At 32.5% G+C, this 144,179-nt stretch overlaps 9 protein-coding genes, 1 long non-coding RNA gene and 3 pseudogenes across 27 annotated transcripts; 7 read left to right on the top strand and 6 right to left on the bottom strand.

Annotated features, from left to right (window-relative positions):
• Positions 1-72: 72 nt before the first annotated feature.
• LOC100800362 (protein ALTERED PHOSPHATE STARVATION RESPONSE 1-like) lies at positions 73-1,369 on the top strand (annotated as a pseudogene).
• A 2,018-nt stretch (positions 1,370-3,387) lies between these two features.
• Positions 3,388-9,140, bottom strand: LOC100799826 (cell cycle checkpoint protein RAD17). Its single transcript, XM_006599258.4, has 12 exons — positions 8,724-9,140; positions 8,451-8,508; positions 7,139-7,224; positions 7,008-7,055; positions 6,515-6,571; positions 6,070-6,172; positions 5,475-5,785; positions 5,057-5,387; positions 4,816-4,941; positions 4,477-4,675; positions 4,337-4,394; positions 3,388-3,928 (listed from the first exon to the last, which is right to left on the bottom strand). Exons 1-12 carry the CDS (start codon positions 8,919-8,921, stop codon positions 3,689-3,691), a joined length of 1,815 nt encoding a protein of 604 aa, XP_006599321.1. The 5' UTR covers positions 8,922-9,140; the 3' UTR covers positions 3,388-3,688.
• A 10,972-nt stretch (positions 9,141-20,112) lies between these two features.
• On the bottom strand, positions 20,113-24,176 carry LOC100787827 (rac-like GTP-binding protein RHO1). Of its 2 annotated transcripts, none has more exons than XM_014768561.2 (8): positions 23,845-24,176; positions 23,337-23,446; positions 22,441-22,528; positions 22,251-22,360; positions 22,009-22,072; positions 20,810-20,874; positions 20,633-20,698; positions 20,113-20,546 (listed from the first exon to the last, which is right to left on the bottom strand). In XM_014768561.2, exons 2-8 carry the CDS (start codon positions 23,433-23,435, stop codon positions 20,445-20,447), a joined length of 594 nt encoding a protein of 197 aa, XP_014624047.1. In that variant the 5' UTR covers positions 23,436-23,446; positions 23,845-24,176; the 3' UTR covers positions 20,113-20,444. The 2 variants fall into 2 exon arrangements, with proteins under 2 accessions (XP_014624047.1, XP_040866394.1); XM_041010460.1 differs by having other exon boundaries at positions 23,337-23,575; positions 23,845-24,172.
• Positions 24,177-33,950: 9,774 nt separating this feature from the next.
• On the bottom strand, positions 33,951-35,215 carry LOC106796525 (uncharacterized). The gene is made up of 4 exons (XR_001385471.2): positions 35,172-35,215; positions 34,444-34,515; positions 34,167-34,253; positions 33,951-34,004 (listed from the first exon to the last, which is right to left on the bottom strand). It is a non-coding gene; the product is annotated as an uncharacterized lncRNA (long non-coding RNA).
• A 140-nt stretch (positions 35,216-35,355) lies between these two features.
• On the bottom strand, positions 35,356-36,391 carry LOC102667512 (sulfate transporter 4.1, chloroplastic). Its single transcript, XM_006599255.3, has 3 exons — positions 36,326-36,391; positions 35,827-35,903; positions 35,356-35,722 (listed from the first exon to the last, which is right to left on the bottom strand). Exons 1-3 carry the CDS (start codon positions 36,330-36,332, stop codon positions 35,396-35,398), a joined length of 411 nt encoding a protein of 136 aa, XP_006599318.1. The 5' UTR covers positions 36,333-36,391; the 3' UTR covers positions 35,356-35,395.
• Positions 36,392-49,097: 12,706 nt separating this feature from the next.
• On the top strand, positions 49,098-51,629 carry LOC100799299 (GDSL esterase/lipase EXL3). Its single transcript, XM_003548786.5, has 5 exons — positions 49,098-49,442; positions 49,561-49,691; positions 49,795-50,028; positions 50,418-50,673; positions 51,311-51,629. The coding sequence occupies exons 1-5, from the start codon at positions 49,157-49,159 to the stop codon at positions 51,502-51,504; spliced, it is 1,101 nt and encodes a 366-aa protein (XP_003548834.1). The 5' UTR covers positions 49,098-49,156; the 3' UTR covers positions 51,505-51,629.
• Positions 51,630-61,252: 9,623 nt separating this feature from the next.
• Positions 61,253-63,606, top strand: LOC100798774 (GDSL esterase/lipase EXL3-like; annotated as a pseudogene).
• A 5,591-nt stretch (positions 63,607-69,197) lies between these two features.
• On the top strand, positions 69,198-70,512 carry LOC100798249 (mitotic spindle checkpoint protein MAD2-like; annotated as a pseudogene).
• A 6,130-nt stretch (positions 70,513-76,642) lies between these two features.
• Positions 76,643-79,068, top strand: LOC100797172 (GDSL esterase/lipase EXL3). Its single transcript, XM_006599254.4, has 5 exons — positions 76,643-77,361; positions 77,601-77,731; positions 77,845-78,075; positions 78,430-78,685; positions 78,885-79,068. The coding sequence occupies exons 1-5, from the start codon at positions 77,091-77,093 to the stop codon at positions 79,061-79,063; spliced, it is 1,068 nt and encodes a 355-aa protein (XP_006599317.1). The 5' UTR covers positions 76,643-77,090; the 3' UTR covers positions 79,064-79,068.
• Positions 79,069-80,356: 1,288 nt separating this feature from the next.
• LOC100787302 (F-box protein At4g35930) lies at positions 80,357-83,374 on the bottom strand. Its single transcript, XM_003547869.5, has 5 exons — positions 83,173-83,374; positions 82,637-83,085; positions 81,467-81,541; positions 81,253-81,362; positions 80,357-80,933 (listed from the first exon to the last, which is right to left on the bottom strand). Exons 2-5 carry the CDS (start codon positions 83,042-83,044, stop codon positions 80,672-80,674), a joined length of 855 nt encoding a protein of 284 aa, XP_003547917.1. The 5' UTR covers positions 83,045-83,085; positions 83,173-83,374; the 3' UTR covers positions 80,357-80,671.
• Positions 83,375-99,260: 15,886 nt separating this feature from the next.
• Positions 99,261-104,630, top strand: LOC100796645 (protein MID1-COMPLEMENTING ACTIVITY 1). 7 transcript variants are annotated; one of them, XM_006599252.4, is made up of 9 exons: positions 99,261-99,366; positions 100,106-100,207; positions 100,371-100,798; positions 101,755-102,164; positions 102,487-102,587; positions 103,091-103,162; positions 103,484-103,590; positions 104,014-104,107; positions 104,324-104,630. In XM_006599252.4, exons 3-9 carry the CDS (start codon positions 100,388-100,390, stop codon positions 104,374-104,376), a joined length of 1,248 nt encoding a protein of 415 aa, XP_006599315.2. In that variant the 5' UTR covers positions 99,261-99,366; positions 100,106-100,207; positions 100,371-100,387; the 3' UTR covers positions 104,377-104,630. The 7 variants fall into 7 exon arrangements, 6 of the variants coding, with proteins under 6 accessions (XP_006599315.2, XP_014623946.1, XP_040866392.1 ...); XM_014768460.3 differs by having other exon boundaries at positions 99,296-99,432; XM_041010458.1 differs by having other exon boundaries at positions 99,329-99,739; positions 104,075-104,107.
• Positions 104,631-112,032: 7,402 nt separating this feature from the next.
• LOC100306458 (uncharacterized) lies at positions 112,033-113,701 on the top strand. The gene is made up of 2 exons (NM_001248420.2): positions 112,033-112,417; positions 113,245-113,701. The coding sequence occupies exons 1-2, from the start codon at positions 112,124-112,126 to the stop codon at positions 113,416-113,418; spliced, it is 468 nt and encodes a 155-aa protein (NP_001235349.1). The 5' UTR covers positions 112,033-112,123; the 3' UTR covers positions 113,419-113,701.
• Positions 113,702-126,335: 12,634 nt separating this feature from the next.
• LOC100786747 (uncharacterized) lies at positions 126,336-133,527 on the bottom strand. Of its 11 annotated transcripts, none has more exons than XM_026126065.2 (11): positions 133,247-133,527; positions 132,927-133,028; positions 132,685-132,721; positions 132,392-132,525; positions 131,415-131,483; positions 130,338-130,367; positions 129,576-129,608; positions 128,158-128,228; positions 127,750-127,831; positions 126,753-126,845; positions 126,336-126,610 (listed from the first exon to the last, which is right to left on the bottom strand). In XM_026126065.2, exons 4-11 carry the CDS (start codon positions 132,521-132,523, stop codon positions 126,551-126,553), a joined length of 570 nt encoding a protein of 189 aa, XP_025981850.1. In that variant the 5' UTR covers positions 132,524-132,525; positions 132,685-132,721; positions 132,927-133,028; positions 133,247-133,527; the 3' UTR covers positions 126,336-126,550. The 11 variants fall into 11 exon arrangements, with proteins under 11 accessions (XP_025981850.1, XP_040866391.1, XP_025981851.1 ...); XM_041010457.1 differs by having other exon boundaries at positions 132,933-133,028; XM_026126066.2 differs by having other exon boundaries at positions 132,937-133,028.
• Between the last annotated feature and the right edge of the window lie 10,652 nt (positions 133,528-144,179).

The raw sequence follows: 144,179 nt of genomic DNA, 5'->3' as shown, positions 1-144,179 counted from the left end.
CTGACCATGACTTTAAGATGTACTATCTGTACAACTAGAATCTCATTTTGATAAAGTTCCTTAGAACAAGGGCTTATACTGGTTCTAAACCTGGCGTTCACTTAACTTGCAACAACAGCAATGTTACACCACTTACACACAATTTACACTCAAATATATGTCCCCTAATTACTTCATTTTCTGTACATTTACTCTCTAATTTCCTCTGCTTAGTAACTCTGTTGGAGCTAGCAACATAACATCTAATGCTATAATTTTTTATCCTTGTCAAACGGTTTTAATTCAACTCCTTGTTTTCTTAAAGGGTCATTTTCCTTTACTTAAAGCAAAAGGGGACGGATACCCCTACCCTATGTTAAAAATCAAGTTCAACATAAAAAAAAAACAAAATACGTTTGTTTAATAAAGTACTTGGAAGTATTGAATTTGTCTCAGCATAGGGAGCTTCATCTGTTTTGCAGATTGAAGAGCATGTGGAGAAGCATGCATATTGCATAAGCACCATCAAGCTCAAAATCACATACTTAAGCAGCTTGAAGACCTCAACAACACTGTCCCATCAACTAACCCCACATCTGAGATTCATAGGAAATCAACTCTTCAGCGAGAAGTTGGAATACAGCAATGGCACCAATCCTTCGGCAACATCTTCAAGGCCCACAGGGATTATATCCAATCTCTCACAGCTTGGCTTAGGCTCAACCTTCACCACTTTAGCAGAAACCCTCTAAATAAATCTGCTGATGAGTCAAAGATATACACCCTATGTGAACAATGGAACCTTGCTCTTGATCATACTCCGGACAAGGTCGCGTCCAAAGGAATTAAGAGCTTGTTGGAAGATATTCATGCCATTGTGGTTCAACAAACGGAGGAGCATAAACAGAAGAAGAAGTTGGATGCTGCACTGAAAGAGCTTCAGAAGAAGGTTGTTCAGCTTCAATCAATTGAGTGTAAGCATGGCTCGCGTTCCATGTCGGAATCCTCTGATCCCAAGGACCGTGTCACGAAGAAGCGCGCCAAGGTGGAACACCTGAGAGCAAAGGTGGAGAAAGAGAAGACCAAACATGAAAACTCAATCGGAGTAACACACAGAATGACAAAGAAAAATCTGCAGATGGGTTTCCCACAAGCTTTTGAGGGGATTGTGAGGTTTTCAAGTGTGTGTGTGGAGGTTTTTGAATCAGTATACAATAAAGCCAACATTGATGATGTGAAGAGAATATTACCTAAAGAGAATCGACATGTATCATTCATCCAGAATCGGCATTTTTTAATAAAATAATCCTTTTTTTCTATTTTTTAATATGTTTGTTTAAACTATTTTTTTTTTTAAAATGTAACTCTTCGTTTTTATTAGGAAGCAACTCCTGTCTAATCAGGGTTAGTTTGTTTAAACTAAAAAAGTTATTTTTTAATTTTTTTTTTAAAAAGTGATTTAAAAAAAAAAGAAACAATAGTTGCTTTTGCTAAGCATAATTTTTTTCAAAAAAAAATAAATTAATTAAGCATATCATAAAAGCAAAAAATGTTTATTTTATTAAAAAAGTGCTTAATTTAAAATATTTTATGATATGCCCCAAAACATTTTCTTTTTAATTTAAACAAACTTAAACTTAAAGTAGATGTTTAAAGTAAGATTACATAAATTTTTTCTTGTTTATATGCTCCCTTTGTTGCCATCAACACCCTTTAACGCTGCAACTACGGATGACAATGGGACTGGTTGAGATAATTTTGGCTATCCTTCTCCTTGTCTTGCAGAAGTTGGGATGGATATAAAGAGATGAGTTTAAAATTTGATACTTATTCTCATTCTCATCAAGTTTTATTAGATTCTAGTATACTCGCAAGTCACTCACAACGTTTTTTTATAATTTCAAATAAAGTATATATACTAAATTTTTAATTTTATTTTAATTCAAACAATATAAAAATATAATGAATAAAAAAAATTAAAGATAAAAAATTAAGAATTCAATTATATTTATAGTTAAATATATACTTTTAAGTTTGTTATTTAATTATTTAACTATTAAAGTAATTGATTTATATTTTCAAAAAAATTATAACAATAAAATCTTTAATATATATTATGTATATATATATTGTGGCAAAAAAATTTATAAAAAATATAGCGATGGCCGATACAAGTACATGTATAATTTGATATCCATTTTCATCATAGCTTAAAAATTTTGAGTAATACTTGCGCCCATTCCAATACCCTATCAAAGCAGATATTTTATGTTAAAGTTGAGATGAGTTTGAGATGATACCTACCCTACGGGATTATCTGATATGTCTAGCTGCAATGGGGGGTTTAGCTTGCAATAAGAGATCAGAAATGTTAAGTGAGATGGAGGAGGGCAAGTGCAGAGGTGAGAAAAGGATTTATTTTAAGTTTTTATAAAAAAGAATAAATCTTAAAAGACTATAATATCCTTTAAAGGAATTAATTAAAACACAATAGATGTTGATTTTTTTTTGTCTTGAACTTTATGTGTAGGTGGTTAGCATACTTCAACTAAAAAAGAAGAGTATGTTAGCAAACCATTATGATTATATTCGACAAAATTATTTAAAAAAACTAGTTGAAAGTTAAAAAATTAAATAAAAGCAGAAAAGTTAATCAATAATTAAAAGTTAGAAGTTGAAAAATTAACTTACTAAATTCAGAAGTATTATACATATTATATAATTTTATTATCATTGAAAGAAGTTTATTAAATTGAAACAATTTTAATCTCATTTGAAACCAATTAAGATAAAATGAATCAGTTGCATTATCTGTTGAAAGTGAGGTATTAAAAATATTAATTATAAAAATTTGTCAATAATTTGACAGCTTAATAAGTTAAAAGAATAAAATGAGAATTAATAATTTATATTAGACTAGATTCCATAATAGTTATTCTACTCCAATAAAGGATACATATGCTCTGTACCAGAAAAAATTCAATATAAATTTCTCAGACACGCCCTGCATGGCTACTTCTAACCCCGTCCCTCCACTTACAGAGTATCTACTTAAGCTCTTCAATTGCATCAGTACTCTTGATCTCAGGAAAAGCTTGAATCTAACAAGAGGTTGTAGCTACTAACCACTGCTCACCTTCAACACCATCAAATCACTTTTTTTTACCACACCAGAAGGAGCAAGTCGTTCCATTTGTTAAAAATGATAAAAAAAAAAAAAAAAAAACAAGAAATTGGCCTATTTTATCGAATGACTAATAAAAGGGGAATGAATCCTCTTTAAGTAGTTTCCACTTTTCTTACAAACTCTTCTGTTCCTCTCTAACTAATTTTCACTTGCTCCTAACTCGTATCAAACACCTACTGAGGAGAGTCAAAAGTGCGTCTCACACTTCAACACCTCAACAATGAACAATGTCCGTGCTTCACGTGTGTATATTAAGTTTGTTTTACTTTAACATAAAAATATGTTTAAGTAACAGAGATATTTACAGTGGCACATCCTCTCTCACTAAGCACTTGTTTCCAAAAACCCATCATCTCATCAAGGTTTGAAAGTAGAGCTAACAAAAACTAAAGGTTTCCTATGTAATGCTTCAGCCTCGATGAATAACAGCGATAAGAGGGGAAGATAAGTGTTCAACACAAAATATATGCATTAAAGGAAGATCTGCAAACTGAACCACCGCATATTTACACATTGCATACCCTACCAATCTTCTATGTCATCATCAGAAATCTCCCTAGATTGTCCATCTAAATCCATTTTGTCAAAATCAAAATCTTCCATTTCCAAGTTCAGTAATGATTCCGGACTTGGTTCATGATGTCCACCCCATGCTCCATTTCCAAGCAATTTAAGCATGGGCATGTACTCAGTGGTCATAATTGACATATGATAAGAACTAAACCGTCTACAGGCAGGGATTCTGAGCCTATCCACCTCATTCTGCAATGTAAGATCATGAAAAAAAGTCAAATTTCATGAGTGGCAAGAAACAAAAATCTAGAAGATGAAACATTTCAATCTTCTAGTGAGAAAGCTACCTTGCCAACACAACCTCCGTAGGTAATGTAGACAAAAATTAAATAGCACAAAAAGAACATTATCAAAAGAAGCATTGAAGTATTATATTCGTTGATGCTCTCCAGTGTCCTTTTTTTTCCCCTCTTAAGGTAATGTCACAATTTGAAATTTAAAAATTACCTACTTCAAATATATAATTGAAAACCTTTTATCTCTCCCAAGGTAACTAAATGCAACACATTTCAAATTCAAATTACCTACTTCAAATGGATAATTGAAAAAATGCAGAGTAAGAAAATATAACAAATAGAGGAGCCATAATAAGTTTACCTTGTATAATGATGCTTTCTCAACTTGCCAGAGCTTTGGTCGCCGAATTGCATGCCACCTGTAAAAGTGAACAGATTTAAATATAACTGAGAAACATAAAGTTTTCTCACACCAAAGACTGAGTGGAAATAAGTGCTAACCTGGAGGATAGTGGATGAGAATTTCCAAATAACACCCCACGAACAGCTATGGATGCAGCAGCTGACCGTAAAACACTCTCTGCCTCATTATAAGTACTTAGCATTCCCCGAAGTTTAGTAAGAAGAATGTCAGCATCACCCAGATACGAAGACAAAGTCCATGCATCATCTATTGCTTCGTCATTCAAAAAATCCAGAACTGCAAGAAAATAGCAAGAATTAGAAAGCAACTTGATTTGGTTTAGAAAATAAAAGAAATAAATCATCTTTACTTTACCTTATAAACATTTTTTCAATTTTCACAAAGAATGTCAACACTAGCATATATGAAGAAAATACCATTTTCATGCAGAAAATCAGCAACTGGACCAGGTTGAACATGGGCTTGATAAAGAATCTTCTCAGGGACATCCATTTTTAATGGTAATCTTGAAAGTCTTTCTTGCATTAGAAATCCATCTTGATCTACCACATAAGAAAATTAAGTAGTTAAAAAGAGATTCAACTTAACCTACTTATGTTTCTGCTGTTTCCATGAGTAGAAAGAAAGATGAAATTCAAATTTTGCTCAAAGACGCACCATATTCTGTTGAAACTCCACTCTCCCTTTTATTGTGCAAAAATTTACCCAAAGCATGAAATAAAGATAATGTCTCATCTCTGCCAAAGTGCAAGGAATATCCATCATCTGATCTAACAGGTTTATCACTTTCCTCTTTTAATGCTCCACGATAGCAGGTAGATGGTTTCAAGCAGAAAAACTGTAAAGAAGTAATTGCATGCCGGATGTCACCTCCACTAGTTTTTGCAATTAGATCAACATACTCAGCAGTCACATCACAATGCTCCATTTGGCATATTCTAAAAAGTATCTTCTTCATAGTATTCAATGTAATTGGATTGAATGCAACCTGAAAGTTTCCCAAACTAAATTTTACATAAGTATTCTCTCATAACAAGACATCAAAAACCACAAGAGAATTCTTCAAGGACGTAACCTTACAAGCCCCAGAACTCTCTAGAGATAGCTTCAGTTCTTCCAGACAACGAGCATTATAATCTGCTGAATCAGCATTTCCATAGTCCGTGAACAATATTGCTGTGGGTATCTGAGTTGAATTCACCAAAACGTGCAAGCAATCTTTAAGTCTTCTAAAAGCAGATTTCCCATTAGTCAAGGGAAGATCATCTATTAAAAGTATGACGGAAGGCTTTGACTCCCCAGTATGGGAAGTTAGCAATAATCCATATTTCCGTACTCTATCAACAAAACTTTCAAATTCATCTAACTTGGATGTGTATTTTGTCCCTGTCAATGAATCAGAAAATTAGAAAAATACAGTCACAATCCAAAAAGTTACAAATTTCAATTATTAGAATCCCCCACCCCCCAAAAAAAACAAAAAAAAAAATAGTATGTATTTTCCCATTTGGAATGTGAACACAAAGCACATTGTCATTTTAACAATACATCCTCATGGAAACTAACCATTGCACAGAAAAAAAAAATAGACGATTTAACAAGAGAAGCTAAAGGGGATGAGAACCAAGTATTTCTCATACTAGCTCATCAAAAACATTGTCTTAACCCACCTGTGCCAGAATTATAAAGATGTTCTTGCCAAATTACAGGTGTAGGTGTGTTCCACCCACAAACCACTGCTCCTAGATGAGACGCAATTACATGAATAGCCGCCTACATAATGTAAAGAAAAAATGCTTCAATATCAACAAGGCTTTTCTATCAAAGTACATTCAAATAAGGTTCTTCATAGCAATGTACAGTGTTCTACATTTTTATTATATATAGGCAGAGTTTTTAAAAGGGAAGTGCTATTCAGTAATAATTAAGTTAAATTCTGCATATATAAGAACACAAAAAAATAAGGAATCAAGTTAAAGAAAATAAAGATAAAAGAAAAGATTGACCCCAAGCCACATTAGCCTGAAGTTCCAAATATTAACATTTCTAAATTGTCCTGAGTGGCTGAGCCAGTAAAAGAAATTAGGCTAAATTGAGGAGAGAAGAGCTACATACAGATTTTCCGACTCCTGCCTGCCCACTGATGACAAGAACATTGTTACAGTAGGCACCCTGTAGAATTGCCATACAAAGGGAAGAAAAATGAACTCACAATATGAATGGAATAAAAACAACATAATGCCTTCAGAGAGAACCATTTATAGCCGCTTACATCAATATATCCTAGTGCAGGGGAACAAATTTCTTTTGAGAAGACTAAACACATCAGAGGGAGAATTTAGAAGACTCAACAACAACAGCCAGAAGATGATGCTTTTCTCTTTTTTATACAAAGTGAAAACTCCCAAACATTCTTAAACTATTGACAATTCGACATTACTTTATTATTAATACTCCATCTCTGTAAAAAAAAAAAACATTGTTTTGCAAGTTTACAGGAACAATAATCTCTACAAAGCTACAAATTCTAGTGGGTGAAAAGAAAAGAGAGAACAATTATAAGACAAATAAATTGATCATAATCCTACAGGTCTTCTCCTAGATTTACCTTTGAAGGTTTCAACCTCTCCTCAAACCATGTCTTAACTTCTTCAACCTGTAAATACAACAAAAAAGGAGAAAATGGGATGGTATTCATATCACTATCAAAATCAAGAACTTAGGAATCAGAGCATCAACCTTTTTCTTGTGAACAGCAAGCTCTTCCAGTGAACAAGGCTTGTATTTATCAATCCATAGATCCTCTGCATAGTGCCTGTGAGTACCTGATGCATCCATTTAGCACTTACAATATATTTGAACAGGAAAAAAAGATACAGATCAAGAAGCCACAACAATTGGGACAAAAGTGCAAATTGAAGATTTCAAATTTATTTTACTTATTGTTTATGCATGTGTGAAGTCGATAACTCAGACAGTCTGTTTAACAAACCTTTATTGTTTTAAATTTTAAAAAAGTCCCTATATTAGTATCAAAATTGAAAAAGAACCACTGAGGAACCACTGAAATACTACAACTAGCGTCCTTCACTGTTGGAGGAAATTAAATTCCTGGCTTGGTCTTGGCTTTGATCATTGTCTCCAAGCTTCACTTATTCTTACGTGCAATGGAGTAGCAATATTGCAGCTTGTCATAGTGGTTAACAGATTGTGTGCGTTCTGGTGATGGGAGTAATATGCATGGAAGGGGGGTGTGAATGATATTTGTTTCGGGTATTATTGGGCACATACATGACAAGGGATTTATACCTTTAGTCTTGCAGGGTCTTTTGGTAGTGGAGGATCTGTTTTATGTAGGATGGTACTGACTTCCACACGCAGATATCTCATTTGTTAGCTTAGGGGTTAAGTAGTATTTATCTCATGTTGGATATATATACACCTTAACCTGTGTGCTCTCAGATGGATACTCTTTTCTTTTATGTAATTTTCGGTACTGCTGGTACCTTCCATATATAATTTCAATTGCTGAGTTAAAAATAAATAAATAAAAAACTAGCATCCTTCAAAACGAGGGGGCACACTTTAGAGTATAAAGTGAAGTTATAACTGTCAATTAGAAAATTAACTGGTTGATATTGTGATAAAACACAAACATATGTATAACCAACTAACGAGTTGTTAAAATTTCAAGCATTGAGTTTCTATTCAGAAGGGTCATAAATGCACTTTATTCTCTAAAGTGAAACCTCCTCACTATGAAGGAACTATGCATCGTGATCAGTAATCTTATCAGATTTAGCTTGTCTAAAGCAAGCAAGTGTAAAATAAGCAATCTTAGTAGTTGATGAGAAGAGGAACAGTCCAAATTCTAACATCACATTTGTGATTTCTTAAGCAACTACTAAGATTTCTTACATTACTTTCTAGTTTCTAAAGCAAGCAACTCGCTTTGGAGGAGCCAAATCCATCAGCATCGTGTCAAAGCAAACAAACATATACGAATATGAAAAAAAAAAAAAAAACAGTTTTAAAGACAGCAACAGCATACCAGCGGATACCTTTGACCCAGTAAACACTTCATTGAAGTCATCTCCAAATAAGTCTATCTGCAATAAAAACAAACTCATCAAATTCCTCCTCTCCCAGTGATTAGTGAAAGCTTTTTTTTCTTTTTTTTTTCTGATTATGGTATCGGTACCAGTAGCCCGGCCAGAAGCAGTGACTAATGTTCCTCAGCACCGTGAGCTCATATAAGATGAATATTTTCCTCGCAAAAATGTGAATAATAAACTCACACATGCACAAAGTGAAAAATGGATACCTCGTGCAGTTTGGAGAGGTGAGAGCGAGAAGCCGAAGCACGTGCCCTCTTCCTCCCACGTGAGGATGCTGACGTGGACTTCGACTTCGACTTCGTCTTCGTATTATAGCTGTGACTCGAACTCAACGAACGAACGATGAAACCGTCTTCTTCTTCGTCTTCCGATGACAGAATGACGACGCAGTTTCGCTTTGCCATCACAAAAACCAAACCCTAAAAAAAATTAGGGATTTGTTGTAACATAAAAAGGGATAAATTAGTCGCTCAGTTCTTCGTAATAGTCAGATTCGTAATGCCTTGGCCGTGAAACCAAATCGAAAACCCCAACATGGAATTTTGGGTTTGGGGTGTTTTGGTTTTTGAGCGCAAAATGTGAAAGTGAAACTACGCGGGTTCTCTTTCTTTTCTTTTTTTTCTTTTTCCTCTTTTTTAATTCTCTCTGACAAATCTGACTATGTCTTATAATTTATTTTAAATTAATAATATATTTTAAATCAATAATTAAATAGTTAAAATGTTTTTTTTTATACTTTTGTAATAGTAGTTTTGTCGATAATTAGAATTATTTTGGGTACGGAAATAAGTAAAATAGATTTTATCTTTATTGATAATTTTCTTACCAACATGTAACTAAGAATCAAATTCTAATCACCATAATTAAGAGATTCTACTATTTATAATTGGTATTATTTTAAAAAAAAGATATAATTGGTATTATGAACTAGTGTAAACCTCGTCAAAAAGAAATTAGTGTAAATATATTACTTAAAATAATATCAAGTAGTTTAATTTTCATACACCTTTAATATAAAATTAAATTATTTTTTTTTATTGAAAATCTAATATCTTAGAATTAACTTGATTTTTTTATATTGCTAATTAGTTGGAAATTATTTAATATAAATTTAAAGTATAAAAATAAAAAGAAGGGATTGTTTCAAACTATAATGGGATCCCCTCTAAGGAAAATTGGGATGAAAAGGTTGTTCTTCCAAATGTTGAATTTAGCTATGGAGTTTCCAAAACTTCAACAAACATCATCATCACCACATTTAGTTACATGGAGACCCTAACGAGGTAATGGCAATAAATCCTATGCCTCAGAATCGATGTCTCAATAAGGGGTCCAAAAAGATAAGTTAAACCCCAAGCATATTGCCAATATATCTAAGAGAAAGAGATTGAGGTATCACAGGAAGACCCCTCAAGCTGACTTGACACGTAAATCAAAACCCCTCAAGTCTACTGTGGAGGTTTTCGTACCCTAGAAGAGTGTCTAGTTAAATGTAATAACACCTTTTCAGGCAAGATGACAATACTATGGAAGAGGCCCCCTCACTTCTTTTGATGACCCAAGTGCCTCCTAAAGATTCCCTAGAGGGGTATAAGATGGATAATACCCCTACTATCAAAGATAAAAATGAGAATGCTCAGTTAATGGACACCTTCTTTAATGAGCATGATTATGGTTTATAGTTCTCTATTTGTTGGGTTTACTTCTCATCTTTATGGGTAACTCACAATTTTCTATTCTCTCTTGGAATATTCGTGAGGCCCTCATTAAAGATGGCAAAATAGTTACCTCTACTTTGGTTAGGGGTCATAAACCAAAAAACATTTGTTTATTCAAGAAACATTGCCAGTTTTCTAAAGTTAAAGCCTTTTGGCTTAAGCTGGGATGATGGTTGTATTGTTCAAGAGGCACAAGGTCACATGGGAGGGATTTGGGTGCTTGTTGACTCCAATAGAGATTTCTCTCTATTTATTAATTCTCAACATCAAAGCATATCTTTTCTTATTTCCAAGGACTCCATCTCTTGAGTTTGTTCAACTCTTTATGTGAGACATGTCGCTGCCCTTAGAGACCAACTTTGACTCTGACTCCAACAAATTAGATTTGCCATAGATTCTCCTTGGTTGGTTTTAAAAGACTTCAGTGAAGTTGCCTATCCTTTTGAGGTTAGAAGGGGTATATTTAATTAATTAAGGGCACAAAAGTTCCTCCAAACACAAGATGATTATGCCTTGATGGGCATTGAAGCTAAAGGGAGTAAATTTACTTGGTTTTGTAGGGAAGGAAGAGGACTTTCAAAGGCTAATAAGTTGGACAGAATTTTGGTTGGTCAACCTTGGCACCTCCTTAATCCCAATGTTCACACCATTAATCTTTGTCGTATTCATTCAAATCATTGTCCCATTATTCTTCATCTAAAGAGGTATCTCCCCTCCAAACAAGAGAGACCATAGAGGTTTTTAACTTCTTGGACTAAGCATTATTTATGACTATCATGATATTGTCAAGCAAGCTTGGAAGTCCCTTACTCCTGCGATTAGCCAGGAACTAGATTTGGTGAAAGCCACTTATCAATGGTATAATGTTTTTGGTAACATATTTAGAAGAAAGGGGAGGGTGCAGACCTATTTGAATAGGATTTAGAAACATTTAGACTTTAATCCTTTAAAGAGTATTTTTTATTCTGGAAAAGCAACTCCAAGATGAGTATAAGGAGATTCAACATCAATAGAAGCCTATTTGGTATAAAAAATCTAGGGAACAATGGATAAGATTGGGTGACAAAAATACTTGGCTATATCATTGCCAAACCAAGACTAGACGCAAGAGGAACCATTTCCATCCTATTCTTATTGAGTCTAAAGAATGGTGCAATGATCCCCAAGCTTTGGGGGTACATGCTAAGGAGTATTTTTGTGGTATTTCCTGCTTGCCTTGTGCTTCCTCTCATGAGTCTCCGTAGGTTAGAAACATTCCCTCACTCAGTCAAGCAACACCTTTTTCTTTAATTTCTTTGGTTACTCTTGATGAGATGAAGAATGCTATCATATCCATGAAATCATACAAATCTCCTAACCTAGATGGCTTTCAACCACCATTCTTCAAGACTTATTGATATGAATCTACTAATGAATCATCTTAAAAACAAGTAAAGTAGACAAAGAGGAACTTTACCCTAACCGCAACCTGTCGGTAGAACCAACATTAAAAAGTTCTTTAACCTAAGAACAAAAGGGAAGTTCTGACAAAGAGAAACACTATATTTGGTTAATATGAATATTCTGCTTTGGAAGCTTACAAGAGTCTCCTATTTATAGGCTATGCTAGGCAGCCTTGAAAACAAAAGAAGTAAAATTTCATTAACAATCCCACTAGGCATTAACTTCCCACTAAGTTGCCCACTAAGTATTTATTTCCCACTAAGCTTTTACTTCGCACTTAACCATCACACTGGTTCATTAATTCTCACTAACCATCATAATGGCTTGGGAAGCTCAAAAACACTTAATTCTGACCTATGTAACATTTAAAGACATTTGAACTTATTCCCCCCCAACATAAATATGAAAATTACATGGAAAATTAGGACAATGGGATTAGTTAAGTTTTTAGCTCAAAAGCTAAGAAATCCACCAAATAAACTCCAGCCCATAGATGTAACTTGAGTCTTAAGTGTTGGGCTGAGTTTTTCTTCAAGTTTGTTGAAACAATCTTCAAATTGTAGGTGTGAGTTAATTATTGGATTGGGCTTTAATTTAGTTAAATCTTTTTCAGCTTGCAACTCCATGATTAAGATTTGAAAAACATTTTTGCTTCTTTTAACTTCTACTTTTATCAATGAGTCTTCCATCCATTACAAAGGAGATTTGAAATAATTGGACCTGGACAAGTTCATGTCACTTATTGGGACATCCTTAAGAATGATATTTAATCTCTTGTTAGGAATGTTTTTCTTAATGGCTTTTTTTAGGATAATATTATGTAAATCCTTATCGTGCTTATCCATAAAATTGATAATCCTATTTGTTTTAACGATTTTAGGCCGATAAGCCTTTGTAATATTGTCAATAAGATCATTACTAAAGTTATTGTGCACAAACTTTGTCCCTTTCTTGAAGAAATTATTAGCCCTTTGCAAGGAAGCTTTGTTCTTGTAAGGGGTGCCACTAATAATGCCATCATAGCTCAAAAGTTGATTCACTTCATACATTTATCTAAAGCTAAGAAGGGTAGAGCTTTTATTAAAATAGATCTTGAAAAAGCTTATGATAAGGCGAGTTGGGATTATTTAGAGAAGGTTCTTCATGACTTTTGTTTTCCTCAAAACATTATCTTTCTCGTTATATGGTGCACCAAATCTTCTCTCTCAATGGTGTGGAATGGTTCTCAAATTGAGTATTTTAAGCCCTCGAGGGGCTTGAGGCAAGGATACCATTTATCCTCATACCCTTTTGTTATATGTATGGAGAAATTATCTTTGTGTGTGTGTGTGTGTATCCAACAATTGGTTGATGATGGGATTTGGGAACAATTTGTATTAATAGAGGCAGGCTGAGGGTGTCATGTCTTTTGTTTGCTGATGATATACTCCTATTTTGCAAGGCTAAAGAGTCTTTGTTTCAACTAATGATGTCTATTCTTGATATTTGTTGTTCAGAATCAGGGCTCAATCTTAATATGCAAAGTCTAAATTTATATGCTTTAAAAGGGTGTGAAGGAATGTTTATATGAGATTGCATTCAATTGTTGCAATGAGAAAGGTTGAGAATCTTTTACATACATTGGTTCCCCTAGGTTAAGGGAAGGATCACTAAGGATTTATTCAACTTTCTCCATTACAAGATTCAAAGTTCTTTACTTGGAAAGGTAAATTTTTGAATAAGGCAGGTAGGCAATGTTTGATCAAATCTATCATAACTTCCCTCCCTAACAATGTGTCTGATGAGATAGGTAGGATTTTTAAGAGTTTCCGTTGGTGCTATTCAACAAGTAAGAAATCTTAGAATCTAATAAATTGGTCTATTGTTATAGCACCGAAGTCTGACGGGGGTTTGGGAGTACGTCAGGCCCATCATACAAACACTTCTCTCTTAGGGAAGCTTGTGTGGCACATTTTAGAAAATACAGATTGTTTATAGGGAAATCTGCTGAGAAGTAGGCACTTTAGTCAAGAGAATTTTCTCAATATTAATAGTTGTCCAAGTGATTCCTTTACTTGGAGAGGAGTAGTGGCTAACAAAGAAGATCTGAAATTAGGTTTCAAGTTTTGCACGGGTAGTAGTCTTTCTTCCCTTTGGTATACCTTGATATGCATGTGCCATAAAGTACCCATTGTTCATTATGCTAATATGAATCTATGTCTTAAAGACATTATTATCAATGGAGCATGGAACCTACAAGGTATTAGATATTTTATTCCTAATAATTTCATGCATTTCATGCAACACATAGACTGTGATTTGTTACATTAATGAATGATAATTGGGTTTGGTAAATGATAATTTTGGCATCTATACTCCTTTTTTGGGTTATGCTTTGCTTGCTTCCAATGAAAGTTCAACAAGTGCTACTAAAGTTTTCTATTATATTTTAACTCCATTAAAACTCTTATTTAATTTTTTTATAAAAATATGAGTAATTTTTTTGCGATATATCTATATATCGAAGACATACATCAACATACGAATAATCTCAACAAGTCATACACTTGATAAAAAACACTATATGAGAGAACATCTACCTCATGTTTATTTGGATATAGATATAAGCTAAGATTATTTAAAATATTTCAAAAGAAAAGCTAGGTGAAATGTATGAAACCATCAACAGAATACCCACTACCTATTGTAATACATCTAAAATAGGGAAAGGGATACATCATGCACTACTTATGTTGGTTGTACACTAATCTAAAAAAATAAGCATCAAGAGTCTTCTAAAGAACTTCCCTCTACCATTAAACTCTAGAGACAAAAGAGACGTGGTATCATCCGAATCACTATTGTAACATCGTTATGACTAGGTTCCCTTGTACTACCATCTGTCGACCCATTAGGTGATGCTAGACCAAAGACTTGAAAAGGAAGTCTATACTTATAGGTTCGAAGTCCATCACGTGAAGACAATGCATCCTCTTAAGATACATATGTGACGAGTATGCCTCCCATCTGTTGACCATTTCTTGTGATAACATCTTGATGGGATTGACCATTGAAGGACATGTGAATCGAGTATAACGGATGAATAACCAAGTGTGGGTAGTCCGAGATCATCACATGCACAAAATCACATGTACAGATAATCCCTTAATCAAAGTAAAATCAACAACACCCCAACTGAGCAAATAACATTGGCACGTGCTAAAAACTATTTGGGATATCTTGTGCAAAACCTGATCTATAGAGTGATATAACGGTCATGTTAGGATAGAAGTATATGGGTAATGGCTTACCACAACATTAGATCTATAGAAATCCTAGCCTAAAATGCAGAGTAGTCCATTCATCCATCCCTGAGGAAATCCATCCTCCATTAACCCCTTCCACACTATGTATGAGATCCCACCAAGCAACTCCAAACTTACGTGTGTACTCACTAACACAATTAAAACTATTAGAGCACAACTCACACTGCAACGACAAAATGGTCAAAGTCGTTGACTTATGTACCTTTGCATCAACACATCACCATTAACACGCCAAGAGTCACAACACAGATAACTCTTGTTAAGTCAACAAGTTATAACACTTATCCTCTTTTCATTTAACAACAACAACAAAATGCTATCTAGAGTAATCCTAAATTGAGGATAAGCAGAGGTTCTCCCAGAGCAACCCCTCAACAATCGTGTTACGCCATCGATAACGCTGCCATGGATGGCATCCTTAACCAAATCATCAACGACACCGTGCTCTTGGCCACAATGTATGAAGTCGCCGATACCACGTTGGGATCCACTAGTTTCATCAACATCAGTTAGCGTCATTATTTATCTTCTTCTTCTTCATAGCTTGTTCTTAACTTTCTAAGGTTTCAATTTTTAATTCCCTTTTATGTAGGTTGTTGCATTAGAATAAATTTGAATCCCCTAATTTGGCCAAGGAAATCAGTAGGAAAATTAATTTCTACAAAATTTGCACCATTTTTTTTTTTGGCAATAAGCTTACTATATGAATGCTAATTGATTAACTTATAGGAGTTTTTGGAAGTGTATTATGAAACTGTAAGTCTATTTAGCATATTTCATTTTGTATATATTGATTGGTTATTTGGGATAAAAATGTATTCTAGTTTTGTTGTTTTCTCTTTTGGTTTCTCTAATTTTAGCAAAGGCGTCCTAGAAGGTTCAACAAGATTTCATCAATGAGCACTTGTTTTGCTATTTCTGGGTAAACATTGTATATACAATATTCTAATTTGACCTTTTATTTCTAGTATGCTTATAGTCTTATACAAATAAGATGATCTAGCAGCTAAAATTAGTTTATAGCACATTGGAACATAGGTGTGTTTTCTAACTCTTCATTGACTTTAGTGCAAATAGTTTATAATGTTCCAAATTTGCTAAATCTGGGAGCACATTCAAACATAGTAATAGGTGTTTTCTATATATGCAAATGGAAAGCAATGCCAAACTTCATTGTTGATAATTGTTTTACTAAACATGTTGAAAAGGGAATCTTTGTCATATTAATTAGTTTTGATAATATTTATAATTCCATGATATAAGGATAATCCTTGGTAGATTCCTGGACAGTGTAGAAGTAGCAGCTAGAAGCAAGTTGTTGAGTTCAGAAGTCAAAAGAAAGAGTTTTTTTATTTAAAAAGGTGAGTGGTTTATGTTATCATTAATTCTTTCATTGTAAATGCATTCTCTTTTATGCAATCATTTTTTCTAAAAGATGGACTTAAGTTGCATCACCAAGCAATTAATGAAGAAAATGGAAGCAACACACTATTTTTATATCATCTTTCACTACCTCTTTTAGTTATGCTTTCATTGGAAACAAACTTTCTTTGGCAATGATAATCTTAGGTATTACTTACTATTGCGGCATTTTATGTGTGAACATGTAAAGGAGAAGCAACCAATATATTTGGAAACAAAGTAGGACTAGAGATATCTGATGAAGATAAAGTTTGGAGGATTTTTAGAGATTTTGGAAATAGTGTGCTTGCTAGCTATTTTGTTACTATTATTTATAATAGGCTTAAATATGTTTTTGGTCCCTAATATATACACAATTTTTGTATTTGGTCCCTGATAAATTTTTTCTTCAAATCGGGTTCCTAATATTTGAAAAGTGTTGTCCGAGGTCCCTACCGTTAATCAGAATCTGTTAACTGCTTATGTGGTCGTTAACTGGACACGTTGGCATGTGACATGTGCTGCCACATGTACTCATTGGTTGAGTGGGATTACATGTGTACGATTGTTTTTTTTTTTTAAAGTAAAAACGATGTTGTGTAAACACAAGCACAAACCCATATTCCTCCTCCTCTTGCAACCCTTTTCTTCCACCGTAACCACCACGAAAAACTGCCGAGACGACATCACAGTGGCGCCATCAAAGGAAGCACACAATGAAACCACTGCAATGGCAATGACCAAAGTACCAGAAAACCCACCACCAACCAACACCGCGAACCCACCACAGTGACGGTAGAATCAGAAACACAAAAAAAATCTTGAAATCAGAATCAAAAACACAAAAAAATATTGAAACCCACCACCAATGCGCGAGATGCACACCTCAGTGTTAGATGTCGACGACGACGCAAAGTTCTTGGAGGAACTAGGTAGGGGTCATAGGGGGTGATGGAGACGGCAAGGGAAACTAGGTGGGGCTCCTCATTTAGGTTGAGGTTAGTGGAGGGAGAGCCTAGGGAAGTCTAGGTTCACGCCCACCAAGATGCAGTCGGAGGGGGCTAGGCCCACGACAGTGACGGAGAACTTGGAGATAGGGGGTAGGCCAAGGGTTGGGCGGCAGGGACCAAGGTAAAGAGGAGTTCCGAAAGGGTCACGGCGAACCATAACACACTTCGCTGCCAATGTCATTCCCAACAGTGAGAAAGGGAGAAGAGAGTCAATAGAGAAAGAAAAAGGTTTTCCAAAGGGGCAGATTGGGAAAAGAAAGAAAAAAAGAAAAGAGAAAAAAGAAGAAGAAATGTTTTAAGTGTACACGTGTAATTCCACTAAGCTAACGAGTACACATGGCATCACACGTTACATGCCAATGTATTTCAATTAATGGCTACGTAAGCAGTTAATAGATCTCAATTAGCGACAGGGACCTCAGACAAAACTTTTCAAATATTAAGGACTCGATTCGAAAGAAAAATTTATCAGGGACCAGATATAAAAGTCGGATATATATCAGGGACCAAAAACATATTTAGGCCTTTATAATATAATGGTCAAAATATTATTGTAATAATTATACTATCATTATACTAAGAAAATAGAAAAAAATAATTCCATTAAATTTGATTATCTGCCTTTTGTTTATGATCTTATAGATAATATGACTAGGCGTTATTGTTTTTTTCTTACTTCATGGGAGATATACATCAAGTGTGTGAAAAGATTTTCCAAGTCCTTTATTTTATAGCTTTTTACCAATCACTTTGACTAAAATTTTTGGTTCTCAGCCAATGCATGTTAGATTCACTAATGATGAAGGAGAAAACATGTTAGAACTTTAGTTCCATAGAATGGTCTAATCAAAATACACTTAATTTCATTGCATAATATGTCATGATGTGTTACTCTCTCCACTATGTTGATAACTTATACAAATTTTCAGTTTCCACAAAAGCCTATCATGTGGCCTGATAAACTAAAATTAAATCTTGCAGAGAAATGAACTGTAGTCAAGTTGGAAGCATGTTTTTCTTTCTTAGCAAGTTCATTATTCGTAGCAGTCACTCTGGAGGAGTCAATAGGTTTTTTGGGACAAGTAGTAGTAATAGCTAGTCAACAGGAAATAACACTAGCACATCCCTTCAAGGCACTCAGAGGTGTCATTGCTTGTTATTATTTTTGCACAATTAGATTCTTTCTTAAATTTAATTATGTTTATTGGTTTATTGGTTTTGAGGATTGTATTGCTATTGGATGTCACGCTTTTGTAAATAAAGCTTAAAGCAGTGAATTCATGAGTCATGAACGTATTATGTTATTATAGCTTCCTAGTAGGCCAGAATCTCCCTAGTAGTGTTTGAATAAGCTGCAAATTGAATGTCTAGAAAATTATCTTGCCAGTGAAAGCTAATAATAAACATTTATTTAAATATTTTATTTTCATCATTGCCTAAAATATTAAAAGTTCTTCTCATTTTCAAGATACGAGTGCTCCAACACAACCTTCTCTCCACTACTATTGCTAGTATCCAAGATGCTCTAAAACAGTGACTAGATGACACGCAAAACAAGTTCAGCTTCGGTTGCACTGATTGAAATTGTTAGTTTTCTTAATTTTGATTCTACAAAATGTGATTCTAATTTTCTTAACTCTGGTGTTGCTAGTCATTTTCCTTTGTGTGGTGGTTTCTTAAGTTTATGGGGCACCTTTTATTTATTATACTGTCAAATAACTTTCAGATGTTTATAATCGGCATAATGGATGTTCTGTCTATGATCCAATCAAGAATGACAAGCTTAGATAATTTATTTGATAGATTAAGTCAAGAATAACCGCAAGGAAGAAGACATTCTTATTCAGAAAATTCCAAATTAGGGAGGCAAAGTGAAAATGTTGTCTCTCAGAGATTCTCCATATGCTCTCCAATTTCATATGGAGAAAGTTCAGCTTATAATCCACTTTTATTGTTTGGTATTTTGGTATTATAGTGAATTTTTATAACATACACATTCTTTCATTGGTTTATATATAAGCTCTATTTGTATTGATAACACAAAACCAATAGGACATTGATAGTACATGAAGTATTAACTTATGATTTAAATTTCTTGACCTTTGAAAGGTATATAAAACTATTTTTGGAATCACATTAAATCTAAGGACATTGCTTTTGGTTTTGTTTATAAATTTTATCTTTCACCATAGTAAAAGTTTAAATGTTGTATAGTGCAAGCTAATTTGGGAACAAAAAAAAATCTGAATAGGTTGTAGTAGAACAGTAATATTTTTAAATTTAAATGTTGTTTGGTGCAAGCGAATTTGGGAACAAAAATAGGTTGCAATAGAGAGTGTAGCTAAAATTTTTATTAAAATTATATAGCTTTTACCTACAATTGGAAGCGGTAGGTAAAATTTATTCGCTTTTACCTACGATTGAAGGTTGTAGGTATATGTTAATGACTTTTGCCTACATACATCTCAAATTGTAGATACAGCTCTTAGTGATAATCAAATTTAACTATAGGTAAAAAATGGTTGGTTGTGTATCACACTAGCTTTGAAATATAATGCACTTGCTTTATATTAGAGCCTAACAGTATGTGTTCGAAATAAAACCTCCTCATCCATAATTTCAACCAAACCCTAAAAAAATTTGTTAAGGGAAATAAGAAAAAACTCTCATTAATTTTAAAACTATTAAACAATTACTAAAAAACAACTAAAAATCTTTTAACATAGGAAGCATTATAATGAAATACAAATATTTAAATATATTCGAGCAAACAAGGATGCTATCCTAACTGGGATATTCCAATGTATTGATGCATAAAACATAAGTTCATAAAAAGGTGAGAACCATAAAAAAACAAATTTGACAATTAGAATTCACAATAACTCCAAGAAAGCAAAGCATCAACCACCTTATGCTTCAAGGAGATCTAGAGTATGTCAAATGAACACCCAAAAGACTCTGACTTCTTCAACGAAATGAAGAAATGGAAGAAGAGAAGGGCAACATTAGGTAGAACAAATGGTTGTCATCAAATGGTTAGACATAGTGAATCACAATATTGAACATGCCTTTTGTGCTTTACTCTTCTTTTTCTTTTGCTTTGGTGGTTGAAGGACAACTCTTATGGCTGCATCAAATACTGCCTTCACGTTCTGCAATAAAGGTCAAAGATAAATTTATGACTACCAATTAACTTAACCATTGGGTATGAAAAGAAAAAATTCATTCAATTATATACCTGTTGTGATTTCGAACTGCATTCAATGTAAGCAGGTGCATTAATCAGCTTCATAAGTTCTTCTCCCTTTAAGAAGATAAGCAAATTTTAGATTAAAAACTAAAGTTAATTACAAGAATGCACTAGAAATGTAAAACAACTAGAGAATCACACAAAAAATAAAAAATAAAAAAATACCTGAACGGTGGTAATGGGTACAGCACCAGGATGGTCTATGAAGAACTGCTTATCATCTCGAAGGTCTGTCTCATTTCAAATTCAAAAAATGGTAAATAACTAACTCTTAATTGAAAGAACAATTGGTGATAGTATGTGTAGAGGCCAAGAATATTTTTAACAAAATCATTTGTCCCTTAAATAGAACAACACATACGAAAGTTATTCACATATTATTTAGAAGTATTAATACTTATATGAAGATAGGACCAACCCATCTAGACATACACAATTTACATACACTGTATCAATAAAAACTTGAAGACAGTAAATAATAATTTCTAATGCAAGCCATTAAAATTTTAGAAGATTAATATTAAAAGAAACTTTTTTTTTTTGTTTAATGTTAGATAATATCACATCTCTAAAGGGGAAAAATGATAGTTTGAACCAAAATACCAAGTTAACAAGTTTCAAATATTATTTTTGCATTTGACAAATACATCATAGATCCAAAAAAACAAAGTCAAGCTTGATGGCTAAGACTTCTAGCATTGCACTTGACTCCCGATTGCATTTAATATATTTGTCCATAAGAGTTAAAACACTATGTCTAATTAAAAGGAAAAAAGAGAAAACAAAAAAAAGAAGTTCATGTGCACATATTTATTTAAATGTGTCTTAAACTTCACTAATGATGAATAAGTGTTCAACACTATCAATTCGTTAACCCTCGTAGCAATTAGTTGATGGTAAAATGTCAATGTAAGTATATGTAAAACTCCTATCTTGCAAAACATCCTAGTACAAAGAGACAACAAAAAGAGTAACATCAAACTAAAAATAATACATGTATGACCACAATAATTGTAATTGAGAAAACAAATAGAGGTGAAAACTTTAAATAAAAGGAGGGATGCACAAAATATACCAAATATCAATCCTTCATTTCTTTCTAGATAAAAACAAATCCTAGTTCATCACTTATAAAATGAACACAATAAAAAAATATTATAAATCAATCACATTTATAAAGTAAAGTTCCAAAGAAATATCTAACTACAACATTATGGATCATTAAATCTATATAATTATATGATTCCAAAACACAAAATTGGTTAGTAGTATTATAAATTAACATGCTAGAAGAAAGCAAGTAACCAATTAATGCACAATATCATAATATCAAGCATTAAAAAATTAGGTAGAAATTAATTTACCAAGCTTTGTGCCAACCAAAATAATGGGAACATCAGGTGCATAATGTTTCAACTCTGGAATCCACTGAAAGTGAAAATAACACATACACCGTTTATTAACACTTTTAAATTAATATAAATAAGATATGGTTCTTTACAATTGTTATGGAAACATTACATTTACATCGAATGTAACCTGTAAAAGTGCATTTTAAATTTGAGGAATACTAGGAACATAAACCTTGAAATAGTGGGAAAAGTACCTTCTTGGAAACATTTTCATAACTGGCCTTGCTAATCAGAGAGAAAGCTAATATGAAAACATCGGCACCACGATAACTCAAAGGTCGTAATCTATTATAATCCTCTTGACCTATTCCACGTAATAAAATAATAAAAATCTAAAAAGAACTCAACATCCCAAAATTGACAAAGAAAAAATAATAGTAGTACCGGCAGTGTCCCATAATCCTAGATTAACAGTGGCTCCATTCACAACCACATTTGCGCTGAAATTGTCGAAAACAGTTGGCACATAATCCTATTTCCAAACAAAGTGAAGAGATGAAAAAAAAAATTATCTTTCTTTCTCAATAAGCATATTTATAAGAGGATATCATATATAGCATTGAAACACAATTAATCCCAAAAATAATGACAACTCATGATAGATTTAGAACCAAATTCTCATTATTTCCTTTATCACATTTAAATCAATTCAGAATACATCAGTGCATGTGATTCTCGTATTCTTATTATTATTATTATTATTAAATCAAAATAAGGCACAACATACGTTGATTTCTTCATCATTATTCATGAAAACTTTAAAGAAAGTATTTTGTTACTTCCGTTATGCATGTTAGGCACCTTTTGTCATTCCCCAATGACGTAAAAACATATTTTTATTCAAAATAAATCATAAACCCCCCAATGGTTTTCTTTTTCTTTCTTCTTTGTTAAAAAAATTGGCATCTAATAAATTAGAAAAAGCTTTAGAAAGACTACATCTTCCTAACCTTAAACAATTGAGTTTATCATGTAAATTTGCTAAGCAAAGATTCCATATAAACTAATCAGAACCTTGCAAGCAATTAATTCTACTTCAAAATTTAAGTTTCTCTTGAAGAGCAACCAAGGAAAACTCAACTTCTCCTTCAACCCTTTTTATCCATTTGTCAACATTTATCACATTGACCCAAAATTAATTTTGCATTTTTTAGATTGAACAGTAGTTATAGCAACTCATTTTTTAAATCCAAAGCTCTAAAATGCATTCCAAAAAAGGGAAATAAAAAAATTGTCACTAATACACAAAGAAACAAAAAAAGAGGAATAAAAGAACTAACAGTGGGGAAGGTGTTGCTGGTGTAGGAGATTAGCAAACAAGTTTTGCCCACGGCTCCATCCCCGACAGTGACACACTTGATGAACCTAGAAGCGCTCATCTTCAATTATCCTTTACTCACCTCAAAAACAAAACCCTCAGATCATTCACCTGAGGACCTTGATTGATAGAAAACTCACCCTAGCACACAACACACACACACCCTTCCGATTTCTTCTCTTCCTCCAATTAATACAGTTCCTACTTCAATCATGCATATGTTTAAGGTAAAATGAAAATCTAGAAACTTCCATGAATGCAAAGAGGAAAGAAATGAAAATGCACACACACAAAAAAGAAATAGGCCCAAAATGAATTCTGAAAGTGCAAGAAAATGGGGAGAGAGGAATTTGGGATGAGAAAGAAGGAAAATGAGAAACCCTAACCCTTTTGGAGGAGATGGAAATTATGCATGAGGGAATGTGAGTTGTTGTTGCGGAATGAGATCAAAGAGAGAGAGAGAGAAGAACCTTTCTAGCCCGAGAAATTTTGCCGTTGAAGCGTTCGTTATGCGAACCAATCTTTGCCAACTTTGTTACTATTATTGTTTGTTTATGTTTTTGTTTGTTTTTTTATTTTTACTTTTAACAATTATAATTACAGTTATTTATTCATTTTTTATTTTTATTTCTTGTGTTTTGTGTATTTTCCTTTTTTGGAGGAAATTTTACACGGCGCATCAATTGCAACCAAACTCGGTTTCCTCTCAAGAATGTTCGGATCGTGTGACTCATTTTTATGTGTTCATAAAAATTATTTTATAATAACAAAAAAATTGAAGAAAAGATCTAACCAAGGGAAAAAGGCAAGAGCATTGGCCAAGGAGATGAAGTAATTTTATAATACTAAATGTTTGCATACAGGGAAAGTACAAAACCAATAAAAAATAATTTTTTTTAAAAATTTCTTATTTGATTAAAGAAAGAATAAGAAGACAGATTATTTTACAATTTAAAAATTTAATCTCAAACTCAAATGTTATTTCAGCCCTAATCTAAACAGAGTTAAAAAGTAACTTTTTATTAATTTCATGTGATTTGAAATGAAATTTACTAGATTAAGATAATTTTTAATGTTTGCATAAAGGATACGTCACATAAAAAGGACATGACTTACCTTCAATTTTTTTTATAAAGCGTGTAAGTTGGTATACATTGTAGTAATTGTAGGTGAAAGGCACAAATACTTGAACCATAAAAAAAATACCAGTGTCACTTCACACTCTCAACAAAACCAAATATGCCAAGTGTGAAAGTTTCTCAAAGTTCATCTTGATAATCTTACCGACGAATTAAAATAACAATCAATTCTCACAACCCAAGAGTTAAAAAAGAATTATGCAAAACAAATAAAAAACAAAAGTATAAACAAATATAGAGTTCATCAAAAGCTTATTTTAATATATTAGATTTTTTTATAAATAAATATTAAAATTTGAAAATAATTGTTTGAATTTTATGTGAATTTAATGTATGAATATATGACTTAAATATGTTTTTGATTCCTGATATATACTTGAATTTTGCATTTGGTTCCTAATAAATTTTTTCTTTGTGATAGGTTCCTAATATTTAAAAAGTTTTATGCGAGGTCTATGCTATTAGAAGGGATTCATTAACTGTTGATGTGATTGTTAACTCGACACGTCAACAAGCTACTTGTGATGTCATGTCAAATTAAATGTGACATGTAAGTTGATCATGTGTCATCTAACATGATATCATATTTTAATTAAATTAAAATGAAAAAACATGTACATTCATTCCTTCCTTGAAAACAATTGTAGTAGAAGGGTCAAAATACTCAGCCTAGTGATAACCCTTCGACTTCCCACTCGCCTTCTCATAAAAAAATTGCACTTCCTTCATAGGCTTATACTTACTAAGTTCAATTTCAAGCTCAGCATCAATAGTCCACCAATGCGAATCACCCACAAACAATATAGTACCACCAGAACCAACAACAACAACACCATCACTAATAGCACCTCCAACTCCTCCAGTATTAACATGACTAACAACAATCACACTATTCCTAACACCATTTCCACCTACCCTATTAGCATTCCCCACTTCCTCCACCACCACCAACACCATCTTGACCTTCTATCACCAAATCCTCATTTCCCACAATCCCAACAACCCCACCATGTGGTTATTGTCCAATCCCTTGCACTACAACACCATCATTCCCACCCTGATCCTTAATTTCACTCAAATTCCTAGATTGGTTCCCTAATTCAACCCTAATCCCACATTTGGCACCCATCTCATTCCCAATAAACCCTTGATTTTGAAACCCATCAACCCTCCCCGAAACCCTAGATTCCATAACCTCTCTTCCTCCACCACCAATGGCACCCTCTCCATTGCCACCAACACCCGAAATCAAAACCCCGACGACATCCAAAACCAGCGACGGTGATGAAGGCTTCTTTTCTTCAACGTCGCTATTTTGGAACCCCGAACTGTCGTTCTTGTGCAATGATTGAAGGAACACTTCCTTGGTGTTGACGTCGTTGTAAAGGTCCTCGTAATCATTGTCTTCTTCCTCGCCCAAGAAACCCTCATCAATGACGACATGCATAGCTTCATTATGGCAGAACTGATCCATAAGATCCCCGTTCTAACCGTACCCTCCCTTGCCTTCGTCCATTTTGGGTCCATTTCGGCGATATAGCTCCTATTTATTTATTTTAATTTAATTAAAATATGATGCCATGTTAGACGACTCGTGGTCAGCTTACATGTCACATTTAATCCGACGTGGCATCACATGTAACTTGTCGACGTGTCAAGTTAACAACCACATCGACAATCAATGGATCTCTTCTAACAACAAGGACCTCACACAAAACTTTTCAAATATTAGGGACCTATCGCAAAGAAAATTTTTATTAGACTAAATACAAAATTCAAGTATATATCAAGGATCAAAAACATATTTGATATATAAAAGTCCATAAGAATTGGAGGTCGTATAAAATAACTATATAATGGTGAAAACATGTACACCTAATTCGTCCAAGCTATGTTTTTTTATGCATAAGAAAAAAATAGACAAAGGAAGACTGTTGCCTAAAGAAAAGGGTTCCTACAACATTAGTTGCGAGGTACAAAGAAAAAAAGAAAGGGAAATCCACCAAAAGCATAAAAGGTACATGCGAAGTAGCTCCAAACTCAACTAAGCAATCAACACAAGCATCGTCTTGTTGTAAAGTATGTTTGATCAGAGGAGCATAAGAGTGGAAATCAGAAACTCCATCCGTGATGAACTTGATAGTGGAAGCCAAATCTGATTCACAAATGACTTTGTCAAAGCCTGCATCTTTGGCAACCTTGAGGCCTCCAAAGTTGTTATTTATATAGTTGAGACACAAATAAACCATTATCATTGAACCTTAAAATGGTTTGACAAACACAAAGCATGATAGTAATTAAGAAGTTAGAGTATTCTTGAACTCTTTGTGTTAGGTGTAAAGGAGACAAGCATTATGGACTAATTCAAAACATATTCCACATATTTTTATGTTAATACAAAGGTTTAAATTGTAGAGAGAATTTGTTAATCACTTCATTATTACATTTATCTTTATATATAAAGTCAATAAGTCTAAGATGACCCTAACATTTCGAGTAGAAAAATTGTAGGACATAGGACATAAATGAAACTTTACATAACTAATTCCCTATATCTCAGCTTGACCCACTAAACATTCCCCTTGCTTGATGGAGAAGCCTATGATGAATCTTCCACTATCATTTTTTATTATGCCACCGGGAAATAGGATCAAAAGTACCATCGACATTAAGTTTCACCCATGAGGGAGAAGGGAGGGAGCCACTATTGGACTAAAATGATTCATCATAATCTTATTTGAATCATATATAGGCCTTAGTTGATGAGGACATGACAAGGACTAAGGGCAATGAACCTTTAGAAGGACTTGGAGGACCTATAACAAGGGCTAGAACAAAGAAGACCAAGGAAGCTCTTCAATAAGTGTTAACCATGCTATTTGAATTTAGGCCCAAGTTAGAAGTGGAGAAGCTTTAGATTATCAATTGCACCATGTTCCAAGAAGAGTAGAGGGCACCACCTTTGTTGAGTGATTTTATTAGCATTTTGTTAGTTGAAATAAAGGCCCAAACTTTTGTTAAAGTGGATATCAATTCTCTTTGGATTTGCACCACCTATGGACTTGTTTTAATTTGAAGAAATTAAGGTTTAATAAGGTGAAAACTCTAGGTCGGTGGCTGCCTCTTGACTAGTCAGAAGTTGCGCATTTTTTCACATGTTTCTGTGTCTTAATTATAGTTTTAATTAGGTATAATGACACCATCAATTGTTGTTATTGGTGATCATTTGTCTTAATTATAGTTTTAATTAGGTATAATGACACCATCAATTGTTGTTATTGGTGACCATTTCATCTTTTCACTTTTGTAACCAACTTGATGTTATTCCTATTTATGGGCTGCATATTTTCTAATAAAAAATGGACCTTGAATTGAGTTGTAATCACCTTCTAAAGTGTGAGAGTGAATCTCCTTAGTTCCTTGAATGATTCAAGAAATTGGTTTATCAAGGAATATCACCTTGTGTGTGACATCAATTCCGGAGGAGTGATTCTTTCAACCACCTTCTTCTTTCTCCTTCTTCATCATTCTAAACCAGCCTTTAATCCCACTTAAACACCATCATTTTCATCATCATTCTCCATCCAAACACATTTAAACTTTGAACCAAATCCCTTCCATTCAGCCTTCCATAAACTCATCACTTTCTCTTTCCTTATCCATTCCATTTTCTGAATTTTCATACAAGTAAAAACAAAACCTTTGAAGATTCATCCTCAAACCTTGTGCAAATGGGTTTACATCATTTTGGTATCAGAGCTCTGGTTCAAGGGTTTTTCAAGACTGCTTGGGCTGAAATTTCTTGGTAACATCCTTCTAATTTCTTCTTTGTCATTTTATATTACCTTGTTCATGCTATTTTTTTATTGAGGCTAAATCATTGCAAAAATTAGGCCTTTAATTTCTTGTTAAAAAAAAGGCAAACTTATTTTAAAAAAAAATATTTTGGCTGAATGGTTCATGCTATAATAGCTTTCAAAAATTCTTGAAGGTAATATAATTGGTTGTTAGAAGGTTTGAACTACCAAATTCTGAAGTTTAATTCCTTCACAAAAAAAATTCCATTGTTGTAGTTGCTGGAATTTTTGTTCTTGTTCTAAGCTTTTGTTAACCTAACCCTAAGCTTTTTCCTTGTCACAAATTGGTGGTTGAACTTTGTGTAAACTTTCTCTTGAATTGCTTTAGAACTCAAGGAGAATTCTAGAGTGGATAAAGGCAAGAGTGCACAAAATTGAAAAAAAAAGAGTCAAACACTTGAGAGTTCAAAAAGTGAGGACAAAAAGAGGGAAACACAAGAGAGAAAAAAGATAAGTGAAACACTTGAAGTGAAGGAGAATTTTCTAGCTACAAAAGGAGAGGTCAAAGGGTTGTTTCATTCAAAAGAGTCCCTATACTTGTTGATTTGCAAAAAATATGAGCCAAGTGGGAGAATGTTAGAATTAATGTCTCATGTGAGAGACATGTGACTTATGTAGGGACTAATAAATAAATAATTAATAATTAAGGACTAAATTATAATTGGGTTAAATAGGAGAAATTTTTAGAAATAACTGTTACTTGGTGAGAGTAGTGATTATAAATGGGTGAATACTCACTTACGTGAAACAAGGTCTCTTTCCTAACAGAAAAGTGTTCTCTCTAACCTTTGTTCATCACAAAACTTAGAGAGACAGAAATAATAGTCAAGGAAGTGAAATTTTGTTTCTCTTCTCTTCTAAGAAATCAAAGTACATCAGATAGAAGTTTTACTATAGAAAAAGGTATGCATTGTTTGTTTATTATTTGTGAGAATCATAGGTTTTAAAATTCTGTTGATTTATTATAATTATTAATCTAGGAAACCCTTAAAATTTTACATGAAAGTAATGTTAAGATCATGCTCTTAAGTCTTACGACACGTCCTATGGTTGTTGGAATACCGAGTGGACACCATGTTGAGACATGGTCTACTTATGATCAATGAGGTATATAACTCTATAGTCTTGAGTGCATGAAGCACAAAAAAACTAAAAGTGAGTGACGTGATCAGCTCATTGCCGACGGGGTACAGTTAAAACCAAAAAAGAACTAATTTTTGTTGTTCAAGAATAACCTCCCTGTATATATAGTGACACTTAAAGCTAAAGGATATATTGATTTTTTTAATTCATTTTTTATGTTACATTTCATATATATATATATATATATATATATATATATATATATATATATAATTTATTGTGTTGTTTCTTTAATTTAAATATTTAAATTTATTGAAATGAACTAATTTGGTAAATAAAAAAGTTGTTACTACAACACATTTGAGAGGAATTATTTTACTACTCTGTCGTCCCAAAGCCGCCAACCGAAGCAAGAAGAAAGTGAGACGAACACTACTACAATAATGTCTTTTTACGACACTGCTACTACGTCGGTCATTAGAAAAACGTCGTAGAAATAGTTGCGGTGGCATTGTTGTAATATTAACAATGTTTACAACGCCGGTTATTGTAATAACCGCCTTTAATAAGCAACCAAACTGGAACAACGACGGTCTTTCCATAATGACCGTCTTTGAATAATGTTTTAAAATTTAATTTTTTGAATAATTTATTCGTGATATATATACTCAGGAGTCCCGCACCCGAAACTAGCTACTGTTCTTCGATACACTCAGGAGTCCTGCGCGCGTAACCCTAGCTACTGTTCATCGTTGTTGAAGGTAGTCCTCTACTCTCTGAAAAGCCCCTTAAATTCGTCTTTGTCCTGGACTTTGACTCCCTCATTGGGTGCCTTTGTGTTTATATTACAGCCCTCGAAGTGTACTGTGCCTCTGTGTCTTCAATCTCTGCGAAGCAGCAGCAGAGAAGTTTTCCGACAAAGGTAAGTACCCATGTGTTCAATGTCTGCTCCTCAACATCAATGTGTTGCCTTTGTTTTTTCATTGTCTATGACCATGTAATGTATGGGAGGGGGGAAGAGATGGTCGAAGGAGAATGGGTTCAGGCGTTTGAGTGTAAGTGAATCAGAAAAGATTTTGAAGAATAGGGTGTTCAGGAGTTGAATCTTTTAGCTTACATTTTAAGCACATGCTTTGCTGAAATGGCATAGGGAAGTGTGAGGATTTAGGATTGTTTCATGGTGTACATGACTGTAGACCAGTTGAACTAATTCAATTTTGCAAAGTTGCAATAAATATATTTTCAATTAATATTTTCAGGCATTGCCTTAAAGACCACGTACCTCAAATTTGGGGGCATGGCTAATACTTCATATTTCTAGATGCTAATTATACTGTAAATGTGTAGTGAGGAAAACTATTCTTCCTATTTGTATAATTTATTATTTTTTATGCTGGTTTTCAAATTTTGAAAGGAACAAGAACTATGTAAATGAATAGCTGTTATTGTGAATTGTTATTCCTTTGTTTTTGCTTTCTATTGAACATGCAACCAAAAGAATTTTTAGGGTACACTGAATTAATTTGAAGTTCGTATATTTAAATTTTGTAATTTTCTTTTAAAATTTATTTTGGTGTTTAAGTTAAAATTTTACCTGCTTTCTTTTTCCTAATTGATGTATTTTTTTTTACGTGCTGATTGTTGATCTCATTGTACGTGATAGTTGAGTGTAAATTGAGCCTTGAGGATAATGTTTATTCAATTTGGAAATTGTAAAGGAAAGAAAGCTCTGAGCTGGTATAGTGTTCATGTTTTGGACCGTATTTGCTGAAACTATAAACCTACAATTGTTCAACACCTGGATGTATGCGCTCTTTTGGTTGCAAGGCTGATATATTTTTACTTACTATGAGAAAATAGAACTAGTGGATCATCCACACCAACAATGGCTGCTATGAACCAATAAGCTATAAAACCCTGTAGATTAAACGATCTGTTTGATTTATAAACAGAAAAATATTGTACATAGATACTAGAATTGAACTGTTAGGTTTTGGAATCCTTATATAGCATGCTATAGTTGCCATAAACTGCATAATACCAAAGGAGAAAGTAAATGCTCTTCCAATGGATGAGGAGGATCATATCTTGGCTTTTATTCGTTGATGCAAATTGTTAATATCTTTGCTCTATTATGATTGAAACAAATTACAGTTGCTCTGTTATGATTAAGGTTAGGTAGTTGTTCGATTTTACAAAGGCAGTTGCCTATTACTGGAATCCTGGCTTACAATTAAAACTGATTTACTTTTGATTTTTAAGTGGCTACAGAGTAGTAATATTGAATAAACAAAAAAAAATACCTACATGGTATTTTTACGCATCACACATGCATGCTTACATCACAGCTAATATAATTTCACGAGTTTATATTTTCTGCTTGAATTTCAATCAGCCTAAATTTACTGTCACATGGCTATAGTAATAGTTTAGTTCTCACATAGGCTGCTTAATAAGCAACTTGTGAAGAACTAAAGTTCTTTAGTTAGTTCTGAAGTTGCTTATTAGTAAGTTTTTATCTTTTAGTAAAGGTCTTTGGAGAATTCATTTTCACCATGTTTATTTAATCTCTTTTAATTTGATATGTATTTTATGTCTTTCTTTTCAAGTTGAGGGTGAGCTCTATATTGAATTATTGATGATTTAATTTAGCTTTCAAACTTACATCATTTCTACTTGTCATTCTAGGCCTAGGCTTGTTGAATCTTGTCTTGGATTATTTACTTGCAAAAGAAGAGAAACTATTAGGCTTGTCTTAGCTTTACTCACTACTACCATTGGGCTGCAAACGGGTCAGTGACTTTTTTTTTTATTGAAGCTCTGGTTGATGTTCGTATTATGTTTTATTAATTTTATATTTTTTTCATATGTTAAAGTTTGTTCATATACAACTGAATGTTAGCTTGACATGGTAATTGTTATGATGATAATAAAGTTGCTGGTCTGTCTGTTTTTATATGTCAACCTAATCTTGGTCACTCTTGGTGGCCAGTCAACTGTTAGCTATCAATAATCCAAGTAATCTCAGGATTTGTTGATGCTAATAATGGTTTCCAATTATGAGAATTCCCCCAATGTAAAATCAATACATAATTGAGTACTATATGCAGATATAGACATATAGCCCAAATGGTGCCAAACCAAATTAGTTGCCATGATTGTTTGTGTATTCTCCTGTTACAGGCCAATCCTTGAAATCATAGTATGATACTACCTCTTTTATTTTGAATCATAATTGACTTGGAATTATTGGAAGCATCACACTTAAGCAACCTGAAAATTAACTAATCCATCATCACTGTGAAGTAAAGCAAAAAATATGATATGTATGTGTCCAAACATGACTTGACAGTAGCTTAATGCATCAACTTAGTTTAGCTTCAGCAAAAAGGTGTTCCTATCAGTTCAGCTAACCTCTCAGTGGTTTAATTTCTATGTTGAGGTTCAAATCAATTCACAGAGAATGATAATTGACAACATTTAAGTTGGTTTCTACCTTCTCTCTGATTTTAGGGCACTCAATTGGGCTTTTATATCCTTTAGGAAGAGGAACATATTAGAAACTAAAGTGAAAGTTTTTATAAAATTAAGAACTAAGGATATTTTTTGCCCCTGTCAGGTGCTGTAGCAAAACCCTTTTTGCCCCTGTCATTCTAGGAGTCTCTTTCTTTTTGTGTATGACATTGCCACTACCTTAGGCTATTCAACACAGCTATCATATTGAGTGTAGAGAAAATTTGGACAAAAGGGTAACTAGACAACAAGTTCTAGGCAACAATTTCAACTTAAGTAGTTATTGAGCAATAACAAAATAACCTTGATACTTTCTTAATTAGAATTATAATTAAAATCCTTACTTGAAGGGTAGCAATTTGATGAGTTTTGAGGGCTGAAGAATCCTAACTTGAAGACACTGTTAGGGGAGATGAGAGTGTGAGGGCCTGTGATGTATTGGCCTGATGTAATGGTATTGTTGGCAGAACTTAAACACTGACAAAAACAGTAAACTATGAACAGAGCAAGTATGAGACTTGTGATATCCATAATCATTTCTGGTGAAGTGTTAGAAGAGAACTATGTTGAATGCTGATTCAGTAAGCCATCAAGTTATATGTTGAGATCCGGTCATCTGATAGTGCTTCAATTAGTTGAGGCATACTAACAAAGTAGTACAACTTTTGAAGATTTTATCTGTAAGTAAGTTGGAGTTCTGAGGGTTGACTCTGCTTTTAAATCACCAAACTTTTAAAAGTCCTCCTTGTTCTCTTGTAAACTCACCAAACTTTTCCTCCTTGTTCTCTTGTAAACTCTTATGTCTATAACCATTGACCAAGAATTTGTGATAGGTAATTAAACTCTCCTTTGATACGACTTTGCATAGATCGATTCAAAGTCTTTTATCTGATTTTGTTAATCATGACAAAGGAATTAATTTGAGAACATATCACCCAACTTTTGCAGGAAATTCAATGTACCTTATTCTCGATTTAATTCAATGTACCTTATTCTAGATTTCCCAAAACTTCCAATAGCGAGTTGTTTTGGAGATTACTGCATAGATAAGAGAAAAAATGAATTTATTTTGGAAACAACAAATATCAAAATACACTCAATTTAAAACAGTAAGTTCCTTGTCAAAATTGTTTAGTTTGTTGCAAAAATTAAACTCAATATTCCTCGAGTCTGTAGTAGTAACCCGGATTCAGAAGTTACATTGTAAGTTTATCTTTAGTATTTAAGGCCACGTTCTCCCATATGCTAGCAGGGATGGATCCAGACAGTAAATTGTTCTCAAGTGACCTGTGTTTAACAATGAAACAAAAACATCAATCCAATGTGCAAACAAATTCACTTGGATAGAAGTCTCGCTAAATTCCAGAGATGGCAACTTGCTTCTTACATAGAGAGTTATTTAAGAAAATTCAAGATATTGTTATGAAATAATTAAATAAATATCATGTGAAACACAGGTTGACAAGAATCTTCTTACAATTTTTGAAGATGAGGGTATATGAAGCTTCGAGGAATTGATCCATTGAGATGATTATTATTGGATAGAACACTGCAATAGCAAGAAAATTATGACTAATTAATTGGCTATAGGATTAAGCTAAATAAATTGTTAAATTACATAATATTCTCTTATTTATTATTAGATAGTAATTAGAGATTTATTTTGTTACTCTATTAGATTGATGAATGTAATTAATACTGATCTCACTTACTTTTTTTAAATAAAGGCTTCATGTGATGATCAAAACACACACAACTTACAACTTACAATAGTACAACATTTTTATATGATATTAGAGCAAAATATTCTTATCCTTGGATGAGGTATCACTAAAATCCTGTCTTACCCGGAATCCACTGTCCCCAGTGGGCCATCCGCTGACCTTTTCAATAACCAGTTTAAACTTCACGGCCGAAGCTTCGTGACCTTTCCAGCCAATAACCCACGCGCGTGCATCTCACGCTTTCAATGTGTGTTCTATTCACTGATGAACAGTACCTCCCTTAATTGTGGGCATTTTTTTTACTAAATTGATCTTAGGTAATCAATTCTGATCTTATTTGTTTATTGTAAATAAAGACTTTGGGTGGTCATCCAAAACAAAAAATTTCTACAAATTCTATATAAATACTGTGAAAGTAAGGAAACCAAGAACATCATATATAGATACAAAATATATAAATAAAAATTGACTATTTACGTACATAGTTGTCATATTGTCTGCAAGTTCTGATGGTATATGTCCAGTAAACTGATTCCAGCTAAGGTCTCTAAAACATGAACCAATCAAATTAGTTTGTAACTAAAACATGAGTAGTAAATGATTTTACTGTCATTGATTACACCCGGTTTAACTTTAACCTATTCATTTTATTTTTTCTAAAAGAATGGCTAAATACACTTTTTACCTTATGATACAAAGTAGACTTCAATGATCTTTAGACAACAATGGCTCCAATTTGGAATCTCTCTCCTCGGGGAGTGGAGGCCTGCCATTACCAGACTCCAAGTCGGTAATTGAAAGCTTCTCCAGTCTCTCTTTTGATAATCGTGCAAACAAACTTGGTTTGTTCTCTACTGAAGAGAATGGTGCTTGTGGACTGTTAGATGCTCCTTTCAAGCTTTGAACATGTTGCAAGCAAACTTGAACAACATCATGTACTCTCACAAAGTACCATTCTTTGCCTATCAACTCCACCAGACCCGATCTAGACAAGGTAAGCAGAACTTCTGGACTTGGATTGGATATTGCAATCTGCAAGAAGAATAAGCTCAAGTTGGTTGGTGGGGACATTGTAAACCTGTAGCGATTATTTCAAGAATTCTAACGGTAGTTGAAACTTCACAATCTTATTCTACCTGAATGTCCCGTAATTTGTACTCCTGATACAAGTCTTTCAAAGCCTGAACAGCACTAGAATCTATGTATGTCACAGCTGCAGTCATCAGAAGTCAGAATTATTATCATTATCCCTTTCATTGTTTAGTTATGAACAATTGTAGTGGAAAACAACATTCACAAACTTCAGTACAATGTGGTTCATGTAATTCAGCATCTGAGGTAACTTAAAAGTAATGAAAATGATAAACACCTGCTGAAAATGTCTCACACAGCATCCACACGATCCAGTTATGACACAGTTAACCACCATTAGAAATTAGGCATTTTGATAGTCTCATGAATCAATTGAGTCATATTGACCATTAGTGCCACTAGTACACATCGATAATTATACATTCACATTCATTTACTCTTTAAATAAAATTTCAACATGTTAAGAAATATGTTAGCTTAAATAGTTAAACACATGAACAATACAGCATATGCCTCTTTGTGCACAGGGCAAGCAAGACTTACGTGCCATCTCTAGAATCACAAAATAAATTCTTTCAACCTCAGGTCCACGTCTTTTAGAATGATCAACATCAACTTCATATTCACGCAACCTGATAAGAGAACTCTAAATGAATTAAGGCACGCTCTTGATTGGGAAAATGTCAATTACAACTCACTTCTCATTACCTGTCCTTGATGTAACTTGTGTTTGCAAAATAAAAATATTGCCTAATCAAAATAATCCTTAGTACAAGGAAAATATTGTCAAAAAAACTCATGGTTCAACTAAGAACCTGCTGAAACTCATGATTGTTTGTCATATCACTTAATGTTGTCAAAATGTTCAACTATATGTATATATAAATGTATTTGCCATGTCCTGATCTGGTTTGTAGTTTTGACACGATTATTTTGAACCTAATATATTTTTCTTTTAAATGTAGGTTGTGAAGCTTCATTAAAATACTGGGTATGTAGACAACACACCAACACAAAGACTGCTCCAGGTCATTGGTAAGCATAAGCTCCTATTCATCAATATTTTCTTTGCTAGATTTGAAGATAGTTTTGATAAATTATGTTGCTACCACACTTTCATTTTCCTAGCAAGTATCTTAGTTATTTTTATTTTTAAGTGGACGAAAACACAGGTATTTATCAGAATGTTGTTATTTTGATTGCACTGCCTAATAGCTTAACAATGAAAATAAAATCTCAAAAGTCCAAAGATAATCAATGGTAATCATATAACAAGAATTCTCTTGATTTAGGAGGTTATATTTTGACACTTCAACATCCAGTATGATTTGTCTTTATTAGAGCATTTATGATCAAGTAATTAAGAATTTGTTGCATATAAGGGTAGCTTAAACTTTGAAAATAATTAAGAATATAACATCCCACTTGAACTTTGAAATGAAAGAACCACAAATTCCATTCTAATAATAAATGGGAACTTGGCACCCACACTAAGAAAAAAGCAAGTTGGGCACGAAATCAAGTTGGCGGCATAGGAACAAAATCATCTTTGCTAATGATACATTTGACGCTACCAAACTGCTGGACGATGCAGTTTTTTTGTTATGGACATGGCTTCGAATCTTAAAGAAGGATTTTCTTACCCATTACAACCACTGGTCAAGTAACATCACAAGTGGTTTTAGTAGGTAGCTCAGGGTGTAATGTTAGACTGTTACTAGAGTTTATTATATGTTATGTACCCAGAAATTGGTTCTATGTTACACTACATTAAGTCTGCCATGGAACCAAAAATCTGACCCATCTATCTGTACTTTTGAGTACCTCTGGTACTTTATTAATATAAATACTTATTTTTGCTGATAAAAAAAAAGTTAATTTTTACCACACAACACTAGCACACAACACTAGCCAAAACTTAATTTGTTTCCGTTTGACAAAATATTTAAATTATCCTTATTTCAGTTAAAATAAACCTCTTTACTGGTTGTACTATTTTATAAACCTTAAACATGATGAATTGTTATTTGAGTATGATTGATCCAGCTGATAGTTTCCCCCATGGTACAGATTATATGTCGTCATCACTACATTTGTGTTAGTGTTTTCCCTGTAACTGCATCCCCGCACTCGTTGTCGTTCACACTGAGCATCTTTCGAGGTATGTCTCTATTTTTAAAAAGTGGTATGATTGTAACATGTCGTTGTTCAAATATCGGTATTGTTTCATGTTACTAGTTAGTTGCATTATGAGTGAACCTTAGTTGCATTATAAGTAATGTTACTAATACTACATTTTTACAATTTTTTTCACATTTTTATTTTTCTCTATCACAACATTTATTTTATTACACATTTTTCTCTTCTCTTCTTATTTCTTTCTTTTGTATAAAAATTGTAATATTTAATATAAATTACGTTACTATAAAAAACAGTTATATAAATTACACTGATTACTGTACCAATCCACTAAAATTATTTAAAGATCTAGCAACAAGAGACTTGAGTATTTTATATAAAATACAAATTTCAATACTATGTTTATGAGGAAAAAAAATAATGTTGGACGTATCTGATCCTCTTCCATTTTTTGTACAATCCCCACTATTCCTGCACCAGCTAAGTTCCCACCTCGCTTTACAATTGTCTCACAAACCTCTAAAACTGTTTTTCTTTCACTTAAATTGGATTCAACCTAAAGTGAAACAACCCAATGGAAACAAAACACAAAATGAAAATTAATTATAGGGTGGGTATTATATGCATTTTTTTAGCGGATACAATAAAACACATTGCTCTTGTTTGACAATAATATGATCATAACTCTGCATCATCTTAAAAATCTGGTCCACAAGGAGTATGCTTTTAAATAAAATATATTTTGAATAATTATTTTAAAAATTACTGTTGAAAGAGTGAGTTTTATATTTGCAATATCAAATAACAAAATGGTGCTTATTTATATAATAGTTCTCTTGGGAAATTACCATCTTTCTTTGGCCAAGAAAGAAAATTACCATCTTGGTTAAAGGGAGACCATTTGAGAAAGCTCCCCACTCAGTGCTCTACTATTTTCTGAATTCAAGTCTAGCTTTGAATATAGTTGTATCTTATAACATTTTTGAATATTTTTTTGCATTTTGAATATTTTTGAATTTTCTTAATTTTAAAAATAGAAAAACTATTAAACTTGAAAATTGCAAAAGAACAAAAAGTACAACTAAACCTTAAAATATCAATCATTAGTTGTGGTCTTATGAAACAAAATAGCACCAACTTGCACACAGTTATGGGAAATTTTTGGATGTATGAAGTATTTACATGGCAAATTCAATAAATCCTTCTCTGAATGTCAGCCCACAGTATTGTCCTCAATAGTGTTATAACAGAATAGTAAATGACATTTGTATTATTGAGAAGATGACGGGTAATAGGGTTTTACTAAAAAAAAAACCTTAAATATAGTATACATCCTTAATAAATATTCGATTTTTATGTTTGTTTTGTAATAAATATTTGTTTTGTGTTAAGTTCTTAATAAGAATAATTTTTTTTGTTCTTAACATTTATTTGTAGTTCCTCATTACTTAATAAATTTTGTATTTGTTCTCTAATAATTATTTTTTATTAGTTATTAGTCAGAACTAAAACAAAATTCGCTAATTAAAGTATCAAAGGTCAAGAATAAAAGTGTTGTTTTATTAGGGACTCAACGCAAAATAAAATTTTATTAGAAAATAAATAAAAAATTCAAATATGCAAATGCGAAGAGGATATTATTAGAAAATAAATAAAAAATTCAAAAATATGAGGTTCAGGAAAAAAAATATTATAAGCTTCCTATCTATAAGCTCCCTTATTTCTTGTTCTTTGTTGGTCAGTGTAGACTTATAAGTAACAATATATGATGTTAAATTAGCACCTCTAGAGCCTCAAAACTTGTCCCTGGCCCAAAAATTTATCATTTTAGTTAAATTAGCTACTCACATAAAACTTATACTACAAGAAATAACTGATACCACCTTCAAAAGTCGAATTTGATGTTGTAAAGCAATTACATCCCCAATAGAATCTTCGTTCACCACAGCCTACAAGAACAATATATGGAATGTATAGTGATAGGTTCATGAGATTCATTCCTTTGAAAGAAATTCAGACCGGTCATAGAAAGCGTTTACAAGAGGCTCATAAATCCTATTCTTGAAAAATATCTGTACCAATTCAAGTGAGCTGTCATTTAATTTTAAGAAATAAAAGCTTCAAACTTGTGGGTGGTTTCTAGGTTTGGTTAATTGGGCACTTGGTTGGTAGATCCGAATAACTGTATTAGTGAGTATGATTCTGAGTAATTTGTTACAATTATATCGACTGATATAATTTAATTATTAGATTAAATGTTATATTATTAATATTAATTATGAAAATAAGTTTTATGGTATTTTAATTCATCAATATTACTTGATTTTAATTTTTGGCCAAAAATAGAAAAAATAATTTAGGATTTTATTCTTAATATTAATTATAAGAACATTCAAAATTCAGATAATATCAAATCTTATATTTTTTCTTCATTTTAATTTTTGGCCAAAAATAGAAAAAATAATTTAGGATTTTTTTTTAATCGTAGGATGTTTGTAAATTTATGTGATGGACATATCTCACTGTGCATATTAAAACAATTTTATTGTTTTTCCACTAACTATTATGCATACTTTTTTTATATAACTTTGAATGAGATCAATTTTCAGAACTAGAACAAATTTATGGATTTGTGTTTGATCATTGTCAATATTGACTTGGCTTTAAGAGAAAATAGAGCCTCCAGATGAGACTAGCATTTTTAGCCTGGGCTCTGATGGGAAGGTAAGTATTATAAATTTAATGTTATTCCAGCTTGTGAAATGGGTTGTACACTTATATTAATTTATTCTTTGTTGTCAAATTTTTGAGTGGAGTTTGCAAAATCAAGGTCAAATCCTGTGGTCAAGAGACTCTAGTAGGTATATTTCTAGTTTGACACCTTACACTTAGATGTACACTGTTTCTTTTTTCTTTTGTGCGGCTCAAAATAGTTTTTATTAGCCAAATGCAGGAAAATTTGATGCATGAAATAGAGGATTGTCATATCAGACTCAAGAAGTAAACAGACTTCATTATTTATGAATAAATTATAGAAATAATCTGGTTTTTTTAGGCCAGATTTTAGTACAAACTTCAACAAAGACAAGGTTTCTCCCTAACAAGGAATTTCCTCTTTCAAAATACCAGAAATTCCAATCAAACATCTTAATTGCCTTCTACAAATTAGTCACACAACCTATATATAACTATCATGCAACATATAAATGCCTAATCCTAGATAACTTCCTAATACAGAATTATAACATCCTAATTACAATTTGGGCTTTGGGTCTAACAACTCAATAATATAAAATTGGTTTGGAAGGTTAGGATTGTCCGAGTCTTATAATGACTATATTGGCCATATTTTTTTTAGTCGATGTGGGGTCCCAATATTATAAGTGTAAATATTTTATTTAGAGTATTTGGCTTGCTTTCTAAAGTATTTTTATCCCGGTTCCTCCTATCCTTGGTTTTATACTTGTTTGAAGAAATAATTCATAGCATGACCTTTTTTTTGCCTTCCATAGGTTCTGTTACCCCCTCAATGATTCAAAATATTGCAGACATGAGATGGCATTATATGCAAATGGGAGGAGACTCTTGGTAACATCCAGTTCATTTAGAGCACCCATATACCAGGTTGATGATTCGTGGTGAATTGTGATTAGACCATTGCCTTTAGGGATTATAATTATATAATTATCCATACATTGGTTTGACTTGTTACACCCAGTAAATTTTGGCTTTGAATATTTCCGGTTATCTTGTTAGTTATCTGGAATTGTTGTGTCTGGTTGTCTTGTGTCAGGTTCATGGTCAAATATAAAATAAAAAATGCTATAGCATTTAAGCATGTGGCAGCCCTCCTTGAATTAGAGTCCTAGCTTCTCTGTAGGAGACTCCTCACTATACAGAGAGCCTTGGTTGAAACCAGGGTTATCCTATCTTGTTGAAACATCTAGTGTCAAGGATTAACGCTTAAACCTTGAAGTTTATAACTAGAATGGTAATTTTCTTATAATTCCCCCCTCAGTGCTTAAACCTATTGCTGAAATTTATTTTAGTTATCAGACTGGGACAATAAGGATTGAATTCTTGATCACTAGGTCATGGAGATCTCATGCAGTCATACCATGTTAAGTACTAACTTTTAAAGTCTTACAATTTTTAAGTAGGCCCATGAGTATTTTTGATATCTTGCAATTTTGTCCAACTAGTTAAAATGGGCCATGGCTCATGTTTTGTTCTATAACTAATTAAACAATCCAGAAAATTTCAACCTGGAGACTCCTGGCCCCTAGGCCGTATCTTATGAAATGCCTTAACCTAATATAAGGCCAAACAAGTATATCTTGAAGACTCAAAGATCTCGACAAAAGGTTAGAAAATCTAGCTTGCCTTAATCCATATGATTTTTCTTTTTTGCACATCACTGATGTAGAGCATCAAAGGAGGAGGCCATCCTCATCCTTCAAACATTGGTGATTTGTTTTCAGAAGGGTCTCTTAATCCATATGCAGAGGATCCCTATGCATTTGATTAGAGGTATTTACAATCAGATACTGAGTTACTGCAATCCTAATTTTATTTCCTTTGAAATGTGATGATTCCTCCTACTAAAAGCCATGAGTAAAGTACTGAAGCCATTTCAGAGCTTCCTAATTTTGTCTGTGATGGTGTGTTTTTACAAATGCTAAAATTAAGATAGACTCCATGCTATTACTTACTAGTAAATGTTCCCTGGAATTCTATAATTTGTTGTCTCAGACTCTCAATCATAGCCTCTGCCAAGGAATAAATACCTTGAATTCAAATGTCAAATCAGACACTGCATTCAAAGGCGGTTATTACATAATAACCGTCTTTGAATGTCGATCAGATGTAACATTCAAAGACAGTTATTATGTAATAACCGTCTTTGAATCTCGAGGAGATGTAACTTTCAAAGGCGGTTATTACATAATAACCGTCTTTGAATGTCGACCAGATGTAACTATCAAAGACGGTTATTACATAATAACCGTCTTTGAATTGTTCTAACTTTCAAAGACGGTTATTATAATAACCGTCATAAAAAGCAATTGCGTTTCAACGACATTATATACAACGACGGTTTACAACCATTGTTAAAAACACTTAATAACCGTCGTAAAAAGTCATTTTTCTAGTAGTGGAACATTACAAGAGATGCTTATACGATATTGTTAATGACTGCATAGATTGATTCATACGAATTTCATTGCAAATCACCAAAAAACAAATAAATAAATACTAATTTCATTGCAATGCAACGATAGTTTACCAAGCTAAGAAGTTAACCATTAATTCTGGCCAAAAGATACGTGAATTGAACAGTTAGTTATTGCGTTGCTTTCTGCAAATATATATGTGTAGGCACATACGAAGAAAATATATGAGACGAAAACACGAGACCTTGCAGATCAATCAGATTTGCTGCTACCATGTAGATGTAGGCAAATCCATTATATATGGGACTATTACAACTTCCTTAATGTATAAATGTGGAAAATCCATATTTATCTTTGATGTAAATTAAAAGCTAAGCACAACTGTGATCTTGACGTATTTCCTATGTATGTTAAAGGACGTAAGCCACGTAGTATATCATCATTAACTAGTTGGGTTCAGCTTTTGTCTAGCTAAAGACTCTTGCTATGGTTGATCCGAATCTCTTTTCTTCACCTCATCTTGCTTCGCCTCTTCTGGACTACCCCCAAAATAGCAGGGATGATCCATAATGAAAAATTATACATATATTGTATTCACTACGTACATATAATGAATTTTTTAATCAATTTTTTCCAATGAACTAGAAATTGATTAGGTCATTTTTTTGAATCATTTTATAAGGACACTTTTCAAGACTAAATAAATGGATAAATAATCATTTTGACTCATAAATGTATAAATCAATAACAATTTAGTCTATGAGAAAACAAAATTCTAATTTAGACCTTGAATATATAAAAAGTATGACAATTATGTCTTGCATATAACTTTTTCATGACAAATTGATTCCTGAATTTTACAACTTAATGTTAAATAGGTCATTGAAAAATACAATTAAATGTCAAATTAATATTTGAACATTATAATTTAGGCTTAATTACAAAATTCCTTCCCCTATTTTGTTTATTACACTAAATATAAACGTTGACTAGACTAGAAAGTTGATTAATATTTTCTTAAATAATAACTTAAAAAATGCTTAAGAAAGGAACAAAAGTCTTGAAATAAGAAAAACACACTTTTAATACTACGTCCAAGTACTCATTTAAATATTTAATGCAAAAATATAATACTAATATAAGTTTTATGCAAAAATAGTTCAAAATTTAAATTTTATTCTTTTTTAATTTATTATATTTTTATAATCTTATCTTTTATCTTTTAAAATATAATATATAAGATTAAATTCTATTTTCACATAATTTAGAATATGTATATTTATATAATTTTTGTTTTTATTTTATATATTATATTTATCTTTTAAAATAATACTTGTGATTTAGTGACAATATTTTTTATCTGTATTAAGATATTCATGCTATTTATTATAATATAGATAAAAATAATAATAATGTCAATAAATTACATACATAAATATTTTTAAAATAGGAAATATTGTCATTTTATTTAATTATATATCTTTACTATATAATTTAATTCTTTTTAAAAAATTATGTGATTAAATAAAGTTAAATATAAATAAAAAAAATACTATTATAATAAATAATAAGAATATCTTAATATAGGTTAAAAAAATATTATCATTAAATCACATATATAAATATTAAAAAGATAATAAAATATTATCATTTTATGAAATTATAAGTTATGTAAAAAAAATATACATTAAAGATGAAATTCATATTATATATTTACTTTATAAAATAAGTTTTGAATAGTGTGATAAAAATATATAAGATTATAAAAATATAATATATAATAAAAATAAAGCTTATATAAGTATATATATTCTAATTTATGTGAAAATAGAATTTAATCTTATATATTATATTTTTAAAGATAATATATAAGATTATAAAAATATAATAAATTAAAAAAAATTAAATTTTAAACTATTTCACATAAAATTATATTTTGCTAAAAATATTAAAATGAGCACTTAAGTGTAATACTAAAAGAATGTTCTTCTAACGTCAAAGACCATAATTAAAATATAAAGAACTCAAATAGTGAATTAAAAAATAAGAAATCGATTTAGTGTAATAGACAAAATATGAAAATAAATTTTATAATTAAACTTATAATTTAATAACAAAATGGTCCTACAAATTTAACATGACAAAATAGTCACATTTTTTTTACACATTTAGGACTGAAGCATCATTTTTGTTCTTTGAGTTTCCAAAATTAAATTGTCACCTGACCAAAATGATGGATCCTTTGCTCTTAAATGAGTATCTAATATTGGATTCTCCATCACACCAACCAATTTGATCTGCACAACTTTAGAGTATAAAAAATGATAGATAATCACTAAAACGTCCTTCTTTTTCACTTTATTTTATTTGTTAAAAATAGTAAAAAAAAATGAAAGTCGAGTAACGGGAACTTTTAAACAACTTAACATAACAAACAAGTAGATCTTCTCTAATAGTAAAAAAAAAAAAGTAAAAATATCTTTAAATAAGCAACGTAGTAAACAACTGGGGATGAAGACGCTATAATTAATATTAGAACTGATCATATAAAAGCACAAGGCAATTAGAGATAAGCAAAGGGTAATCTCTCGAATTAGTTTTCGAGTTTTTTGTACACATTGAGTATTTTAGTGTATGAGATTTTGAAAATCATTTATTAGGAGTCTCTAACTTCACAAAATGTCATTCATTTAGTCTTTTTCTCTCTTGTATTTCATTGTCATGTTTTGCATCAAGAAGAGCTAAAATATGAAAGATGTTTTGTGCATAAGGGACTAACAAATTTTTTAGAATCTCGAGGATTAAAATGTCTTATATATCCATACAATCTTAAAGACTAATTTAAAGGTTTACACTGCCAAAAAATAAAATATACTCTATTCAAGTTGAATATTGAATATATTGTTAATGTTAATTGGGCAGGAAATACAACATTAAGAGTATTGGCATGTGCGTGGATAAATTTCTTATAACTAGTTAGAAGAAGCTTGTTCATAATCTTGCCATAATAAAAGAGAAAAAGGAGGGCGTAACGTAATAAATTAGCTGTATAGTTGAATCTTGTTGAAGCCTACAGGCAAGGCATAAAAAGTTCGTGGCTGTTGCCACTTCCGTTGATGATCATTAATATTGGATGGCTTTGCTAATCATGCATGTTCCCATGTGATGTGCCTCGTCGGTGGTTGCCGTATTCCTATTTAATTTATTTTTTTTTACGTGATCTTACAGCTAAGAGGTCTCTTTGGTATATCGTGTCCTAGGTGAGAAACTTTTACTTAATTTTGTGGTATGTTAAATATTTTTTTTACGTTATAAGTAAGAAATTTTTCTCAGTCAGAAAATATCGAAGAATTTCTTTTAGTTGTACAGTGCACGTAGTTAAAGAAGACTTATGAAATGATTTGCTGAGTATGCATGGTCCTGCCAATTTTGAGCTCGTTTTATTTGGAATTTTATGAAGAAAAAAAATGCTTGTTTTAAGCTACATACATTTCCAGCCAATGTAAAGATCTGTTTATTTTAAAATAACTAAACTTAATTATGATATAATTGATTTTTTAACTATCGTAATTCCCTTAAGAAAAAAAAATATTGTAATTAGAATATTTAACTTTCTATTGAGACATGAGGTATTTATACAAATTTCAGTCTTTTGGACTGACTATAAAATTAATTTTAATCTAAGACTTAATCACACTTAAAAAATTTTATTTCTTTCTAAAGATGTATTGTGTGAGATCAACTCAAGTTTTCCCTCACAAATTTAGCGTAAATTACCAACCGAGTTATAATCATTGGATTATAATAAAAGTTTTTTTTTAAGTAATGAACTTAACTAAAATTTATAATATGTCAAATACATTCCTCAATTTAGCAACTAACTAACAAATTCATAAATAAAAAAAACAAAATCAAACAAAACTTGAGTCAGTTACATGATTCAACACCCATTTACCACCCCTAAACCAACCATGAACATGCAACCATGACCAAAAGCAAAAGAAAAATATAGTATTTGATTATCTTTAACTCCATTTGCAAGGCATTTGTCCTTACTCTCAATTCTTCCATATCCACCCCTCGTCCAAAGGATTGAGCTTGGATTTTTAGATGTTTTGGATGTTCTTATTACAGCCTTCAACTCACACCAGCATTCAATATTACACTCATGGTTACCACTACCATTGTTGGACGACCCACCTTCCCCATGGCTTCTTTTTCCACCATACCCATCGTGTGAATGAAAGGTCCATCACCAATATTGGGCCTCATGCTGTTGAAAGTCCAAGAAGGAAAATGACGACCTCAGATCTTGTAGGGGATTTCAACTTTGATTTCAATAGAAATAGCTTTGTTCTAAGTTCAGCCTTTTATTAATTGGTAGTAGTTGTAGTTATCATTGGAATTGGAATTGTGGACATGTGTATCCTCAGTGTTTTAGCTCTATGTAGCCTTTTGGTATCTTTGAGAAAGGAACGAAGAATTCATAATTGTTTATTTTATCCCTTTTAGTTGTAGAATTAGGAATATAAGTATCATAGCTTTTCTATTACCTAGCAATCCATTTCCACAAAATTTGTGCAATAGAGGGAGAACAACAAAACTTGCGTTGAAGACTAGAAGAAGAAAAATTGTGTTCAACTCGGGGAAAAAAAAATAGCCGGTGAAGTTGGGAGAAGAAAATGGAACTACCTCTAGAAGAGAACAACATATAATGGTGGTTGGAGAAAGAATAGTTGTTGCAACTCAATGGTTACTTTCTTACAAAACTTTTTCAATTAAAAAACAATTAGTCCATAAAAAATTTACTAACAAATTAGTTCATCCTACATATCAACGGAGTCAACAACACACATAGGAAAAATTTTGCCGACAAATCCGTCCACAAATGTCAAGATAAATATTTCATTTGTTTTGATAAAGATATTTAACATTTGGACTAAATTGTTACACTTTTCGTAAATTCAACAACAAAATTTTAATTTTTCGTCTTTGAAGAATTAAAGTGCCAACAAATTACAAAATAAAAAAACTGAAGTGACTATTTATCCAAAATTTTATAAGATAAAATTAATATTTTTTAAATTTTAGATGAACCCAAATATATTTTATCCTGTATAAATTTATGCAAAAGTAATGGGGTATAGCTTCTGGCCAATGCACCTAAAGTGGGCTTCGAAATCAAAACAAACAGGCGGTTGGGAAAAAAAAGTGAAAGAGAAAAAAAAAAGTGAAAATTTACGGATAATTTAGCATAATATATTTTTAGGGGAAAAAAATGGGCAGAGAAATTATCGTAAATTTCAATTTTTTCACGTTCATGAAAACAACCTCTTTTTCTTTAATATAAATTTCGGTTTATATCCAGAAAACATTGATTATTTTTTGTTTAATTATTCTGTTGGTTGCTGTACTTTTAACAAATTTTTAATTAGGTTTATAAACTTTTTTAATTGAGTCCCTGATCTTTTTTGAATTGGATTTTTTCGTCTATGGTTATGAAAAATTAACCATAAACATCTAATTAAAGGCACAAATATTGGATTGATGTTTTTAGAGTGCATTATAAGTATAATTGTATCAATTATAAGAATTTTATGTAAAGTTTCAACCTCCTGTAGTCAATCAATTGCAAGAGATTTATAAAAGTTGGTTTGTGTAATAGTATTTGAAATTGAAACTGATAATTATATTTTTAATCCTTATAAAAAAAAAAGATTTTGATTTGTCATATAATTTTTTTTTATTTTTCATTCTTTAAAATCTGAAATCATTATTTTTTGTCTCTAATATTTATTTTAAGGTATAGATATATTGTTAGGCTTTCTGATAAACATATAAACAATTAACTAGTGACGTATGACACCAACAAAGTTCAGTTGATAAACGTAAGTTTCTTAAGCATATTGTCTTTAAATTTTCTGATTGTACATATGAAAAAAACTTTGTTGAACGGGATAAAACCCACTTGGGGGATCTACACCGCAAGGTTGTCAGGCAGGTATAAAAGATACCTTACTTCCAAAAGGAAGAAAAGGTGGGAAACAGTAGTCACAGAAACATGAATTTACTCTATCAAAAAAAGCTCCTTTCTCGATGGCTTATAGCCATTCTTTGGTGTTCTATTATAGCCCCCATCTTTCAACATGTTTCTGTTATGAGCCTACCAAACAATGAGACTGTGCCAGCGGTGATGGTATTTGGGGACTCTATAGTAGATCCGGGAAACAACAACTATATCACCACACTTGTCAAATGCAATTTCCCACCATATGGTAGAGATTTTGGTGAAGGAAATCAACCAACTGGGAGGTTCAGCAATGGCTTAGTTCCATCAGACATAATTGGTAGAAAGTTACATACCTTTATGCTCTTAAAACATGTATCTTGTATAGTTATGGATAAAGAATAGAATGAACTTGTTCTTTGCTAAATTTCTTACTAACTTCTTTTCTTCATTTTCAGCTGCAAAACTTGGAGTCAAGAAGCTTTTACCTGCTTATCTTGACCCAAATTTGCAACTTCAAGATCTCCTCACTGGTGTAAGCTTTGCCTCAGGCGGTGCCGGATATGATCCTCTAACAGCTGAATTAGTGGTACATAACCATATATTCAACCTTGTTCATGCTATCTATCAATTAATAATTTACTTTGGCACATCTTAGAGCTAACTCCAGTCTATTTTCTCCTTGTCACAAGAATGTGATGTCATTGTCAGATCAATTAGACATGTTCAAGGAATACATAAAGAAGATAAATGAAGCGGTTGGAAGAAACAGAACGACAATGATAGTATCTAAGAGCATATACATAGTATGTGTAGGAAGTGATGACATTGCCAATACTTACTATCAATCACCTTTTAGGAGTGCTGAGTATGATATTCCTTCATACACGGACTTCATGGCTTCAGAAGCCTCAAAATTCTTGCAGGTATGCTTTGGAAAGTCATGAATGTGCACTTTTCTTGTGAGTTTTGAATTTAACTAATTTATAAATACAAATTCAAGGGATAAATAAATGTTAATCTTCAATCTTTGGTCATTTTACTGCCACCCTTTGTACAACAATCAAATTCAGGTAGAGCAGCATGATAGTGGTAGACAAATGGCATCTCACATTTATGACTTTTCTGCTCATTACATTAATTTCTTTAAAGAGGGGAGAATGAATGGCATCTCTCATTTTTGAATTCTCCACTCCTTGATAAACCACATACCAAACTTTGGACTTTGGAATTTTCTTTTCATACATTTTATTTTATTTCTCTTTCCCCAATCTTTTTCAGAAAAGAAAAAAAACATTTAATAAATGGGATGCAGGAACTTTATGGACTAGGAGCTAGAAGAATTGGAGTATTTGGTTTATCAGTTATAGGGTGTGTGCCCTCACAAAGAACACTCGGTGGAGGCTTGAATAGAGCATGCTTAGATTCTTCTAACCAAGCAGCAATGCTCTTCAACTCGAAGCTCAACTCCCAGATGGTTGTGCTTGGAAAAAAGTTTTCAGACTCTAGGCTTGTTTATCTTGATTCTTACAACGGATTTCTTAGCATGCTTCAAAATCCTGCTAAATTTGGTAATCACTAATCAATCGCATTCATTACGTTACTAGGTGGTCTTTGATCACATGGTCCTCATTAATCTTTATAACATATAATCAACCAAGTGTTATTAAATTTTTTTTCATAAATTAAAAATTTTAAATGCATGTCATATAAAGATTAGTTAAGATCATGAACAAATGGTAGTTCAGGACCACCTCATAATAATTTGTACACCAATCTATCCATTATACCTTGCTGCCTATGTACACCAATTTTATGTCATTATTTGTACCGTCAAAGTCACACTTAGAATGTAACATTATATTATATTCATAGAGATATTTTGTCATAAAAGATATCAGTAACTAGCTGCAAAAATTCATTTACATCTTCATATAATTATTGTGTTTACTCTGTCTCTCCTTCATGTACTTTCCATGCAACCTACCAATTAGCATGGAAAACCCTCAACTCAATAAAGCACTAGAATAAGATCCTCGTGTGGCAGGGGTACTATCATGACACAGGTTATGATGTAGGAGAAATTCTATATAATCTACCTAAGTTGTGTTGATTTAGTGATTTAGTCTATTGTTGAATTTCTTGTCACTAGCACTTTTTTCATGTCTTGGACTCATCGTTTTTTTTTTTTAATATTTGGTGGTCAAGGTTTCGAAGTGATAAAGAAAGGATGCTGTGGCACGGGGGATATAGAAGTGAGCATTTTGTGCAACCGTTACAGCATAAACACATGCTCTAACACCACTCACTACTTGTTCTGGGACAGTTATCATCCTACACAGGAGGCTTATCTTGCCCTTAGTTCTCTAGTGTTTGATAACAAAATTAAGGACTTCTTCTGAGAACAATTGGAGTGCCTACGTCATCTGTATTTGATTAATATTTTAAAAGACCATTTTAGCATAAAAAAAACTCTTATGAATTTTAAAGATTATGTAAGAATATAATGACTTATTAGATTTCTTTATTAGATTTTTACGATCGTTTGTATCTTAATGGATTTATATCATAAAAATTAAAAGGATTTAAAAGGACTTTATAGATTTATAAGATTTAAAAGGATTTTGTGAATTTTTAAAAATATATTCAAAACTACGAGAGTCAGTGAAAAAAATACTAAGAAATGATGAGGTTTGGATAAAAAAAATCAATATATTTTTTTAATCTTTTGACAGGTATATTGATTCTAACTTTATGTCCTATAATAACATTTCTTGCAATAATATCTTCTCATTCTCACTTTTGGATTTAAACAATAAATTTAAAATTATATATTGATTTTCTAATTTTTTTAATTACTATAATTATTTCATGATAAATCTAATAACATGTTTAAATGTGGTTCAATAATAAGTATATACGAGAAGAAAGGAGTGAGGGTGAAAATTTGGTAGGAAGATTCCCGAATTATGTGGATGACGAAATTAATGATGACAGTCAGGAAAGTATTGTGTTAAAGAGATGATGACAGTCAGGAAAGTATTGTGTTAAAGAGATGATGAACATACTTAATGTGAGAAAAACATGGTTAGTCTTAGCATATAAGACAAACATTGATATAATTTAGAAAACAAAGAAAAAAGTGCATAAGAGAGAAATATATTTGACATTTTTTATTCTAAAAGAATAGAAAAAATATATATGATACCTGCATCTTGAATAATATTAAAAGAGGGACAAGGGTATGTGTGGCGAGAGAAAAAATAGTTTAATAACTAATAGAAAAAGAATAGTTAATCTGATTGATGTTTTCTACTGAAAAATCTGATGAAATCCATCAAAATTCTTCTTAAAAATAGTTAATCGAAATTTGTATATTTTTTAATACCAAAAGACTTTCTATAAGTTATAAGAAAATCATAATTGAATACTACCTAATTTTGTTGTCTTCTTTAAAAAATCTTAATTGAATACTATAAAATTTATTCATACTATTTCAAAATCATAATTGAATACCACAAAACTTTTTTATACCGATTGAATACCACAAGACTTTTTTTGTAAAAAATAAATTCTTTTAAAATGATTTGAAATCCTAATTTATACACCCCTTAATTAGCTTTATTAAGTCATTTTCTGGTTCTCCTAGTGAATAGTAGTGTGTACTCAAATTAGAATTTGTTGTAAGGAGTATTATAAATTTAAACGCCTCCATGTAAGGGTGGGTAAGCGGGTCGGGTCCGTGGATTGACCTGCGGTTCACGCGGGTAATGAATCAATTTTTTTAAACAATCTATGGTCCATAGGGTTTGGTCTACATGGTTCGCGGGTTGGTCCGTAAGCCCGCTTACTAAGTCCAAATATACATTTTTAGTTAAAAATCAAAAAGTGTTAGGCATTGTTGTGCATATTAAATAAGACAAAAACTTAAATGGAATTTCTTTACTAGAGTAACTTTTAAGTACTATCTGTGTTATTTTTTTAAATTAGAACTAATAAAGTTTTATCTTGATAATATGTATAATCTTTTAATATAAATTTTTATTATACAAATTACTAACTACAACTTAAATTTTAATTGAAAAATAATTCAAACTTTACTTAAAAACATGTACGGTAAGAGATGTATCATTAGCATTTTGTAGCACACATTAATTGTAGTACAAGTGCGGCTTTAAGACTCATTCATACATTGTATGTGATACAACGTTTACTTCCATTCAATTAAAAAATCATTTGTTATTGAAGATGTTTAAGTTTCATATTTTAGATTTTTTATTTGGATTTTCTTTTATTAAGACATTATTTATTTTATTGATGTAATTGATTAATTGTTGAGATTTTATTTACATTTGTGTTGATCTTAATTTGATTGTGTTATATTTTTGTTGAAATTGTAATTTTTTAAAATTAGGCCCACGGACCAGCCCATTTGACCCACACGATCGACGAGGCGGGGATAAACCAATTTATTAGATATGTGGAAAAGTGCGAGGTGGGTTGATTCAGTCCGCTGCCAATGTAAACTTACACAGACTGGCCCCTTACGTGAAACGGACGGATATGCTTACCCACCTCTAACTCCATGTAACTATATATCGCATAAGTCCGGAGTATTTGTATTTGTATGAACCTATCATTATTTTGTAAAGAGAATATATTGAACATATTTATTTTCTTTTATTTGTTCCAGCAATTATTTATTATTATTAGGCTAAATTTGCCTTTAATATATGTATGCTGAGTGATATTAAAATTGGGAAACTACGTGTATGTTTGTACGACAGTTGGGAAAATTTAAAATACTTTTACTCTCATAACAATAAATTATTTATTCTTTATGTTGTATCTTGAAATTTGTAAGAGTTTAATATCATGTAAAATAAGTTTATATTATTATTTAATTATAAATTATTAAAATTATTTTAAAAATTAATAAATTTAATATATATGATGAATTATAATTGAATGGTGTGGGTGTGTGGTTAATATTTTTTTCTCAATTTGGAAATGTACATTACAAATTCTAAAAAGCACATTCTTAACTTTTTTATCCGTCACAATCTACATTTAGTATGATGATAGCCCGCGATCGCGAAACCATAGGCCAATTAAACATATGGGCTAAATAATTTTTTTAATTATAAATGATGGATAAAAAAAAATCCATTTACAATTCATTTTAAAAAAATCAGTCCATCTTCCATGATTCATATAATAAAATCCATTCAATCGACTCATTGAATTTTTTTATGGATGGATTTATAAATTATTTTAAAAGTCAAATATTTTTATGACTTTCAAAATACTCTCTCTCATTTATCTACATTTTATTAAAAAAAGTATAATTTTTTTGTTTAATTCACTTTAAATAAATTTTTTATTGATTTTTAAGATGATCTTTAAAAATAAATAGTTATTTTTAAAAATTTATAATATTCAAAATAAGTCATAAAATTAATAAAGAAGAAACTATTCTAATTTTTTTTAATAAATTTTAAGAAATCAAATATGAAATAAAAAATCATGTTAGACTGATTTTGGCTCATAAAACATTAATTTGATCATCCAATGAATTTGAAAATAAAATAAGATGGATTGTTGTTGTCCATCCATCTAATTATATGACCATCCAATCCACTCCAACTATTTTTTAAAAACATTTTGATGGATTAGATTGAATTTTATATGGATATATCATGAACAAATGAATTATTTTGCCACATCTAAGAAGTCTTTTATTTTTTAAATTTCTCTAAGAAACAGGTTGATTGTAATGAATATAAGTAAGGTCTTGATGAAGTCAGTTAGTTATTCACTCAAACATGATTTTCCCTTCATTAAAATATTATTATAGGCTAAATTTTAATCTTTAATTTTCTATGTTTACTCATTTGTTAATTTGTCTCATTTTCTTTTATCTTTATTTTTAACTGTTTACTTAATCCATGCGTTTTCCATGAGTTCAAGATGACACAAGCCCGGCACCTTTTTCAAACCCAGAGTCCTAATCTTCGCACACGTTCATAGTTGATGAGTCAGTGGTGTAACTGTTAAGTATCTTTGCTTTATTTATTTCGTTGCTTCTTTAATAGAACACAGTTCAAAATCGGATGTTACCTGCTTGTGCTTGAAACAAAATCAATGTTGAAATACGAAAAGGTATTAGTTATATTGTATCTATCACTATTTATTTAGAAAAACTTCTCTGTAAATGTAACACCTATTTTGTCTGTAAAATAAATTAAAAAGAATTTTATTTAAAAATAAATAGAGTTTTAGAAAAATAATAAAATTTTTGTAATTAAATAAATAAGGAGAAATAATTTTATTAATTAAAATAATAATTTTAAAGTAAATAGCATAAATACACGTTTTCAGAAAATAAAAAAAAGTTTTATTTATTGATAGGAAATAAAATAAAATTTATTTTCATAAAATAATAAAATAAAAAAATAGTTTAAATAATAAGTTGAGAGTACCTTAACTATAAATAGAAACATATGTCAGTTTTACATTTACGATACATCACTACGTTCTCTCTTCTCTCAAATTTGTTTTCTCTTCTCCCTCTCTTAAAATCCTCTTTTTTTCCACATACAATCAAACCAACCTATCCCACTAAAACTACGATCATGGACTCGTTAACCATTGGATCGTTGTGAAATTTAAACATCAGATTTAGAACTCATCTTCACCCTTGCCAATCATGTTAAGGTGTTTCGAGAGGAAGTACCCAAGTATGCATGATCCTTGTTGCCTGTAGACGATAGTCAAGCTTAGCAAGTCCTGTGTGTTCCTTGAGGATGTGCTTAGTTCACCCCCTAAGTGCGAGATTGAGAATCTAGTAGGTCTAGTACCCATAGAAAATTGTAACCGTAGAGATGTTTGGTATAAAGTTGTAGAGCATATAGAGTAGTTTAGAAAATTGTGAAGAGTAGTTAAGAGGTTTAGTGGGAAACCTTAAGAAAGTGTAAGGTCATTAGTAGGGCGTTGTTTTGTTGAGCATAGAGGGGTTCGAGAGTGAGTGTTCTTGCATAAGGTAGATGACCTAAAGAATTAGTGGTGATAGTTGTATGATTAGTGAGATAGATCTTAGTTCTCTTTACCTTTAATCCGGGCAAAGTTTGAGGATGCTTTGATGACTACCTTAGTACCTGTTGTGGACTCTACGTGTACCTAGTCATGTCTAACAAGATTGATGCCCCTATGTGTTCATGGGTTGCATGGATAGGATCTCCCACCCTGAGTTAGCTCTTGTAGTGGTTTCGGTGATTAGTGCTTTAGTGTGTTTCAAGCTAAGTTGGAGTATGTGGAGTATCTTAAGGTAGTTATAGACCCTTGAGAATCATTTTTCGTGCTAGGTGTTTTAGTACGCATTTTAGCTAGACGAGGATGACCCTTAGAGTATGCTACATCTAGGTGAAAGATAATTATAGATCCTTCTTGAGTATAAGTTATTTTGGAATGAGAGGAAACCTAAGGTTAAGATTAGACTCCCCTAAGTAGTAGATGAACCAAGAAGTTGTTCTATGATTCCTTGAATTAACCTTAACCCTTGTTAGATATGACTCGAGTAAGCTTAAGCTTTCTAGTGAGACCCCTCTAGGAAGTAAACCCTAACTTCATAGAGAAGTTGGCCAGCGTAAAACATTGAGTGTTATCTTAGAAGAGCAGGTTCTTGTTGGGTAGTGAAGTACCCAGAGTAGGCTTTCAGTTTAAAGGAATGCTTATCTAGAAGGCCAAGCAGTAGCCTATGTTTTCTCGACGGCTCAAGACTCACAAAAGGATTTATCTATGCATGATCTAGAGTTGGTAGCCATGGTTTTCACCTTCACATTTTGGAGGCATTATTGTTACTCAAATACGTTGTGAGAACCTTAAAAGTTAAAGATGAGGTATAAGAGATGAGTAAAATTCTTAAGAATCTTGTTGTGAGTTTAGTTTCAACCATTAGCACTAGCTTAGTAATTGGAGCTTGAGTAAGAAACCCTTGATGTGACCAATATCCTAGTTAGAGAGTTAGATACCCTAAACAACAGTCAAACACTCGACCTTAAGTTCAAAGTTATATAGTGGCATAAGTATAGGTGTGTCAAGATTACCTTAAGCTAGAACAAGTTTAGGAAAGTGAGGAGTCTGCTTTGCTTATCCAGTTAGCACCCAATTAGTATCAAGTACAAAACCTTAGAGTGAAATCATTAGAATCCCTTGAACCTAAGTGAGAGTTACAAGTCAAGTATACCGAAGTGAGGAAGATCGTATTGAGGGAAAAGACCTAGATTTGAAGGTAGGTAAGTCATGTATTCTCGAGAGTCACGTGTGGACTAGGATTGATAGAGCATTGGAATCTCAAAACTTATACCTCTTTTCTTGAATAGTCTCATGTTCGAAAAAGAGTCGGTCATATGGCTAATTGTGTTTCCTTGTGTCTGTTTGTTCATTTTAGATTCTCATCAATATCTCCTATGATATTACTCAACTTGAAATAATATGCCATTCACATTCTATTATTATTGAGATGTCATTATCGTGAGAAAACTTGACTTATGAAATACTATCATTGAGAAAACGAGAATCGCCAGACTTAGTCGTTAAGTGCAAATGAGTCTTGCGGTTGAAGTCACTGAAAAGCGCTTCAACTGGGTACACAGCTTGGTATTGGGAACTAGATGTGTAATTTCTTTCTTCTCAATTTTTCAGTGAAGTTTCGAGGATGAAACTTCTATTCAGGGGGGTGGAATTGTAACATCCCATTTTCCATAAAATAAATTAAAAATAAATATTTTTTTAGGAAAATAATGAGATTTTTGTAATTAAATAAATAAGGAGAAACAATTTTATTAATTAAAATATTTTTTTAAGGTAAATAAAATAAATATATGTTCTTAGAAAATTAAAAAAAAAAAGATGTTTTAATTATTCATTTGATAGGAAGTAAAATATAATTCATTTTTGTAAAATAATAAAATAAAGAAAAAAAAGTGTAAATAATAAACTGAGAATACCTTAACTATAAATAAATACATATTAGGTAAGTTTATATTTATGATATGTAACTACGCTCTCTCTTTTCTCTTTTTTCCTTCTCTCTTTCAAAATCCTTTTTTTTTTCCAGCATACACTCAAATATATCCCAGTAAAACTACAATTCTGGACTTGTTAACCGTTGGATCATTGTTAAATTTAAACACCAGGTTTAGAACTCATGTTTTCACATCCCCACCGTTGAGATTTTCACAATAGTGTTTGTGGTGACATAAATGTCCCTCACATGGAGCTCTCTTTCTTTCACACATACACCCAAATCTATCTAAGTAAAACTATGATCCTGGAATTTTTAACCGTTGGATCTTTGGGAAATTTGAACAACATGTTAGAGCATTTCCGCACATCTTCACCATTAGGATTTGTAAAATAATGCTATTGGAGGGAGAGCTACTCCTCGCATGTAGACAATGGAATGAAGGCTTCAATCGCTTCTCCTTCTTTCTAACGCTTGGAAACCCTAGCAGAGCAACCAGAAGGAAAGTTTGAGGAATCTTAGGGAACCCCTAGAGACGTCGCTATCATTGTCGGACTACACTCCTGAGCCCGCTTAGAGGTAAGGCATCGTTTATCGCAATTGGGATTAGAATGAATATGTGTAGGGATCCTTAAAGAATTAAATTAGGATTTATTTTGGGATGTTTATTGAATTATAAATGTTCCTTTATGATTATAATTATGATATTGTTGTGTTTGATGGACCAATTGATGTCCTGATGCGAATTGGTTGATAAAATTGAGTACTGTTAGTGTTTTCATGTTTTTGGTCTATGATTTTGATTCCTTGATTTTGATATGATTATGTGAAATTATTTAACGGGTTTTACTCCTCATGTTGTGAGAAGCATTTGTTATATAAATTGTTTGTATTTTTTTACAAGATTTACTAGATTAGCATGATAAATTGTTATATTGAGATCATGAAATTGTAAATAAGTGACTAATTGTGAGATACATGTGTATTGAGATGTTGTGTGCATTGAATTGTGAGCTATGAATCATACAATCTCATGACCATAAGACCCTTTAAGGGTGAGAAATTAATGCACGACGAGCATTGGGATGGAAACCACTATGGGAACCCGACGAGTTTAATCACTTTGAGGCGGGATGAAATAAAATTATTTTGAGAACAATTGAGAAGTCATGTGTTTTGTATAGTTCATAGATAGAGTATGTGCACTAAAATGTTTTCTGGGTTGGACCTAAATAAGGAGGGAGACCCTAATGAACTCTTCGGAGTCTAGGCCTTGAGAGTAAATACACCCAATTTGAGTGCTCCTTTAAATTTGTGTCGATCCCACATGGTTGGAGCATTCTTGTAAAACAGTGTGACCCTGACTGGTCTCCCTATGATTTTACCTAGTGAGAGTGACCTGACTTACCAGTGTGTGGTCTGTCTTGTCATGTACTCCTAGGTGTCCGATGAGATTTTTCACTAACATTGTACCACATCGCATATAGGATTGAGTCTTAGTATATTTGTTGCATAACGCTTGTGTATTGACCATTATTGATTGGTTGAATGATATTATGTTTTGATTATATATATGTCGGGGTAGAGAGTGTTACACTAAACATTTATAAGAAGAAAAAAATATTTTTCTTAAGTTAAAATTAGCTTAAACATAACATAAAAATAAGCTTATAAAAAAATTAATATAAGAAAACTTCTACAAATTAACTTCATCAGCAAATACTAATTTTAACTTGTGAAAAAAGTTGTTTCATTTTTCTTCTTATATTCTTCTCTTATAAGTATTTATAAAAAAAATATTCAAACATGTTTATAATTACCCAAGTCCGATAATGTCCCGTATTTATGATGACAACATCAAACGTGCCCCATGACAAGGAATTTATTGGAAATTCTTGTTCAAACTCTAGAAAATGCGCTTTATATTACCATTTAATGTTTTTATGAGTAAATAGTACATGTAAATATCGATATTTAATCGTAAATTGTTATCTCATCTTAAAAATCATACATATTGTGATATGATTTATGAGTTATTTTTACACGCAGAAATTAAACGCTTCCAAAAAAATTCCTTTCTCTTCATTAAATTGATAAATTTGGGCTATCTCTAGTCTAAAGATTTACTTTCCCTCGTTAAAAGCTAGAGTCCAAGCAGCATATGCATGATTGCTGATGGTTTCTAGAAAAAATGACTAGTAATACCAACTAACAGGTACTTTTAAGGAAACACATTATATGTATGAGCCAAGTTTCGTGAAAAACTTGGAGACTAGATTTCCTAATGGTTGAATAATCCAGCTGCCTCACTTAACTAGCTAATACCAACAAGTAAATGGTTATTGAGTTCCAACAAAAAAAATTGTCAAACATGACCATCGCCATTATAAATTTATATCACTGAAAACCGTAGTATAAGAGTGAAATTCAAGTCATGCGATGAAGCTTCCCAACCTTAAATCTGTTAGAGTGTGTTTGGATGGAGGAATTTAAAATTCTGAGAAATTTTAAATTCTAAGAATTTCAAATACTTCAATTGAAATTCTTTTATTTTCAAAATTTTATGTTTGGATAAAAAAAGTTAAAATTATGAGGGTGAAAAAAAAAATGAATGAAAAAAAAGAAAATATATGATTGGTCTGCTAGTTATACGTGTTCCTCTACGCTCAAACCCGATCAATGTTTCACAATCTCATATGGTGTTTCTTGAATAAGACTGTAAGAAGAGAATTTCAATTTCTCATCTTTTAGAAGAAAATTGAAATTTCAGATTTTTAGTTGTTTAAAATTCTGTTTTAAAATTCCAAAAATTTAAATTCTTCACAAAAAAAACATCCAAACAATGAATTCTAAATTATAGAAATTCAAATTTTCTGATAAATTACTTTCCTCAGTTAAAATTCTCTATCCAAACATAGAGAATTTTAAATTTTAAATTTTTTTTTAAAGAATTTCAAATACTTCAATTGAAATTATTTTATTTTTAAAATTTTATGTTTGAACAAAAAAAATTAAAATTTTGAGGGTGAAAGAAAACGAATGCAAAGAGAAGAGAAGATATGGTTGGTGTGCTTCCAAAGAGAAGAATACGGATGCGACATGGGAAGTTGTAGGAGAATTGGAATATGACGGCGTACACCACCACACCTGACCACAACATTCAGTCAACAGCTCAAGGCATGACCCAGACCCTCCGCGCCAGCGAACACCTCCACTGTGTGATGAATAGCGACGGCTGCTCCCCTGATTGGTGGGTGCAGTTATACATGCCCCCTTACGCCTACACCCGATCGATGCTCCATGAGCTCAGATGGTATTTCTTGAAGAAGAGGATCATCGGCGTGAGGGAAGAGTCGCGAGTTCAAGAACGGGATTTCGGGAACTTTCAGGTGAAAGAAAGGATGAATGTTATAAAGAAATAGGCGAACGTTTTAGAAGATTCTTATGTCAAGAAGAAAATTTCAATTTTTCACCTTTTAGAAGAAAATTGAAACTTCACGTTTTTAGTTGTTTAAAATTTTGTTTTAAAATTCCAAAAATTTAAATCAAAAATTTAAATTCTTCACAATAAAATATCCAAACAATGAATTTTAGATTACAAAAATTTAAATTCTTTGATAAATTACTTTCCTCAGTTAAAATTTTAATGTGTTTCCTTTTGTTGTTATGTTTTATCTATTTGTTGTAACATCCATATCAAACAAAAAATATAGGAACTTATCATTTCCTACTGTTATAGCTTTTGGTGATTCAATCTTGGATACTGGGAACAACAGTTACATTGAAACAATTATGAGGGCAAATTTCAAAACATAGGGCAGGGATTTCATTGGAGAAGAAGCCATGTACAGGACGGTTTTCCAATGGCAGAATCCCTTTAGACTTTTTAGGTACTTCAAATTAAAATTCTAACTAATGATTATAAAGATTGTCTATTAAATAAAATTTTCCAATAGAAAATAATACCATGGTTCATTATGCTTTGAAATTTGCATATAATTTCAGCTGAAATACTTGGACTAAAAGAGGCCTTGCCACACTTTCTTGATCCAAATCTGGAGATTGAAGACCTCTTAACTGAGGTGTGTTTTACCTCTGCTGGCACAGGATTTGATCCTATAACAATAGAACTAGCAGTAATCATTTCTTTACTCAACCACCATAGTCTATTTTCTATCTCTTAACATTTCAATTCATTTTCCATCTTTGTCTTACAACTATGCCATAACAATTTTTTTTTTCATTTGTGTTGTATCAGTCAATGTTGTCAGTGGAGGATCAACTGAATATGTTCAACGAGTACATAGGAAAACTAAAGGCAGTTGTGGGGGAAGCAAGGACAACTCTCATTCTAGCAAAAAGCTTATTTACCATCAGCATGGGAAGTAATGACATTGCAGGAACATATTTCATGAAACAATACCGGAGAGATGAGTACAATGTTGAAGAGTATACAACTATGCTAGTCAATATATCTTCAAATTTTCTACAGGTATGCTTTTGATGTGAACAATATTTGAATTCAAGATAGAAAAAAATATCAATGTCATGTGAACTTCAACTATGTTATCAGTTAATGCATTCTATCATTAAATCATAACTCATTGAAAGGTTCAATCCTGCATTTTGTTGGCAACTTGTTCTTTTAAGAGAAACAATAATTGGTACAAACAAGGATTTAAAATTAAAACTTCCCGTTAAATTACCTACAGCTGAACATTGTCCTAAGATACAACTTTTTTTCTTTCTTTTCTGATAATCTTTTAAATAAGACTAAACTTTGAGTCATTTAACAGTTCATTAGTTAAGATATTAACAATAACATCCCTTTGATGGAAATGTCATGAAATTTAATGAAAGGAACTTTATAAATTTGGAGCAAGAAGGATTGGAGTACTCAACCTATCTCTAATAGGATATGGGCCACTGTAAAGAACAATATGGGGAGGCGAAGAAAGGGATTGTGTAGAATCAATAAACCAGGTCGTCGTGGTCTACAACTCCAAGCTTTCTTCTTCAATTGTGGCACTCAACAAAAGTCTTCCAGAATCTAGGCTTGTCTACTGTGAAAACTATAGGGAATTAGATGAACTTATCCATCACCCCAATCAATTTGGAAAATTAAATTTCCTCATCTATATTTATTTAGCTTTGTACCCTTAATGTTGTGTCACCTTTGCTAAATTTCATGCTATGAATGCAACCTATATTGATATTTTTATTATGATGAGAGTATTTCTATGGTAACACGAATTGTGATTCACTGACTCATTGCTTGTGGATCAGGATTTGAAGAGGTGAATAGTACATGTTGTGGCGTTGCAAATGTTGAATTAGGCCCACTCTGTAATTCTTTGACCTCAGAAGTATGTGAAAATGCTAGTAATTATGTATTCTTGGACAGTTACACCCCACGGAGCGCAGATACAATATATTAGTCTCAGATGTCATAAGAAGGGACATTGACAAGTTTGTTTGAAAATACCTTCTTTTTAAAATTAATATATGGGACCAGTTAATGGATTATGTTGTAAAATTAGGTTCAACTATGGTAACACGCTTGGTTTATGTTATGCATTATGTGAATGTATGTATACATGATTTTGATGATGCCAAAGAAGAATCAAACAAGGCTGCTTCAAATGATAAACATTTGCTTCAAGAATAATTTAAGATTGCTTCAACAAACAAAGCCTTGTTTCAAGATTCACTAAAGACCAAGCCTTGCCTTAAAACAAAGTGCTTTCAAAGCATGCAAGGCTCTGGTAATCGATTACCAGGAAGTGTAATCGATTACCAGAAGACAGGGTTGAGAAATAGTTGTTGAAAAGGATTTTGAATTTAAATTTTCAACATGTAATCGATTACCGTATGTCTGTAATCGGTTACCAGCAATGAAACTTCTGAAATTCAAATTCAAAAGTCATGACCCTTCAAATTATAATTGTGTAATCGATTACACAAACATTGTAATCGATTACCAGTGAAGAGTTTTCAGAAAATATGACAACAGTCACATCTTTTCAACATGTGTAATCGATTACCAGAAGACAGGGTTGAGAAATAGTTGTTGAAAAGGATTTTGAATTTAAATTTTCAACATGTAATCGATTACCAGCAATGAAACTTCTGAAATTCAAATTCAAAAGTCATGACCCTTCAAATTATAACTGTGTAATCGATTACACAAACATTGTAATCGATTACCAGTGAAGAGTTTTTAGAAAATATGCCAACAGTCACATCTTTTCATTGGATTTGTGAATGGCCATCAAAGGCTTATAAATATATGACTTGGGCACGAATTTTAAGAGAGAGTCTTGATTGATAAAAAAATGTCTTATCCTCTCAAAAGACAATGAGAGATTCCAAAAGAACTTCATTGTCAAATGCTCTCTCAAAAGAAATCCTTGGTCAAACACTTGCCAAATCTATAAGGATTCTTACATGATCTTTATTGTAATATTCTTCTCTTGAAGAGAGAATTCCTCTTCCATTCTTCTTATTCAATGAGATTGGTTAAGAGACTGTGAGTCTCTTGTTGTAAAGCATCTGAAGACAAAGGATGGGTTGTCTCTGTGTGGTTCAGACTTTGTAAAGGATTTTACAAAGATAGTAGAAATCTCAAGTGGGTTGCTTGAGTACTGGACGTAGGCACGGGAAGTGGCCGAACCAGTATAAAATTGTGTTTGCATTCTCTCTTCCCTTATCTTATTTATTTTGTTACAATCAATTGTGTCTTGCTTGTTTAAAGAACATTGTTAGATTGATTATTGTTGCTTCTTCTGCATTCTAAGCCTATCCCTCTTAAGATTATTGAGGTCACAAGGTCCAACAAGTGGTATCAGAGCAGGATTCTTGTATAAAGTTTAGAAACTTCAAGAATAGATATGGCATCATCTATCTTATGCTCAATGGTGAAGGTTATCATTATTGGAAAACCCGAATGCAGATCTTTGTAGAAGCCATAGATTTAAAGATATGGGAAGCCATTGAATTTGATTCATTTATTCCTACAATGGTAGAGAGAAATGCAACTACATAAAAAAAAACTAGAGAAGAAAGAAGATGATGATGAAAGAAGAAAGAAGAAGATTTCTCTTTAGCCCCAAAATGCTGAGTGCGATCAACTTGGGCACATGAGATTCAATTGTCCTGTGTCTAAAAGAAGAATGGAAAAATCCGACAAGATGAATTTCAAAGAGAAGAAAGAAAAGAAAGGATATATCACTTGGGAAGATAATGTCATAAATTATTCAAGTGATTCAGAGAAGAAAATCATAAGTCTGGGTATCATGATGAAAGACTATGAAAATGGAGAAGAGCAAAGTCAATACATTGATAGCAATTTCTCCAAACACATGGCATGCATCAAAATTTATTCATATTTCTCCCCAAGATAAATGAATATGTGATTTATGGAGATAACAAACGAAGGCCACATTTCTCCCCAAGAAAAGTGAATATGCGATTTATAGAGACAACAAACAAAGGCCACTTGATCAACAACCCCAACAAGTAATATCAAATGATACCAACAGGTCACTTGTCTTTGATTGATTACTTTTGATGATTTTTGTCTATGATTTTTAACTTTTGATTGTCTTTGATAATTGTTTTTTTATTGTGTTTTGTTGATTGTTTTTTATTGTATATTTGATTGATTGTGTTTTTGATTTATGTGTTACTATACTTGTTTTTGCTTGATCAATATTGAATGATTGGTTTAATGCCTTTTGGTATCACTTGATTCTCATACATTACAACAAGTGGTAACATTTTTTCTCCTCTCTATTCATGATTTGTTTTTGATGTTGGCAAAGGGGGAGAGAAAGATAAAAGATAAAATAATAAGAAAAATTATCTATTTTTTATGAGAAAACTTTTTATATATAAAAATTATGAAATCTTCAATTGTCTTATATAAGCAAACATTGAAAAACCAAGGGGGAGTAAACTATATGCAAATAGATATTTTCTCTTTGTTGTTGCTCCTAACCTACAGGTGGATGTCATCATCAAAAAGGGGGAGAATGTAAATCATGCAGGTTTTGATAATATCAAAAAGAATTTGCTTGACAAAGGGGGAGAATGTGAATCATGCAAGCTTTGATGATGTCGAAAAGAAATCACATGTTTTTCATCATCAAAAGGGGGGAGAATGTGAATGTATGTATACATGATTTTGATGATGCCAAAGAAGAATCAAACAAGGCTGCTTCAAGTGATAAGCATTTGCTTCAAGAATAATTCGAGATTGCTTCAACAAACAAATCTTTGTTTCAAGATTCACTAAAGACCAAGCCTTGCCTTAAAACAAAGTGCTTTCAAGACGTGCAAGGCTCTGGTAATCGATTACCAGGAAGTGTAATCGATTACCAGAAGACAAGGTTGAGAAATAGCTGTTGAAAAGGATTTTGAATTTGAATTTTCAACATGTAATCGATTACCATATGTTTGTAATTGATTACCAGCAATGAAACTTCTGAAATTCAAATTCAAAAGTCATGACCCTTCAAATTATAACTGTGTAATCGATTACACAAACATTGTAATCGATTATCAGTGAAGAGTTTTCAGAAAATATGCCAACAGTCACATCTCTTCATTGGATTTGTGAATGGCCATCAAAGGCTTATAAATAGGTGACTTGTGCACGAATTTTAAGAGAAAGTCTTGATTGATAAAAAAAATGTCTTATCCTCTCAAAAGACAATGAGAGAGATTCCAAAAGAACTTCATTGTCAAATGTTCTCTCAAAAGAAATCCTTGGCCAAACACTTGCCAAATCTATAAGGATTTTTACATGATCTTCATTGTAATATTCTTCTCTTGAAGAGAGAATTCTTCTTCCATTCTTCTTATTCAATGAGATTGGTTAAGAGACTGTAAGTCTCTTGTTGTAAAGCATCTGAACACAAGGGATGGGTTGTCCCTGTGTGGTTCAGACTTTGTAAAGGATTTTACAAAGATAGTGGAAATCTCAAGTGGGTTGCTTGAGTACTGGACGTAGGCACGGGAAGTGGTCGAACCAGTATAAAATTGTGTTTGCATTCTCTCTTCCCTTATCTTATTTATTTTGTTACAATCAATTGTGTCTTGCTTGTTTAAAGAACATTGTTAAATTGAATATTGTTGCTTCTTCTGCATTCTAAGTCTATCCCTCTTAAGATTATTGAGGCCACAAGGTCCAACACATTATACCGTAATGCGCCAGTCACATTACCTATGAGTCAAGACTAATAATAATTTATTAAGACTTTCTTTTTTTAAGTCATTAGGATGTTTTATAACAAACAAAAGTAGACAATAATTTGAATGCATTGACTCTAATCATATTATAAATTAAATTATCTTTGATCTTAACTCCTAAGTAATATAAGACTTTTGGCTTACTGAAGAGTTCAAAAATCAAATTTCAATTAACAAATGTGTAATTCAACATGTAAAGAAATCAAGCATTATGGTATGGTGAGTCTTTTTTTTTTAGAGAGAATGGCATGGGGTGTCATGATTTTAGAAAGACGAAACAAGCAAAATGTAACACCGATTTTACACAGGTTGTGTCATATAATTTAGGTTTTTAAATAATTTAAAACTTTTACATTTTTTTATATAGAGATAAATTATTGTCATTATATTTTTAGATTGAATTATTATATATTTTTTTCATATCTATTCTACTATTAATCTTATACTATATTTTGAGATATTTTAATTAAGTTCAAAATAAAGTAAAAAAAAAAGAGTGAAAAAAGTGTGATGAGCAAGAAGGGTGATACTTCAAACGTGTGAACTAGTGAGCAAAACAAATAAATTATAAATCTTGTTTTATTTTAAAAAGAGTAATTAGAGAATTTAATAAATATTTTAAGAATAAAAAATAAAATAAAAAAATTAAAAGTTAATATTTAAAAAAATACTACTTGAAGTTGTAATGACCTGCCTAGTTATGTATCTAACAAAATCCAAGATTTTATTTCTTATTTTTAACCGAAAAAAAAAAGCACGCTTGACAATTTTTCAAAGATCTAAAACTAGAAATTAGAAAACAAAACTCAAAGATAGACCATTCATATACAAACATGTTTATATCTCTTTGCAAAGTAATACATAAAATCCTAAGTTGGTCCCACTATACACATATGAATGACTACAAAACAACAAAAAAGAAAACATAATTTTCGCTTCCAAGCACGTCTACCCACAATGCTTCATAAAGAATCATCCATCTCCAAGAGGAAGACCTACCTGAACATCATTATTTTCTCTGTTAGACAGTTTCGTGACGTGACCAATTGACTTAATTACTTGATCTCCAACGCTAATTTGAATCACTGACTTTAACAACACTACTAGAAAAAACATTTTTTACATCAGCAAAACGACGACGGTTCCTCAAGAACCGTCTTAGTATGCAAGACAGTGGCAATTTTGTAAATATGGGGTCTTAAAAACTACCCTTTCATGACGATTTTGAAAAAACCCTCTTAAAAGATTATCATTCTAAGACGGTTTTGTAAAAATTGTCTTAGAAGGGAGTATGTTTTTAATTTTTATGTCTCCCTCTCACACACTTAAACGTTTGCTCTCACTTTCCGTAAGCGAGAGCCACATAGACCTGTCACTCTCACTCTTTCCCTCTTTCCCTTTCAGATCCCTCTTTCACTGGTTATGGTTTTTGGTGCCGCACAACCAAAACCATGTATTCAGATCCCTTTTCCCTTTTAGATATGAACGTGTATCGTCCCTCCCATGGCTTCAAAGTGCATCCTCAAGAAGCTCAAGGACTTGCAAAAAGACCCACCAACTTCTTGCAGCACTGGTACCCCTTTTGTAGCCGTTACGGTCCTTCCCCATCAAGTTTTATTATTTCCACTTCCAATCCCTAATTTATTGCCATTATTTTCCCCTTTTCAAAACCAGTTCATTTCACTTACTAGTGTTCCCACAATCGAAACAAAAGCTTCCCCATTTTGCTTCATCGTGCGAACAAGTTACACCCAACCCTAAGTCGAAAACTTGAACGTTTGTTGTTCGAAATTAGACTCTGATTACAAAAGAAAAGACATGGCTACAAGAACAGTTGCCAAAGACATAATCACTCTTCGCGGTTTCGCAGCAATCATTAGCGAGTTCTTCGAAATTAGTGTATTTTTTTGTGAACTTTTTCCTGATTTTTTTTGTGATTTTTTCAAATCAGGATATGCTGCCAACAAGTTTGATCCTTGTATCCTGCTTTTTTTTTAATTTATTTTGGGCCTTATTTTTTTGCATTGCAATTATGCATGTGGCTGAAAAAGTTGTGATATTTATAAGTATTTTAATATGGGAATTTGATCAGCATTCTCTACAACCGTGGAGTTTATCTAGAAAAAAAGCTTTATGACGGTTAAGAAATACGGCCTCCCCATGTTGCTAACGGAATATGAGGGTGTCAAATCTTTTCTAGCAAATCTAACTACTCAGCTCTCTGGTAACTAACATCCCTAATTTGTTTCTTTTGTCGTGGTTCTTTTTTGATCTCTTGGAAGTTGTAGAGAAATGACAATAAGTCATTGTTTTGTTGGGAATTATTGTTTTGGATTAATTTATTCATAGTATAAAAGTTCATTTTAAGAAATGGTTTTGAATTTGTTATCATTTTTTAGATTTCCTTGTTTTTTGCAATGCTTTGGTAGCAATTTAGTTGTGGTATCATTGTTGATTATTGCTTTTGAATTTTGAAAAGAATTGCTTGAAGCTGGCAAGTTGCAGAGGGTGGTCCTTGTTATAATGAGCAAGGCCACTAGTGAAGTGCTTGAAAGGTGGAACTTCAACATTGAGACTAACAGTGAGGTTGTTGAGAATGGGTGGGTAACTTGACATAACTAAGGCTTTGTTTAGATAAAATTCTCTATGAAAACTTATAAAAGTTGAGTTTCTCCATAATTTAAAATTCACTTATCTACTTAACTTGTATATAAACTTTCATCTAATTTCTCCAAAAGTTGGCGTTCATTTGTTGATTTTAACTTATTGGAGAAGCTTGATTCATTTTACCTATCTATTTGTCTAAGTGTATGGAAAAGTTTATTCAAACAGTGCATGAATCCCAGACTAAATTATCTTCCTTCAAAAACTCCTCCCTTGGTGTTTGTTTTTCATTTTTTTTATTTGTTCTTTTTAATCTTTCAGTGTCTAAATGGAAAAGAGTGACAAGAAGATCATGAGAGAGATACTAGCGATAATGAGGCATATTGCTTCAAGTATCACTTATTTTCCATGCCTGGATGGGACCAACCTTGTAAGGACCATGTGTTTTGCCAATGATCATTATGATCATGAGATAGAGTTGTCATTCCCTGAGCATCTTGTCTCTTGCTGCTACAATTTCTGTTTATAGCTAACGTGTCACCTCTCCCTTGGTCAGATCAATGATGCTAGTTTTTCCACTTCCTTTTTCTCATGCCTGTAATATCTAAGTAATCCTTGATGCATATTTTCTGTTTTTTCCAGCACCACTACATGGTTTTGCATTTTGGTTTGATGTTGAATTTACTAGGCTATCACCAGAGCCAATAATTTTTCAGTTATCAACTTCACTTGTTGACGATCATCCAGTGGATAGACAAAGACAAAATTTGAGAGACCCTACACTACTCTTGTCCACTGCACCTAAAGCCCTGCCCACACATTGGCAACAAGTACGTTAAATATTTTCAACTTCCAATTTTAATATGTAGGCCTAGTTTCATTGTTCAAGAGATGCGTACATTCAAATATTTGTACAATTCTTATCTTAAGCATATTTAAAGACAAATGGATATGATAAGATATCTAAACCCGGTTACTTTCTGGTAAATGATGGGTGATGGATGATGAGTTAATGGATAGTGTAATGAATATAATATAGTCATCTGGTATATGTTAAATGTCTATACTATCACATGCTCCAAGTTGCATCTTTTTTTATATTATCCTGGTTTCTCGGTTTAATAATTATGTTTTGCAGACCTTGATATAATTTTATGAGCCAATAGAACTGGAACAAGGATCAACTTATTGAAGGAAAAGTGACATTATCACAAAGCCAAGGAAATCACCAGAATTTGAATATTGAACTTGTATATGCGTGATTCTGAACAGTGTCCTTTTACCCTTATGCTTGTTAATGTAAATTTCTTTGCACTCTGACAACATTCCCTAATCATTCGTCAATAACAAAGAAAAACATATCAGTAGGGTCTGGGGTAGCTTGTAAGATATGACAACCATAGTCCAAGGAGTTGTCTTTCTTTGCTAGGTGAGCGAAGTTCCACCAAGAAGGAAATTACAAATTATAACTTTTACCTTGTTTATTTATATTTGATACAATTTTATTAGATAACATGCATTAATAATTATAACTACATTGTTTAAGACTTTCTATTATGCTTGTTTTAGGGGACAATGTTTTTTGTTCCTTTTTTTTCGTATCTATTAGCATGCAGAATATATGAAATAACATGTGGTTAGGAATAGAAATTTGAGATTGAGGGTAAAAAATGTATATGAGATTTTTAATTTTTTAAAAATCGTCTTGGAATGTGTTTCTTTTTAAAAAAATTAAAAATCTCATATAAATTTTTTACCCTGAATCTCATATTTTTATTCCTAACCACATGTTATTTCATATTCTCTACATGCTAATAGATACAAGGAAAAAAAAGGAACAAAAAACATTGTCCCTTAAAACAAGCATAATTGAAAGTCTTAAACAATGTAGTTATAATTATGTATGTATGCTATCTAATAAAATTGTATCAAATATGAACAAAAAAGGAAGAAGTTAGACGATTTTTAAAAAAAATCGTCTTAAAATCCTCAATATATTTTTTTTAAAAAAAATACATTCTATGATGATTTTATAAAAACTATCTTAGAAAGTCTACCCTTCTAAGACGATTTTTAAATAAAAATTGTCTTAAAAATGTATTATTTTAAGATTATTTTTAGCTAAGAAACGTTTTAGAATAACACATTTTCTAAGACGGTTTTCTATGGAACCATCGTAGAAGTGAAGACTTTCTATGATGTTGGCTACGACGACAGTTAACAACCGTCATAGAATGCCCAAATCAATCGACATAGAAGTTGTTTTTTGTAATAGTGCGATATCATAAACTAAATTATCTTTGACCTCAACTCCTAAGTAATGTAAGACTTTTGACTCAATGAAATAGTTAAAAAAAAACAGATTTCAATTAATAAATGTGGTAATTCCACATGTAAAGGGATCAAGCATTATGGTATGGTATGTCATTTTTTTTAGAGAATGGCATGGGGTGTCATATGATTTTAGGAAGACGGAACAAGCAAAATCTAACACCATTTTTATACAGGTGTGTCATATAATTCAAGTTTTTAAATAATTTTAAACTCTTACAATTTTTTATTTAGAAATAAGTTATTTACATATTATATTATGTATTCTACTATTAATCTTATATTATATCTTAAGATTTTCTTAATTAAGTTCAAAATAAAGTTAAAAAAGAGAGTGAAAAAAAATGTGATGAGCAAGAACGGTAATATTTCAAACGTGTGAATGAGTGAACAAAACAAATGAATTATAAATCTTGTTTTATTTAAAAAGAGTAATAAGAAAATTTAATAAATATTTTAAGAAATAAAAAAAAAGTAAACTAAAAGTTGACCTTTTAAAAAATATTATTTGAAGTAGCAAGTCAGAAAGTGCTAGAAATTATTAAACTTATTTAATGTTTACCAAACAATTAAACAAATTTTTCAACTAAAAATAAAAGTAAAAAAGATAACTTAAATGGTGTGTCCAACATAGCCTTAATATTATTATATTAATTGACAATTAGTAAGGATTTATGAAAAGAGAAAATAATTTATACACTAATAGGATAAAAAGTTTTTACATTGTTATTTAATAAAAAAATTGTTATGTCTGATAAATTTAATCATTCTTACAAAAATTACTGAAAAGTTATCATGATTTTTAATTGGTTGATAATAAAAAATATTTTATACTATATAAAAACTAAATTATTTATATATAGGGTTCTAATTATATATTTATTTTGTGAGAAAATAGACTATCACTAACCATGTAGAATTGATGATAATTTAAAATAATTTTATACCGATGTCTAATCATAAATTGCCATGTATAATAAATTTATAAATTAGTAATCCCTATAAATTATATTATTTTTGTTTTTAGTCATTATAAATTATTATTATAAATTATTATTTTAGTTCCTATGAAAAAAACATGTCCTATAATTATTTTTTTATTTTTAGTTCCTGCTGTGATGTCAACCGCAGTTGGTAATTTTTAATGACAATGACTAAATGAAAAAATATTGACAACTATTATATATGGACTTTTTTATAAATAAAAAATCTTATAGGGACAAAAATAAAAATAAAAAATAATTAATTTATAAAAAAAATTGTATATTTAAGCCAACATAATATTAGTATTATATAATAATAATAATAATAATAATAATAATAATAATAATAATAATAATAATAATTCTTTCGATATGACATGATTTTGATTGTATTGTGTACGAGGCAAAGTTTACGTGGCCTTCTCCAATGGTAGGATTTACCTATAACTATAACTATAATAAGTAGCTATATCATCTTCATTAAAATATTATTATAGATTAAAATATATTTTTATATTTAATTTTCATTGTTGGTTAATTTGTGATTTTATTTATTCTTTAGGTTAAAATATATTTAGTCTCATTTAATTATTTTTTTGCTAAAATATACTAATGGTCTTGTAACAAGTAATTTTTTATTTCTAAATTGTTCCTTTAATTTTTAAAAGTTTTAAAATAGTCATCTTATTTAATTAATCCATTAGTTTTTTCATAAAACTTATAATTTTTAATTTTGAAACATAATTTTAAACTTTGTTTATTGTTTCCAGACATAATAAGTCTTCTATTAAATTTATCTAGACATAAACAAGGTAAAATTACATGGTGACTCTCACAAGTAACCTAAAAACTAAAAAATCTAATATTATATTCTTTTTGTGTTCATGAGACTCATTTTTCCCGTAATTTTTATTACGTTTATTATCCTTTAGTTTCAAAAGTTAGTTGGTTTCATATTTTTCATGTAGGTGTATCTAATAGGATAAATTTCACATCTTGAATCAATAAAAAAAATATTCAAAATTGCGTCCAAAAACCAAAAATGACAAACTTTTCAAAAGGACTAATATGTCCTTTATTAAATAAGGGGACCATTTTAAAACTTGTAAGAATTAGGAAACTAATTTAAAAACAAAAAAGTAAGTTAGTGGACCATTTGTATATTTTAGCCAATTTTTATCTTTTTTTTAAAATGTTGGCTTAATCCATGGCGTTTTCACGAGTTCAAGATGTCACTATATTTTATGTGCATGTGCAACTGTGAGTAAATTCGTCAAAACAAACCCAAACCCATGGGCTAACCCGGCCCTCCTGTTGGACCTTGTGGCCTCAATAACTTACGAAGGGGTGAATTAATTTTTCACTAACAAACTTTTAACCCCCCCCCCCCTTCTAAAAGAGATAGACTCAGAATGCAGAAGAAGCAGTAATCAATTTAATAATGTTCTTTAAACATGCAAGACACAATTGATTGCATCAAAATAAATAAGATAAGGGAAGAGAGTATGCAAATACAGTTTTATACTGGTTCGGCAAATTCCGTGCCTACGTCCAGTACTCAAGCAACCCACTTGAGATTTCCACTATCTTTGTAAAATCCTGAACCACACAGGGACAACTCATCCCTTGTGTTCAAGAATTCTTACAACTCAAGAGACTCTCGGTCCCTTAATCAATTTCATTGAGTAAGAAGAATGGAAGAAGAATTCTCTCTTCAAGAGAAGAATATTACAATGAAGATCTATGGATGAACTCTTAATGAATTTGCAAGTGTTTGCCCAAGAGTTCTTGAGAGAGCATTTGGTAATGAAATTCTCTTGGAATCTCTCTCATTTTCTTTTGAGAGGATAAGACATTTTGGACTAGCAAAACTCTCTTATAAAATTCGTGTCCAAGTCACCTATTTATATGCCTTTGATGGTCATTCACAAATCCAATGAAAAGATGTTACTGTTGGCATATTTTCTGAAAATTTTCCACTGGTAATCGATTACAATGTTTGTGTAATCGATTTCACAGTTATAATTTGAAGGGTCGTGACTTTTGAATTTGAATTTCAGGAGTTTCGTTGCTGGTAATCGATTACAGACATATGGTAATCGATTACATGTTGAAAATTCAAATTCAAAACCCTTTTCAACGGCTATTTCTCAACCCTGTCTTCTGGTAATCGATTACATTGCTTGGTAATCGATTACCAGAGCCTTGAATGTCTTGAAAACACTTTGTTTTAAGGCAAGGCTTGATCTTGAGTTAATCTTGAAGCAAGACTTTGTTTGTTGAAGCAATCTTGTATTAATCTTGAAGCCATGTTTATCTTTTGAAGCAACTTTGTTTTATTATTCTTTTGATATCATCAAAATCATGTATACATACATTCACACCTCCATGGGTTCAAGTTGGACCCAAAAAAGTCACATAAGTTGCAATTGTTGAGAAACTAGACTCAGTCCACTTACGATCTAGGTTGAACCCATAATGAGTCTGGTTGGTCTACCTAACCCACCTTAAAAAAACCTAGTATTTTATAATAGTTTAAAGACTTCAAAGTTCTAGACTCTTAATATTTTGTAATATTATTTTAAGATTTCAAAGTTCTAGACTTCAATTTTGTTTATTTAGTGTCTTGTTCAAGACTATTTTATTCTAGACTATTATGTAAACATAAAATGCTTGTCATTTTTCTAAATTTTTGTTATTATAGTTCTACCTTGTGATAATATATTTTTGTTGTAGGTGTGGTGTGTGGATAGTGGAGGATTTCATTTAACTAATAATTTTCTGATTTATTCAAATTTATTTTTCTTAAAAAGTTGATTTTCTGTTGAATTTTTAAAAAAAATAATTTTTTTTTAATTTTAGGTGGACTGATGGGTCAAACTATTTAACCCACTAGCTTGTGGTGGGCCAAACTAAGCCAATATTTTCAAGACTCAACCTTAAGTGAGTCTGGTTGGATTGACATGTTTAAAGGATGTGTTGAGATGGGTTGGACTACCAACCCTAAATGTCAGTACATGTGTGTGGGATTTTTATTTTTTTTTTGCTAACCATGATATTAGTACGAAGTTATCCCATAAGAAGCAATCACTAATCTTCATCGAGGACCGTGTATACACATAAGATGGGTATGATGCTCCTAACATTATTTATTTCATACCCAAACATCAATCAGGATTCGAATCCTAAACCACTTGATTAAGAGACACAAATCGCTATCACTAACCGTTATTTGATGACCTAATCTCTTTATAATTATCCAAGTTTGATGATGACCCGTATTTGTGATGAACACATCAAACACGTCTCATGACAAGGGATTCATTGGAAACTTATGTTCAGACACTAGAAAATGCTCTCTACCATGTAATAGTTTTCAGAGTTTTCCATTCTCTTCATTAAATTGATAAAAAAAAAAAAAAAAATACTAGATATAGCTATATAAAATATTTGGCTATCTCTGATCTAAAGATTTACTTTCCCTAAGTAAAAGCCGGAGTCCAAGCAGCATATGGACGATTGCTGGTGGTTTCCTATCAACAGGAAAAATGACTAGTTATGCATGTAAACAGGTACTTTAAAGGAAACACATTATATGTATGAGCTATGTTTCGTAAAAAACATGAAAACAAGATTTCCTAATGGTTGAATAACTACAGCTGCCTCACTTAAGTAGTAGCTAATACCAACAAGTAAATGATTATCGAGTTCCAATCAACAAAATATGTCAAACAATCGCCATTGTAAATTTATATTGCTGGAAACCGTAGCATAAGAGTCAAATTCAAATCACATGATGAAGCTTTCATCCCTTAAATCTCTTGATGCATGCCTTTTAGTTGTTATGTTTTATCCATTTGCTGTAACAGCCACATCACAAACAAAATATAGGAACTTTACATTTCCTGCTCTTATAGCTTTTGGTGATTCAGTCTTGGATACTGGGAACAACAATTATATTGAAACAATAGTGAAGGCAAATTTCAAACCATATGGGAGGGATTTCATTGGAGGACAAGCCACGGGAAGGTTTAGCAATGGCAGGATCCCTTCAGACTTTTTAGGTACTTCTTACTAATGCTTATAAAGATAGCTTACAAATAGAAGAGAAATGTTATTTTTATAACAAATTATACAATTAAGAGAGAAAAGAGGGAAAAGAGAATATGAGATGTAATAAATGATGCGATAGAAAAAGATAGACACAGAAAGAGTTGTTGAATGTATAACACAACTATAAACAGAATTTGGCAGAAAATGCTGTCATGGTTCATTATACTTAGAAATTTGCATATAATTTCAGCTGAAATACTTGGAATAAAGGAGACCTTGCCACCCTATCTTGATCCAAATCTGAAGGTCGAAGACCTCTTAACTGGGGTGTGTTTTGCCTCTGCCGGCTCAGGATATGATCATCTAACAGTAGAAATAGCAGTAATCATCAGTCTGCAGCCACCATTGTCTTTGTATCTCTTAACATTTCAATCCTATTTTCAACTTTGTTTTACCACTATTCCAAAACAGTTTTTGCATTTATGTTGTATCAGTCAGTGTTGTCAGTGGAGGATCAACTGAATATGTTCAAAGGATACATAGGAAAACTGAAGGCAGCTGTGGGAGAAGCAAGGACAGCTCTCATTCTAGCAAAAAGCATATTTATCATCAGCATGGGAAGTAATGACATTGCAGGAACATATTTTATGACATCATTCCGCAGAGAGTATAATATTCAAGAGTATACAAGTATGCTAGTCAATATATCTTCAAATTTTCTACAGGTATGCTTTTGATGTGAAAAATATTTGAATCCAAGATAGAAAAAAATATCAATGTCATGTGCAGTTCAACTATATTATCAGTTAATGCATTTTAATAATCAATCTTAACTCATTGAAAGGTCCGATCCTGCATTTTGTTGGCAAAATATTTTTTAAGAGAAACAATAATTAGTACAACCTAGGATTTAAAATTGAAGAAGCTATAAGTTTTTTGCTGTATAATGACAGCATTAAAGTTTGAATCTAGAACCTCATGAAAAAAGAAGCTTAAGTCATCTTATTATATTAACAATAACATCCCTTTTATTAGAAAAGGTCACAATTTGACGGAAATGTCATGAAATTTAATGGAAGGAACTATATAAATTTGGAGCAAGAAAGATTGGAGTAGTGAGCCTATCACCAATAGGATGTGTGCCGTTGCAAAGAACAATAGGGGGAGGCAAAGAAAGGGATTGTGTAGAATCAATAAACCAGGCAGCCACGGTCTACAACTCCAAGCTTTCTTCTTCAATAATGGCTCTCAACAAAAAGCTTTCAGAAGCTAGACTTGTCTACCTTGAAAACTATAGTGAATTCAATAAACTAATCCAACACCACAAACAATTCGGTAAGTTTCTTCATTTATATTTAGCCTTATACTCTTTTTGTTGTGTCACCATAGCTAAATTTCATGGTATGCACTATATAGCCTATATTAGGTCCTAATATTTTTATTATGATTAGAGTATTTCTCTGGAAGAAGAAAAAGATTACCAACCAAATTACAACATGAATTATGATTCACTGACTCGTTGCTTGTGGATCAGGATTTGAAGTGGAGGATAGTGCATGTTGTGGACCAGGCCCTGTCTGTAATTCTTTGTCCTTTAAAATATGTGAAGATGCAACTAAATATGTGTTCTGGGACAGTGTTCACCCCACAGAGCGAACTTATAATATACTTGTCTCAGATATTGTAAAAAAGAACATTCATAAGTTTGTTTGAAAATACTCTCCTTTTTGTACCGATTTCGTAATTCAATTGAGATGAGTTATGGGTGTGAAACGAGGTTGAACTTGTGAAATATTGATACTTTAATTTGATTTACGTATTTATATATAATTCATATCTGATACCGATATTTTTAATATTTTGTGTGAAGTATACAAACTTTTAAAAATGTTATGAAAATCGTATATAGCTAGATATAGAAGTATTATCTCTTAATGAACCAAAAAATAGAAATCGTCCTCTAGATGGATAATCTCAAGAAATTAGATTGATACTACCACAATAAGTACACCTTATGTGGTTACTGGCTGGGACCCAAATCATTTCATTCTGTCTTTTTTGTCTTCATCAATAACGACCACAATCTATGATTTGACGATTTGACGCAGAGCACTACAAACACTAGGCTTGGATGCAGTCTACCTTGCAAATAGTGACGGATAGATGATGCAGGGACGATTTTTATGTTTGAAATAATAAAAACATAATGAAAATAATTTCTGTTCCATCTGAAATTTTCATATTTTGAAGAATTAAAAACAAAAATGTAATCCTTTCTGTTTGTTCTAAAAAAACAATCTTCCTCTTCTAATCGTCGTTCAGCCTGCCCTTTTCCCTCCCACCCTCTCTGTTATGGATATATAGAATGTGACCTAACATCTATATAAGGAGAAAAAAATCCTTGTGATATTTCATGGTTTTGATTGTATTATGTGACATGTCCGGGGATTTATCTATAACTAATCAGAATATATGTTTCTTATTTTTGTTTGGTGAAATCAGAATATATGGCATGCATTGGGATATTTACCATCCACAGAAATAGCTTCGTATTTATTTAGATTTTTTACATAAACGAGTTCTAACATTGAAGGGTTAAAAAATGAACTCATGTAGACCACATTCCAGTGAAAAATCCTCAATCAGTGATTATTTATGTCACAATACATGAGTGACTGAGTATTTGGTAAATATCCTCAATCAATTTCCTCTACTGCAAACACATTCCAAAGAAAAATCTAAAATCAAATTAATTAGAACGTGTCTGAATTTTTGTAGCATTCCCTTTGCCTGATGTTCCACCTACCCGATTAGGCATTAACTTTAGAAAAACTAATTCAATGAATTTCCATCAAACACGATAACATACATGCAACCACTGGTCGTTCTCAATCATAATATTGTAGCTAAAAGTAGAAGCAACTTGCACTTCGACAAAACTATTTGCCAACAGATTTCAACAAACTCGTTGCAATCAAGAAAGCATATAGGTAAAAGAGCACAACCTTTGAAACTAATATAGTAGATCCTTCAATTGTTTATAAAGGAAACTCAATTGTTCCAGGCATACAAAACATATACAAGTAATGATTATATTATAATATTATTACCACAAGCTAAACTGCACCAGAAAACATAACCAACCCTCCACATCTATTTAGACATATCAAATATCCACACCAGCTAAACTGCCCCAAGACAGACTACAAAATTGCATTTTTACTATCCTAACATTTGCTAGAGAGACCGAAAGAGAATATACACAGCAGAGAAACATGACTATGAGGCAGTGAAGAAAAAGGAATTTTGAAGACAATTGCTTCAGCGTAGTTTATTCTGAGCAACTGCCTGACATAGTTCATCTTCATAGAAGAGAACTCTATTCGAAGCCAAGGATTTGCATAGGGGCTTTGATATAACTGATGGCACCAAGCAATGAGAAGGGAATGCTGACTCTGGGAAAAGAACAGCTGTAACCTGCCTCATCTCTGAAATTTTTAGGCGAGAAGGAGGTCGAGGGCCATGTCTAGGTGCTTTAGGTGTGTGTGGGCTTGGAATCCTAACTCCCTTCCCATCACCCTTGCTGCAAAAATTAATAGCAATCTGATTAATACATGCATTAAAAACAGCAGAAAAATATTTTGGCCATATTTAGATGAACTTCTCCATAAGTACTTATGGGGGAAATAGGTAAAATGAATTGAGCTTCTTCTACAAGTTAAAATCAACTTATGCACTTTACTTTTGTAAAAGCTCTCTTATCTAACTTCTCCAAAAGCTAAGGTGTAACAATTGATTTTAATTTATGAAAAAACCTTAATTCATTTTCCCTTATTTTCTTTCCCTATAAGTGTCTATAGACAAGTTTATCCAAATCGGACCTTACTGTCAGAAACACCTACCACAAAAAAGGCCAATGCTCAGTAGGACGAGGAGTCATTGTACTTAACATCTCCTGCCGAGAGCGATCTGGAGTAGTATAATTGAAGTGAAACTGCCTTGCAATTATAACCTAACAATATTAGAAAGAGTCAGTCATTAAAAAGCAGCCAAAACTATAGCAAAATCATAAGAGAACATTTAAAGGCATATAAACACAGCAGAGACACAACTTACAGCTTTTCTAATTTTTTGAGAAACATGGAAGACAGCCCTCAGTTGGTCATGGTGCAGGTGGCACAGAATTTTAACCTCAATTAAGTGAAAGAGAACGTGTCAACATAACAGAAATGGTTCAAACAGATAAGAATTAATACATAACTTAAGCCAATCAATTGAATACAGTAAAATGCAAATATAAAAAAGTAGTCTGCATATGTTTGTGTTTGTAGTTGTGCGGCTATTGACAACCTTAATAATACTTGACAAGATTGATTAATTCCTGACTTCCTCCATAATTAAAATTAGCATATAGGTTAAAACAATAAACACACAAACACAAGAGAGAGAGAGAGAGAGAGAGGTGGATAAAGAGATTTCAGTTATAATAATATACTTAGCAAAAATAAACTGAAAACCAGATATGCTCTTGAACATCATACAAATCAATAAAAGCAAGCAAGAAGAAACAGGCCATCCCCTATCAATCTCAGTCAGTTTTTCCAATGGCATCAGTATTTTGCACCACTTTCAGAGCACATACGCAAGATAATACTGTGCAATCAACAAAACCAATACTCCTGTATTCCTACTTTATCACGGTAATAACATCTTCTACATTCAATCAAGTGAGGACACAACACTGAAACCCACAGATTACAAATACATAAAACACCGGCAAGGCATAAAATTCAACAAATCAAAATCAACAAAAAGAAAATGACCCAATACAAGAATACAAGAAACAGTGTGCAAAAACATCAAACCAGCAAAATTGAGATACAATCACGTGCAAGGCAAACAGATAGTTAACACAAGTATATCCCAATACATCCTTCAAGTTCAAGGCAACCACCGTAAAAAAAAATAGAGTACCTACAATCATGACCCATTAACATTGGCTTTCAGCAACAGAGAAACAACAATAATCTCTTTTTCCCCTTCCAACATACCATTTCTCTCAATTTAAACCCACAATCAACCACATATTAAATCGGTAAAACAACAAAAAACAAAAAAACCCAAATTAGGGAAAACTCATTAATTTAAATCCCGGGAAACAACAATCACACACGATTTCCATCTATACCCTCACAAACAAGCACATATCAAACAAAAAACACCCAAATTAGAGGGGGGGAAAACTCATTAATTTAAATTGGGAACTCCACAAAAACCATAACATACCAACAAATCCATGGGGAGAGACTCAAGCTTCGATTCCGACAGCGAATCGTCGAGGCGAGGGGTTTTGGGGGTCCCAACGAAACCACTGTTGTGTTTCACCAAATTCACCGGCGACAACATCACAGGACTCTTATCGAAAACCCTAATATTATTCTCCACATACCGCTGCTGTACAGAACCACCGCCGCCGCCGCCACAACCACCACCACTCTTTCTGGAGTGCAACACCGCCACTCTCTTTTTTCCGAGATCGGTACAGCAACACTTACCTCCACCACCCGAACCTGAAGGCTTGGAGCACCGAAGCTGAGCCAGGGCTCCGGGTCTCAGGTACTTGTTCCCGGAGCTCCGAACCTGCCTCCGACCCTTAACCCTCCAACCCTTCTCTTTCAGCGACACCTTCCCCATCACTGTTTCTCTTGTTCCTCGCTCACACTATTCAACCCAACCTGAAAAATAATCACAAACTCTAAAAAAATAATAAAAAGAGGGAGAAAGAGAAAAAAAAAAAAAAACTGAGAGAGAAAGCTTGTTACATGATGATGACTGGGAAATAGAAACGGAGGAGCAGAGAGAGAGAGAGAGAGAGAGAGAGAGGGAAACTTAACAATAAGAAAGTGAGTGAATAATGGGGCCGCTAGGGTTTTTATTCTTCGTTGTTTGAATTTGGTCACACATTAAGGTGCCCGCCAAATTTCGGTGAACTGTGCTTTGTTTTGCTCCACAGGAATCGGACTCGTGGGGGTGCCTGCACTCGATCTAACTTTGATGACGTGGCGTGTTGTGGTTGGTTGTTTTTGGTATCCTAGGCCATGTGGGTCCCGCAGGAGTCACTGATTGATTGCGGACCTCGTGCCACGGCGTGGATTTCGATTAATTTGGGGAGGTTGAAATTGGGAGATTATTTGTTTTCTAGTGGTTTATCCTTATTTGGTTATTTCATTTAATTAGGTTTTAAAATTTATAATGAGCTGCCCAGTGGCCTCTGCCATTTTGAGAGTTACGCCTTTTAAGGGACACAAACATTACTTTACTACATAATTATAAAATAAAATACATTTATAATTAAAGTTTAATAATTTCGTTAATTTGTAAATAAAAAGTTATAACAATTGATATATGCATTTTTTATTAGCATCGTAATTATTGGATCCAAAATTTAATTATATTTAAGGTTTCTTATCATTTCCCAAAAGTATATTATGTGATTTTTTTTTACAAATTTATATTTCTTTTTTTATCTGTTATCAATTAAATTATATTGATATACCTATTTGATGATATAAAAATTATTCTTAAGAAGACTTTTGACATGATTATTATAAAATTAATAATATTACGATGACAATAGAGGAAAAGATCATGTATTTTAAATACTTCAAAGTATATTTTTTGCATTGGAAGTTAATCTGGTATGTTGGAGAAGAAATGAGAAAATTAATAATAATTGAATGACTAATTTGCCCTCACTTGAACGCTGTGCCCTGAGAAGGTGGCAACCCTCGTGTCATATAACTCATGAGTGATTCAATGCGCAAAAATACGGAATCGCCCCTTTATTAATTCATCACTCGCACGTGAGTTCCGCGCTTCGCAAAATTACCCGATAGAACAGACAAAAGACGGCATGTACAGTAACACATAACAGATGTACTTTCAAATTTGTTATTTTTATGTTTTTGGAAAGACTCATTAGAAAATATTTTCTATTTTGTAATAATCCCAGGTGAATATTAACTTGGCTTTTGAAAGCTAGTTTAACAAAAAAACAAAAAAATTACTGTATAGGACTACGAATTAGCAACTGTGATTGTGTTACGGTTACCCGAAAAACGGAAGCGCACTCATCAAATTGATGGATTGACAAATAAGAAATAAATATACCAAAACGTTAATCATTTCTACACTTTTATTATGGCTTTTTTATTATATTTTAACGTAATTTTTAATAAAAGAATTACTTCCCATTTTCTTAATTAATCAGTATTCTAAGAATGCTAAGAATGCTGATTAATCAATTAAGAAATATTAACATGATAGTATTCATGGTTTTTGAGTCAAAGAAAAACACAATACTAACTATACGAAAATCACTAATGAATTCCAAGGCTTTCCCAATGCAACTAGGATAAATTATTGTTTTGCTTCCTCGTGCACATGCATCTCTACAATAAATCCTTTTATTTTTAAAATTTTGTATTTAAATAAAGTAATTAAATTTTTTCATTTTCAAAATTTTCTTTATCTTTAAATAAAAAAGTACTAATTACCACCATGAATTACTAAATATTGTGTATCATAAAAAATATAATAGTTGTGCTTAAGAAATATTTTATTTGAAAATGTTAATTAAATTTCTTAAGCACAAACATTATATTTTTGCACAAACATCTCCTTTTTGTCAACTTTCAGCACACTTGTCCTTTTGAGTGGGTTTGGTTGGATTTGGGTTTTAAAGATGAAGAGAATATTTTGTGAAATTTGATGTAGTCCGTTGGCATCGGATCAATTTGCAAAGAGGAAGAGTCATGTTAATCCTAGATTAGAATAAGAAAAAAGCAAAAATGAGAAACTAATGAACCAGAGAGAGAGAGCAATGGAACTATGAAAGTGATAGTAATTGTGAGAGTGTGTGAGGGTCGAGCAAGAGTATGAAAAAGAAATCGAGTAAGAGTATGAGGATAAGTCTGAAAAATGAGTAAACGAGAAATTTCAAATTCTCTCACTTTAGTCACAAATTAAAATTCTTTAATTTTAGTTAACTAAAATTTATGTTTAAAATTTCTTGAATTTTAAAATCTTTCAAATAAAATATTTAAACACCAAATTTTATCTTAAAAAATTTTAAATTCCTATTTAAATACTTCATCCAAAGATACTTTTAATGATTAACTAATAGAGCATAGGATCCTAGGCTTTCGATTTGGCAATCAAATTAATTCATTGATTGAATGTTGACTGTGTAGGTCCTCAGGTTGCAGCGTTAATTATTATGGTTAAAACTTAAAGGAAGTCGCATATTGTCTTTTGACTAGGACTCCAATTTATTCATCCACTGGAATATCCCAACAAGTGGTAATAAGTCTGAAGTCTAACAAGTAATGATATGCTATGGTATATGCTGGTAATCTTTCCGCGACTTCTTAAAATAATGACGACAAGTTTGTTTACCAAATTTGTCAAGGATTCAAATCACCTGTATCCTTTCCTCCCGTATAAAAAAATGTCTTCTAACCCTGGGTTTAATTATGGAAATGGATATATTTTTTTTAAAAAAATTATCAAAATAGATATTTTTATAAAATTATGAAAATGGATAAATCGTATTTTAATATATGATTTCATCACGAAAAAATTATATATGAAAGCACGATTTCATTTTTTATTATATTAAAATATTTTTTTAAAGAATTGAAGTGACACAAACTATGACTTTCCTAATCTAGCTAGCCTAATAGTATCTCACACTAAACACAAATAAATCACTAACCCAAAGGGATTATCAAAAATCCAACAGAGTTCTCCCTAAAAACATAGCAAACCTCATATTAAATAATTTGTGAAAACATATCATATATCCATGTGTGTGTATACATACACACATATGTGTGTGTGTGTGTATCAAGGCCATAAATGACAACATAGGGCCTTGATATAATATCCAAAATATCAACTAGTATTAATACAATTTATACATAGTAATCATCAAAGTGTCTTAAAACATCGTAATTACATCATTAGCATATATATCTAAGGATAAATTATCTACAACTCAAAATAAAGGAATTTTCTCATTATGTATGTCTATCCTTATCCCTATAGCTGCATCATACTGAAGTCACCAAAATATATTCTCCATCATATGCAATAAATGCCTATAAAAAAGATGAACAAATTTCTAGGTAAGTCGGTAAATCCCAAGAAGTTGGCTACTCAGCCACCCATGTATCTGAGGGGGAAACGGAAGAAAGGGATAAGTCATGAGGACTTAGGGAGAACATAAAATACAAAGTGGACAAGAAGGACAAAACAAACATAGCACGAGTTTTTCATTCAAAAAGAATTGAAATGTAATCAACGTGCAATTACGAAAATTAATATACTATGAGTATTCGAAGATATACTATGAGTTATCTTTGAATCAACATGTCATAAAAGTGAAAATAAATAAACTCACTTTCATGAAAATTAATATTTACTCCTTTCAAAGCTCATTGGAAATATAATCAACATCATAATCAAATGTAATAAACTTTATATGAACTTTCATTTATTACTATGTGCGTACAGACCACATTATCTCTTTGTTGTGATGAATGATAAACTAAACAACATGATCTCTTCGTTGTAGCAAACGAAAAATAGGAACTATGGATATTCAACTCATAGGTCGCATTCTCTCTTTGTTGCAACGAATGAAAAATAAATATATTATGAGTATTTGACTCATAGACTGCATTATCTCTTCGTTGTAGCAAATAGAATACATATACTATGAGTATTTGACTCATATGCTACATTATCTCTTCGTTGCAATAAACGAAAATCAATCACAACATCGACAATGATAAACCAATTTCACATTTAAAATACATTATCAAGTTATATTAAAATACTCATCAAACCATTAAGGATCACAAAGAATCAATTCCAACTAAGTAAAATAAATGTTATAGTTCATCCTCAAGTACTCATAGAAATCCTATTCACCAAACGAGCTTATTTTAAAATTTACTTGTTTCTCCTAAAGACAGTTAAAATTGTAACTGAGTATATTAGCTACTCACAACCAAAGAAAACACAATCAATGTCTTCCAATGCTGTTGGGAGGAGCCACCACTGTATTTTCCACGAAATCAAGGAATTTAAATTAAAAGAACAAAAGATTAAATAAAATCTCCAAATTTAACATGTTTAGGGTTTTGAGTAAACCACAATAATCCTATTATTTAATTTTTCTAACTTGCCACACACAATCCATAACTAATCTATGTCATAAAAATACTCTTCTAACTCAATGGGTTAAAGATTTACCTCAAGGAGCTCAAGTAGAGAATGTTTAAGGGAATTGAAAATTTTCCTCTCAACTCAAGTCACTTTCCCATGCCTGAGTGCTTATAGGTGCAAGGAATTTATAAGTTTTGAGAAAATGGAGGAACAAGGGTGGTAGAATAAAAGGAGAAATTGATAAAGGTGGGGATGGAAAGAGCTATGAGAAATGGAGGGTTTTGTTCAAAAGGAAAAGATTGAGAAAAGAAGGGGAAGGGTTTTAGGTTCATTAAAGAAAAGGGAAGGGGTTGTTTTATTTTATTGCTATCATATTAATGTATTTTTTTCCTTTTAATGAAATGGTTCATTTCATCCACCAACCTTACGGGTCACAACACCAATTCTCCGCCATTGGTGATGCCATCTCCTTTATTCTTCCCAAAATCTTTGTTGTTGACGAAGACGAGAGCTGTAAGAGATCAACGAGGAAGCATCTTCATACAAATTCAACAATAGGTCCAATTCATCGTCAGGCACTGCTACCAGGTACTAGAAGGACAAAAAGGAGCAAAGCAACATGATGATGTGTGCGAATGGATTTGGGGCATTCAGGTGGTTGCAAGAGAAAAGGATTAAGGGCAATAACGATAATGTGAAAAAAGATATAAGAAATTGTTTTAAATGACATGCCATTATATTAGTGGTGGGACATGAATTGGGATAGGATAAGGAGGCAAGTGTTTTGAATCCCTATGTGAAATGCTTTAGATATATAAAAGAGTATTTGAATTATTAATGATGTGGTGACAATATTAGTAGAAAGTGGATTTTCTATATTTTTCAGTGTGCTAATCAATTGGTTGTGAGGAGTAGTGAATCAACATCACAAGCAAAAAGGTCTCTTAAAAGAGTCTCAAGGAATCAAAGACAATATTGAAGGTATTATAATAACTCACATCTTTCTCAACAAAATGAACTAAACTCCTCAGTTGTATAGATGGCAAAAAAAGTTATCTGACCCAATGTAGGCCAACCCAATACAGGTTACGAGCTATAATTGATTGGAGCAAAAAAAACGAATTCATTTTGGGCCTAAATAATAAAGCTCAAGTCCTAAAAAGGTTCGATTCTTACGGGCTTTTAATGGATTTTTTTCGGACTCAACCTATATTAGGTGATATGCTTCAACTCAGGTACTAGTGTTTGGTATCAATATTATTCTTATTTCTTACCTTATAAGAAAGTGGGAAAAAATACATGAAATGCAAATTTTGTAAGATACTAGTTGAAGAATACTTCAAGATGAGAGGATGATATTGTTTTGAAAGATGCATAATTTGAATATATTTGACATATGATTAAAATTGACAAAGAAATTAAAAATATATAAATAATAATATTTGAGTGGAGTAGAGATAATAAAATGGAGAAATGTTTTGTAAAGCTTCGCTTGTGATTAAAAATGTGTTTATTAAGTTAAAAAACAAGGGTGAACACAAGTTAAGTCAAATTAAATTTAAAAAAAACTTGATTTTTTAAAAAAATGATCAAATAGTTTGATCATGTTTATTTAATTTGTAATTATTAACCTAACCCAATCCTATACATTTGATAGTTTTTCTATAAATTATTAATGTGGGTTGCTTGATTATTTGAAATGGTGCCTTTTATTTGAGTTATTAAAGCCATTGTTATTTTCAACATTGAATTTCTATTATTATTCTTCTCTCTCCATCTTCTCTCTCCAAGCGTACATGGCAGATACTACGAATTTGAAATGGTGCCTTTTATTTGAGTCATTAAAGCCATTGTTATTTTCTATGACGGTTTCTAGAAAAAAAAACTGTCTTGGAATGTATTTTTTTTAAAAAATGAGAATTCTAAGAAGATTTTCCCAAAACTAGTCTAAGACGGATTTTCAAAGAATTGTCTTAGAATATTTTTTTTTTAAAAAAAATTGAGAATTCTAGTGTAGACTTTCTAAGACGGTTTTTCAATGAATCGTCTTAGAATGTCTTTTTTTTATAATTTTTTTATAAAAGTTTCCTTATATTTTATTATTTCATAACCTTACCAAATTATTATTATTATTATTATTATTATTATTTTTATAATTTTTTTAAAAAAGTTTTCTTATGTGAAAAGACATATTTCTTCAACTCAGCTATTTTTCATAATAAATAGGAAATTCCTAGAGCAAGCCCTACAAGATTTATTCCTTTTGTGTGACATCAATTATCAATCATTTTTCTATCTTCAAATACACCTTCAAGCAGGTTACATAGGCTTGATGATTGAAATTGAAACTTTTTGCTTTCAATAATCAAAATCTGGTTATTTAGTAGTTATGGTTATGATTATTTGAATAACCAAACCATGAACAACCCTAATCACCAACGAATGGAAAGACTACCCATTAGATGGAGCCAATGGAACACGTGGAAGGTTATCAACAAGATAGAGCCCTATTGAAGGATGAGATAATATGATATGACTATAGTTAAGATAAGCAAGGATTTTCAATTTGATGGAAACAATCATGAGGGAAAAGTCACCCTCAGGAGAAGGTTATCAACAAGGTGAAGCCGCCTCATATTTTGGTTCTCTTGTAACCCTTATAATTTTAAATATTGAATTTTATGATTGGATTGGAACAATATATATAGTGTCTGGTTGATGTTTTAGGACTGCATGCATATTTTAAATTAGATTTAGTAACTCATTATTTTAAACTCAAGCATGTACATGCACTTTCCAAATTGTTTCTTTTTATGTTAATACTATTAGAAATATGATTAAATAAAAATTATAAGAAGACAACATAGTCCACGCGTACATGGTAGATACTACGAATTTGGAAGCTGATAAGAGAACACTTATGATCGTCTTGAAAACAGGTATAAAAAGAAAGGAACTTGACCCTAACCGCGAATTTCCTATAAAACAAAAGTTATCAAAAGGAGCGTGACCCTAACCCGACCCGCCGATAGAACCAACATTATTAAGTTTTTAACCAAGAACAAAGGAAAAGATCTCACAATAAAGAAACTCTCAAATTTCATCCATCTTCAAATTCTGCCTTTGGACAATACAAGAGTTCCCTATAGGCTAATCTTATAATGTTATATCCCACTAATATGCATTTACCAAATGCATTTATAATTGTAGGCCACTAAATGAAAATAAATTCCCACTAGCCACTAAATGACCTAGAGCATTCTAGAAAGCATTTAGTAAGGATAAGAGAAAATGAAAAATCACCAGAAAATTACGTCAAAAAACTGGTACGAAAATTACAAATAAAATGACAGAAATTAGACTTAGTTATTATCTAATCAGCCCAATATTAATAGTTTACCAAAATTGATCAACTCAACCTATGAATGCTTCTTGTCTTGTAAATTGGACTTTCCAAAGTGATTCTTCAAGTTAGCCTCAAAGCATCTTCATCAATTTGTAGGAAAGTGACCCATAGGTGCAACCCTTAATTCATGTTGGTCTTTTTTCTCCTTGATCTTTAGAATCAAACTTTGCAATACTTGCTTCATCATCTTAGTCAGGGGGGGGACTAGTCAAGGTGGTTGTGTCGGCGAAAACTAAGGGAGGAAGATGACAACATCCCTGTTGGAGGCTGGATCGGGGTCACTGTCGTCGTCGAACACAACCTAAATCTCCCTAGTTGTTGGGGAAACATGGAGGAGAAGGTGTGGTCGATTTCAAAACCCTAGCTGTTTTTGGAATCAAAAATTAGAGGAGAGAAAGGGAAAAGAGAAAAACCCAACCCAATGTTCTAGAATATGCATTCTTTCATTCCTTTCCAAGACGGTTTTCTAAAACCATCTTTGTATTCTCACATTCTACACCAGTTCTTAACAAACCGATGTCGTAATACATTTTCCAAGACAATTTTGGAAAAATCGTCTTTAAAAAGTTGCATTTATTTAAAAAAATGTCACCGCTTAATTTATGACATCAATTTTTTTTAGAACCATCGTAAAAGCAACATCGTAAAAGACCATTTTTTTAGTAATGGATTGACTAAATGCATTAGTCCTTTGATATGAATAAAACAATCTATCTCAGCAGTAACTTGAGATGGTTGATAAAGGAATATCATGTATAACAACTAATCAACACTTGAAAAAATATAAAAGAAATTCAAAATACTATACAATAACATAAAAACTAATGCATGTTATGTTAGGATTGAAGTTTAAAAATAATTTTACTCAAGAAATTAAGAATGCAAAATAATTTATAAAAAAATATCCCAAGTTTTTGTTCTCAATAAATTAAGTTTGCAAGTAACAATTTACTTTTGAACATATTTTTTAGGAGATGTTTGTTTCACAATATCTTTTTGGATTCCCAAGAATGTGGAGATAATAATATATTTTTTCATATTTGTAAGAAGGTAATACTAGGTAAAATAGAAAGAACAACTCCACCAATATGCATCATCTATGTCATAGGATTATGTTGACCTTTCTATTATGTTCCTATCTGACTCTTTTGCATTATGATATTTGTTGTGTACCATTGGTTTGACAATATCAACAAGTTGTTCGAAAACTTGGCACATTATATCATGAATGTCTAAATCAATTTGTTGCCTAATGAACAACGTAGTTATCATACCAGGCACTTTTGTTGCCACCGTCATGGTATCAAGCAGTAGAGATAACCATAGGAGGGGACATCAACATTGTCAAAATAGGTTGTGTTGTCAGCAATAGTGATGTTGGCATACCTACTACTAAAAAAAGTGTTTTTTATGGCATACATTTAAAGACGGTTGTGAAAAAATCGTCGTCATTTGGGTATTAGTGGTATTTTTGTAAATAATTGCAAATTTTCAAAGACGATTCTTGCAAAAACGTCTTTAAAACATCTTTTCAAAGAAGTTTTTTTTTATGGTTTTTGTAAAAATTGCCCTTGAAATTAGATACTTAACGTCAATTTTACAAAGAAACAGTCATGAGTGGGTTTTTATTTTTCGTGGTTCATGCACTCTCAGAGTGTTGCTCGTTTTTAACCTTTCATTCCCCTCGTGCCCATTCCTCTCCTTTTGCCTTGATATATCTCAAACCAAACCCAAAACCCTTTCCCCTTCCCTCCCTCCATGTCACCCCTCCCTCCTCTCCTCCCTCGACCCCAACGACGTCGTTCACTTTGCAGGAGGTTAGCTGAAATCGGGAACTAAGAATCACACTATGGTTGCAAAGGTGTTGTCCTCAAACATTGTCTTGCTGAAGGGAGGACCCTCTTCTTTGCATAACATTTGTCCCACTCTTATCACCGAGTGCCTCATCGGTGACGAAACCGGCACCATCATCTTCATCGCGTGCAACGAACAAGGTAACCCCATCATAATCCTTTTCATTTTTGTTTTGTTTCTACTTTATTAAAAATAAAAAAAATTTCACTTGTGCACCTTTTATTTTTTTTTTAAAAAAAGTTTTTTTTCCCAAGATGGATTTGTAGTGTTCTGGTTCTTGTGGGATTGTGTTTTGAATAATGAGTATTTCTTGAGAATGGGGATTGGAATTTTGATTCTGAAGTGGTTGACTTTGTGGGATCAGAATGCATTTGTTTTAAGGATGAATTTTTGTATGCTTTCTCAAGTTACTCGTTTCATTCAAGGGTGTGAATTGTGCTTTGCTTTGAATGGTTGAATCTTTTTTTTTTTTTAACTTTTGAGATGGAAATTTTTTGCTTTGAATGTTTTCTCAAATGGATTGGGGCTTATTAGTTCTTTTTTCAAAATCGAAATCAGTTACTAGAAGATGATATTCAATATCTTAAATCATTCATTCTTGAGGTCTTGATTTTATCAAATAGAAATAATTTGTGAATAAATTTTCAATTTTCAAATAAAATTTTGCGTTAAATAGACCAATAGAATAGAATTGATATTAGTCAGAGGCTGACATACTATTTCATGTTGTAGTTGGCTAAAGGGGAGTTGAGCCTTGAAATGGGTGACAAAATCAAGGGCAAGGGGACAATTTAGGCATATATTTTGTGGCTCTTATTGTCTAATTAGAATTTCATTCAAGTTTTTATGTTGTTGCTTATCAATGATATATATTTTGTTGTGCATGTTGTAGGGAGTCTCTACAGTTAAAGCATTCTATGAGCTACTTAGTCAATCTAGCTTAAATGTCCTAAATCCTAAAGAAAACAAGCTCGTTGCCCGAGTGGAGCTTTGCCCCATCTTGAAGATGTTATATAAAATACTAATAATTAGGTAATGATTTTTGCTACCTTACTTTTATGCTCTCTCCTCAATTAATGGGATAAGTCTATTAAGATCAATGGAATATGCTTTCAGCATCATTTGACATACAGATATAGTAATTAGGTAATGTATATATTTACTATGTTCTTGTTAAGGGTCATTTTAGAAGGAATTGTGTTACTCACTGAGTGGGTTTTCACGAATTGGATGATTTTGCTTGGTTCAATTTATGTAATTTACTTGAATTTAGAATAACCTACACAATTTTAAAGTTTATTAACTTTTTTTTCTCATTTGAACAATTTCATTTAAGTTGTATTATTGCTCTTATCTAATAATTTTGTCTATTCCTTTCACAGATTTTAGAAAGAAGTTTGTTTATTCCATGAAAGATCCTCGTGACCGTATTGAGGTTGCCCAATAAACATAGATAAGTGAAATGTCTATTTGGTGATCTCTTTATGCTAGAGAATTTCCTTTAAACTTGAAAAGTTAGTGTACCCTATCAAATTATGGAACATTACAATAAAGTTTTAGTGAAAGTATTTCCAATTTTGGAATAATGAACCATGCATCTGATCAGTAATTTTCAACAAGTGGTTAATGAATAACCACTCACTGATTCAATAAATCATTTGTGTGGTTAAATGTTCTTGAAATGGAAACATTTTTACTAACAATTCCTTTTTCATTAATTTCCCTTCAATGTATGGAATAAATACTCATAAAATATCATATAGAATAATTTACATTTGAAATTATGAGAGTAAAGATGTTAACTTGTTGAATTTGTAGCCTTGTCCAAAGTTTCCACACTTTGTCTTATTTAGCAAAGCATCTAGCAACAACTGTGGACATAGTATTTCCAGTCGTGGACATAGTAATTCCATTTGCTTTTCCTCTTGTGCTAGATTATACTTTTAGATATAGATATTCATTTCTTTGGGTGGGTTAGGGGAGCCTGAGACTACGAAGTTGCGGGTCTTGTTCTGATAAGGACTTTAACTTTAACTCATGTTATTCCTTGATTTTCTTTTAATCTGAGAGACTAAAAAACATGGAGTACTAGTGGAATTTCTACAATGATAAGTAAAATGAAATTGAGGGCACACGATTCAACACTAGAATTTCTGCAATGATATAGTTCTTTAATAAGACATATAAAGTAATTTTCTTTTGTCCATCATTCTTATATATCTCATCCCCCTCCAAATATATAAGGTATTTTTCTGTTGATATACCAGCAATGGTGTAAGTTGCTTGTCAATTAGTAATGCGGGGGGTGGCTATAGCAATGGTTGCAAGCCTATGGCAATGAACCTATTGTTCCAAGAAAGGCCAGGAAATTTGAAATGGTCATTCTTTCCTATTTGTATTGAATGATGATATTTTAAGATTATAAATGTTTGAAATTTATTCCATTTTCTTAATTTTAATCATGATCAACTATAACTTAAAGTGAAAGCATGTTTAAAGTAAATTTAATCTTTGCCTACATAGATCAATTTTGTTTACATAGATCAATTTTGCCTTCTCTATTCTTGTTAATAATTTTGCCCATGATTTCTTCTTGTTGTATTCTTGTTTAGTGGTTTGACATTCCAGTTTTGGATATATTAGTTGAATAATCATCATGGCAATTCTATTCAATTTGAACAAAATTACTTTTGATAAGAAAATTAATTTACTCATCTTATTTCCTACATTCTCCACCTTGAAAAAAATGGAACTATATATAGTTGATGATTAGATTATTTCAACATTTATGAAACTTGTGATGTGAAATGAATGATCATAAGAATATATGAAATTGAAATAAAATTGTGTTATACTCAAATTCATTATTTTATTTTTTTATAATTTTTTTTAAAAAGAGATATTCCAAGACGATACTCTGAAAAACTATCTTAGAAATTCTACTTTCTAAGATGATTTTTCCCAAAAAAACCGTTTTAGAATCCCCAATATTTTCAATTTTTTTAAAAAAATATTCTAAGACGATTTTTGGAAAAAGTGTTTTAAAAATTATACTTTTTTAAGACAATTTGAAAATCGTTGACAGTAGAAAACAATGGTAAAAAACCCCTCAAAATCGTCGTAAAAAGTGATTTTTTTAGTAATGACCCAAAGTCATTCTCTCATTTGTCTTCTTGCTGCAGGTTTTCTTTTGTTGTGGATTCATATCTCTTGTAGTTTTTAATAGAGCATAAATGCATAAGTTGATGCAACCCAACGTTAGATTCAAACTGATCTATCAATTCACCTACTTTGGTCCCACCAGACGTACCAATTTTGTTGTCTAATTGTATTAGCTGAAAGCTCCAACACAATTCCAAAATAATGTTCAAGAAATTGACATTAGAAAGGAAAATTTGCTTCCTAACAATGGATTCTCAAGTTACTCTAGAGAGCACTTGGTGTAGATGAAGTAACAAAAACTAACTTGAAAATAGTAAAGGGAATTCATAAATGCTAGAAATAATAGAAAGTTTGGTGTTTACAATTTGAATATGTATAGATAAACAAACTAATCCACTTTAATCGGTATTCACTATCAAAATAAGTTTAGCCTACTAACTAAGCCTTGCTCCTTAATTTTAGGGATCCTATATCCTAATTGCTCCACTCGATTCTGACCCCTTCAATCCTTATCCTTTCACGAGTGAGTAGCTAATGGACTCCTTTAGTCAATTAGGCTTTAACAAGTCTAAGGCCCAATGCTTTATCTTCATCGACATCCCAATATCAACACCCTGTATGGTATCGACAACTAACCATCTATTAAGATTGCCCTCTATCTTTTGATTGTAACCAACTTTTGCTAAGTGAATTTTTATATTTGGTTACCAATAGAGCTGAACTTGAGCTAAGATGAATTCGTTAAATAAACGAGATAAACTTGAGCTATGTATAGCTCACTTCGATTGATTCATGAACAAAAATTTACTTTGCAAAATAAGTGAATAAATTAATAAAAGTATGTAAAATATTATAATTTTAAATTGAGTTGAGTAAATGAGTTGAATCAATCTGTTCGTGAGTTTTATTAAGTCGAGTTTGAGCCAAAAATAAATATTTATGTCGAACTCGAGTCAAACTGCAAGCTAAGTCATTTCTTATTAAGCCGATTCGACCTAGAATGAACTCGACTCAGTTTGACTCATCTTGAGTCCTATTTACATTTGAATGACCAATTATTTTTATGTACATTTTTAATGAGATAAGATAGCATAAAAAATAGATAAAAAATTAATAAATTTTAACATAGTCTAATAATTCGTTTATAATCTTTTATTTTTATATTGACCTCTCTTTTACTTGACGGTATCATATAAAAAAGGCAAAATTACATTTTTGGTCCCCTAGTTTATCTCTAATTCCGAATTTTGTCCCCCAATAAATTAATTCACAAATTTTGTCCTCCTATTTTCTAAAATCATGCAATGTTGATCCCCTAGCCCACAACTGGACGTTGATTGTTAGCAAGTGACGTTGACTGCAACGTGTCACTTTCTTATTGGATGATGATTGCCACGTGTTATGTTCTGATTGAATGTCAACTCCATGAAAGATGAAATACATTGTTGTTTTCATTGACCAATCAGAACATGACACGTGACAGTCATCATCCAATAAGAACGTGACACGTGACATTCAACATTCATTTGTAACAGTTAACATCCAATTGTAGGCTTGAGGACCAACATTGCATGATTTTAGAAAATAAGAGGACAAAATTTGTAAATTAATTTACTGGGGATCAAATCCAAAATTGGAGGACCAAATTTACAATTTTGCCAATAAAAAATCACGTAAAAGAATTATTCCGTGTTAATTACATTTTCCCGTTTATAATTGGCTAATATTACTATTAATTCACGAAAAAGAATGAAAAAAAACGTGGTTGGTTTTCATATCCCTCTCAATCCGTAACTTCTAATCCAAGTCCCACCTTAATTTGTATAAATGTTCTCATTTGAAATTCTTACGATACGAAAAGTTTAAATAAAATATCACAATTTTTAAAATTTATTTTATTTCATTTATTGGTGTTTTACATTATTCTATTGTATAAAAAACTTTGGCAAAACTTGGGAGAAACCTTCCTTTCCCGTGTTTCCTTTTTTTTCTTATTCTTTCAAAAACCCGAGTTTTTTTTTTTTTTTTTTTATTGAAAGGGGCATAAAGCCCGAACACCAAACCAAATTACAACTGAGGATCTGCTCACATAAAAAACAAAAGGGGTTGCTATTCTCACCCACACATTATATGAAATCTCTCTTTTGCCAATTCACTAAATCCTTGCACCCCCTCCCATTTGTGTTTCGCGACACAACCCCACCCCACTGCAGCTCGTTCCACCCCATCACGACACAAAACAGTCTTTTCCCTCTTCGGGCAAAGGAGAGGGTGTGTCCGATGACGAGAGAAAGAGTTTGGGAACAAGAAAATGTAGGTTTTGTTGTGAGGAGAGATTTGGGGGTAAGAAAGGGTTTGAGAGTGTGAACTGTATGTGGTCTCTCTTGAACATTTTTTTTTATTGAATGTCACAAAATCACCTTTTCGTTGTTGGAATGGGTATAAAAAATATGTAAACAGAAACAAAGTTCCGACTTATATCGTCTTTCCATTAATTATATATATTTTTACACCTTCTTTTGTAATTGAAACACAATTTCATTGTTTAATTTTTAAAATTTTCAAATTATACTTTTTGAGTATCATGTTAATATTTTGAATGAAGATGCATATACACATCTCTATTACTTGACACCCTGAGAGAGAAAGAAAGAGAATAAGTTTGGTGGGTCATATAATTTGATGAAAATAAAAATCAGTTATATGATGTATAGTTGTAAAAAAAAATCAGTTCATCTCCAATGGAAGATGCTTGATGAGTTTTTTAAAATATTTTTATTCTTTTGGTATTGGAGAAGTTCATTTAATATTGTGGATTTCTTAAGTTTTGGGGTGAATATCTTATATAAACAACCCATCTCCAAAGTTTATTGAGAATAAAAAGTAATTTAATATACTCTGACATATTGAAAGTAAGTATCTTAAATTTTGATTCTTAGAGATGCTGGGAAAGCTTTAATATTTGAGTGACACAAAGGCTATCTTACTATTCATGCATATTTTTTCTCTCTTTCATAAATTAAAATTAATCAAGGGCTGAAATCTTATGCAATTTTGTGAAAACAAGAATCTTTTCCCCCATTTTGGGGGTAAAAAAAAGGTGAGGACAGGTAGGTAGCTTGGCACTAATCACTTTTAGAGATATCTCAAAACAGAAAGAAAGATGCAAGCTACCCACTCATTCACGTACATTGGTTCCACGTCGGTGTCAACTACCAGCAGCTATGCTATTCTAAACACATTGTTTAGATTGCTTTATAAGTTTTCTCCCCCAAATTAAGTTCCAAACAAATTCAAACATAAGATATTTCACATTTCGAGTGTCGCTGCCCATGATGTTAGAGTATGGGGCTATGGCCAAGTAAGGCACAGAACAGAAGCACTCATAGCTTGTTTGGTTTCATGTTTGGAACGTGATTTTTAGAAAGTAATAGTTATAACTTCCACGTCTCAAATGTGATTTTTCTATAATCAACGAGTTTCCAAACATGCTAGTTACATTCACTTGAGTTGAGGCCATTACCATAAAGCAACAAAGAACCGAAACCGTAAGCGATAAAACCAACGAGAGAGAGAGAGAGAGAGAGAGACAGCAGTTTCTCAGGGGACGTTTCTGTTTTTTCTTTTCCTTACTACAAAACAACAAAAGGTCCTTCACGCAAAGCAATGCGTGCCATTACTCGAACTCTATGTTCCTTTTTATCTCTCTGATTTTGACGTAGTTGTTGTAGCGTGTGAGTCTTTTTTCTTCTTTCTTTTAATGAATGTTTTGCTCTTTTTGTTTAAAGCATAAGCCTTGCATTCCGTTACGCATTGTGAGCATGAAGCCTTGAATATTCTAACAGGTTTCTTAACTGATAACCCAGATACTGTTTTTTATTTTCTTAAGCGAGAAAAAAATAGTGTGATTAATCTGAACAGGTTTTTGTGAAATGGGTGAAAATTGTGTTTTTTTTTTTGAAAGGCTGAAAAATGGTGTTTATAGAAGGGAATGAATAAGAGATTAAGAGTCATTCACACTCTCAAGATTTGTTTGGTTGCACTTTTCCGCTTTGTTTTTTCTGCTGCTTGAATTGCATTTGCCATGTGTTGCATTGCAGTGCCAAGATCTTGAAAGACAATGTTGTTTCTGAGTAATGAGAACACCATGCAGGGGGAGATTTCAAAGGCTTGAGATGTCAATGTTATTTGCATAATCAAAGGTAAAGAAATGAAGCAATGAACTATCTAAAGTCTACAATGGTTTTAACCCTTTATGTAAAGAATCAATTACATTTTCTTTTTCCAATTCTGCGGATTAAACCAATGATTATTATCTTATTTGTTTGGAACTGTGATATGAGCTGATGTAGATGGATATTTTAGGTTGATTTGGGGAGAGGATGGCATCTTCATGGGAATATTTTGGGGAGATTGCAAATGTGGCTCAGCTAACGGGCATAGATGCGGTGAGGTTAATTGGGATGATTGTGAAAGCTGCAAATACAGCACGGATGCACAAGAAGAATTGCAGGCAATTTGCTCAGCATCTGAAGTTGATAGGGAATTTGCTGGACCAGCTAAAGATCTCGGAGCTTAAGAAGTACCCCGAAACCCGGGAGCCTCTGGAGCAGCTAGAAGATGCCCTTAGAAGGTCTTACATTTTGGTCAATAGTTGTCAGGACCGGAGCTATCTTTATTTGCTGGCCATGGGATGGAACATTGTTTATCAGTTCAGGAAGGCTCAGAGTGAAATTGACAGATACTTGCACCTTGTTCCTCTCATTTCACTAGTCGATAATAATCGAGTCAGGGTATATGCTATTTCTTCGCTGTACAATTGTCTTGCTTAATACTCATTAGTCATTGGGATTATTCTTTGAACATCTTTGTTGCTATTGATCAATCATTATCGTGCTAAGGTTGTGCCTACTTCAAATTTGTATTGTTTGCATAAGTCATCTTTGTTAGTTTGCCATTATTTAGGGGAAATTTAAGTATTGCCTAGGGATATAATTCAGCAGGTCCTCTACCAAAAGCGATAAAATCCTGCATAGCAATCGTAAAATCCTGGCCTGTAAAATTCAGGGTCCTGTGTCAGTGAGTTGCATGTGCTGAATTTGTACAGCAAGCCAACCGCATAATGTGGCTTATTTGTTGCTAGACACAACTCAGAAAAATGGGCAGTGTTCTTGAATATATGAAATATGCATTTGTAAGGATCCATTTAGAGTACATGTCTAAATGAGATTTGAGCATCCACTCTTTTTGAAACTCAATTTATAGAGATTACTTCTCTTCCCTCCATGTATATTTACAACTATATCCCCTGATGATTTGTGTTTCACTACATGCTATAAGGAAAAGGTGACATTTGATAATGCAGAACTCCAATGCATTAGCCAAGATCAAAGGTTATTTTAAAATGTTTTAAATAGGCCTTCTTATCCCTTTCCTTTCAGTTCATTCTCTTGCATTCCATTCATAGCCTTAGTTATCTTTTCTAAAAGCATCTATATAAAAGTCAGTATCCCAAGTTCAAACATGTAGTCCTTTAAGAATTAGTGAAATCCCGGTTCTTGTGAGTAGGTATGATGTGGTGTAGCACACAAGTTACAGCATTTTGCTTTTGTATTAATAATCAGAATTTGCAAATTTCTGAACCTTCCTTAAGACTGATCTACTTTTTATAGTAACTTTCATGGACATTTGTGTTCATAAATTTGGTCTGAATACTGTTAACAATCTCTTGCTTATTTGAAATATTCAGGAGAGACTTGAAGTTATTGAAAAGGATCAATGTGAGTATACATTAGATGATGAAGAGCAAAAGGTGCAGAGTGTTATTTTGAAACCTGAGCCCGAAAAAGTTGATGCTGTGGTGCTGAAGAAAACTCCTTCCTGTTCTTACCCCAACTTTTCTTTCACTGAAGCACTTAAAAAAGAAAATGAAAAACTTCAAGTAGAGCTACAACATTCACAAGCAAATATGGATTTACATCAGTATGAATTCATTCAACATTTACTAGATGTCACAGAAGTTGCAGCTCTTTATCATTCTGAAAAAAGTCACAAGACAGTAGAGTACAGTGACTACAGTTTTTCTGATGCCAATGGTGACAAAGGTCATTCTTCTAATGAAAAAATCCACGAAAAGAATGATACTCATTCCACATCAAGGTAGCCTTATCACACTTGTCCAGATTTTATGTGTTTTGGGTAATATCAGGAAAGCTACTTGACCAACATTCTAATTTATAGTAGTTAAATGAATTTTGAGCATTACACATCTGACCTCTAGGAAGACTCAATGTTTTTCCTTAGTTATTACTGTGACCAGCTTACGCAATGCTAAGTATCCTGCAGTACTGCTTCCTCCAATCTTTCATTGTGTTGCCATGTAGTCAATAATGACTTCTGAAAGATAAAAAATATACTGTTTTTACCTTAAATATTACTTATTGAATTGAGTCTGATTCTTCATATTCCTGGTTTCAACCAGATCATCAGTTTCAGAAAAGGATCAGCTATCAACTGGAGGCTCATATCATTGGGAAGATTGGCATACTGATTTACTTGCCTGTTGTTCTGAACCTTGTCTTTGTATGTTCTCTCGTTCTGTTAATTTCATTTTCTTTAGTTTGGTCAGCTATAATAGAATAATTTCTTTCTTCACCCAGAGGGTTATCACAAGTACATTGTGTTTCACTATGAAGATTGAGTGAGGATAGAAGTTAGTAGGGGTAATTGTTGGATCTGAATTTCTTTTCGCATTTTACTTGTGTTAAGTTGTAGTAATTGTATAGGTGTAGTTTCAATGAGCATAATAAGTAATAACCCCCTTGTTCTCCAAAGAAGTTATTGAGGAAAAAGTGAAAATCTGTTAGGATCCAATTGCAAGGAATGGAACACCATATTAGAAGTATGGGAAGGCTTTTGGGCCCTTCAACTATAATAGCTAGCTTTTGTAGAGTGGTCTCCCAAGTTTCTTCAGCAATCCTCTTAGCTCTTAAACCAATAGAATAAGGGGAGGAGAATCTCAACGGAGCTCTCCAATCCTGCTTTACTTTTCATCTAATGTAATAACTGGATAATTTGATTTGCAGGTATAAAGACATGCTTCTATCCTTGTGGGACATTGTCAAAGATTGCTACTGTTGCAAATAACAGGCCAATATGTAAGTGAGCTATAATGTATTGTTAACATGAAAACCTTGAATCTTTCAGAATTCTGTTTCACTGTTTTGTTGCTAACAAAGCTAGAATTAGACTAGATCAAGTTGCTATCATTATGCGCATTCAATATAGATTTTTCAGCTCCAAAAAATGTCTATTTTTGGTTGCCTTGACTTCATATATATATATAAATCAATACTAAGGTTTTCTTTAAGTTGCAAATATTTTCTGCTTTTTATATTATTCTTACTATCTATTTGGTTCATTTGCCACACTAAAAAATGAGGTCGTGCTGCTATAATTTCAATTTTGTGGGTTTTCAGCTTCTGCAGAAACATGTAATGAATTGATGGCATATTCATTAATTTTATCTTGCTGTTGCTATACTTGCTGCATAAGGAGGAAGCTTCGGAAGATGTTGAACATCAGGGTAATGCTTCCTTCCTTTTGCATAACATGACCTTAGGTGCCCTCTATTATGTAGGTTGTACTTATAAATATTCAGATAAAAAAATTGTAGGCATCATTTTTTCATTGCATGATGAAAGATATATCCACATTATTCCAAGGGATAAACTTAGAACTATTTTGTAAACTTGATGGCTATTAGCTAATATATATAAGTATTCTGTATTACTACTTTTTTTGTTTCTTTTCTGCTAGAAATTTATACGAAATCTGATTTATGTTTATTGGATCCTGATGGATCAATTTACAAGTTGATTGAAAACATAAATATATGTAGTATTTGTTAAGGTTGTAGTACTCTTTGGAATTTAGTGTTATATGGAGACTTGTTTTTTCATTTTCTAGTATCTTCTATGTTTTATTAGCCATTGACATTCTATGCCAGGGGGGCTTTATTGATGATTTTCTTTCTCATTTGATGTGTTGTTGCTGTGCCCTTGTGCAAGAAAGGAGAGAAGTGGAGATCCGTGGTGTTGAAGGTATGACTTCGTCATTCAGATTTCTCCACACTTGGCATTATTTGGGCTTGTCTTTCCTTTACTTGGAAAAACCTATTGAATTGGATCCAGCTTTGGTGTTATAAATTTCGATTTTACTATGACATTTTCTGTTGGAATTTTATAGAACTAACATGATGCTGATTGATTGGTGCTCAAACTGCATGTAAAATGTGTTTTTGTTAAACCATTTTGCAGGTCCTGAGAAGACCAACACAAGACCTCCACCCTCACAGTACATGGAATCATAAATAAAAAATGAAATTAACATTTGCTTGTTTAGGGCTTGAATAACACATAAATTAGAGACAATTAACTATTAGAACTGTCACGGGAAGCCAGTGCCTATGTATTTTGATTCTCACACCACTCGGCATCAATTATTCGAATGTAAAGTAGGTTGTCTGTTTTATGTACCCAAAAGAAAAAGTAGCCTCGAGGTTTAGCTGATGGTGCATCACAATCTTTTTTCCTGGTTTAATATAGTTTCAGCTAATTTATGGCATTTTTTTCATGATCATTATGATATAGTATCTTCACTTTCACTACTTCATTAGACTCTGTTTAACGATCCCACTCCTTCCACACTCTTATTGTGATGCTGTACATTTGAGAACTATGGTTTGTCGTTTGGGATCCTTTAATTAAAATATAAAATGTATGACGTTCAATTTCCCACTTGGATTGAATCCAATGGGTGTAGTTCAATATGCAACACACGATGAGTTTGTGGGAGAAGACCTGAGTTCGACCTGGCAAAATACACTTTAAGTATCATTAAGCCCTAGACCAAAGATTAATCTTATAATCGATTCAAAGAATTAAAGCTTGTGGGGATCGGAGATACCTCATATTCCACCGAGTTATAGACCCTAATTGTGGTGGTTGAACCAAATAAAAAAAATCCCCAATTTAGGAATGAAATTGCTATTGAAGGTTTTATTTTACCCTAAAATGGATTTAACTTGATGAGAGGAAGATTAGTTGGTACATACTCAATATTTGAATTACTAATATAATATTAAACCCCGATAAAATTATTTTAGTCAGAGTATGAATTAGAAGTTCAATGATAAAAAAAAAATTATTAGGAGAGGTAAAACTCAGGCTTTATACGTCTTGTGGAATTAGTTTTTGGCTAAGAAGATACGTTACTTTTAGCAGAAATAAAACTCAGTGAATAAAAACAATCAATCTAAAATATCAAATAGAATACTTAAATGAGGTTTATGATCAATTATGAGTAATATGCAACAAATTTATAACCAAGATACAACAGCTTTATACACAGCTAGTCTTGGTTATAAATGGCTTTTAAATCAAACTCTCAGTTTTGATGCTACTAGCAATTGGAGTTGGATTTGGCGTATAAAATGCCCAGAAAAAAAAAATTAAATTTTTGATTTGGCTTATGGCCAATCTAGATGCACCAAAACGGCAACATATACCAGGACGGGAAATGGCAAAATTAGAAATTCCACTACGGTTAGAAAATGACAATTTTTTAAATATTTTTTATTATTTAAAAAAATTGAAAAAAAAAACATGAGAAATAAGTAATAACACTAACTTATTATAAATTTAAAGATAATCCAATCCTCTATTAACATACTAAATTATAGATAATATTAAATTAAATAAAGATAATATTAAATTAAATAAAAACTAATAAAGTACTCCTATAATATAATATAATATAATACTGAAATGTAAAAATGAAAAATAAAATAGGAAAAGGAAAACATAGAAAGACAAAATGAACTACTTTTTACTTCATATCAAAGACTCCCCTTTTCCTCAGCTCACAGAATCTGCTAGCCATTGTTCGTGTCTATGTATTTATGTGTTTCTTTGAATTGTTATGTTAAGGTAATTCTAGGAGGAGACTCGAAGAATTACAAAGAAGAGTAGGGAAACCAATGAAAGAATGGCATCCGAATCTTATAAGGAAGGAAATTGAGATACAATAGTGTTTTTACAAAATTCTAATCCAAACTGAATCAGAGGGATCAACCTCTATTTATGTCTAACATCAAAGAAAAATTCCCAAGTTGCATCCTCTAGCAAGCTATGCTTCCACTTTACTAGGACCTTTGTAACAGCTCGACCCCTTCTCTTTACTGTCATGCGATCCAAAATAGCTTCAGGTTCTTTGATTAGAGGATCTCCTTCTACTGAACTTGGAAGACTCGAAGAAGTTACTGCTTCACCTACATACTTCTTCAACTGAGAGACATGGAATACATCATGCATGCTTGAACTCGAAGGAAGCTTGATCTTGTAGGCCACTGCACCAATCTGTTCCAATACCTGAAATGGGCCATAAAACTTGGGGGACAACTTCACATTGCTTCTGGCAACTACGGAAATTTGCCGGTAAGGGTGCAATTTAACATAGACCATATTGCCCACACTGAACTGCCTCTCAGATCTATGTTTATCTGCTAGCTGTTTCATTCTATTTTGGGCCCTCTTCATGTGAAATTTAATGAGTTTCAACATCTCCTCCCTCCTCAAGAGGCTTCTATCCACCAACTCAATCTTAGAAGCTCCTACTAAGTAAGGCAGATTCACAGGTGGCGGTTGTCCATAGACCACTTCATAAGGAGTAGCTCGAATAGAGCTGTGAAAGGTGGTGTTTACCACCATTCAGCTAGGGGTAACCACTTAGACCATTGAGCGGGTGAATTTGCACACATACACCTCAAATATGTTTCCAAACACCTGTTAACAATCTCTGTTTGGTCGTCCGTCTGAGGGTAATAAGCTGTGGAGAGCTGGACCTGAACACCTTGAAAAGCCATAAGGTCCTGCCAAAACTGACTGAGAAATATTGAATCTCTGTCACTGGTGATAGAATCTGGAAATCCATGCAACTTGAATACATGATCAAGGAAGGATTGAGCAACATCAGCAGCAGAATAAGGATGAGAAAGAGCCATAAAGTGGGCTGCCTTGCTCAACCTATCAACTACTACAAAAATCACCTGCTTACCAAAGGAACTAGGCAAGCCTTCTATAAAATCCATGGTAATGTGTTGCCAAATCAGATCTGAAATAGGCAATGGTTGCAGCAATCCAGGAAAAGCCTTGGTCTCATATTTACACTTCAGACATACACTGTATTTCTGAACAAAAGCTCTAACATCTTTACTCATCCCTTTCCAATAAACCATAGATTTGAGCCTTTCTAAGGTTGCATTTCTTCCTGAGTGACCAGCAGCGGCAGAAGCATGAAAATGCAGAAGAATATCTTGTCTTAAAGCATCATCTCTACCCAATACTAGTCTTTCTTTCCTCATTAACCCTCTATCCTTCCAAGAATAATGTTTGTGAAAACCAGAGTTTGCTTGTAATTCTAAAATCAACCTCTGAACTGCAGGATCTGAATCCCAAGAGGCTTTAATCTTTATCACCAATTCAGAAACCACCTGATGAACTGCGAGAGCTTGACAAGCAACTGGTTCCACTCGCGACAAGGCATCAGCAACTACATTATCATGTCCCTGCTTATACTCAATTGAAAAATCAAACTCCATTAATTTCACCAACCACCTTTGCTGAAATGCAGTAGTCCATTTTTTATCCAAAATGAACTTCAAGCTTTGATGATCAGTTCTAATGATAAAATGAGTATTCAGCAAATAATGTCTCCATTTTTAGACAGCCATAGCCATAGCCAGTAACTCCTTTTCATAAGTAGAGTAAGACTGTTGTTGGTGATTCAAGTGTCTACTTATGTAAGCTATAGGGTGGTGATCTTGCATTAAGACTGCTCCAATTCCCAAACCTGAAGCATCCACCTCTACCACAAAGATTTTTGAAAAGTCGAGTAAAGCCAAAACTGGAGTCTCAGTAAGCTTCTTCTTTAATTGCTAAAAAGCCAGTTTTGCTGCATCGGACCAAATAAAGTTATCTTTTTTAAGCATGTTAGTTAAGGGTTTAGCAATGCCACCATATCCCTTGACAAACCTTCTGTAATATCCAGCTAACCCCAGGAAGCCTCTAAGTTGTTTCAAAGTTTTAGGTAGTGGCCACTGTTCTGCTGCATGCACTTTAACTGGATCAGTTGATACCCCCTCCTTAGAAATGAAGTGGCCAAGGTACTCTACTTTAGAAACCTCAAAATAACACTTACTCCTCTTAGCAAACAAGGAATTTGCCCTCATAGTTGCCAAAACTTTGTGTAAATGCAGCAAATGGTCTTCCAATGAACAACTATAAACCAAAATGTCTTCAAAGAACACCAGCATAAACTTCCTCAAAAACTCCTTAAAAATTGAGTTCATAAGCCCTTGAAATGTTGTAGGTGCATTAATGAGACCAAAGGGCATCACTAAGTATTCAAAATGCCCAGCATGAGTCTTAAAAGCAGTCTTATACACATCAGCAGGATCCATTCTCACTTGATTATATCCTGACCTCAAATCGATTTTGGAGAAAATGCTAGAACTGACCAATTCATCCAATAAATCATCTACTAAAGGGATTGGAAACTTGTTCTTAACAGTATGCTTGTTAAGATCCCTATAATCCACACACAACCTCCATGATCCGTCCTTTTTACCCACCAAGACTACTGGGCTTGTAAAAGGGTTACTATTGTTTTGAATTTTACCAGCCGACAAATATTCCCGCACCAACTTTTACCAATCTCATCTTTATGTTGTTTAGCATACCTGTATGGTCTCTTACTGATAGGACCAACACCTTGAACTAGTGGAATTCAATGGTCATGACCAAGTCTTCTAGGAGGTAACCCACTAGGTTCTTGAAATAAATCAGAGAACTCATCCAATAACTTGGCAAGAGTAGGAGGGACTTCTTTATCAGCAGCTTGAGTTGTAAGTGAGTTCAGAAGACCCCTTTGTCCATCACATACTTGCAAAATTGACAAATGAACACCAGTTGACATAGCCTTCCCCAATTGTTGGCTCTTAACTGTTTTCAATCCAGTAGAGGCCCTTCTCAACACATGTCTCCTTCCCTTAACATAGAACTTCATCTGTGACTTATTAAAATTCCATACAATATCACCCAAGGAAACCAACCACTCCACTCCCAAGACCAAATCACAGCATCCCAATGGAATGAGTAACATATCAGAAGTGAATTTGGTTTGCTGAATTGTCCATTAGAATCCTCTAACGACGGCAGACACGTTTAACTTTGTGCCATCAGCAACCACCACACTCAGGGAATCAAAAGCATTACTTTTGCAACCCAATCTCTTGGCCACCTCAATGTCCAGAAAATTGTGGGTACTCCCACTGTCAATCAACACATAGAGAGGCTTCTTTTGGTAGTAGCCTGTCACACACATGGTGTGGAAATTGGCAATTCTCGTGAGGGCATGGACAGAAATTTGAGGATCTATAGAGCTGGGCCCCATTCAGTTTTCAAGCAACACTTCTTCCTCTGCACACTCCTGTAACTCATCCACTTCCATCACATGCAACTGCAATGTTTTATGACTCAATCCATGCTCAGGCATAAAGGGTTCATCACAGAAATAACATAACCCTTTTGCTCTTTTATCACTCATATATGCAGGGGTTAAAGTTTTAGAGGCTTACTATTTTGTTTTGGGGATATCTTGTGTCTTGGAAATAGTTTTAGGAGGTGTAGGCAACAATGGTGGTTTAGAAGAAGCCTCAGGTTTAGACTGCTTATTCCATGATTTTGTAACAGAACCATGCACAGTTGCTGCCTCATGCATTTTTGCTAATGTGAAGGCCCGTCAGACAGAATTTGGTTGAAACATTCGAACAAGCATATGGACTTCTTGTTTAAGCCCCCCCAAAAAGCAACTCAGCCTATGCTCCTCACTCATATCCAAATGAGCTACAATAGCATTAAAAGCTTCATGGTACTCCACTATTGATCCCTTCTGCCTCAATTGCATCAATTCAGCCATAGGATCATCACATACTTTGCTAAACCTTTCAATTAAAATTCTTTTATATTCTGACGAAGGTGGTAAGTTTTGCAATCCTACAGATTTCACATAAGAGCTATGCCATTGAAGGGCTCTCCCTTCGAAATGTACCACCGCCAACCTCACCTTAAACTCCTCGGGTGTGCTATCAATAGAGAATAACGTATCACATTGGATTAACCATTGTTTAACATCATGACTAGAGAAACATGGAAAATCAATTCTAGTTAGACGTGTTCCGCAAGAATAAGAAGATCTCTCACCTCGAATTGGGTTTCCCCCCTTTGAAGAATGAGTTGTGCCCTTACTATTATTATGTAGAAGGTCCTGCATTTGTTGTGATATCGACAAGGCTAACGACTGTGTTAGGGAATCGTGAAGAGTTTGTTCATCGAAGCTGCCATCTCCATGAATCTTTCATCAATCTTGGAACTGAGACGATTCTCCACGCAATCTTCAATTTCATGCTCAAGAGCACGATTTCGTGTAGCATCTGCCATGTCTGGTCACACTTGGAAGGTTATAGGCTGATACCACTTGTTAAGGTAATTCTAGAAGGAGACTCGAAGAATTACAGAGAAGAGTAGGGAAGCCAATGAAAGAACGACATCCGAATCTTATTAGGAAGGAAATTGAGATACAAGAGTGTTTTTACAAAATTCTAATCCAAACTGAATCAAAGGGATCAACCTCTATTTATGTCTAACAGCTTCCCCATTGGGAAATTCTGTTATTCTAACTACTCATCCCTCTCTTGAATTACTTACAAAAATATCCTGTATCATGTTATCACTTTGTGCCACCAAGGTCAGTGTTGTGTTGTGTTTTTTATTTTGTGTGTGTGAGAATATGGGTGAGAGTGTGAATGGGAAGAAGGGGTTTTGCTGAAAGAGGATTGCAACGGTGACTGAAGAAGACAGCGGCGGCTACAACTTCTTTATCAGTGAGCGACTTCTTTATCAATGGTGGGCCCTTATTGTATAAAAAAAAGGAAATTCAAAGAGAAAGAGAGAGAGAGAGAGTGAAAGCAAACCTTGCTGGTGGTTCTGCTTGTGGTTCATCAGTTGTTCACCTGGTGGTGGCCCAACGAGGAGAGAGTGAAAGAGAAGAAGTCCTAATTTTTTAAAAAGTGAAATGTGCATTCTCTTCTTTCCTCCTCTTTTTTATGTTTTTATTTTTCAAAAAGAAAAAAGAAAAGAAATGTGGGGACACCACGTGTAGTCCCTCGTGGTCCCCAATATGCATTTGGTTTTTCTAATGTTCCTTTTCAAGCTGTCCTTGTGCTGTTCCTTCGAAGCGATATTGTTTTCATGATTTTTATGGAGTGGGTTTACGATTAAATATTAACACAATTGTTATGCGATATCATTTTGAATAGGCAGCACATAGACAACTTGAAAAGGGACAACAAAGAATCCAAATCCCCCTAATACATCCCTACAAAATGAGGACACCGTCCTCGTCTTGATCACCCGTACTCAATAAGTCAACAATGAGATCATCTTGATCACCCGTATTCAATAAGTCAACATTGTCCCCTCATCGTACTTATCCCATCCTTGTGTAGTACTAGGAACGGGGAACGCCACCTAACAGGTGTCTCAATGCTTCATAGTGGCTCATCATTCCATCCCATAATGTTTCATAGAAATTAAATTTATAAAAAATATTATAACAATAAAAACTATCATAAATTGCAATATCATTAACATAAAAATAAAATTAACTTTTCAAAAATTTAAAAAAAAGAAAAAAAAAACAATAAATATTTATTTAAAGGATTAAAAACATATTTTCTTAAAAAATAATATCATCTCATATATTCATCTTCTAAGAAGTCAAAAGCTTAATATTAAAGATGAGGAGAACGTACTAGAAGAGGTTTACGAAATGGAGGGGTTGGGCCCACACTGCACACAGTGAAGCCTCCCAGTGCATAAATAGAGGAGCCAGGCCACACCTTGTACCTACAAAAATCCATTCTCAATTGAGAAAGCGAAACGCATAGAATCGAAAGAGGGGAAAAGAAAAAGAAAAGTTAGGGTTAGGGATTTTGAGAGATGGCATCGACTAAGAAGATCACCCTGAAGAGTTCGGACGGTGAGGCCTTCGAGGTGGAGGAGGCGGTGGCGCTGGAGTCGCAGACGATCAAGCACATGATCGAGGACGACTGCGCCGACAGTGGAATCCCTCTCCCCAATGTCACCAGCAAGATTCTGGCGAAGGTTATCGAGTACTGCAAGAAGCACGTTGAGGCGAACAGTGCTGATGAGAAGCCCAGTGAGGATGTGCTCAAGGCTTGGGACGTGGATTTCGTCAACGTTGATCAGGCCACTCTCTTCGATCTCATTCTGGTGAGGGTTTTCCTTCGATGTTTCTTTTTTGGCTGTTTTTTTATGGTTTGGGTTTTGGATTGGGGGTTCGGGTTTTTGCGATTGGGGGTTTCGGTGTTTGTTAGGGTTATGTGGCTTGAAGGTTTGGTTTGGATTCGATTATTATTATGTGATGTTTTTTTTTTCTTGAAATTTGGAATTTTCTTTTGATGTTGTTTTATTAATACGTTGGTCTTATGATATTGTTAGTGAGTAACGTTGTTGTGCTGTTGTATTTGTGTGATATGGATTGAAAAATTGATTCTTAAATTTAGTTTTCTGGTTCTTTTGGTATACAAGACCTTCTTCTAAAGTAAACAAAGAGCATTATTGTTTTATTGATATAGTGGTTTTTAAACTCTAGTAAATTTGAGGATATGTATGCATACCCTTGTGTTTAGGCAAAATTGCATCAGAAAAATATTATTCATAATTGATTATAGCATGTTTTATGTAGTTTCTGAAAATCGTGGTTACATTCTCATGATAATGGTTTTTCTTTGGTCTGTGGTTGTCTCTGCCCATGGGAATGGATACTATTCTCTCTAGTGAAAATCACTACCCTCAAAACCCTATGCTCTTTTTTTTTTTCCTTGTTTTTAATGTAGTGTTGATTATTATTTAGATCTGTCTCTTGATTTTTTAAGATTTCAGGGGATCCAAACTCCTCTGCTTATGATTGTGTCTTATAGTCTTTTTTCCAATGTGTTAACCATTGTAGACTTTTGTCTGCCTGTGTTTGCATATTTTTAATCTTAGGTTTACTCTTTATTATGTCAATTAACACTCTTTCAAAATTTCCTATACAGGCTGCAAACTACTTGAACATCAAGAGCCTTTTGGACCTTACTTGCCAGACAGTAGCAGACATGATCAAGGGAAAGACTCCTGAGGAAATTCGCAAGACATTCAACATCAAGAATGACTTCACCCCTGAGGAAGAGGAGGAAGTTCGTAGGGAAAACCAATGGGCGTTTGAATAAGTTTTATGATTCTGCTGCTTTTGAAATTTCAATGAAAAGATATGCCCTATAGTTTCTAGTTTATGTTTCTGACTATTTTGTTTGTTTTATTTATGTTTCGCGTATCAAACTTGTCTTCTTTTTTGAACTTGGGCAATCTTGAAATTGTAAGTAATAGTTGAATATGGTGGGAGGAATGCTTTTGAATCTGGTATCTCAGCTTTATTGTTAATTCATTGTCAAACACTTCTGATCCTCCTAGATATCCATCCTTTAAAGTGGAGAAAAAGAACTTTTGAACTTCAAGTGTGAAGATCTCATTCTTAATTCTTTTCAACTTTCACTTTTTAGCAAAAATAACGTGATTAGAATGTTAAAATGAGATTTCTATAGAAGTAAATAAATTTTGAAAGGAAGGAGACGAAAAATTGTGTTTCATTATTTTTCTTGAAAAGTTTAATTGATTGTACAATAGTAAGGATTAACTTGAATCCTTGTGCAAATAACTTCATTCTCCCAATATTTATGCATGCACATGTTATTAGCGTTATTTTTTTGTATTAACAAAAAAATTGTTTCTTTTTCTTCAATTATCTCTCAAAATAAAATTAAAAAAATTCATCTTTCATGTCATTATCTTCTCTCATCTTGAAATTTCAACTCTAATGTTTTTTTGCCACCTTCTCTGACCCATTATTCTATCACAAAATTCAACTCCCTTTATTTACCCATCCTTCCTCCCATTTTCCCCATCTCAAAATTTCAACCCCTCATTTTTACCCCTTTCCTTAGCCCCACTCCCCTCTATTCAAATCCCCAACTCCTTATTTTTATCTAGTCACCTTCCTTCCTTTGCCTAACCTTTAATCCCAAAGTTGAAACTCATTTTATTTTTGGCCACCCTCTTTTATTTAGGATTTTTTTTAAAATAAATTGTTTTTGCTTGATGTGGTTTTAATGCGAAATAATGTAAGACTATTTAGATTTTTTTCAGAAAAATATAATTGCAATAAATGTTGAGTTTTTTTTATAAAAAAATAGAATATAATAAAGAGAGATATCATTGGGAGAAAAGAGATAATTGGAACACAAGATATATAATTCAAATTGAATTATTTTTTGTGAGAATTATTTTTTATGATTAAGAGAAAATGACAATAAATAATTAACACATTTGCATGTGCATACTTGCATATGTTTTGGGGATGGTATTGGGTATCCCACAAAAATTACGCATGATGGAAAGGATAATTACTCACTTAATGAGTATTATGGGGTAGCGTATGAGTAATTAGTTACAAATTTTAACTTATACAAGTGTGAGTACTGATAACTTAGTACTCAACTCTACCCACTCCACCTTTCCCTTATTATACATGAGCGTCTAAATTTATTTGTTTTCTCATGTTTATGATGATATTAGAAAAAATATCATAATACCTTTCCAGTTCCCAAGGTTTTATCATTGTTGTCCCAACATCCCTAGATATGTTCGCTAAATCTATTTATTTATTATAACTTAATTATGAAACATGTTTAGTCCATGCAACCAGGAGGATAAAATCACTAGTATGTACATAATCTAAAAAATAGTAGACTCATACATTTTTTCTTTAGTATTTATCCCTTATAATTTGAAATCATCACTTTTGTCCTTGTAAAATGAATAAATTTTAGTTTTGTTCCTGATAATTTTATTTTTTGGTTTTTATCTCCTCAATCTTTGAAATTGATATTTTTATTCCATCCTCAATAGCATTCATTATAACAGACTAACAGTTCTAATCCTTAAATTTTGTTGGAAATCATGTGTTGGCATGATACCACATATGTATTATTGAGTATCACTTGGGATGATATTATGATTCTATGTTAATCACACAATGCAACTACCTCTATCAAAAGTGAAAAGTTTTTACTACCTTTTAAAATAAGTGTTATATTTAACTTTTCAATGTAATATTAATTGTTCTTTTTTCCTGATATTCCTACTAATTATTACTTTAGTTTTTAGGAGTATCTTACTTGATAATGTAGTTTTATTTTTCTTAGCTAATCTGTAAAAGCTAAAGGACAGCTAATAGTTAGTCTATAATTAGTTAGTTAGCTGTTAGGACAATTGTTTGACACCTATCACTAACTAACCCAGGTTAGTTGACAGTCACAGTCATGTACTGATTATAAAAATTGAGTTGTAATCTATTTTCCTCTTGGCTTGAATAATATCTCTTTCACCTCAACTCAAATTTCTAAATTCTCTCTGATATTTCTTTTATGGTATTAAAGCTCTCTTTTCATTTCTAGTTTTTTTTCATGAAATTTAATTAATATTATTTTCTTTCATCTATTTAATAAGGTTAATTTTATAAAAAAAATTATTCTCTTTAGTCTATTTATTAAATTTACTTTGTTCGTATAAAACAATGTAGAACAATATTTATTTTGGAATGAAAAGAATATTGAATAGTATAAAGGTATATTCTTTCATATTTTCTAATGCAACTCTAAGGACACTTGATTAGGAAGACTCATTTTAAAATGGAAACAAAATTAATTAAGGCAAAAAGCTACAAAGATCTAGATATCTAAAATCGAAAAGTTGGCGGAATAATTAAATTTAGTCGCACACAACACATCTAGAGCGAAATGAAATGAGAGTGAGGTTGAGATTATGGGAATTTGCTTTTACACTGCACTTGCATCATTAACTTGTCTTTTTTGGCTGGCATGAAATATTAGTTCAAAATATCATTACGTCATGTTGACAACAAATTATAGTCTTACATCATCTAAAAATAAAATCAAGTTAGAATATATAAGTAAGGAGTAACTCTCACCTCTTAACTAACTTTTGAGGTTAAATTAAATTTAAATTTACATTCTTAAGAATGCTAAGATGATATGAGAGCATATCCAAGATTAATAAAAAAATTTAAGTCCCACATCAACTAAAAATAAAGTCAAATTAAAATATATAATCATATTAATTCAAAATATAATTAACTTGTCTTTTGACTAATATAAAATATTAATTCAAAATATCATCTTTTAGAAACTTCTCCTATTCAAAGGTATAAATAAGAAAAAATAAGAACATTATGAATAATATAAATTTTCACATTCCAATATTTTTTTTTCTTTTTTATTTTTTTTTCTTTTTAATGATATTCTTTAATTAATGTCACAAGATACCGATTAACATTTGTAAAAATTGAAAACACGATGCATTTTAAGAGGTAGCCACCCATCCTGAATTTAGAAGCACCATAACCCCACCTTGCTGTAGCAATAGCCAATCATCTACTTCTTCCAGGATCCATTTCTTGCACCCCGTATACTCCTCCAAGTGAGGTTGGGATATATCATCGAAGAAAACGTATGGAAATTCTATTCTACTTGTTATGTAAAATATGAACAGAATAGAGTTTTATGCATTTGACCTCTGCAAAAGGTCAATAAATACTATCATTTAATTATTATCATGGGATCAATTATGATAATATTTTTTTAGTGTCTATAAATATAGTTGAAATTGACTAATTAACATGTCATTGATCCAATCAAATGTACGGATTTAAATTTTTAAGCAAGATTCTAATTCGAGTATTGTAAATAAAAAAATATATTATTGGAAAAATTTTATATTAAAGATTGTCAGCCAGATTTTTTAACAAAAATTAATTATCAATAAAATTAATAAATATTTCATATCAATATGATGATAAATAAAAAATATAACTCAAAATAATTTTAGTTTTCTATTTTTTTATTATTTTAGTTCTCAAATTCTAAAATTTATAAAATTGATTCATATCATCACTTATTATTAATGTGAAGTACTTGTAGATATGTCATGTTAGAGATCTCATATTAGGATTAAAATAATATATATGAATAAGGAATCACTTTATATGAGTTAATTTTTATAATTAAATTACTTAAAATAGATTATAAAAAAGTATCAAAATTTATCTAAAGAGTTGTTGAGTGTATCAAATTATTTGTTATCGGACCGTTATGTAGAATAGGAAGACAACTCTCACTTAATTGTGTTGTCTCATTATGATTAATAACTGGCATGCTTAAATGTTTATTATTCACAATTAAGTGATGATAAGATTTTTTTAAAATAAATAATGAGTACAATAAGTAATATTTTTTTGATGATTAAAATTAAATTTAATTATATATATTCATAAAGACTACGCAAATTGTATACTGTAACATAAGGTGATACAGCTCACATTGCCCTTTTTTTTTAATTAGTCTCTTTTGTGGATGGCAAACTTCCCGTGGTTTATAAGGAAAATGATGCAGAGCTTGCATAATCACTCATTAATCATTTTTCAAAAAACATGAGAGGAATCAACACAAACAAAAGATCACACCCCATAGCCTATCAAAGTCTTTGTCAAGCTTCAAACTCACGTAGCTTTTTTCGTACTCCTATAATCTCTAACTTTCTCATAATAGAATAAGTCACAATCAATAGAAAATCAGGAACAAAGGTATTCCATTAATAACCTACAATAATACATTAATACTTGCCAGGATTAGTTTGAGTAAAGCAAGATTAGACTTGTCGTAAGTTTGAATTTTCTTGTGTGATTAAAATGTATAAGATAAATTACACTTAATGATTATCAATAATAATAATGTTCATACTTTCAACATGTTCTATAATGTTTTGGACAGTAATCCCTTATTCAAAGGGTCAACTATCATAAGGTTTGTGCTAATATGTTCTATTGACACTCTTTGTTTTTGAATTTTTTCTTTCACCACAAAGTACTTCAATTTCATATGCTTAGCACCCTTAGAATACTTGTCATTCTTACAAAAATATTGCTACGGAGTTATCAAAATACATTTTCAGTGGCCCAGCAATATTGTCGACAATTCCAAGCCCTGAAATAAAGTTCCGCAGCCAATTAGCCTAAATTGTAGCCTTAAAACATGCTACAAGTTCAGCTTCCATGATAGATGCAACAACAATTGATGCATATAGAATTGCATCCATTTGTTTTCGTTCCATATCATTTCTGGGACATTGTGTGAGACTGAATTTACCTCCTTTCTAAATTGGAACAGGTGATGCTAAACACCTTTCCATCCTAAATCTCTCTAGTACTTTATTGATATATGTTTTCTGAGATAAGCCTAACAGTTCTTGTGATCTATTGCAGAATATGTCTATCCCTATCACATAGCTTGCCTCACCCATATCCTTCATTTCAAAGTTACTAGAAAGAAACTTCTTAGTCTCATGAAGAAGACTAAGATCGTTAGTTGCAAGCAAGATATCATCAACATACATAATTGAAAAATAACCTTACTTCCAGTAACCTTCAGATATATACACTGATTAACAGTATTTTCCTTAAATCTAAAGGAAGCAATGGTATCATTAAACTTCAAATACCATTGGCGGGAAGCTTGCTTAAGACCGTATATTGATTTCTTTAATTTGCACACCATGTGTTCCTTTCCTTCAACTGAGAACCCAATTGGTTGGTCCATATAAACATTCTCCTCTAAATCTCCATTAAAAAAGATAGTTTTCAAATCCATCTGATGTAGCCCTAAGTCATAATGGGCCACTAATGTCATGATAATCTTGAAAGAATTCTTTTGTGAGACTAGTGAAAACGTGTCTTTATAAACAATGTCATCTTTCTGAGTAAATTCCTTAGCAACAAGTTTAGCCTTGTAACATTCAAGGTTGCCATGAGAGTCACGTTTAGTCTTGAAGACCCACTTACAACCAACTCTCTTACAATCCTTTGGTAATTCTACAAGGTCCCAAACACTATTATGTTCCATGGAATTTATCTCTTCTTTCATGGCATTTAACCACTTTTTAGAATTATCACAGATTATAGCTTGTGAAAATGAAATTGGATCATTATCATTAATGCTTAAGTTTGTTTCTATTTCATGTAGGTATACTACATAGTCATTCGAAATAGCTGGTCTCCTTTCTCTTTGAGACCTCCATAATGCTACTTCATGCGGTTCTTCCACAATAGGTTCATTATGTATCATGGGCTCATTATTGTGTTGTGCTTCTTCAATATTGTTTGTAACAATAACTGAAGGAGCAATCACCTTATTGCTAGAGGCACAAGCTAAAGGGACTTGCACTCTAACTTCTTTAATTTTCACTTCTCGTGGAACTGTACTCACTGATTTCACCATTTTCAATGAACCTTGCATTTTCAGTTTCGATAATTCTCACACTATGATTAGGACAATAAAACATATACCCATTTGACTTTTCTAGATAACCAATGAAATATCCATTAATTGTTCTTACATCCAATTTTCTTTCTTGCGGATTATGAATCCTTATTTCTGTCTGGCAACCCCAAACATGCAAGTGCCCTTATACTAGGTGTCCTATTCATCCACAGTTCAAAAGGTGTCTTTGGAACTGCCTTACTAGGAACCCTATTCAATAAATACATGGTAGTTTTCAAGGTATACATACATAAAGATACGGGTAAAGTTGAATTTATTAACATACTCTTAACCATATCCATTAAAGTTGTGTTACGCCTTTCTGATACACCATTTTGTTGTGGTGTATCAGGCATTGTGTATTGCGCACAAATGTCACGTTTCTGAAAAAGCTTAGCAAATGGACCTGGGTGTTGCCCAGTTTCATTGTATCTTTCGTAATACTCACCACCTTTATCAGATCTAATAATTTTCACCTTTCTGTCTAATTGTCTTTCTATTTCATTCAAGTAAATTTCTAAGGCATTCACTACCTGAGATTTCTCATGCAGTAAGTAGACATAACTGTAACGTGAATAATCATCAATAAAGGTGATGAAGTATCTTTCCCTTCCGAAAGAACTAACATTAAAAGATCCACAAATATCAGTATGCACAATTTCAAGAAGATGAGTGCTTCTTGTAGTTCCTTTCTTTGTATGTCTTATTTATTTTCCCTTGATACAATCCACACAAACATTTAAATCCATAAAATCTAGATCAGGAAGAATTTCATTCTTTATTAATCTTTCCATCATTTCTCTAGAAATGTGACCTAAACGTTTATGCCACAAGAAAGCAGATCGTTCATTCACTAAACTAAGTTTAATGCCAACATTATGATGCAGAATTAAAATGATTTCAACATACAAACCATTTAATTTTAATTTATATAAACCATCACAAAGAACTCCAATACCAATGAGATGATTATGCTTAAATAAATTGAAACACTCATTACCAAAATTAAAAGAATATCCAGTACATTAAGTTTAGATAATGAAACTAAATTCCTAGATAAACTAGGTACATAAAGAGTTTCGAGTAAATCTAAACGATGTCTAGTGTCGAGTTTTAAACAATAAGTCTCGACTGCTTCCACTGGAACTTTCACTCTATTCCCCATGAAGATGAACTTCTCATTTGGGCTTAAGGTTTGGATTGTAAAGAATCTCTACATAGTGTTAGAAACATGAGTCATACATCCAGAATTAATCCATCATGTATTATGGGAAACTTCAGTTAAGTTTGATTCAAAACATACATGAGTATTAAGCTCACCTTTCTTTTTGAACCAAGACTTACACTTTAGGAAATCCTTTTGGAAATGTCCTGATTTCCTACAAAATTGACAATTATTGCCCTTTGATATCTTCTTATGGATTTGCAAATAGTCGTCATTGATCTTTAATGACTCTTTGCCTTTATCATGCTTCTTCATAAATTTCTTTCCAACTCCTTGATTCCCTTAGTGGCTTACATAATGGACTAAGTGACTTCCTTGATTCTTAAGCTTTGTTTCTTCCTGAACTAACATACTGTGCAATTCATGCACATTCCATTTATCTTTCATGATATTATAACTCATTTGGAATAGGTCATACTCAGACAGTAATGAGTTTAGAATAAACTGAACAAGAAAGTTCTCATTCACAGTCATTCACAAGGTCTTAAGTCTTGCTGTAATGTTTGACATCTCAATGACATGTTCATGCGTAGTACGTGAACCATCAAACTTCATGGTGATCAGTGTACTCATTATTGTCCCAGCAACAGACTTATCAGCTGTTTGAGAGTGCTCTCCCATAATCCCATAAACTTTTTTAGCACTTTCGATTTTAGGGAGAGTTGTCTTAATATTGTTTGCAACAGTCATTCTCATTTACATTAGGCTGAGTCTGTCAAATCTTTCCTAAGCTTTATAATGGGTTTCTCTTAATTGCTACTAACATCAATAATAGTAACAAGCTTCTCTTCCAACATAGCAAGATCAAGATCCAAAATACCAAGATGAAATTGGACTTGCTCATTCCAGTTAGAGAAGTTAAGCCCATTAAAATTGACACAAATGATACACGAGAATTCAGTGAATTGGGGACATGTATTACATAATAAAATTCACATAAGTGTTTTGAGACATAAAATACATGTCATACATATGATTCATTTAGATAACAATCAATGTATATTGATGTTCTGCTTTGGGTGATACACCAACACACAACATACAAACATGATGATGCTAATAAAAATTCTTAACATTATTTGGCAATTAAACATGCACCAATTAGTAGTATTTATTTCCTTTAGGTATAGAAATAAAACTAATGATACACACAAATCGCCTACAATTATATTCATTAATTATAAGAACAACTAATCAACCTTTGGGCGATCCATAAATGTCTTATAACAATGAATTTCAATGTACCCATAAACCAATAATCATATAATTTAGCATCCATTATTCTATGAGTAATTGAAATAATCATTAATTTGGAATTAAATAATCTTACAGACTTGGCCACTTTGGTGACTAACAAATCTATCATACACTTAATTCCAACCAAATATATATGGCCTGCACATACTTATTGCTATTAACAATTCATAGTCATTCTATTAATCTCATTCTAGGTCAAAATAATATTCACATTTATTTTCTTTTTGCATTCAAACACGTTCAAGGAGATATGCAGCATATACATATTTACTGCTACCAATAATTTCAAATCATTCACATTAATTTAATTGCAGAACATAAACTTTCAATCCTTTAATCATGTTTAAAAATAGTATTCGAAAAAAAACAGGTGGAATTGAGAATAGCAAAATGGGTTTTGCAAATAGCAATTCGAAAAAGAATCTTTCATCCCTGCAAACAAGTACATGCAGGCGGCGCTTTTCAAAGAATTGGAAACTTACGATCACGGTAATGGCTTTCTCACATTATATGAAAAAAAAAAACACCAACACCAGCCACCATTATCATTGAATCAAATCAGATTGCACAAAATATAAATTTGAAATCTTTCTTCCAAATTTTATATGTACAATTCAAAGTAAATATCATAAGTTTTTCTTCATTAGAAATAAAAACGGGCAGCGTTAATGGCTTTCTCCACGTTCAAAATGATCCGTGTACTTTCTTCATTCTAATTAAATGATTAACGTGCGTACATGGCGGTAGAAGCTTTCTCATGAAGTTTTGTACAATATTCCTTTGATACAAAATTTCATACTTTGCAGCGAAAAAACATAATTAATACCAAAAACACATTTTCTAAACATATAATTGAAAGTACATGTAACAGAAATTAAAATCCCTAAATTTTATAATTAGGGTTTATGCATAATTTAGAGAAAATAAATCATTCTTGGAGAATCATGAATTTCATAACACATGTAAAACTTTAAGGGGTTTATTAAATTATCAATTATAGGAAACCAACAGGATCTTGAAACCTATGATTCTCACAAACAATAAATAAACACATAATGTGTGCCTTTTCTCCTTTTCTCCATAGGAAGACTTCTCTCTAGTGTACTAGATTTCACTTATGTTCATAATGGCTATGGGTGAGAGAGAACTTTTATGTCGGGAAGGGGACCTTGTTTCACTTAGTGGATATTAACCCCCTTTTATACCCACTACTCTCATCATGTAGCAGTTACCTCCAGAAATTTTTCCTATTTAACCCAATTACAACTTAGTCCTTCATTATTAATTATTTATTTATTAATCTCTACATAAGTCACATGCCTCTCACATGAGACATTAATTCTAACAATTAATCCAATTGCTAATATTGCTTCAACTTTCAATTTTTCAAACCATAAAAATGATAACATGCTCTTTTGAAATAATTTTAGGTTAAGTTTTAGGTCAAGCTAAAAAAAAGTTTGTGCTTAAATCTTGTTACTTCAACCAACATATTTTATCTGCTTGTTCACATTAGCCCATCAAATGCAACCTATTTGAATTTTGAAGTGCTACACCTTCTAGAGCAACGGATTCGCTGTGTTTAAAGAGCACTTCAAGCCTATAGCTCTTGTCAAATGGGAACCACCTCCTCTCAATGTCATTAAGATTAACATTGATGGAAGCTCTTTCGGTAATCCCGATTCTTCTGGGTTTGGTGGCCTGCTTCGCGATGCTTTGGGAAATTGGCTTTTGAGATACCTGGGTAGTTGTGGTTTTTCAACAAATACCACTGCTGAGCTCTAAGCTATCTATTATGGTCTTAAAGTGGCTAAACAAGATGGTTACATGCATGTAATTTGTCATACGGATTCAACTATGTCTCTACAATTCATATATAAAGGAGTTGCGATTTTCACCCTCATGTTGCCATTGTGGATGCTATTCGTTCCTTCATGCAATTCTCTTGGGATCTCTACTTCAAGCATACGTTGAGACAAGGCAAGTTTGCTGTGAATTCGTTGGCAAAGGAAGGAGCAAAGTCTAGCTTATCTTTTACCCTTTTTGATACATGTCCTGCAGATGTTTACCAATGTGGCAGTACATGCCAGGCTAATTGAGCATTGAGTCATTTTAATAAACAAAATATTGGTAAGTTCTAAAACAATTAAAAGATATGAGTCGGTTTTAATCATTGATCGGTCAAAAATTACTATTTTGATTAGTAGATTTAAGGAGAAGATGACTGTTCACATTAAATTTAGTGGTCAAAATTATTTCGTAATAGACTCGTTGATATTTTATTTACAAAAATGACCCAAGATGGACAACTAGCCCATATGCTATGGCCTATGGGCACTTTGTTCCCTTCTGTTCCTGCCTTTTTATTTTTTATACTCATAAAAAAACAGAGCACTTCAAGCCAAATTTAAATGGGACAACGATAGTATCCTCCCTTAAGAAATATAATTTAAACAAACACATCCAATGACCACGTTCAAGAATTACTTGTTGCTTGCTACGCTAATCTTGTATTTACTTGTGATGGAGGAGTTGCGTTTTATTCTGATGAAAGTTGGAAGAACTGGATGCTATCGGATCCCTCTAATAATGTGTATCATGGTGTTCAGTGGAGTCTGATGTTTGGGGTTCTTCTTAGTGTTATTTGGTGCAGATGAAACTAGGTGATTTTCCAAGGAAAGGCGTGGAATGCTCAAGACATCATCACAACAGCTTGCAACATGGCACGGTCTTATAGTGACAATGCAAAAAAATTCAAACCTCTCCATGGTTCGAGGCAAGTTAACTCAAATGTTTTGAAAATCTCGTGGATGTTTCCAAGTGAAGTTATATTGCTCTTAATTGGATGGAGCTGTGACCGACAATGTTAAATTTTATCTTAAAACTAATGGGTTTTAAGTGAAGTTATCCAACAAATATATAAGTGCACTTCAGAGAATGAGGCACCCAATGTGGGACTTAGGTATTTTTCAAAAGACAAAAGTAATAAGTCTACTTGTGGAGGTGTTTTGCGAGACAGTACCGGGGAACTCATTGGAGTATCTATCTCTAACTTGGGAGGTTGCTCAGTTCTAGTTGTGAAGCTTCTGACTTCATGTTGCTGCAGATCGCATCCTAGCTTCAGTATTATTAAAGCCATTCACGCTATCCATAATAGCACTGGAAATGTTGTTTGGAACCATTTCTTGAGAGAGGCTAATCAAACTGCTGATAGATTAGCCAGCTACTCCCTCCATTTCAAAATAAAATATAAGTGGTTTTACAAAATCGTTATATTAAATATTTTTTTAAGACTACCCTTAATAAATGTTTAGTATGAGCAGTGCATAACAAGAATAAATAAATCATTAATTAAAAAGATAAAAAACATTAAAAAGTTACCTAATATTTTCTTTAAAATTCAACAAATTAATTACATTTTTTTATCCTTGTGCAAAAATCTTAAACATCATATATTCTGGAACCGATGGAGTATGCTCTAACGACAGAAGTTGATTTCCATATATTTCATTTTCCGCCTAATTTCATTGTAAATGAGCTTAGAGCTGATATAGCTCAGATTTGTTTCCCTAGAGGCTTCTAGTCTTCCTGAATAATATTCATTCACCAAAAGAAAAAAGAAAATGGCCCACTCCCAGGTATAAATGATTTTCTTTTGTGCTAATATTGTTTTCGTGTGTCGTGTTCTCATGAGTACTCTTCACGTGTCTGTTAGTAAGAAAATTTAACTTATCTAAGATAGAGATTAACTATCGAGACCTCAAAGTCAACTTTTTTATTCATGACTAAAACTAGATTTATAGATGATCCATGACTAAAATGCGATTAAACCAGAAAATATTCAAATTGAAAACAGCTAGTTCATGATCCATGATCGAATCAGTTCAACTAGTCGGCTGGTCTGAGATTTAAAAGTGTTTGAAAGGATGATTCAGAAATCCATCATATATACACTCTGCCAACACTGCGGAAGGCTCATTAAAAAGACCGAAAGTCACTCAATTACAGGATGATTCAGAAATCCATCATATATACACTCTGCCAACATTGCGGAAGGCTCATTAAATAGACAGTACTAAAGCAAGAATTGATGATAACAAAAGCTACTTTGTTTTTTCACAGAACTTAAATTAATAATGATAATATACAATGTTAACATTCACTTCAGTTCTTACTAGTGTAAAAACGATAATGAAAAATAAAATATAAAAAAGACTAAAGCAAATGATTATGTTTTATAAAGTCAGGAACTAATGCACGATTTTTAAAATCTTATCTTCTAAAATACATGACCCTATAATCTTAAGGACTAAGGTAGACTTACTCGTGAAGTAAGAATCTTAAGAAACATTGCTACAACATAAAACAATGGGAATTATTCACCAGAGAATGAACCTTCGTCAATTTGCAGGAGAGAATGAGCAAGACTTGTTATACATCATGGATCCCATCACCGCTGTTTGCCCCATAATTTACATTCATGCTTTTGAACTGCTAATTATGCATATAAACAAACAACAGATAGGAGAGCCACACATCAGCCAAAAAAGAAACCCCCAAATAATAACAAGACATCAAAATTATAACCTTTTGATCAATGGAATGATTTAAGAGAAGTTCAGAAAACTTTCACCTTCTCAACAGCTTGTGAAGCACCAGATAACACTTGATTGCCTTCTCTAAGGAGTTGCAGTCGGGTGCGCAACATTTGATTATGTTCCTCTCCCTAACAATCAACATGATGATCAGCCAAATGGAACTCGAAGGAGAAAAAACGATTCAAAAGTAGAAGAGAAGGGTATATCCTCTTAATTGGTTTGGTTAGAGAAGGGAATGATATTTGTTTGGTTTGCAAGGGGAGTGGACAAAAAATAAAAGTAAAACAATGTTATACCTTTATAAATAGTAATACTAATGAAAAGGGTAGAAAAAAAATAAAATCTCAAGATAATTTAGTAAGTGCAATCCAAATATTATAACCATTTTCCCTCCCCTCTTGATCCCCTCAATAGAGGGATTTTAGCTCCCTCACTTTCCCTCCACTACGCTCCAAAATTTTGAACCAAAAAAGAAAAAATATATAAAGGTACCTCTCTTTGGCTCCACTTCCTTCTAACCAAACACTATGTAAAGGCCTAAGGAAAACCACAACTGGTAATGTCATTTGTGGCCCAGCCAAAATTAGTTTGTAGTACTTTTCAAGTTCAAGACATTATCTTTCAGCCGTATATACAAATTTGCACATGATTTCAAGTTTTAGTGTCTATTAAAGTGATTAATATTCACATTCGCAAGCCGTTTAATACAGGTTTTCTCTGTAACCTTAAACTGCATGTAAAGTTGTAGGCAAAGATTATCACTGTTGCACTGTAAGGAATAACTCGAGATTAGGGCCATAACAAAGTGGTTAGTTCAACACGACCAAGGAAGACACTTTTTTGTCTTTTCCAATTTGAGAATGAAAAACATAAATCGTTGATTAGAAAGAAGGGATAGGATAATATGAAGATGGTTGTCAAAAAGACTCAAGATGTACAATCCCTTAATCAATGAATAATACTAGAAAGTACTTGTTTTCTAGTCCACTTGCAGCATAATTTGACAAGGATGCATTCTGATAGTGTACCTACCAATTGAACCATATGCTTTAAGTGTTGGATTTCATTCTTCTTTGCCATAGACAGATTCTCAGCAACATCCATTATGTTACTCCTGCATTTGTATCAATGTTTCACTATTTAGTTCAAATAATCATCATATTGTAAATGTAATAACCAATAAATGTATGATAAGCAGGCAAATTGAATAACTATCGTGTTAAAAATAATAATCAGCATTGGTCCCCAAGTATAATCTGAAACCTCTATCAACATATATAAAAATGGGATTAACTAAATAGAACCACGTGAGGTTGAAGATTAAGCTTCACTAATTGTTAATATGAATGGAACTTTTCAATAAGACCACCTCACGTTTATTATAATGATAACATCCTACAATAAACTACTTAAAATGTTCTTGGCAAAATCCAATAATACCTATCTGAAAATAAGACATCCAGATCTTGTTCTTCCACAATTTCCTCCACAGCATCAAGAGTAGCTCCTGCCTGCAAGAAAGATGAACTCAAAATGACAGACTAACTAGGATATAGTAGAATATTGCAAGCGCATCCCTATGTCTTACACAGAGTATGGCAGTAAGAGTATCAAAGCCTGCATATGGCCCCTTCCTGCCCCCCCCCCCCCCCCCCCCCCCTATGACCTATGTTAAGTTAAGTTATATAAAAGTGTTCAATACTTTCACTTTAGGGAAAGGGTGTAACTGTGAATGGTGTTTTAAAAAGAATATCTCCAAGCCAAAGCTTAACTTGTAGAGAGCTGGTTGTTGAAACTCAGATAGAATTAAAAAGGTTCAACTTCTTAACTATCTCAGCATGTTCTAAGATTCCCTTAATTGAAATATTCATAATTTTGAATTAAATGCAGATTTAATTAAAATAAGAAAACCCACTTTCAATTGGTTGAGAGGGACTTTCTTATGTGAGAGTGAGAAGAATGAATATTGACCATTAGATCAGGTCATGAATGGTCAAAATTAATACATATAAAGTGCTGTGAATTTTTTAAAAAGTCACGTAACATTAAATCTTAACCATCCATGTATGACTTGGATTTACTCCTTTCATTCTCTTACAATTTGGATCTAGGCCTAACTCAACACTACAAAATCAATTTGTAAGGTGAGGGTTACCCCACACTCATATACTCTATGTTGGTCATATCACTAATTGGTGTGGGATCACCAACACCCTCCTCCTCATGCCGAGGACTAGACATCGTGACCCAATAGGCCTAACAACAATTGCTAGGATAGGCCATGATATCATCTTAGAATTTGGGTTTGAGCATAACTCAACCCCACAAAACCAGCTTGTAAGGTGAGAGTTGCCCCCAACTTACATACTCTATGTTGGTCATATGAACAGTCAATGTGAGATCTCCAACACTCTCATAAAAATGACTCAAAAAGATTTGTTTTATGTCAACTTTTATCTATTATTTGAATTAAAATGTACTTTATATATGATTTATTTTAAAAAATTATCTAAGAAAACTGAATTAAGAAAACAAATAGGGTGGGACACGTTTTCCATGGGGTCCCCTCGAACCCAATGAGAATGAGATTGGGTTTAATTTTTTCATCCCCACTTCTTCAAACCTGACTGCAAACCTGCCCCCATCCTTGGTGGTGGCAGTGGCGGGGAAGGGGAAGGGGGAAGGCAAAACTCTACGTGGCCCTCTCCGTTGCCATGCCTAGTTGAATGCAAGCCTTATGTATTGTTGAAATCCTAACTAAATTGCATTATGTGAATGTTGAGCAATCAAATACAAAATTATACAATCTTTTGTGTAAATTTTAGAATAAAACAACAGAAACAATAGTTCAGTTATACCTGTGTTTGAAGACAGACCGTCTCAAACCCATCCTGTAAAAATTAATTGACAGAGCATTTAAAATTAACATTTTTATCATAATAACAAAATCTTGGTGCTAAAATGCTTCAAACGTGTGAATAAATAGCTAGAGGATACAATGTTTCTTGACAAATCTGAAATCTATCAACATGTGTGTGAAAGAGGAAAGGTAAAGCAAGAAAACAAAATTGCACAGTTACAACAAATCATGAATATGATCCTATCATTTTAAAAGAAATAAAAGATAAATACTAAAAAACCATTACATAACTATCTAGGACTGTTTTTACTTTTTAAAAGGAAACCTTAGTTTCAGATTTAGTTTATGAAGAAGACAACAATAACAGTTTGTTTACAAATTATAAAACATTCCTCTATATCCAAAATGTCCACCAAACAGGCTCCAATATTACTAAGCCGATAAAAAGCAGAATTAGGGTAAGATATTCTAATGAACTTCTGTTGCATGCATTAAACATATACTAACACAATTTCAAGAAAATAATTTAGTTTACTGACTCAAACCATAGATGACGCGTGACAGAGATCAATACCAAGTATCTGAAATAGTGAAACCTCATCAGGCTTTTAACTTGAGAAATAGGTGATTTGACTGAAGGAAAACATCTAAAGTGATATTTAGATAGCATCCTCAATCATTGCATGAGGATCTCGTCAAGTGTTTATATTTGCAATGGAATGGATTCACAATTTCACATCAGCACTTATCAGAAACGTACCTCTAAGTTTTCATGCAACGAAGTAATGACCTGAAATATGATACAAAAAGTCAATCACAATACAAATAAATGAAACTCCGAGCATTTATTGACACTTAGCCTTGGAAAAATAGAGTAAAGGAGTTTATGTGCATCACATTCAGTTGAGATATAAGGAATGATATACAACTATCCATAGTGTTGATATAGCTTGATTAGCTAATAATATTCATTGATTCCTTTTATAATTAGGAAAGTGGATACTTGCTGTAAATAGGTAAATAGGAGTATTAAATCATCAATCCCAATAATTCACATATTTTATGGTATAATCTTGTATTTTATAAAATCAGTGCAGGCTGAGATTATTTTCTTGCAAGCACTTAGAAATTGTTCATAGGTAGGTTGGTATTAGAGCCTTTATGCTTTAAAAGAAAAGTTAAATTTCAACACAAGGTAAAGTGTGCCTGTGCATTGTCTGAACTTTTAAGTCTTCAAGTCATGTAAGGCACTAGTGTGAGGGGGGCATCAGCCATCAGGCCTGTTATGCCTTCACTCAATGATTTGGGATAGTAGGTTTATGATACATATGTTTCTCGATAGACATATATGCTTGATACCAACAAATGTCTTGTTTGATTTCAAATCTAACTAGATGTTGCTAATTAATCACATTTAAGGCCTTATTCATTTTACTTAATTCACATGTAAAGTGTAAAGATGACTTTTTTTAATTTGACCTCTTTTTTATAGTCAATAGTCAATACCTTCTGTGGACCTACTTAGTATTAAGTGGCTGAGGAATATAATTATTATATAACTCTAACCACAAGGTTGCACCAAAAGTTTTCAAGATTAACACTGACATAAATTGTCAGTATAAATTCTCATCTGAGTGTCAGTATAAAGGATATCATTGAAATCCAAGGGATCACTGCCCTGATTTCAAAACACAATTGATTTGGAAAACCAGATATGAAAAAGAAAAATGATGACCTAGGTCAAACTCATTGTCACATTTTTCTTATTGGCAAAACCTCAATGTAACATTCAGAAATATATTTCTAATATGAACAAATTAATATCAAGAGTTCATACCTGAAGAAATAGGCGATGGAGCAATTCCTTTTCAGTGTTAGAGAAACTTGAAAATGCTTTATAAAATTCCTTTAAGCATCAAAACAGAAACATATATCAATATATAGCCATTTTAAAATGCAAAATATTAACATAATCTTAGATTTATTGTTGAGCAGTCTTACTCTAACTGTGAGATAATGAGGTATGCTATCACAAAATGGGTTAGTGCAAAAATATCTTTTCAAAAATTCTATTTAGCCAATATCACAGTATAAACATGCCATGGCTCTCTTTTTAGAGCAAAAGCATCTGATCTGAACTAATGAGATAAATGTGGGCAACATTTTACACGTCTATAGACTACAAGGGAGTGATACCACACAATTGTGATGTGAGTTACCAACTCATCTGTATGTGTCAGAAGGTATTATTCAAGAAATCCCCAATATCAACCTATCATCAATCATTTCTTTTGGTCTAGCTTTGTAATTGACATAGTCATCTAGTTTATTGACTTGAACTCCTCGCCAACTTCTTCATACTAGTTACAGGACTAGCACATAAGAAGGGTGTGGCACTAGTGCTTGTGATGTGATGTGAGAATCAACAAATCTAAATTCTAAAGGGGACCAATACATGAAAAAATAAAATAAAATAAACACAGTAAATACTTGTTGATCCTCGTCTTTATAAAAATAAAATAAAATAAACTAGGCAATACTTGTTGATCCTGGTTTTTCCCAGGAAGCTGTGGTTAGGGGTGGGGAATTCAATTCTCACATCTTGATTTCCCCTTAGGTCAAATAGTTTCTATTAACTTAAAAGCTTAAAATGTTGGGGATATTCAGTTTCTCTACTAACAAATTTATTATAAATGGAAACAACATGCAGGTTTAAGAATTTAATTTTTTTTACATACCTATTGTTTCCCTTTTCATTTTATAACACAATTAAAAACAGCCATGAGAAGAGAGAAGAAAGAAGAAACAAAGAACCTCCTTTGAGCATGAAGTGAGCAAAGATCTGAGAGAATATTTGAAAGACTTGTTCAAATTGGAGAACCTCGATCCAATTCCAGTAGAAGGAAAAAGTGATGCATTGGAACCTTGTTTGGGCGTTTTCTCCATTGCTTACAATCAATGACTATGAAAAATCATCAGACACAACAGAACAAACAGAACAGAAACAAAATGCAAAAGAAGGAAGGCGAAGCTCACGCACGCAAATCATATTATCATATGCCATTGAAATGAGTGAACTTTGAAGCAAAGATGTGAGCAACAATTACCTGCAATGAGTCCCTCTGAAAGCAATAATGCAGAAACCTGAAAGAAATAGCATGTTGAGATTACATATGAGATTGAGTAGATGGATATTGGCTCAAAATTACAAGCATATGACACTCATTTACTAGCATTATGAGCTACAGTATTATCAAATTTTGGAATCTTGTTTACAGACCAGTTGTCAAAACAAGTTTAAAGTCACATATTCACACATTAGGTGAGATTCATAAACATCAGAAATGACCAGAACCAACAGAGAGAGCGAGTGATCCGAGACAGTGGGGAGTGCCGAAGTGAGGGTCGCGCCGCGTAGAGAGGGAGAGTTTTTGGATGAATTTTCAAATTCCTGTTCAGTTAATTAAATACACCGTAAAATTGCCAGAATTTAACGAGAATTTTAAATTCACGGCACACTAAATCACTCCATCCAAGCCAATTGTTTGTTCTGAAGAAAGCAGTTGCAACAATCAATCGGTGATGGAAGCAAAACTGGTTGTGACCTAATTACAGTAACAAAGAGAATTGCAGAAAGGAGAATCGATAGTGTAAATAGAAATCGCATACCGTGTCTCGCTCTCTACCGATTGCTAAAACACGGAACGAAGATTTTGATTTTGTGGGAGGGTGCAAAACTGGGAGTGGCTCTCAAAATTTTGACACACCCTTTCTTTCCCGCCCTTTTTTTTTATCGATGTGACTGACTCCGCTTTCCAGCTATTCCATAAACAATTATTTTGCGCCTCTCAGCTATTTTTATTTGCTGGGTTAATTAAGTTTTAGTTTATAAACTTTATTCATATTCTAATTTTTAGAATTTCAATATATTTTTATAACTTTTAGTTTTCTGTTAATTTTTTGTTGGTATTTTTAGTCTTAAATATTAACATGACAATCGTTAAATATTAACATGACAAATAGATCTTCATGAAAGTATCACATGACATTCCCAAAAAATGTCACTTATAAGTCTTATAAGTATATCACATGACACCATGTTCTATTGTCACTTTTAGTTCTTCCAAAATTTTAAAATTGACTTTTAATGCTGGTAAACTTTATTCCTTCTGATTTTAGTCAATATAAAATTTTCATTTTTTAGTTTTAGTTCCTTAACATCGGATTTAGTAAAAATTGGTCATCAATTTATTTTTATAATTCCTAAAATAATATAGCTATTTGAAATTCTTTCCTTGGTATCATTTTTCTTAAGTTACTAGTAAAATTTCAGCCCAAACAGAATTAGTCACAGGTGAAATGATTGACCAGTTTGTCCCCTATGCTAAAAGTTTCCTTCTGTTTTGCAACTAGCATGCAAAATGAAAATCAAAAGGAACAACTAAAACATTACACATAATTGGGTTAATAAAACATATTTACGAATTTTTAACCCTAATAATACAAATAAAATAAATATTTATCCAAATAATATAAGCCAATAATCATTTACATACATGATTTAATTTACCTTTCATATGTAAGAAATCGGTTTTCCCAAACCGATTTCTCACCTATGTTTTATTTTTATTTTACGTTAAGAAATCGGTTTATGGGGAACTAATGTGGCAAAGTTTTTAAAAAAATGCAATTGAGAAATTTTTTTCTATTTATTTTTTTGTATTTGTTTTTTTTATTTAAATGAACTGTTTTTTATATTTATTTATTTGAGTGTTTTGTTTTTGTTTATTTAAATTTTTTTATTTGTTTGGTTTTTTATTTAAAAATAAACTATTTTTTAAATTATTTAGTTGAGTTTTTTTTACTTTTTTATTTAAAATTATTTTTTATTTTGTTTGCCTTTTCATTTAAAATGAACTGTTTGTTTTTGGTTTTATTTGTTTTATTTTTTTTAGTCCACTAATTTAAATAGAATTTAGGTAGAACAACATTTAATAAAAATCCACATATTTAAATAATTACTATAAATATAATTTGGATAAATATTTATGAAAAAAATCTTATATTTAAGTGATGTAATTATTTTAGCAAAACGAATTAAATAAATGAAACATGTTCAATTTAGATAGTTTGCATTGGTGTAAAACTACGAGTACTTTAATATGAATTAATCTATACTAGTGTTTTAAAAAATAATTAATCTTTAAATGAAACCAAACAATTTTACCGATGTAAATAGTCTTCCCAAATCCTTAGTACATAAACAATAATTCATAAAATGAAACAACATTACACGCACGAAATAAAACATTACACATAAAAAGAAAGATAAATGATAAAGCTATTGATGAAAGAAAGTTGATAACATGTTGCACGCACAAAACAAAGACTACTTCACAAGAGGTTAATTCTCCTTCGGAAACACCTGCGTCAAATATGAACAAGATATGGATATCCAATGCAAATTTGTTAATACCAAAATTATTGGTAACCTAAAATGCATATACATGACTTTGACAATATTGTGCAGTGTAATATACAAATAACATTTGGAGTGAAGAGGAAAAGGATAAAACACAACCGCTTGTTGAGTATACCATCTAGTTTAATAAAAAAATAAACTCTATACGACATAGAACGTAAGAAATTAACAAGAGTAAGAAAGTTACATCTCGCGGAACTAAGATAGAACCAACGTGAATGTCCGTCATATATGGGCTACAATCTTGACCTTCTATAATTGTCCATTTCATGATGGCATTAATAGTTCCTGTAGAATCGTGAAATTAAAACTCTCATGAATGCATATCCGAAAAATAGCAATGTAATCGTTAGAGAGCAAATTAAAGTCAACTACCTTGAGTGTAAGTCTCATGTCGCCAAAAATCTTTGGAGGTATAACTTTTGACAATGATGATCCTTAAAGGTACACGGTCAAAAGTATGATCAACGAACTTTAACAGTGTCCCGTGAGGCGTGTCATAAACATTTATGATCCTATAATTATATGAATCCAACAATCAATTGAATGTTTAGGTGTATGAAATACAATAAATGTTTAATGGTAGTTGACCTTGTGATCGAAAGAAATCTAAAGTATATAACCATGAATTTTTATTAAATTCATGTTAGGTTACTTTGATGCAATCCTATCCCCCAAGGGTATTGGATAGAAGACTCCAACAGGATTGGACTAGAGCTGCTAAAGAAGGCCTTGGGGTTCTCATGAACCCCATGCTAGATTTCTGAGCCCATGGACCAAGGTTGGGTCCTCTCTTCTTTGTAAATATTAGAATAGGTTTTTTTCTTCTTTTGGGCCTTGAATTTTGGCCATTCTAATAATATAAGATTTTAGCCTTGTATTTCAGGGCGTTTTGAGTAGTCTTTGTAGTAGGGAATTTTTTGTATTTTCATGTATTTTGTCATGGGGGTGAGCTTAGCTATTATAGGGGGTGTGTAGCTAAGCTCTAGCTTCTCATCTCAAGGAGATGAGCTTAACTATTAGAAAGGTGTGTGTAGCTAAGCTCTAGCTTCTTTAAGAATCTTCTCAAGGAGGTGAGCTTAGTTATGAGAGGGGTGTGTGTAGCTAAGCTCTAGCTTCCCAAGGAAGTTTTCTCAAAGAAGCTTCTCAAGGAAGTTTTCTCAAGAAAGCTTCTCAAGGAAGCTACCTAGTCTATAAATAGAAGCATGTGTAACACTTGTTGTAACTTTGATGAATGAGAGTCTTGTGAGACACAACTCAAAGTTCAACTTCTCTCCCTTTTTCTTCCTTCAATTTCGTGCTCCCCCCTCTCTCTTTCTTTCCCTCTTTCTTTTCCTCCATTGAAGCATCCTCTCCAAGCTTCTTATCCAAGGCTCATCTTGGTGGTGAAGCTCCTTTTTCCATGGCTTATTCCCTAGTGGATGGCGCCTCCTCTCATCTCTTCTCCTTTGTCTTTCGTTGCATCTTCATGGTGGAAAATCACCATTAAAGGACCTCATTGAAGCTCAAAGATCCAGCCTCCATAGAAGCCCCACAAGCAAGCTTCCATCATACTTGGTGGGCGCGCATTATGAATTCTTGAGTTGGGAGTGACTCCCTAGATTGTTGATTCATCGTGGCAGCTTGTACGGCCCTAGCTGGACCAGGAATATGTCTTGTTGAACTGGAGGATGAATGATTAGTTGGGCAAACAAAGGATGGGAGGTTTGAGTTATCAATGTTGAGAAGCTCCCATGGATTGTTTTCCATTATGAATTAAACTTTGTGAGAAAAATAAATAGTTTGAGGATGATGAGAAAGGGTGAGTAGCAGACAAAGGTGTTGAGCTGGAGCTAATCCCCCTACTATATATATAATAGGTAATCTACTGTTTTCACGTGACTGATATGAACGACTAAGATCTTACCGATAATATAAACAGTTTAGATCGAGTCTTAATTAACTACTTTTGGTTTGCGCTATTTGCAAAAATCAATGTTTAGTCTGATTGTCTCGTAGAAAGCATTGTTCAGTCACATCGTCTTGAAACATGCAATGTGAGGTAAAAATCGTATGGGGAAAAAGCAATGTGGGGACACATCCTTTTTCTGGCACAAAGGATAGGATTCCTGATAGGTGAACAATAACTTCAATAATGTGAATGCGTTATAGGCTGTTAAATGTCATTAGTGCAATCTCGGTCACTCTACTAGCACAGAGGACAAAGCTCTATAGGATTCCTGACGGGTGAAAAGTAACCTCGTTTACCTAAATGCATTATGGGTCGTTGATTGTCGTCGGTGTAATCTCAACCACTCCTTTTTTAGCATGGAGGACAAAGCTATGCAAGATTTCTGACGGGTAAATAGTAACCTTTTTTACATGAATGTGTTATAGGTCATCGATTGTCGTCAATGCAATCTCGACCACTCCTTTTTCTGGCACAGAGGATAAAATATTGTAGAATTCTTGATGGGTGAATAGTAAATGCATATATTTGAATATTCAATATAAATATATTTTTTTAAATATTTATCAAAAATACAAATAATTAAGTTATATAATTATTTTCCCTAAACAAATAGAACATTTTCAATTTTAATAGTATGCATTAATTTATGTAAAACTATTATTACTTAAATAGTATTTTTTTTAAAAAATAATTAATCCTTAAAGAAAACAAAATTTTTCTAGTTTGAAGAAGACGAATGATGCATGGCAACAACAAACATTCCAAAGATGAAACTTAGACAAGCATCATAATCCTCTGGGACTAACACGATTAAAGTAGATAATGTTTGAAAAGAAAGCAACAACAAAATTCCATTTATGAATTGCAAGTTTATTCTAAACTGACAACAAGTACTTTGCGTAATGACTACAAAGATTCATCACGCATCAGAGAAATTAACTCATCAACCATTCTTGGTTTGTGCAGTTGGGTAAGGATTTCCTCTAGAGAACGCCCAAAAGTTTCATTTAACTCAATTAGACATTTGCTACTGTATTTTGAATAGATGAAAAATATTTTCCCGACATCATCATCATGTTGGATCTCCACACAGTCATATGCAACAAAATCATCACCTATATATTTTGGTTGATGCTAAAAAAGCATTTATTAAAATTTTGCAGCCTCTGTTGGCGTAAAAACTTATTTTCCATAAGGTAGCAAGCGACGTGTCCTCAATTATTGTGATGACTTTTGGTTCAGTAGGGCAATCAAACACTATTCGTTCGTCTATTGGAATCATGTCACCATTGCAATACACAAGAGCGGATACATTGTCCATGTTTTAAGCAAATGTGTTGAGTTACATCTAACCCCCCTACTGCTATATATATTAGGTGATCTACTATTCTTCCATGACTCATACTAATGGTTGAGATTGCACCAACAATATAAACTATTTAGATTGCGTCTTAATTAATTATGTTTGGTTTGCACAATTCGAAAAAAAAGTGTTCAGTCAAATTATCTCGTAGAAAGCATTATGCAGTCACATCGTCTCGAAACAAGCAATGTGAGGTCAAATCGTCTTTGAAGAAATGAATATTTAGGCAATTCGTATGAGAAAAATGAAATACTTAGTGAATTAATACATTGTTTACTATTCATTCAAGCAACAAGGGCAAACTAACAACAAACATAATAGGACATAGTTAACAAGGGCAATCAATTAATGTCGTATGTGTCCACCAATTCCACATCTGGGTGGTTGCTTGTTTGTTGCCGACTGTCAATGTACTCGACCATGTTGTTGTGGTTCAACTTGCTCATCAGGAGCAACAACTGGTTCTTCCTACACCAAGTCATTAGTGGAAGCACTGTCGTCAATACTTTAGTGAAAGGATGCAAACAAAGGTATGAACATACTTTGCATGTACGCATAAGCAGACTTTGGTGTGTGAAGATCTGTACCCATAAGATTGCTTATAAAGTCTTCTCCGCTTACACTTAAGAACTATGGATTGTACCCATAATCTTGTTGATGATGATGAGGTTGTGGCGTGAATTCATATGATTGAGCATGTGGAGGTAATCCTTTATCATGCAAGTTGACAGCCACTGTTGGACTTTATTTTGCAGGATATTGTTCAGTTTCCATGTCTGGAGCTGAACGAGATGTCGCTCCAATGTTGGGATAAGTTGCAAATTGTGTAAGACAAATTTTAGAATTTGTTCGGTACCAATTCATGTAGTGACTCATATGTTCAATATTTCCTAGAATTGGTTGGCTGATTAACACATATTTGTGTCTTTCCTTCCAAATTGCAACCCACCATTGATGTTCTTCTGCCCAATTTGTGTCATTATGTCCTCTCATGTCAGTATCATAGACTTTGTCAAGATTAATTGGTGGATTTAATATATTTTGACAAAGTCCAAATTGGAGCATGACCTTATTAATTTGATGTCATACTACCACTAGAAAACAAATTAAAGGTACACAAGCACTCCATATTTTGGAATCCTTGTATGCATTTTCTAGCAAAAATGACTAAAAACCTCTGTAGGGCATCCAATGGAACTAAAAAATTAATTTACATTAATTATTTTAAAAACCATGAAATTGACGTTTGAATAAATAAATAAATAAATGAAGGGTTCAACCTCCTCGTTATGCATATTGTCAAATCTTGACATGTAGTCGATGACATCACCACATGGAATTCCACAAAATCGTAGGCCTATATCGCTCCATCTAGTCAAATGTGATATATTAGTGTCAAACACATTACTAAAAAATTAGATTTTTTTGAGTTAGAATTTTTTGTTTATCTATTTTGGAAATGGATATGACAGTTAGCACTTAACCCTTGGTTGAATGAACGACATGCAATACCATGTCCAAGACTGTAACAACAATGTACATCCTCCCATTTTTTTGAATGTGAGATAAATAGCCCTATACATTTCTTTTCATACAAATGTGCTAAACATGTCGAACCCCAGTTGTATAGGCCAGCTCGATCAAAATCTATTAACAAGGGTAGATACGTCAGGTAAACTATGTTCCCTGACTTATTCTTTTAACCACTTTAGTTTAAGTGTTGATCCCACCGGTGCATTCTCTTGGGGAACAACACCTATATATTCTGCACATATTTATTCCCAATCATAATATGTTGGGCTAGTAACTGGTCTATCACCAACGTGTAAACCCAGTTGTAGAACAACATCTTCTAAGGTGATTGTGCATTCACCAACAAGAAGATGAAACGTGTGTGACTCAGGTCTCTACCTTTCAACCAAAATAATCACTAAAGTGTCATCAATTTTAACTTGTCTGAGCTTTGCAACATTTGAAAACCCAGCTTGAACCAACAAAGTTTCAATTTTGGGATTTGGAGAGGGCATTGCCTGAGCATATGACTGGATTACATCGTTTGTTACCTGAAGAAATGAAAATAATAGCAATGTCATTATTTCTGACTCATAACATAATTAACACAATTAAACACAATGTATTACATACTTCTCCACATCTATGAAGGTGTTGTTTCCAAAGAAGAGGACTAGCTGTAGATGCCATTGTTTAGGCTTCGACGCTAACGTCAAGAAAAATCTAACAGTAACACAACTCATTTGGTGAAATCTAGGTCGTTGATTTTATCAGTGGGATCTTGGTCGTTGAACATGCGTTGGTCCAATAAGTGATATCTAGGCTGTCAATTTTGTCGATGGGATCTTGGTCGTTGAACGTTCATTGCTCCAATGAGTGATATCTAGGTCGTTGATTTTGTTAGTGACATCTTGGTTGTTCATTTTGAGGTGTATATGACAAGCCATTAAACATTATAAATATGGTCCATAGTAAGGCAATCTGATTCATCACATCAACCAGAAATCTTTCTGCAACCCTATACCCTAAATCATAACCCTAAACCATTGTTTCGTCATCAGTCAATGCAATTTTGTATTATGATGGTGCCATCATAACAACTAAACATGGTTTAACGTTTGTAAGCAGTTCACGAAAATTTTTTCAACTTGACAATAAAATGTCATTTGATGTCTTGAAGTAGGCTATTGGAAACAACATTAGTCTATAAAATGGTGAAGTGTTAAAGGATATACATATTCGATTTCCTTTATCATTTGTTGGTGATTGCGGAAAGTACACGACATGCATGTTACACGACATGTAATGACTATGTTTTCCATGTTTGCAGACATCTCCAAGCCCACATGCTTGGAGTTGTATATTACCACTGCAGACCCACCCACACAAACATGCGCACATCCACCACCAATTTCTGCTAGCTTTTTTAATTTTTAGGGTTTGGATGAATACTTCCCTTAAGTAATAAACCTTGAATCGAGTATTGAAGACCCCCCCCCCCAAAAAAAAAAAATTATTTGATTGCTATTTTATTATTTAATGATTTGTAGGACTCATATGTGTGTTTTTCATTGTTGTGTTTTTTACTTATCGTCATCTGTGTTTTAATGCCAAGAATTTTAAGTATCGATTGAAATCTTCAAATGTTAGTATTTTTTTCTTCATTTTGCCCTATTTGTTGAATGCATTTAAGAGCCTAATTGATACTCGAAAGTTGTGTTAATATCTTTGTTGACATCAAAACTAAGAGAATGAAACGTTATTTTAACAAAAATAGCTCATACAAATTAAAATATGAGTGGCCAAAGTTACCCTCATGGATTGAACTCTTCAAGTTTTAGTAAAAGTTTTAGTAAAAGTTTTACCCACTTGGTGCATGCGTTTGAGGGTCGAATGGATACCTAAAAGTTGAATTAATGGTTTTATTGACATGAAAAATATGGGAATCAATCATTTTTTTCAACCAAAACACCTAAAACAAATAAAGATCTGAGTGACAAAAGTTTCCTTCATGGATTCATATCTTTGAGTATTAGTAATTTTTTCTTATCTTTTTCCACTTGGTTCATGCGTTTGAGGGTTAAATCAAGACCTGAAAGTTGAATTAATGGATTTATTGACATGAAATATATGGGAATGAATCATTATTTCAACCAAAAAACTTGATACAAATAAAGATCTAAGTGACAAAATTTGTCCTTATGGGTTCATATCTTCAAGTCTTAGTAATTTTTTATTATCTTTTGCCACTTGGTTCATGCATTTAAGAGCCGACTCAATAGCCGAAATTTGAATTAATGACTTTATTGACATGAAAACTATGAGAATAGAACATTATTTTAACCGAAACACCTGATACAAATAAAGATCTAAGTGACAAAAGTTGTCCTCATAGATTGAAATCTTCAAGTTTTAGTAATTTTTTCCTATGTTTTGCAACTTCGTTCACCTGAGAGTTGTCTTATTAGCTTTATTGACATGAAAACTATGGGAATAAAACATTATTTTAATCAAAACACCTTATACAAATAACAATCTTAGTGCAAAAAATTATCCTCATGGATTGAAATGTTCAACTCTTGCTAATTTTTTCTTATTTTTGGCCACTTGGTTCATGCACTTTTTTTGTCTCACTACAGATCCAATTTATTTCAAACCCTTATCTACTAAAGTCATGGAATCCAATGCTTTACAGCCTCATCTATTAACGCCAGGGAATCCAATGCTCCAAACCCTAACCCTAGGTTGTAAATCCTTAACCCTGACCCTGGACCCTACACTTAAAAGGAGTCAAAGCCTTTTTTTTGTTTGATGTTTCTTTTGCTCTTCTTCTTCTCTCATTCATGAATCTAATGTATTTCAGACGACCCTTATCTACTCGCGTCAGGAAATCCAATGCTTTCAGACCTTTATCTACTCACGTAAGGGAATCCAATGTAGTTAAGACTCTTATCTACTCACGTCAAGGAATTTAATTAATCTTATCTACTCATATTAGAGAAACCAGTTAATTTCATACCCTTATCTATTAATGTTAGGGAATGCAATGTTTTATAACCTCATTTATTCACACCAGGGAATCTAATGCTCCAAACCCTAAGCCTAACCCTATCGTAAACCCTTAACCCTAATCCCAAACCCTACACTTAAAAGGAGACAAAGCCTCTTTTGTCTGATGTTTCTTGTGCTCTTCTATTTTTTCTCACTCACGAATCCAATGTATTTCATACCCTTATCTGCTCACGTCAGGGAATCCAATGTATTTCAGACCCTTATCTACTCACATAAGGTAATCCAATTAATTTCAGACCCTTCTTTATTCACCCTAGGGAATCCAATGCTCCAAACCCCTAACCCTTACCCTGACCCTAGGTCACAATCCCTTAACCATGACCCCTATATATAGAACTCATGTCCACCTTCGTTGAACACATCCACACACCACTTCCTTGCTCTTTTACTTTCTTCCAAGTTTGCAAACACAAACCATGTGTCACATTTGTTTCTTTATTCTTTGTCTATTACAAAATATGTTTTCCTCATCTGTCAAATGGTTAGTGCACTACAATGGTCAAATCAGCAAAATAGATAAAGGCGATATTTTTCAAAGCCTCAATCCATTGTTCTTTGAAACAAAGCGAGGCCTCACACTTAAGTCCTTGAAAACAAAAATACACCAATGCTTTCGTCTTCAACCATTGGACCAAGTACGCAATATTTCATTTTGATACCCACAAGTTGTAGGGCACAAAATGCTGAAATTTACAACAATCCAACTTGGTGACAACGAAGACATGAAAGGTATGAATTCAGTAATTCGCTAAACTAAGATTCTTCAATGTTGCGAATTGTATGCAAACATTGAGCGCAATATAGTTCCCACCCCAAAGCCTGAACTAGTACCTTATCAACTACAATATTATCCTTAGTCTCATTATTCATAATTATCCGATGCAACCCAAGACACTTTAGCTTTATCCCAACAAGAACAAAATATATTTGAACCAAACACATCTTATTTTACCTAACTTCTTTTTGCACCATTTTCCATCAATTTTATTGACTCACAACCATTTAATGCTACAGAGGATCATCCTCAGACATACTTTAGTACCCCTGCGGTACAACCTTCCTCATCAACCTGACCAACCAAGCCCCAGTTCATAGCCGAGCCAGGCTTACCTAACGAAGAACTTGGTCCCTTTAGTGAGGACGAAGACGAAGTTCTTCACAATCAACCCCAGGAGGAAGATGATGAAGAAGAAGCCCAATCTATTTCACCAATCACAATCGT

This window comes from Glycine max, chromosome 16, assembly GCF_000004515.6.
Source record: "Glycine max cultivar Williams 82 chromosome 16, Glycine_max_v4.0, whole genome shotgun sequence".
Taxonomy (NCBI): domain Eukaryota; kingdom Viridiplantae; phylum Streptophyta; class Magnoliopsida; order Fabales; family Fabaceae; genus Glycine; species Glycine max.
This window is presented reverse-complemented; position numbering and strand designations above follow the sequence as displayed.

Excerpts from the sequence above, each read along its gene's own strand:
- LOC100786747 (XM_026126065.2), bottom strand. The coding sequence starts at position 132,523 with ATGGAGAAAACGCCCAAACAAGGTTCCAATGCATCACTTTTTCCTTCT. Across the intron at positions 130,368-131,414 it reads TCCATCGCCTATTTCTTCAG|GTCATTACTTCGTTGCATGA; the intron begins GTATGAACTCTT and ends ATCATATTTCAG. Across the intron at positions 128,229-129,575 it reads CGGTCTGTCTTCAAACACAG|GCAGGAGCTACTCTTGATGC; the intron begins GTATAACTGAAC and ends TCTTTCTTGCAG.
- LOC100306458 (NM_001248420.2), top strand. The coding sequence starts at position 112,124 with ATGGCATCGACTAAGAAGATCACCCTGAAGAGTTCGGACGGTGAGGCC. Across the intron at positions 112,418-113,244 it reads CTCTCTTCGATCTCATTCTG|GCTGCAAACTACTTGAACAT; the intron begins GTGAGGGTTTTC and ends TTTCCTATACAG.
- LOC102667512 (XM_006599255.3), bottom strand. Across the intron at positions 35,723-35,826 it reads ACAAATTACGGGACATTCAG|ATTGCAATATCCAATCCAAG; the intron begins GTAGAATAAGAT and ends TTCTTCTTGCAG.
- LOC100787827 (XM_014768561.2), bottom strand. The coding sequence starts at position 23,435 with ATGAGCGCTTCTAGGTTCATCAAGTGTGTCACTGTCGGGGATGGAGCC. Across the intron at positions 22,073-22,250 it reads ATGAAAATGTTTCCAAGAAG|TGGATTCCAGAGTTGAAACA; the intron begins GTACTTTTCCCA and ends TTTCACTTTCAG. Across the intron at positions 20,699-20,809 it reads TACCCATTACCACCGTTCAG|GGAGAAGAACTTATGAAGCT; the intron begins GTATTTTTTTAT and ends ATCTTCTTAAAG.
- LOC100797172 (XM_006599254.4), top strand. The coding sequence starts at position 77,091 with ATGATGAAGCTTTCATCCCTTAAATCTCTTGATGCATGCCTTTTAGTT. Across the intron at positions 77,362-77,600 it reads GATCCCTTCAGACTTTTTAG|CTGAAATACTTGGAATAAAG; the intron begins GTACTTCTTACT and ends ATATAATTTCAG. Across the intron at positions 78,686-78,884 it reads CCAACACCACAAACAATTCG|GATTTGAAGTGGAGGATAGT; the intron begins GTAAGTTTCTTC and ends CTTGTGGATCAG.
- LOC100799299 (XM_003548786.5), top strand. The coding sequence starts at position 49,157 with ATGAATTTACTCTATCAAAAAAAGCTCCTTTCTCGATGGCTTATAGCC. Across the intron at positions 49,443-49,560 it reads AGTTCCATCAGACATAATTG|CTGCAAAACTTGGAGTCAAG; the intron begins GTAGAAAGTTAC and ends CTTCATTTTCAG. Across the intron at positions 50,029-50,417 it reads AAGCCTCAAAATTCTTGCAG|GAACTTTATGGACTAGGAGC; the intron begins GTATGCTTTGGA and ends AATGGGATGCAG.
- LOC100799826 (XM_006599258.4), bottom strand. The coding sequence starts at position 8,921 with ATGGCAAAGCGAAACTGCGTCGTCATTCTGTCATCGGAAGACGAAGAA. Across the intron at positions 6,173-6,514 it reads AGGCAGGAGTCGGAAAATCT|GCGGCTATTCATGTAATTGC; the intron begins GTATGTAGCTCT and ends TACATTATGTAG. Across the intron at positions 4,395-4,476 it reads TCTCATCCACTATCCTCCAG|GTGGCATGCAATTCGGCGAC; the intron begins GTTAGCACTTAT and ends TCACTTTTACAG.
- LOC100787302 (XM_003547869.5), bottom strand. The coding sequence starts at position 83,044 with ATGGGGAAGGTGTCGCTGAAAGAGAAGGGTTGGAGGGTTAAGGGTCGG. Across the intron at positions 81,363-81,466 it reads CTCAAAAAATTAGAAAAGCT|GTTATAATTGCAAGGCAGTT; the intron begins GTAAGTTGTGTC and ends TAATATTGTTAG. Across the intron at positions 80,934-81,252 it reads GAGCATTGGCCTTTTTTGTG|CAAGGGTGATGGGAAGGGAG; the intron begins GTAGGTGTTTCT and ends TAATTTTTGCAG.
- LOC100796645 (XM_006599252.4), top strand. The coding sequence starts at position 100,388 with ATGGCATCTTCATGGGAATATTTTGGGGAGATTGCAAATGTGGCTCAG. Across the intron at positions 100,799-101,754 it reads TCGATAATAATCGAGTCAGG|GAGAGACTTGAAGTTATTGA; the intron begins GTATATGCTATT and ends TGAAATATTCAG. Across the intron at positions 102,588-103,090 it reads TTGTTCTGAACCTTGTCTTT|GTATAAAGACATGCTTCTAT; the intron begins GTATGTTCTCTC and ends TTTGATTTGCAG.